Source organism: Prionailurus viverrinus, chromosome C1 (assembly GCF_022837055.1).
Source record: "Prionailurus viverrinus isolate Anna chromosome C1, UM_Priviv_1.0, whole genome shotgun sequence".
Classification (NCBI taxonomy): domain Eukaryota; kingdom Metazoa; phylum Chordata; class Mammalia; order Carnivora; family Felidae; genus Prionailurus; species Prionailurus viverrinus.
The window spans coordinates 35298957-35443135 of record NC_062568.1 but is presented as its reverse complement, the minus strand read 5'-3'; the positions used below and the strand labels follow the sequence as shown (position 1 = coordinate 35443135).

The 144179-nt window shown below is 35.6% G+C and overlaps 1 pseudogene; it reads left to right on the top strand.

Annotated features, from left to right (window-relative positions):
- Positions 1 to 34017: 34017 nt before the first annotated feature.
- Positions 34018 to 110310, top strand: LOC125171594 (60S ribosomal protein L21-like; annotated as a pseudogene).
- The last annotated feature ends 33869 nt before the right edge of the window (positions 110311 to 144179 follow it).

Sequence of the window (144179 nt, the reverse complement as noted above, 5' to 3'; positions counted from 1 at the left end):
CATGTATTATGTATTAACTTACAGGCCAGCATCTCAGCTCAGATTGCATGTAATGGCAACATTTTTACCATTATATAATGTAAATTAAAAAATGTATTTTCTCACTTAGATAATGCAACTTTTATAGCCTCTTATCAAAGTAATATGTAATACAAATCATATCCATTAAGATTGCCCAAACATATAGGATTTACAGGAGTAGCTATTCATATTTTTCAAAGTTACATCATTTCCCCCCTTATCTATGATTATCTTTATTTGTTTGCTATACAATATTCTTATTCAGAACAGTCACTCAAATTGGCACTAGCCATAGAGTGACAAGACCCACCCTCAGAGGATCAGGGCAGGTCCACACCAAGCTGGGTCTCTAAAATTTGGGAGATTTGAAACCCAGCCAGCAGGCCTGAGATAGAACACAGGAGCACTGTGCCACAGTGTAGGCATATGGTTCAGACACAGACAGGGTGAAGTCAGAGGTCTGAGGGATGCCCATGACACGCAAGCGGAGATTGTTTGCTCTTTTCTGAGGGCTTCCCAAACAACACTGGGTGCAAACTTCTCTCTCCACAGATAAGACGGGGAGCTGACATTATTATCTCTCCCCCACCCATCAGCACAGACTTCAGTGAGCAGCACAGTGCCCACAGCGGAGGAATGAGTCATTTACACCAAGTCCAACTCCACTGTACTCTGCAGATGTTTTTTTGTTTTGTTTTGTTTTGTTTTTTTATTAGAGCAAGTGTGCTAAGAGCTACAGCAGCAGTGGGCCTTCTCTTAGAAGACCAGCACAACCTCATCCTCACCTGTACATGTACCAAGTTTACTGACCATAGAGTGCTGTAAAGCTTTAGCTCTAGGGGAAATAGGATCTAGCCTCTTTTAACAAACAGACCAAAACACACATAGTTAAAACTCACCACACTATGGACAAGGTCCAAACACTCCCCACTGCAGGCAAGGAGAAACTCTGCAGAGGACTAACTGAGAGAAAGAGCAGCCAAAACACAACAGCAGAGTACACACAACATTCACCAGAAATACTTTCTGAAGTGCCAGGCCCTGGACAGTAAATGGCCTCTTCTTAATATAGTCATTACTCTCAGGAGCAGGAAACATATCAGCCTTTACTAACACAGAGAAGACAGAGACCTAGACAAAATGCCAAGATGGAGGAATCCATCCCAAAAGAAAGAACAAGAAGAGGTCATGGCTAGGGATCTAATGGAAACTATAAGTAATATGTGTGAACCAGAATTTAAAACAACCAGCATAAAGGATACTAGCTGGGCTTGAACAAAGCAGAGAAAACACCAGGGAGTCCCTTACTGCAGAGATAAAAGACTTAAGAGCTAGTCAGGATGAAATATAAAAAAAATGCTGTAACTGAGATTTGAGACAGACTTGAGGCAAAGAACACAAGGATGGAAGAAGTAGAAGAACAAGTAATTGATATAGAAGATAAAGTTAAGGAAAATAATAAAGCTGAAAATAAGAGGGAAAGAAAAATGTTGTATCATGAATATTGATTTAGGGAATTCAGTAACTCCATAAAGCATAATAATATTCATATCACAGGAATACAAAAAGAAAAAGAAAGGGTAAAGGAGAAGAAGGTTATAAATGAGCAAATTATAGCTGAAAACTTCCCTAATCTGCAGAAGGAAACAGACATCCAAATCTAGGAGGCACATAGAATTCCCAGAAAAATCAACAAAAGGAGACCAACACCTAGACACATCATAGTAAAATTGGCAAAATACAGAGATGAGGAAAAATTCCTGAAAGCAGCAAGGGAAGATAAATCCCTAATCTACAAGGGAAGACAAATAAGGTCAGAAGCAGATCTACCCACAGAAACCTGGCAGGCCAGAAGGGAGTAGCATGATATATTCAACTTGCTGAATGAGAAAAAAAATATGTAGCCTAGAATACTTTATCCAGAAATTCTGTCATTCAGAAGAGAAGAAGAGATAAAGAGTTTTTTAGACAAACAAAAACTAAAGGAATTCATGCCCATCAAGCCAGCCCTGCAAGAAAATATAGGGAGGACTCTTTAAGTGGAAAAGAAATACCAAAAGGAACAAAGACTAGAAAATAACTGAGAAAATCTCCAGAAACACTGACTTTACAGGTAACACAATGACACTAAATTCATATCTTTCAATAATCACTCTGAATGTAAATAGATTAAATGCTCCAATCAAAAGACATAGGCTTTTAGAATGGATAAAATAACAAGACCCATCTATATGCTGCCTACAAAAGACTCACTTTAGACCTGAAAATACATACAGATTGAAAATTAAGGGATGGAGAAGGATCTACCATGCTAATGGACATCAAAAGAAAGCTGGAGTAGCCATACTGATATCAGACAAACTAGATTTTAAAACAAAGACTGTAACAAGAGATGATGAAGGGCACTATATCACAATAAAGGGTCAAAACCACAAAAAGGTCGAACAATTGTTAATATTATGCTCCCAACATGGAAGAACCCAAATATATAAATCAATTAATAAGAAACATAAAGAAATCCATTGATACCAGCACAATAAAATTAGGAGACTTTAACACCACACTTAAAGCAATGGACAGATCACCCAAGCAGAAAATGAATAAAGAAACAATGGCATTAAATGACACACTGGCCCAGGTGGACATAACAGATTATTCAGAACGTTTCATTCGAAAGCAGCAGAATACACATTTTTTTCTGAGTGCACATAGAACATTCTCCAGAATATATCACATCATGGGTCATAAATCAGGCCTCAACAAATACAAAAAGATTGAGATCATAACATGCATATTTTTTAGACCTGAATGCTATGAAACTTGAGGTCAATTGCAAGAAAAAAAAATTGGAAAAACCACAAATGCATGGAGGTTAAAGAACATCATACTAAAGAATGAATGGGTTAACTAGGAAATTAAAGAGGAAATGAAAAAATACATGGAAGCAAATGAAAACGAACAATGACACTCCAAAACCTTGGAATGTAGCAAGAGCAGTCATAAGAGGGAAGCATATAGCAATACAAGGCTACCTCAAGAAACAAGAAAAGTCTTAAACACATGACCTAACATTATACCTAAAGGAGCTAGAAAAGAAACAGCATATAAAACCTAAAGCCAGCAGAAAGGGGGAAATAATAAAGGTTAGAGCAGATTATACAGAAACAAACAAACAAAAAGCAGAAATTAATGAAACTAGGAACTGATTCTTTGAAAGAGTTAATGAAATTGATAAACCCTAGCCAAATAAACCAAAAAGAAAAGAGAAATGACCCAAATAAATAAAATCACAAATGAACGAGGAGAGATCACAATCAACACCACAGAAATACAAACAATTATATAAGAATATTATGAAAAAATATATGCCAACAAATTGAGAAATCTGGAAGAAATGAATGGATAAATTTCTAGAAACATATAAACCATATAAACCATATCAAAACTAAAACAGGAGGAAATAGAAAATTTGAACAAATCCATAACCAACAAAGAAATTTAATCAGTAACAAAAAATCTCCCAGCAAACAAAAGTCGAGGGCCAGATGGCTTCACAGGTGAATTCTACCAAACATATAAAGAAGAGTTAATACCTATTCTTTTCAAACTGCTCCAAAAAATAGAAATGGAAAGAAAACTTCCAAACTCCTTCTATGAGGCCAGCATTAACATAATACAAAATCAACCAAACTTTCACTATTTGCATATGACATGATACTTTATGTAGAAAACCTGACTCTACCAAAGAATTGCTAAAACTGATACATGAATTCAGTAAAGTAACAGGATACAAAACCAATGTACAAAAATCTATTGCATTTGCTTTTTTTTAGAAAGGAGGATTTTTTAATGTTTATTTATTTTGAGAGAGGGAGACACACAGAAAGAAAGAGAGCATAATCAGAGGAGGGGCAAAGAGAGAGGGAGAGAGAGAATCCCACAGGCTCCACGCTCAGCAAAGAGCTCATCACAGGGCTTGATCTCACAATCATGAGACCATGACCTAAGCCAAAATCAAGAGTCAGACATTTAATCAACTGAGCCACCCAGGCACTACAGAAATCTGTTGCATTTCTATACACCAATAATGAAGCAGCAGAAAGAGAAATCAAGGAATCTATCCCATTTATAATTGCACTAAAAAAACATAAGATACCTAGGAATAAACCTAACCAAAGAGGTAAAATATCTATACTCTGAAAAATATAGAATACTTATGAAAGAAATTGAAGGTGACACAAAGAAATGTAAAGATATACCATGCTCATGGATTGGAAGAACAAATACCAAATTTTGACACTGCCCAAAACAATTCACACATTTAATGAAATTCCTATCAAAATACCACCAGCATTTTCACAGAGCTAGAAGAAATAATACTAAAATATGTATGGAACCACAAAAGACCCTGAATATACAAAGCAACTTTGAAAAAGAAAAACAGAACTGTATGCATCACAATTACAGACTTTAAGATTATTATAAAGCTGAGGTCACCAAGACAGTATTGTACTGGCAAAAAACACATAGATCAATGGAACAGAATAGAAAACCCAGAAATGGACCCACAACAATATGGCCAACTAATCTTAGACAAAGAAGGAAATAATATCCAGTGGAACAAAAGATGGTATCTTCGACAAATAGCGTTGAGAAAACTGAACAGCAACATGCAAAAGAGTGAAACTACACCATTTTCTTACACTATACAGAAAACTAAAATCACAATGGATGAAAGACCTGCATGTGAGACAGGAAACCATCAAAATCCTAGAGGAGAACATAGGCAGCAACCTCTTTGACATTAGCCAGAGAAACTTCTTCCTAAACATGTCTATTGAGGCAAAGGAAACAAAAGCAAAAATGAACTATTGCTTACGCACAGCAAAGGAAACAATAAAAAAAAAAAAAACTAAAAGGCAACTGACAGAATGGGAGAATACATTTGCAAATGACATATGTGATAAAGGGTAAGTACCCAAAATCTGCAAAGAAGTTATCAAACTCAATATCCAAAAGAACAAATAATCCAGTGAAGAAATGGGCAGAAGACATGAATAGAAATTTTTCTAAAGAAGAGATCCAAATGGCTGAGAGACACATGAAAAGATGCTCAACATCAATCATCATCAAGGAAATACAAATCAAAACAACAATGAAATACCACCTCACACCTGTAAGAATGGCTAAAATTAAAAATTCAGGGAACATCAGATTTTGGCAAGGATGCAGACAAAGGGGAACACTCTTGCACTCTTGGTGGGAATGCAAATTGGTGCAGCCCCTCTGGAGGACAGTATGGAGGTTCCTCAAAAAATTAAAAATCGAATTACCCTACAGCCCAGCAATTGCACTATTTACCCAAAGAATACAAAACTACTGATTCAAAGTGGCCCATGCACCCTGCTGTTTATAGCATCATTATCAACAATAACCAAATTATGGTAAGAGCACAAACATCCATCAACTTATGAATGGAGAAAAAAAGTTATGAGATACACACACACACACAAACACAATGGAATATTACTCAGTCATCCAAAAAGAATGAAATTTTGTCATTTGCAATGACCTGGATGGAGCTACAACATATTATGTTAAGTGAAACAAGTCAGAGAAAGACAAATACCACATGGCTTCATTCATATGTGCAATTTAAGAAATAAACAGATGAACATAGGGAAAGGGGGGAAAAGAGAGGAAGGCAAAACATAAGAAACTCGTAACTACAGAGAACAAACTGAGGGTTGATGGAGAGAGTTAGGTGGGAATGGGCTAAATGGGTAATGGGTATTAAGGAAGGCCCTTGCTGTGATGAGCCCTGGATATTTTATGTAAGTGCTGAATCAATAAATTCTACTCCTAAAAACAATATTACACTATATGTTAACTAACTGAATTTATTTTTTTAAGTTTATTTATTTTGAGAGAGAGAGAGAGAGTGCAAGCACTTGCGAGCAGGGGAGGGGCAGAGAGAGAGGGAGAGAGGATCTCAAGCAGGCTCCACATTGTCATCATGGAGCCCGATGGTGGGCCCCATCTCACATTCTGTGAGCTGAAATCTCACAGCTAAAATCTCCCATCTCACAGACCTGAGTTAAAATCAAGAGAGGGATGCTTAACCATCTGAGGCACCCAGGAACGCCTACTAACTAGAATTTAAGTGTTGATATAAATAAAGCCAAAACAGTCACTAATGCTATATGTAACATGACATCAAATATCTAATCAGGGTACTTACAATATTATACAGTATAATGGTGACATACTGAGGATTTAAAAGATGTGAAGCTCTTCTCATCTCCTTTTTGTACTTACCAACATAGTTATTCTGTCATAGCCAATTTATCATTATTTAACTTTGATAGTTCTCATTGTCATTTCTTCACAAGTTATAAAACCCCAACCTATATGTTTAAATGCCTAGCACATAATTGGAAAACAAAATGCACTTGTTATTAACTATTTTTACTTATTGCACATGAAACCACTTATTTATTTTATTTTATTTTATTTTATTTTATTTTATTTTATTTTATCTTATCTTATCTTATTTTATTCTATTTATTTTGAGAGAGTGCATGTGCATAAGTGGGGGAGGGGCAGAGAGAGAATACCAAGTAGGTTCTGTGCTTTCAGCACTGAGCCCAACACAGGGCTTGATCCCACAACCCATGAGTTCTGAATCGAAATCAAGAGTTTGATGCTTAACCAGCTGAGCTTCCCAGGTGCCTCAAAACCATTTACTTAAATAGTACAGCCATGCTATTTTCCTATCATTAGCCTTATCTCATACATATATTTTCAAAATGCATCTCTCTGTTGTCCCTTCTCTGATTTGGGCCATGCCACCACAATCCCCACTAATAATGTCTTCTACAATGTTTATTGTGTGATTCAAGCATGTGATTTTATCTAGCACTTTAGTCATTGTAGGGGCATAGTATATAAACAGAATAACCCAAAGAATACTATATTTACTTCTTTCCAGAAAGATAGGTGCTTTGTACTTTCTTTTCTCAAAAAATCCAGCAAGCTGGGGTTAAGGCAGCTGAAATCATCATCCTTTCCCATCTTTCTTACTAGTCAGTCTCAGAAGGGCTGGTACAAATGAGGAAAGAAAAGAGTGAGGATCTGGGGAAGAAGAATTAAAAGTTATTGAGTAGAAGAGAAAAAGACTAGATCTTTTTAACAGAGGCCTTGGGTTGTATTAGCAGGCAACACCTTGAAGAAGTGAAAAATATCAAAGAGAATAGCCACCTTATGCTGTAATGAATCAGATATTGAAGTTTTTTACATGGACCTTAAAGATAGTACAAAAACAGTAGAGTTTCTGGAAGTAAAGGGACCCTCAATACTGGGATAACAGGTTTTCAGTGAATACCATTTAGGGCGTGTGAATTTTAATTGAGGCCTCCTCCATGCAAAATGCTAGAATAATTGTACAACATTGGTAGAGTGAAAGAAGGAACCAAGTTCTAAGACTGAGCTTGAATTGTAGATGACAGCTTGGACAGGACTTTGATTTAGATTTAAAAAAATAAATAAAGACATGTACAGCTCTGCACAACTGATCGATGAGTCACATCTTCCATAAGACATTAGTGCTTTATTACTCCAGTTTAATTGTTAGGTTTAATTATTAAGTTCCTATTAGTAGTGTTCTCAGTTATTTGTAGCCCCCTTCATACCTACCAGAAATACCATACATATGATAAGTTGTCAAATATTTGCTGGTTGTTTCTTATCTATGATTTCTAGGGTAGAAATGAAAATGTATAAATTTTGAAAACAGTATGGAGGTTCCTCAAAAAATTAAAAATAGAACTACCCTACGACCCAGCAATTGCACTACTAGGTAATTATCTAAGAGATACAGGTATGCTATTTTGAAGGGATGCATGAACCCCAATGTTTATAGCACTATCAACAATAGCCAACTTATGGAAAGAGCCCAAATGTCCATGGATGGATGAATGGATAAAGAAAATGTGGTGTATATATGTGGAGTATTACTCAGCAATCAAAAAGAATGAAATCTTGCCATTTGCAACTATGTGGATGGAACCAACTGTGTGGATGGATCCCCTACTATATCCTACCTTAAATAGAGAACTGTAGTCCAGGATGCTTGCTTTCTGTTCTTCAAGCATACCAACTTTACCCATACTTGAGCCATTACCTTTGTCATCCCTCCATCTGGAAAGTTCTTCCCTTGGGTTTTCTCATGGTTTATTCCTTATCATTTAGGTGTCTCCTCACATATAATCTCCTCGAAAATGTCTTTCTCAAAGTTGATTTAAACATTTTTTTCTTTTCTTCCTAACATCTATAAGTACACATATTTTCATTTAAAAATAACTCCCTCTCTTTTTTTTATCTAACATTTATTTATGCTATAATCCAGAATAAAAACATCAGGGAAAAATGTTTTGTTTGATAATGACAGCAACGTAGTTATTTTCTTTCTGCACATTTTTGTCACTTTTGGAGATCTAAAGTGATTTCAGATATATATATATATATATATATATATATGTGTATATATATATATATATATATATATATATATATATATATATATATGGTTTTAAATATGCAAAATGTTACCTATATTTTAAAAATTTAGCCATGAATGGGGCACCTGGGTGACTCAGTCAGTTAAGCATCTGATTCTTGGTTTAGGCTCAGGTCATGATCTCATTGTGAATTTAAGCCCCACATGGGTCTCTTCACTGACAGGCAGATCCTGCTTGGGATTCTCTCTCCCTCTCTCTTTCTGCCCCTTCCCCTTTCATGCATGCTTTCTCACCCTCTCTCTCAAAATAAATAAATAAACATTTTAAAACAATAACAATAAAAATAAAAATAAGGAGCACCTGAGTGGCTCAGTCGGTTAAGCGTCTAACTCTAAATTTTGGCTCCGGTGATGATCTCACAGTTTGTAAGTTCAAGCCCTTCATAGAGCTCTGTGCTAACAGCACAAAGCCTGTTTAGGATTCCCTCTCTGACTTTCTCTCAAAAATAAATAAACATTTAAAAAAATAAAAATAAAATTTTAGCGATGAGCTAAGTAATTTTTAAAACATACATTACTGTATTTTAAGGGAAAGTAATTTACAAGAATTTCTAATTTCATTTAAGATCAAACCCTTAAAGAGATACATAGCAGTGATGAAAGTGAGCAGCACAAAGTGAGAGCAGATGTTCTATGGTGATAAATAGAAAAATAGGTAATAGAGGTTTGAAGTCAGTAGTGCATAGTCAGATTTTAGGAAAAATTTCTCTATTAATGTATAGGAATAAGATAGTATTATTTTATTTGGAATAATTTTATTATGCCCAATCATTTTTAAGATTATTTTATAAGTGACAATTGCAATGGGCAACCTAAAGATGATTTTACTTATATATCCATTTATTTCTTTATGCATTTATGTTTCTCCTAAATATTTATTTCATATCTACTGTGTAACTGGTAATACAATGCACATGGATACCATTTTCACATTTCTAGAGTCCATTATGTTGACTAATTAATGATAAATAATTAGGAAATTCAATGTTCTTAGATTTTTTTCCCCTCATATGCTATTTCCTATTAAATGCCTGAAAATATTTCACAGAACCAAAAATTCTTTCTATTCAAACCATCACTTTTCACCAAACAGGTTTACTTCAAGGTAGGTCATGGCTGGTGAAGCAGAAATTTAACCAGAAAGATTCCCTTTAGATAAAGTTGCAAATTTCATATTTCAAACACAAGATTCTAACTTAGAATTCTAAAGAATGTATAACTTAATTTAAAATTCTAAATTATTGACATAAAGCTGATGTTTGACCTTTTTTGCTGTAAGTTATCTGTAAAAGTTAAATTTTAAAGGATTTAAAAGAATAAAGATGAATACATTATATTTATTATGTTAAATTAGACTAGTAGAGATCCTATCAACACATCCTCTAATTTAATATGCACATGATTTTTAAAAATATGAAATTATCATAAATTGTTTATTATTTCTAAATTATAAATTACTTTATTATTTCATCTGATAACATTGCAAGAATTAGCGTTGTCCAAGACTACTCATAATGTGCATTTGTGATTTGAATGATGGAATCACATACTTTTGATTATTTAAAACAAAACAAAGAAAAACAAAAATCTACAACTTGACAGAATAGTTTCAGAGGCATGACTCTTGACACATCTTAAATTGGTGCAAATTATAGTGCATTAAAATGCAACTCTCTTACATGACCTAATTCTCCCAAATGTATAGTATTTCCTAGTAATATAGGATTTAATTTAAATGTTTTTTAAGTTGTATTGAGTTGTATAGTTGAAAATCATCATACTATATTAATAAAGCATATATATTTTCACAGAACAGTTAATATGGTATTTGTTGCTTTTGAAACACATAAATCCTCCCTATCCTCAAAATGTCTTCTAGTTCCCAGTGACATGCTTAGACATTTTGAAGACTGTCACAATAAAATACGCATTATGCATGTATATATAACACATAAATTCAAGCATATTAGCATAATAATCTCTACAATATAATTTAACTCAAAATTAAGACTGTGATTTTCATTAAAAATAATAAAGTCATAAGACAAAATGATAGAAATAAAGTTTTAAACTTAAAGTTACTCATAATAGAACCCTATAATGCATGACATTTTAAGGCTCACAGTCTTACTCACACTTCATCACTGTTTAGAATATAGTTGATATAAAGTCATAGAATTTAATCAGTAACAATCCCAAGTATAAATATTCTTTACTCCTTGGTTACATATACACACTCTGTTAACTACATCTAATAATGGTGCATTAGCTACTTAATAAATCAAATCATCCTATTTTGAAATCTAAATACATAGAATAGATAGAATAAATCTGTCCATATGAATTATTTAGGGAAGTTCTTGCTTCTTAATTTGAAGAATATGAGATTCAAAGTGCTTACAGTTGCCTGGTTATTGTGATGATTCAGAAACTCAATTTAAACCTCCCAAATTTAAGTCCATTTTTTATCACTTAACTGCAATGCCTCTTTAGACCTATAATCAGAACATGTTTTTGCTTCTCATTTAATGCTGAAAACTAAAGAACATATTAAAATCCAGTGTAGGTGTCCATGTGTGTTTCTAAATATTTCTTATTCTTTTAAAATATATTTGCTATATTTTAAAAAATTTGCAAAACTTTGAAATAATTCAGAATAGAAAAAATTTACCAAAATAGTACAAAAATCCCAGATTTCAAAAATGTGCTAACATTTTACTATCTCATCCTTGTCTTTCTCCTTCTCTTTCCCTCCCCGACCCCATATGGATAGATGGATAGATGGATGGATGGATAGATAATAGATGCATTTACAATTTTTCTCCACTGTATGAAAGTAATCTGTAAACATAATATCCCTTTAATTCTAAACACTAAAGTGTCTACTTCCTGAAATCAAAGGTATTCTCTTGTATAATCACTAATACAATGATATTACCTAATTTAAAGATATTCACTGGTGCCTGCCTGGCTCAGTTGGTTAAGGGTTCAACTTCGGCTCAGGCTATGGTCTCACAGTTTGTGGGTTCCAGCCCTGCATCAGGCTCTGTGCTGACAGCTCAGAGCCTGGAGCCTGCTTCAGATTCTGTGTCTCCCTCTCTCTTTGCACCTCCCCTGCTCATGCTCTGTCTTTCTCTCAAAACTAAATAAATTAAAAAAAAAAAAACTTAAAAGATATTCGTATTTCATCAACTGTCCAAAGAGTGAACTTTATAACAGAAGAAAAAGAAATGTCTGGTTCAGTATCTAATTTAGGATCATGTGTTTCATTTAGTTTGTAATTTATTTCAAGAAAATATTTTTGAGATTTATGCTTATTTTAGAATATAGGCATGATACAGAAAACAAAATCTATATTCCTTTGAAATTTAGATGCATTTTCCATATTTTATTTGTCGAAAAATATATAAGGAATTTTATAATCTACTTTTCCCACAAGTTAAGGGGACACAGTTAAGAATTTTACATACACATACACTCATAGATAAAACAGGCATAAACTTGAACTCTGCTGTGAAAATGGGGTATATTGTCACATCCTAATCATAGATACTATACAGTGTTAAATAGTGAATCTTTAAATGCATATTTCCCTTTTTCCAACTACGAGCATTTATATACCAGGGAATACTATAAATGCTGGGAATACTGATATATGACTTAGTCCTTGTATTCTTTGCTTACTTCTTGTGACACATTGTGTTACCTCTTACATAAAAGATCCCCAAGACAAAGTGAAACTCCTCTTCAGTGTTCACCTAGCCCATTTGTACATATCCACATGAACTTTGATTGACATTACTACAGTCTTTTAACATCTTATAACATGTATTTTATCCTAGCTTAAAACTTACACTCTTACTGAAGGCCTGGAGTATTGTAGGTGTCTTTTACCTAAATATCTTCAGTAGTATACAAAGTGTCTTTATGTGTTCATTTGTAATCATTAATCAGGGTGTACATATGTTCAAAACACTTGATTTTAGCCAAAAGGCAAGGACGCTTTATATACATTTATTCAAAAGTTTCTCATGTTTACAATTACTTTATTGTATTCCTTTGGAAGCTACTTGAAAGTAAAGAACATAATTCTGATAATCTAGTCCTTCTGTAATAAAGGTTTTTATAAGACTGCAAAAATTCATAAAAGCCACTGGTTCTGATCATATCAATTATTTCTGACAGTGCATTGTTAATCTGCCACTTGTGAAATAATTGTTGACAGAACTTCAGGAAAAGGCCTTGCGTTTACCATTAAAAAAAAAAAGATCAAATACGAACTTTGTGAAATCTGTTCTTCTTCTCTACTCAGTGTTACATATATTCCTAAAATTTCTAATAGAAGAATCTCAGGTTAGTAGGTGGACAGAGCAGTATATCTGACAGTCAGGAGATGAGATATTTGAGGAGAGATGAAAACTTCCTTCACAAGGCACCCAGAACACAACATGCTCCTACTTTGCTTCCTACCTCCCTAGCCATTTCTCGTCATGCCCTTTGCTGGTTGACAGCATCTCACCAACTTCAAAATGTTGAAGCATCATCAATCTCAGCCAATGGACTGTGTATCTCACACAGTCCTTCGTTCACACCACCCAGCTCCACGTTCTCACACCCTTCAGGTCTTTAGGAGGATTTTCTTAAAGTCCTTATTTACTAAAATACTTTAAAATTTAACTGCCACCCTGCCATGTCTCTCTTTTGTCTTAATTCTCTTCATCCTTTTTTTTTATGTCACCATCTGATATATTATAAATTGTACCTTTATTTCAAAACTATCTCTCTTCCTCAATTCTTTTGATATTTTGCTATTCATATCCTAGCATCACCTATCTTCTCCAATAGTAGTTATTAAATGTTGAGTGAGCCTTTCAGTTCTTCTTAAAAAGCACTGTACATTGTCTGAATCAGTGTTCGCATACAAAGGACATGCCTGAAGCCAGCCCTGAACCCATTTCAAATCAAAAACTCTTTCTGCCCATTCTTTAAGTCATGTGTATTAGAAAACTCAAGAAAAGGACATTCTTTCCTTTTACCTGACATTTGAGGAATTTGAAACAATGTCTGGGCTTACAAAAATCTAGTCCAAATTTTCCCAGAATAACATTATTGGCAGGAATTCTTAGAAACATGGTTTTTGTTGTATTTATGATATTGCATTGCCAATTCATTTTGTGGACAACAAAGGCAATGAAATGAAAATACAGGATTATAATCACAGAGGTCACAGAGTTACTATAATAAACTAATAAAATGAATACAATGGTGAAAGACACAGACCAGCCAACATAATAATGAATAAGGACAGAGTTGAAGATGACACTTCCTGACTTCAAGACTTACTATAAAGCTATAGAATTCAAGACAGTGTGGTCCTGGTAAAAGAACCGTCAAATAGATCAATGGAACAGAATAATATTTCAGAAATAGACCCACCTTACATAGTCAACTGATCTTTGACAAAGGAATAAAGCCAATACAATGAAGCAAAGATAGGCTTTTCAAGAAATGGTGTTGGAATAGGCATCCACATTAAAAAAAAAAAAAAAGAAAGAAAGAATCCTGTCACAGAACTTATACTTTTCACAAAAATTATCTCAATATGGATCATAGACCTAAATATGAAATGTAAAAGTATAAAAGTCCATAAGATGACATAGGAAAAAACCTGGATGACCTCGGATATGGTGACAACTTTTTAGATACAACACCAAGACCCAACCCTTGAAAGAAATAGTTAACAAGCTAGACTTTGTTAAAATTAAAAATGTTTCCTCTACTAAAGGCATTTTCAAGAGAATTAAGGAAGAGAAACCACGTACTGGGAGAAAATACCTGCAAAAGACACATCTTATTAAGGAATGTCATCCATAATATACAAAGATCTCTTAAAACTCATCAATAAGAAAATAACCAATAAAAATTAAAAATTTGACAGATATCTCACCAAAGAAAATATACAAATGGCAAATAAGAATATTAAAAGACGGTCAACATCATATGTGATCAGGAAAACGCAAATTAAAACAATGAGACTACAAACATATTAAATGTCCAAAATCTGGAACAATGACAAAAACAAAATGCTGGTGAACATGTAGAGCAATAAGAACACTCTTTCATTCCTGGCGGGAATGCACAATGGTACAGTCACTTTGGAAGAGTTTATTGGTTTCTTACAAAACTAAACATACTCTCACCAAATAATCTAGCAACCCTGTTCCTTGGCATTTACTTAAAGGAAATGAAAACTATGTCTACTCAAAAATCTTCACAAGGATGTTTACAGCAGTACTATTCATAACTGCCCAAACTTGGAAGCAACCAGATGTCCTTCCATAAGTGAATGGGTAAATAAACTGTGGTGTATTCAAATAATGGAACATTACTCAGCACTTAAAAAAAAAAAAAAAAAAGAGCTAACAAGCCATGTAAAGGCTTGAAGGAAACTTAAATGCATATTAGTAAGTGAAAGAAGCCAATGTAAGATTCCAACTATATGACAGTCTGGAAAAGCCAAAACCATGGAGACAGTAAAGAATTCAGTGGTCCAAGAGGTTGGGGAGAAAGGTATGAATAGCCTGAGTACAGAGGATTTTTAGGGCCAGAAAACTACTCTGTATATACTGTGCATAGTAGCATAGGCAATCATTTCTCAAACCAAAAATAAAAGATAAAATGAAAACGTCTTCAAAAAATGAAAATCAGGGGCGCCTGGGTGGCGCAGTCGGTTGGGCGTCCGGCTTCAGCCAGGTCACGATCTCGCGGTCCGTGAGTTCGAGCCCCGCGTCGGGCTCTAAGCTGATGGCTCAGAGCCTGGAGCCTGTTTCCGATTCTGTGTCTCCCTCTCTCTCTCTGCCCCTCCCCCGTTCATGCTCTGTCTCTCTCTGTCCCAAGAATAGATAAGAAACGTTGAAAAAAAAATTAAAAAAAAAAGAAAAGCAATTAAAACTCTGTGTGGCAACAAAGGTAAAAATTAATAGGATGGTGTCATACGATAAATACCACTGAACGAATTACATAATAACTAGATTAAATAAACCTATAATTCTCTATCTTCAGCAACTAAAAATATCTATCACACTAGTTTCTGGTCTTTTATTCACTGTTAAAATTCTTACATTAAAAAAAAGATTTGTTGTATACAAGTACTGTTATTAAATCATTCTTTAAAACTATTTGGGGAAGAAAGAGGATAATGTAAACTATGGACTTGGGGTGACTGTGATGTGTCAAAGTAAGCTGATCACTTGTAGCATATGCACCACTCTGGTGGGGATCTTGATAATGAGGAAGGCTGTGAATATCTGGGGATAGGGAATATATAGAGAATCTCTGTAATCTCCTCTCAAGTTTGCTGTGAACCTAAAATTGCAAAAAAAAAAAAAAAAAAAAAAAAAGAGAGAAAACAACACCAACACAAATTCTTTTAAAAAAACTAATTAAATAATTCAATAGAACCAGATTTAAAGATTCTGAATTGAATTAGCTAAATTTATGAGGCCAGGTCTATCCCAAAAAAATGTGTAAATTATAATTATATTTTGCATTGGGAGAGTGCAGAGTGGGAGGGGAGGGAAACCATTCAACTTGTTTTAACTGAAAATGCAAATGACTAGGAGAAACACCCTACCAAATTCTAATTACTAGAGATGGTGAAATTGTGATGATTTCCTAGAGGGCCAAGGAATTAAAGTGATTTCTTGACAGTAGATGTTATCTCTCAATATGTGTAGTATTGTTTTTTTACATGATATCTTACTGCCATTAGCATTTCTAATTCTTTAAGTTGAAACCAAAGTCAACCTAATCTTAAGTAAGGTACTAAATTAGTGTTTTATATGATTTATATGTTTATATGTTTAACTGTCATGTGTGTTTGTTTTAGTAACTATTAAAAAGCTTCATATCTAGTAATCTGATGAGCACAAATGATCACCCAAGCAAAGCAGTCCCACTATGTTTTCCCTGAGAGAACTTTAGGAGGTCCCTGAACAATAATATACAAAGGAAAGATACTTTTACTGCCCAGTTCCTCAAAGTTGGTTGTGTTCTTGACATATTCAATAAATCAATACTTGGCAGGCTTTAGTGCATGTCTATTTTCTTAGAATATCATTACCATTAACCTTTATACTTCTACTTTTTTTTTAATGTTTTATTTTTGAGAGAAAAAGAGCGAGAGCAGGGAGAGGCAGAGAGAGAGGGAGACACAGAATCTGAAGTAGGCTCCAGGCTCCAAGCTGTCAGCATAGAACCCGACGCAGGGCTCTAACCTATGGGCAGTGAGATCATGACCTGAACTGAAGTCAGACGCTCAACCGACTGAGCCACCCAGGCACCCCTCTATACTTCTATTTTTTAACCACATTCAAGCAGTGAACATGTCCTTCATAGGTCTCCAATCAGATTTTAGACTTCTGAGCTATGCTAGTGGAATGTTGAATGTTTATCACATTTTTTTATGCTTCTACTCAATCCCACACTATTTGCCAATTCACAAACATAAGGGTTTTCTGTTCAAAGTCCAAATTTTTGGCTCCATAAGGCTTTTAACGTTATTATTTACATCTCAGAGCTTCCCACTAAACTCCTCCTTATGTCATACTAGCAAACTCTGAATGCATACTATATGCCAGCCTCTGAATTAGGTTCTGGGCACTTACAGATGAATTAGTCATGGCTTTAACCTCAAGGAACGTAATAATAATACCTTTGTTTATAAAGATCTTTCACACATTTTATTTAATCCTCACAGTGTCTTTTGATATTTTACTAATAATTACACTGTGATCTACTGATTATAATCAAAAGTGAATTAAAGTGTTGATGAAGATTTAACCTAGAGAAGATCATCACAATTTCACCATTCTGGTCACCAGAATTTGGTACAGTGTTTCTTTTATAGTCATTTGCAAGAATAAAAGAAGTTGTTTTATAATGGCATCTCATTTCTAAAATAGTGGCTCTCCGTTTTCTCTTTTTTAATTTTTTTTTAATTTTTTTTAATAATAGACATCTATTGCATTCATGATCAGGCTTTGATATTTATTTTCTTCTCATACTCTTAGGTAGATACTTTGTTCAGAGAAACTAAATGAAGTTACGCAGATCTAAATACTAGTGACTCTGGCCAACAAAAATAATGGACAGATTCCCTGACCTCCTATAGTCTAACAGAAATATCCCCCAATAAATTGATAACCAAGTATCATCCAAAGTTTTCCCAGGTTGGTTTCCCCCCACACACAAAAATATTCTTTATGTTTTACATATTCTAGTACAAACAATGCTTTAATTACAATTTTCTCTATAAAGTAACCCAAATAAATAACATATAATTAAATCATGCTTCCATCAACATTTCTCAAATACATAATCTATTAATCTATCACTATGTCAAACATTAATAAACAATCGAGTAATCAGTATTTTTTTACTATCAACAACATTTACATAAAAATAAGTACCTAAAAGTTAAAATCATTTTACTGGCAATTTCGTTCAGATATATAAATTAAAAAATGCGTTAGTGTAAACTGTCAGATCACACTAGTTTTACAGATAATTATTTTTGGATTAACAAAAAGCAAATCTATAGATTGCACACCAGAAACAAAAACAAAAAACCCAGGATAATTACATCAAGGTAAATTGACTGAAATGAGTTAGCTTGAACTTGCTTTGCCACAAAAAATGAAGAAAATGGACTACAAATATTTCATTGTGCTATAAGTGAAAGCACACAGAATGCATGGGTATATAACTTTCCTTCCTTCTGATATATGAGGATGTGTGTGAATCTATGCATGTGTGTTCATGTTTGCATATGAATCTGGCTTATTTTTTTTCTTTATCTTTCTTAAAGGAAAGCCTCTTGTTTCCCTATAACTGAAGTTGTCACCATAAAATAAAGGATGAGGCAATTGGTGGTAAGATTTTGATAATAGTGGTGAAATTCTATGATCCTAAAGAGGGAGTTGCTTTTTAAAGCTTAGCCAAGATAAACAGTGGTTTGAGAAGCTGGGGTTTCAGTATAAGAGAGACTCCACAGGCCTGCTGTTACTAAATGCAAAGCAAATACAGAAGCAGGTTGAATGCACTCCATGGGTTTTTGAAAGTAACTCGATTCATAATAAAACAGTGCTTAAAATCGTGAAACTTCCTTTTCTTTTCCTCTGGAAAAATTGCATTGAGGTTACTGAGGTATTGTTATTGTTCAAAAAACTGTTTCATAAAGAAATGTGTTAGAATCAAGCAAATAGATCAACTAGTATTATCACTTATATAAGAAAATATGTTACCATAAAAATACCCCTAGGCCTTTTTCTGACTTTGTATTACGGGCTTCTAAAATTAAAGCATGGCTCAAAGTAATATAAACAGAGCCACCCTCAAAAGGCTTTGCCTTTATTAAGTCCCCTTCTCTCCATGACAAAATTATCTTCTCCCTCCTGCCTCTAAAAAACAATCTCATCCTAGATGTTTCAACATATGCTGCCTTTCCTATCCCTCTTGGCTCTAAAAGACTGCCTAATACTAAAACATATTTCAGACTGACTTTGATGTCAGATGTCAGATTTTACTCTTTCAAAACTCACTTTTCTGTCAATAATTCCAAGCTGATATCTAAGAAGTTTCTTTATTTGGAGTGAGAAATATTAAATGTCCAATATGAAATTGCCCCCTACTGGAATAAATAGCTCTCATGATAACCATCTTTAAGAATATGGGTCAGGGATCCCGGAGTTAAGATGGCAGAGCAGTATGGAGACCCTGAGCTTGTCTCATCCTTAAAATTTAGTTAGATCAGCAGCAAGCCATTTTAAGCACCTAGGAAATTGATCTGAGGGTTAACACAACAATCTGTATAATCTGAGCCAGAAAATTTGTCAGGTATGGGGTGTGGAGAAGTGAACTGGGGGGAGAGAAAAGTCACAGAGGGTAAGGAGCCATTTTCACAGAGAGAGGACAGAGAAAAAAAGAGAAAGATGGAGAGTGTGGTGCATCAGGATAATGCAAGAAAAATAATTCCCCCAAAAGTAGGTGGAGAGAGAAAAAGAATGAAAACTCTCGCAGGGGACTGGGCAAGAAATCTATTCCCCACAGCCATTGATGGGGAGAAAGGAAGGGTTTCAACACACCTAGCATTCTATAAACAGTGAGTGGAGAGTCTAGAGCTTTGGAGCTCAGTGCCTAGTGGTGCTCTGGTGAGGAAGTAGGGTGAATCCCCAGGAGCAGGCAGTGTGATCTGAGGGGTGCATGTGCCACATGGGGAGAAGTGGTTCCCCTGTTTGGATTGCATTTGGTAGAGGCCATACTTCCTCCTTGCAGGCAAAAGTCCCAGCAGACTCTGGTGAGCTGCCACGTTTACTGATATTGGAACAAAGACACTGAAGCAAAGCAAAAGCTGGCACTGGCTATGTGTTGTGACTTATCACAAACTCTAAGCCTCTGCCACCATGCAATCGTGTGAATGTTTTCTGGGACAAGCTGGCACCCAGCCCTTGCTCAGCAAGACCCTCCCCCAGAGAATCAGAACAGTTCCAAGCCTCTGGGGTTGAACTGTTGAAATGAGAGATTTTGAAACACAGCACCATCTGAGATAAAACTCTGGAGGGAGGCATCACCTGGCATGCATACAGCTTATACAAGGACAGGGTAAAAGCTGGGAGTAGACGGAAGCTAGAGACAAAAGAGGGGTACTTGATCCCATGTATGAGGGCATGAAATAACTGCGCCAGACTAGAGAGCTGGGTGAAGCCATTTTCAACTCTAGCCCACTGGTGGGTGCACATGTGCATACAAAGACCAACTCCAGTGAGCTAAGCAGTGCCACCAAGTGGAGAATAGGAGAATGGAATTACACCAAACCCCTCTCACCTGTGCCCTCCAGGCACTTCCCCCAGAAGACCTGCACTCAACTCTTCCACCCGCTTAGTCTACAAACTATAGTGTGCTGCCAAGTTTCACTTCTAGGAGAAACTGGTTGAAACTTAATTTGGGTTCCATTCTGTTTGCTTGTTTGTTTGTTTTGCTTCTGTTTTTGCCTATGATACACTCTTTTTTTCTCTCTTTTCTTTCTATTTATTGGATACAGAAAGAGCAATTTTTTTTAATTTTTACTATAGTCTTTTATTTTATTTTATTCTATTTTATTATTTATTTTTTTTAATTTTTAATTAAATTTTTTTTCCTTTCTCTTTTTGCTCTTTTCTCTAAAGCTTCTCTCAACAAGTAGACTGAAACAGACCTAGGATCTAGTTTCCTTTATTTGATTTGTTTTCAATTTTTATTTATTTTTTCTTTCTCCAAAATCACAAGACAGAGGAATTCACCCGAAAAGAAAGAACAGGAAGAAATGACGGTCAGAAATTTAATCAACACAGATATAAATAAGATGTCTAACCAGAATTTAAAACCATAATTATAAGAATACTAGCTGGGATTTAAAAAAGCATAGAAGACATCAGATAATCCTTTCTGCAGAGATAAAAGAACAAAAATTTACTCAGGCCAAAATTAAAAATGCTACCTTAACCAAGATGCAATATTAAATGGATGTCACAAAGGCAAGGATGGACAAAGCAGAGCAGTGAATCAGTGATATAAAAGATAAATTTATGGAAAATAATGAAGCAGAAAAAAAGAGGGAAACAAAGACAAAAGATCACAATGCAAGACTTGGAGAACTCAGTAACTTATTAAAGAGGAATAACATTCTTATCTTAGGAGTCCCAGAAGATGAAGAGAAAGAAAAAGGGACAGAAAGTGATAGCTGATAACTTTCCTAACCTGGGGAAGGACACAGACATCAAAAATCAAGAAGCACAGATAACTCCAATTAGATTAAACAAAAACCGACCATCACCAAGGCATAGCATAGTCAAATTCACAAAATACACAAACAAGGAAAGATTCATGAAAGCAGCAAGCGGAAAAAAGTCTTTAACCTATAGGAGAAGACAGATCAGGTTCACAGTAGATCTATCCACAGAAACTTGGAAGGCCAGAAAGGAGTGTCAGGATATATTCAATGTGTTGAATCAGAAAAACAGATAGCCAAGAATTCCTTATCCATCAAGGCTGTCATTCAAAATAGAAGGAGAGATAAAGAGCTTCCCAGACAAATGAAAACTAAAGGATTTTGTGATCACTAAACCAGCAATCTGTAATCTTAAGGGGGATTATTTGAGTGGAGAAAAAACAAAACAAAACAAAAAATAACGAAAGCAACAAAGACTGGAAAGGACCTGAGAACATCACCAGAAACATCAACTCTATAAGCAACAGAATTTGCACTATATCCATATCTTTCAATAATCAATCTAAATGTAAATAGACTAAATGCTTCAGTGTTAAGACAAAGTATCAGAATAGATAAAAACCAAGATCCATATATATGTTGCCTACAAGAGATTCATTTTAGTCTTAAGACACCTGCAGATTGGAAGTAATCATGAATCATGTATCATGCTAATGGATATTAAAAGAAAGCTGGAGTAGCCATACTTATATCAGGCAAACTAGATTTTAAAACAAAGACTATAACAAGTGATGAAGAAGGGCATTATACAATAATTAAGGGGTCTATCCACCAAGAGGATCTAACAATTGTAAATATTTATTACCTCAACTTGAAATCACCCACATATATAAATCAATTAAGCACAAACATAAAGAAACCCACTGATAATAATACAAAAATAGTAAGGGATATTAACACCCCACTTACAGAAATGGACAGATCATCTAAGCAGAAAATCAACAAGAAAACAAAGGCTTTGAATGACACTCTGGACTGGGTGGACTTAACAGATATATTCAGAACATTTCATCCTAAAGCAGAATAGACAATCTCCTCAAGTGCACATAGAACATTCTCAAGAATAGGGGCACCTGGGTGGCTCAGTCAGTTGGGTGCCAGACTTCAGCTCAGGTAATGATCTCACAGTTTGTGAGTTCGAGCCCCGTGTCAGGCTCTGTGCTGACAGCTCGGAACCTGGAGCCTGCTTCGGATTCTGTGTCTCCTTCTCTGTCTGCCCCTCCCCAACTTGTGTTCTGTCTATGTCTCTCAATAAATAAATAAATGTAAAAAAAAATTTTAAAAAGAACATTCTCCAGAATAGATCACATATTGGGTCACAAATTATCCCTCAACAAGTACAAAAAGATCAAGATCATACCATGCATGTTTTTAGACTACAATGGTATGAAAACTGAAATCAACCACAAGACAAAATTTGGAAAGAATGCAAATATTTGGAGATTAAAGAACATCCTCCTAAATAATGAATGGATCCACCAATATATTAAAGAGGAAATTAAAAATATACATGGAAGCCAATGAAAATAAACACATGACACTCCAAAACCTTGGGATGCAGCAAAGGCAGTCATAAGAGGGAAATATATAGTAATCCAAGCCTTCTAAAGAAGGAAGTAATGTCTCAAATACACCATCTAACCTTACCTAAAGAAGCTGAAAAAAGAACAGCAAATAAAGGTCAAAACCAGCAGAAGTAGGAAAACAATAAAGATTAGAGTAGGAATCGATGATATTTAAATTTAAAAAACAGAACAGATCAATGAAACTAACATCTAGTCCTTTGAAAGAATTAATAACAATGATAAACCCCTGGCCAGAATGATCAAGAAGAAAAAGAATCCAAATAAATAAAATCATGAATGAAAGAGGAGAGATCACAACCAACACTGCGGAAATACAAAAATAATAAAATAATACTATAAGAAATTATATGCCAACAAGCTAGGCAATCTGGAAAAAATGGACAAATTCTTAGAAACATAAAAACTACCAAAACAGAAACAGGAAGAAATAAAAAAATTTAACAGACCCATATTCAACACATAAACTGAATCAGCAGTCAAAAATCACCTCACAAACAGGAGTCCAGGGCTAGATGGCTTCCCAGGGGAATTCTACCAAACATTTAAAGAAGAGTTAATACCTATTATTTTCAAACTGCTCCAAAAAATTGAAATGAAAGGAAAACTTCCAAACTCATTCTATAAGGCCAGGATTACCTTGATTTCAAAACTGAAAAAGACACCACTAAAAAAGAAAATTACAGAACAATTTCTCTGATGGACATGGATGCAAAAATTCTCAACAAGATACTAGCAAATCAAATGCAGCAATACATTAAAAGAATCATTCACCACGATCAAATGGTAAAATTCCTAGGGTAGAGGGGAGGTTCAATATATGCAAATCAATCAAAATGATACACCACATTAATAAAGGAAAGGATAAGAATCATATGATCCTCAAAATAGATGCAGAAAAAGCATCTGATCAAATACAGCATCCTTTCTTGATAAAAACCTCAAAAAAGTAGGAGTAGAAGGAACATACCCCAACATAAAAGCCATATGTGAAAGACCCATAGCTAGTATCATTCTCGATGTGGAAAAACTGAGAGCTTTCCCCCTAAGGTCAGGATTGGATATACAATCTCACCACTGTTTGTTCAATATAATACTAGAAATCCTAGTCTTGGCAATCAGACAACAAAAAGAAGAAAAAGCCATCCAAATCATCATGAAGGAAGTCAAACTTTCACTCTTTGCAGATGACATAATACTCTATGTGGAAACCTGGAAGATTCTACCAAAAACTTCTAAAACTGATACATGAATTCAGCAAAGTTGCATGATATAAAATCAATGTACAGAAATCAGTTGCATTTATATACACCTTGAGAAATAAAGGAATTGATCCCATTTACAATTTCAAAAAAGCTATAAGATACCTAGGAATAAGCCTAACCAAAGAGGTAAAGGATCTAAACACTGAAAACTATAAAAAGCTTATGAAAGAAATTGAAGATGACTCCAAAAAATGGAAAAACATTCCATGCTCATGGATTGGAAGAAAAAATACTCTTAAAATGTCTGCCCTACCCAAAGCAATCTACATTTTCAATGTAACCCCTATCAAAATAACATCAAAATTCTTCATATAGCTAGAACAAACAATTCTAAAATTTGTGTGGAACCAGAAAAGATCCCGAATAGACAAAACAATCTTGAAAAAGAAAACCAAAGCTGGAGGCATCACAATCCCAGACTTTTGCCTGTACTACAAAGCTGTAATCATAAAGACAGTATGGTACTGGCACAAGAACAGACACATAGACCAATGGAACAGAATAGAGAATCCAGAATTGGACCAACAAATGTATGGCCAACTAATCTTTGACAAAGCAGGAAAGAGTCCAATGAAAAAACACAGTCCCTTCAGCAAATGGTGCTGGGAAAACTGGACAGCGACATGCAGGAGAATGAACCTGGACCACTTTCTTACACCATACACAAAAAACCTCAAAACAGATGAAAGACCTAAATGTAAGCCAGGAAACCATCAAAATCCCACAAAAGAAAACAAGCAACAACCTCTTTGACCTCCACTGCAGCAACTTCTTACTTGACATGTCTCTGTAGGGAAGGGAAACAAAAACAAAAATGAACTATTGGGACCTCATCCAGGTAATAAGCTTCTGCACAGAGAAAGAAACAATCAAAACAACTAAAAGGCAACTCATGGGATGGGAGAAGATATTTGCAAATGACATATCAGGTAAAGGGTTAGTAGCTAAAACTTATATAGAACTTATAAAACTCAACAACAACAACAACAACAACAACAACAAACAAAAACAAAACAAAACAAAAAAACAAAAACAAAAACAAAAAACCCAAGTAATCTAGCAAAGAAATGGGCAAAAGACATGAATAGACACTTTTCCAAAGAAGACATCCAGATGGCTAATAGACACAGGAAAAGATGCTCAACATCACTCACAAGGAAATACAAATCAAAACCATAACAAGATACCATCTCATACCTGTCAAAATGGCTAAAATTAATAACTCAGGCAACAACAGATGTTGGCAAGGATGCGGAGCAAGAGAAACCCTTTTGCATTGTTGGTGGGAATGCAAACTGGTGCAGCCACTCTGAAGAACAATATGTAGGTTCCTCAAAAAATTGCACCCAGGAACTGCACTACTAAGAATGTATCCAAAGGATGCAAAAATGCTGATTTGGAGGGGGACATGCACCCAAATGTTTATAGCAGAACTATCACAATAGCCAAATCATGGAAAGAGCCCAAATGCCCACTGACTGATGAATGGGTAAAGATGTGGTATATATACACAATGGAATATTACTCAGTGATGAAAAAGAATGAAATCTTGCCATTTGCAACAATGTGGATGGAACTAGTGGAACAATGTGGATATTATGCTAAGTGAAATAAGTAAGTCATAGAAAGACAGGTATACGATTTCACTCATATGTGGAACTTAAGAAACATAAGGGAAGGGAAGGAAAAATTAGATAAAAACAGAGAAGGAGGCAAATCATAAGAGACCTTTCACTACAGGGAACAGAGAGTTGCTGGAGGGGTGCTGTGTGTGTATATGGGGGGGTGGACTAAATGGGTATTTGGGTATTAATGAGGGCACTTGTTGGAATGAGCACTGGGTGTCATATATAAGTGATGAATCACTAAATTCTACTCCTGAAACTATTATTGCACTATATGTTATCTAACTTGTATTTAAACAAAAAAATTAAATAAATTTTAAAAAATAAATAAAAGATGATGGATCAATCAGTTTTGGTAAATTTATTTCAGTTCTCTTACTTTCCGTGAGGTGTGGGGTTATAAGAGAACATACTAATTAATGTTAGTAATTATGTCTTGCCTTTTCTAAAAGAGTAGTAATCAAATTTTACATCTCAATCAGGAGAATTTTCTAGGATAAAAACAAGCTACTTAACTTTCAGCCCTCCTATATTCCTTTATTTCTCACAACTATTTTGTTAAAATCATTTTCATTTTGACAATGGAATATACCATAAACGACTAAAAGTATCCTATAAAGGATACAATATGCCCCTATTGAAGATTCTATCCATCTTTATTTTTTTTTTATTTTATTTTTTTATTTTTTTATTTTTCAACGTTTATTTATTTTTGGGACAGAGAGAGACAGAGCATGAACGGGGGAGGGGCAGAGAGAGAGGGAGACACAGAATCGGAAACAGGCTCCAGGTTCTGAGCCATCAGCCCAGAGCCCGACGCGGGGCTCGAACTCACGGACCGCGAGATCGTGACCTGGCTGAAGTCAGACGCTTAACCGACTGCGCCACCCAGGCGCCCCTATCCATCTTTATTAACACATAATCGATAACACTTTGTTTGCAAAATTAAGTCAATATCATAAATTCTACCCTTAACCAAATGAGTGACATGGCTCTTTAAGATGACAGAAATGTATAAATAGTTTCTGTTCCTTTCATTATACATGAAAACATAACTCATGGATACCCTTATTAATAAGGAAAGACACAAAAACAATACGGTAATAATTATCTCAATTCTAGTAATTATTAGACATTGTTGTAAGGACCTTCTAATTTACAATTAATAAAATTTATGGTTCATTAGCATTCTTAACATATACCATTTTGTTGTCTTGCTCTCATTCTTTTATTTTCCTTTATGTTCTTTCTGATTTTTTTTCTTATAACAATCCTTCCACATTTTCTTTTTCCTATGAAATAGCTGGTAAAAGCCTTAGGTATTTTCTTTTTTGACAACATTCACAATTTAGACATTGAATATCTCCTATCAGACTGAAATTCCAAACAGCAATAATATTGGATTCATATGAGTCTGTTGTGATCATGAATATGCTTTCATTATTGCATCTGTATTATTTGGCCATAATACCTGTGAAGTTTGCAATAATACTGTCGTAGTCACTCTCAAACATATATATAATATACAAATAGAGGAGTAGGAGGCAAGATTTTAGATTTAGGTCACACTTTAGTACTTCTTCCACTACTGAACTGAGCCATAAAGAGACAGGAGGTAGACTCAGATACGGTAATAAAGCATAATGCATATATAGAATGTTTTCAATAGAGAAAGAATACAAATGAGAAGACTCCTAGGAGAGTCATGCGCCAAGATGTCTGTATTTTAGTCACTTCTCTGGACTAAACATGGTTCAATGCAAAAGAAGAGAATCCTAACAAATGTGAAAGAATAAAGCTAAACCTTGACTCATTAATTTGACCTGCTTATGGTCACAAGCACAAAAGTATTGGGAACATGAATTAAAATATACATTCTCTAGCAAGAGTGATTAAATGAGCTGGTGATAGGCTTAAAACATAGGAAATAGAAAAAAAGTTAAATGTGCATTTCATATTAGTGAATCTGAAACTCCCAGGAATTTATATTTCTTTATATCTTGTTCCAAATGTTTTCTTTGTTTATACATTTCTCCCAGTGTTTTTTTTTTTTTATTTTTTTAGAGTTTCTTTTTGAGAGAGAGATGCAGTGAGAGGGAGACAGAGTCTGAAGCAGGCTCCAGGCTTTGACCTGTCAGCACATGGCCTTTTCACGAGCCATAAGATCATGACCTGAGGGGAAATCAGATGCTTAGCCAACTAAGCCACCCTAGGCGCCCCTCTCCCAGTGTTTCTGAGACAAAGTCTATTTAAAAATTCATTTTATAGACCAGAAATTGGAAGATGAATTTTGTACGTAATTGTTTATTGGTTGCCCAGTGCTCTTTCCTGGAAAATCTCTGAAATTTATGCATCTTAATTACAGTGGGAGGCCTGGCCAATATTCAAGATTGTGTGTAGCAAACTGAGTCTTTACTAGTGAGACACATTTAGACATGAACCATGGGTTTTACAATGTCTAGCTTCAGTGCAGCAGTATTTATGAACTCATTGACCTGTCTTACAATCAAGGGTCAATTTAAAAGGTAAAACTATGATACTTAATCCTAGAAATTATGAAAAAAAATGGGCTTATACTTGCACACCTCAAAGAGTATGAACATATTTGCCGAAGGAAAACATACTAGTCAAAGTATGCCATATTGTAGATTATGGAACAATAAAAATAGGATTAATGTGTAAACTATGTGGAAGGCACAGTACAGTTTCAAATGATGTGAATAACTCTAGGTTATAGCTGTAGATCAACCAGCAATGGAAAAATAAGAAATTTAATAAAAATCATTCAACTGAATCAGCATTATAACTCACTGGGTTATAACAGTTTGTTTAGAAACAGATTCCTACTAATAAATAAATGGATTGTCCAGGTAGAGCAATCACATATTGTGTAAGAGTTTTCAACAAAGGCCCCAAGTTAGTTTAGAAAAGCAGTATACTGCTTACCATAATCAATGTTCTCAACAACAGATCCTTTACTAATTGTTTTTTTTTATTTCTAAAAAGGTAAGGTAAAATAGGATATTGAGTAAGTATATTTGGTAGGTTGAATTTAGATATTCACATTTCTCTATCCCTTTAATACTTTTATCTGCAGATTGATTTGGTATGTTGTCTTTTATTTGTTGATATTTGTACCAGGCTTGAAATTTTCTTAGAGTGCTAATGAAATGTTAAAGGTACCAAAAATAAGACTGTATTGTAACATAAAATAATACACTGAGAAAATTTAAATATTCTTATCAGGAAAATTAGAAATCATTAGTTAGGAAGTACAGTCTGGGAAGCCAGATTACCTGGGCTCAATTAAGCTCCATCAGTTACTAGTGATGTGATCCTGCAAAGGATATTTAATCATGCTATGCCTCAGTTTCCTCAGTTATAAAATGAGAATATAATTCTATATGTCCTTCTTTGCAGGGTTGTCATGAGAATTAGAGGAGTCACTGAGCTAGGGTACTTAAAGCAGTGCCCAGCACATAGTATAAATACTCAGCAAATGTTAGGTTTATAATATAATTATACTACTCATCATTTTCCTGTCTTTGATAATTTTTACAAAATGTTTCTAAAATCCTGATATATAGAAATTTTAAATAAAAATTACTGAGGGGCACCGGGGTGGCTCAGTCAGTTTAATGTCTGAATCTTGATCTCCGCTCAGCCCCCGTGTAGGGCTCTGTTCTGGAAGCAGTGAGCCTGCTTGGGATTCATTCTTTTTCTTTCTTTCTTTCTTTCTTTCTTTCTTTCTTTCTTTCTTTCTTTCTTTCTTTCTTTCTTTTTCTTTCTTTCTTTCTTTCCTTCCTTCTTTCCTTCCTTCCTTTCTCTCTCTCTCTCTCCTTCCTTCCTTTCTTTCTTCTTTCCTTCCTTCCTTCCTTTCTTTTCTTTCTCTCTCTTTCTCTCTTTCTCTCTCTCTCTTTCTCTTTCTCTTTCTCTCTCTTTCTCTCTTTCTTTCTTTTCTTTATTTCCTTCCTTCCTTCTTTCTTTCTTTCTTTCTCTCTCTCTCTCTCTCTCTCTCTCTGCCTCTTCCCCATTTGTGCACTTTCTCTCCTCTCTCTCAAAATAAATAAACTTAAATTTAAAACAGTTATATATATATATATATATATATATATATATATATATAGAGAGAGAGAGAGAGAGAGAGAGAGAGAGAGAGAGAGAAAGAAAGAAAGAAAAAGAGAGAGAGAGAGAGAGAGAGAGAGAGAGAGGTGCCTGGGTGGCTCAGTCTTTTGGTTTCACGACGGACTTCGGCTCAGGTCATGATCTCACGGTTTGTGAGTTCGAGCCCCGTGTCAGGCTCTGTGCTGACAGCTCAGAGCCTGTAGCCTGCTTTGGATTCTGTGTCTCCCTCTCTCTCTGCCCCTCTCATGCTCATGCTCTCTGTCTCTCAATAATAAATAAACGTTAAGGAAAAAAAATTAAAATACGTGTTGAGGGGCACCTGGGTAGCTCAGTTAAGCGGCCGATGTCAGCTCAGGTCATGATCTCCCAGTTCGTGGGTTCGAGCCCCGCCACCGGCTGTGTGCTGACAGCTCAGAGCCTGGAGCCTGCTTCAGATTCTGTGTCTCCCCCTCTCTCTGCCCCTTCCCTGCTCACGCTCTGTGTCTCTCTGTCTCAGAAATAAATAAACATTAAAAAATTTTTTAAAAACATTGAAACAATTTTAATAACATTATTCTAAAATCTAAATTAGTAGATGTAGAAATTCACATGCTGGCACAGCCAATGACTATATAGTGTATCTCAACTGCAAATTAGCATATTTAACATTTGTGTTTACTCAAACTGTTTAGAAATCTGGTAATTTTACTTCCTCTTCAGAGGGTCTCAGTTCTTATTGAATCTATCAGATTGTGCTTTCTTGTTAGCAAGAAATAAGCATAATCCTTTTTTTCTAACTTTAGATGAACCTTCCAATTGATATTAGTGAACTTCCTTAGAATAGACACTTGAGTATAAACAATTTAAAAAATTATAATGCTAAATAAGCATCAGAGATTAGAACAAATATTTCATAAAATTCAATATATTTTTGAGAATCTCTAGAGATTACAAGAAAGCACAGATGTGATGAATATACCCAAAGTAGAAATGTCTCCATATATCAAAATATCCAAAGTAAAAATGGACATTTCAGTGATTTGCAGATGCTTGCTCTATATCTCAACATAGCATCCTGTGCTATTCTTGTGGCAACAGGTATCAAATTCAACTATCACCATTGAGTAAAAACCCATACATTGAGTACAAGCCCATGAGTACAAACTCCATGAAGTGGAGACTATGTGTTGTGGCCACTTTTGTACCTGGGGTTGGCTCTGTTGGAAGAGGCACTTAACAATTATGATGTAATGAATAAATGACATCAATTATTTAAAAACCTGATGCCTGTGATCATTTAAAATGAATGCAAAATAGCTCTGATCAACTCTAAGACTCTGATACTAAATAAATATAGCTTTTAACTCCACCTTTATGTCATTCTATTCAATGTTGTGTTTTTTAGAGATCTGGTACATGAAAAGTCCAGCAGTAAGATTGCAAATATTCAGAAAGCTCAATACTAGATTACTACTGAACTTTCTGAATGTTGAATATGATCTAATGCTTATATAAATGTTAATAAAATAGTAAAAATTTTGGCTGAAATCAAATACGAAAACACATTCCTATAATCTCTCTCTCTCTCTCTCTCTCTCTCTCTCTCTCTCTCTCTCTCTGTGTGTGTGTGTGTGTGTGTGTGTGTGTGTGTGTGTGTGTGTGAACATTTCCCCAAATATTTGCATCCCATGGAGGCAGAAGGCCAAATAGTTTATTTCTACATTTTTTGTTGTTTGATGCCAGAAAACAGTAATTGCAGAAGTATTTGCACAAAATACATGCTGTTCTGTACATGTGATATTTGGGTCAAATTTAAACCTTGCATGTGAATTTTGGGAGCAGTAACTAAAATCTGAATATCCACAAAAACTTAAAATGAGAGATACTCCAAAGAAAACTAGTCTAAATATGCCTATCATTCTGTAACATGATGTGTCTCTAATTTTTCAGTCTTATTAAAAATTGTGTGAGTACATAATATAAGAGGGCTTTCTTCTCATATGCTTGGCATCTCCAGAGGAGTTAATATTTGTTCTGTGGATCAGTGAGCACTAGAGATAAAATTAAAGCTAATGCATAGATCTCTTTTTCATCTAAGAAATCCTTTCTAAGCCTCATTGACTGAAGGCCCAGTGTATATTACAGGATGTGGGGAACAATGGAGGAAAATAAAACTGAAAAGTCTGGAAAAACAGCCCTGCAATTCAGTCTCTGTTTCCGTAATTTAATTTTATATACTAACTGGCTCTTCCTGCTAAATATGTATTTTTTTTAGTTTTCTATAAAAACTAATTTAGAAATATACAGATTTGTTTGTATGTCTTTAAGCACCTGTTTCACCATAAAAAAAAGAAATTAGAAGAATTACTAATTGAAGTATTACAAAGCACTGTAAATATTAGAATAACTTTTTGAAGGAATGTTCGTTCCCATTTTCATTTGAAATGTATTTGGTAGTTACTAAGTACTGTTTATGAATGTTAATGTTTATGAAATGCTCTGCTGAGTTTTTTTAACCAAAATTTATATGAAAGTCACATAGGATACAAGTTCAGTAAAATAGACTTTTATTCTTGTTTAGTAAATTTCCGACTTACACAGTAGGAGAATTCCCAATTACATATTTTAATATTTCTGTGAAGATAAAAAGTTGCCTATTTGTATATAGAGTTTAAAAAATATGTTGAGCAAATCACTTCTGTATGTGAATACACTTCCACAGCATCATAGCCAGTGTAGATGCTATACTTCCGTAGCATCCAAATGCACCATAGCATTTTTTAAGAGATGTTGTCTCAATTTTATGGAAAATTATTTCAAAACTCATGAATTTGAGGGGAGCTTTAGGGTTCAGTCAGTTAAACGTCCAACTCTCCATTTTGGCTCAGGTCATGATTTGAGGTTCATGAGATCAAGCCCCACATCAGTCTCTGCACGGAGTATGGATCCTGCTTAAGATTCTCTCTCTCTCTCCTTCTGCCCCTCCCCAACTTGTGCATGTTCTCTCCCTCAAAAAAAAAAAAATTTGAATTTGAAATTTTCTTCTTCAAACCCTATATAATCTATATTCTAAAGGCTGTGTTCTAGTCACTTTAAATGCTTAAAATAAGTATTTTATAGTGAAATTCCAATATACCATCTGCTATAATAGTCTGCATCTTGCAAAAGACTACAATAAATGTTACATACAAGGTCTGTTCTCACCAATATTTCTTCCAGTAATCAACATTTTGAGTATACAGGATAGAGAATTGAAATTTCTGAAATGTACATTTATATATGTATCTATGTATACACGTAAGATATTTAAAACTTTATCATACATATTACAGGGTAATGAAGGGATAGCTATTTATAACTCTTTAATGTGGTGTAATTACATTAGAACTTAGGCTGTCTTCCTATTGGAAATTATTTGGAATAACTCATGCCTGCCTTTCAAATATCTCCTTATATGTTGACTAATCTCCTAGTATTTCAGGTTAATTTTTAATATTGGATATAAAAGGTAGAGAAATGTTAAATTAATGAGGCATAGATGCATTCAAGGAAGAGGAGAGAAATATGAAACCTAAAAATCCAGGGAGCAATGAAGACAAAGTCAAGCTATCTTGATTAGGTGTCTACAGGAAACATAAAAGTTAAAAAAGAAATTTAAAAAAAAAGGAAAAAGAAAGCCCAACAATGATAAAACTGGAGGGAGGCAAGGACAAACTCAAACATCTATAGCAGTGATCAGGGACATACTGAAAATTTAGACAATGACTATACCATGCTAGGCAAACCATTCTAATCCATGTCAATATTTAAATCATATGGCAAAATACAGATATGTTGAGTTATCTGAATCATTCATACAATGGCATGGTATTTTGTTAATAAAAAATTTACCTTTAGACTGGGAAGACAGTGGCATAGGAGGACACTGGGCTCACCGCGCGTCCTGCTGATCACTTAGATTCCACCTACACCTGCCTAAATAAATAACCCAGAAAACCACCAGAGGATTAGCAGAATGGAGTCTCCACAGCCAAGCGAAGACGAGAGGCCCACGGAAGAGGGTAGGAAGGGCGGCGAGGCGGTGCGCGCTCCACGGACTGGCATGAGGGAGCTGGGGCGGAGGGGCAGCCTGCCGGCCAAGCAGAGCCCCTGAGTCTGGCTGGCAAAGGCGGAGGGGACAGACGGACTGTGTTCCGACAGCAAACGAGACTTAGCGTCTCAGAGGTCATAAGTTAACAGCTCTGTTCAGAAAGCGGGAAGGCTGGAGGACAAAGGGAGGGAGAGCTGCTGAGCCCCGGACAACAGAGCTCAGTTTGGTGGGGAACAAAGGCGCTCGCCAGCGCCATCTCCCTCGCCCATCCCCCAGCCAAAATCCCAAAGGGAACTAGTTCCTGCCTGGGAACTTGCTTGCTCCGTGCAAACACCCAACTCTGTGCTTCTGCGGAGCCAAACCTCCGGCAGCAGATCTGACTCCCTCCCGCTGCCACAGGGCCCCTCCTGAAGTGGATCACCTAAGGAGAAGCGAGCTAAGCCTGCCCCTCCTGCCCTCGTGCACCTTGCCTACCTACCCCAGCTAATACGCCAGATCCCAGCACCACAAGCCTGGCAGTGTGCAAGTAGCCCAGATGGGCCACGCCACCCCACAGTGAATCCCGCCCCTAGGAGAGGAGAAAAGAAGGCACACACCAGTCTGACTATGGCCCCAGCGGTGGGCTGGGGGCAGACATCAGGTCTGACTGCAGCCCCGCCCACCAACACCACAGCACAGGGGAAGTGCCCTGCAGGTCCTCACCACTCCAGGGAATATCCAAAATGACCAAACGGAAGAATTCCCCTCAGAAGAATCTCCAGGAAATAACAACAGCTAATGAACTGATCAAAAAGGATTTAAATAACATAACAGAAAGTGAATTTAGAATAATAGTCATAAAATTAATCACTGAGCTTGAAAACAGTATAGAGGGGGTGCCTGGGTGGCTCAGTCGGTTGAGCGTCAGACTTCAGCTCAGGTCAATATCTCGCAGTCCGTGAGTTCGAGCCCTGCGTCGGGCTCTGGGCTGATGGCTGAGAGCCTGGAGCCTGCTTCCGATTCTGTGTCTCCCTCTCTCTCTGCCCCTTCCCCGTTCATGCTCTGTCTCTGTCTCAAAAATAAATAAACGTTAAAAAAATTTTTTTAAAGAAAACAGTATAGAGGACAGCAGAGAATCTCTTGCTACAGAGATCAAGGGACTAAGGAACAGTCACCAGGAGCTGAAAAACGCTTGAAACGAAATGCAAAACAAAATGGAAACCACGACGGCTCGGATTGAAGAGGCAGAGGAGAGAATAGGTGAACTAGAAGACAAAGTTATGGAAAAAGAGGAAGCTGAGAAAAAAAGAGATAAATCCAGGAGTATGAGGGGAAAATTAGAGAACTAAGTGATACACTAAAAAGAAATAATATACGCATAATTGGTATCCCAGAGGAGGAAGAGAGAGGGAAAGGTGATGAAGGGGTACTTGAAGAAATTATAGCTGAGAACTTCCCCTGAACTGGGGAAGGAAAAAGGCATTGAAATCCAAGAGGCACAGAGAACTCCCTTCAGACGTAACTTGAATCGATCTTCTGCACGACATATCATAGTGAAACTGGCAAAATAGAAGGATAAAGAGAAAATTCTGAAAGCAGCAAGGGATAAACGTGCCCTCACATATAAAGGGAGACCTATAAGACTCGTGACTGATCTCTCTTTTGAAACTTGGCAGACCAGAAAGGATTGGCACGAGATCTTCAGTGTGCTAAACAGAAAAAATATGCAGCCGAGAATCCTTTATCCAGCAAGTCTGTCATTTAGAATAGAAGGAGAGATAAAGGTCTTCCCAAACAAACAAAACCTGAAGGAATTTGTCACCACTAAACCAGCCCTACAAGAGATCCTAAGGGGGACCCTGTGAGACAAAGTCCCAGAGACATCACTACCAGCATAAAACATACAGACATCACAATGACTCTAAACCCGTATCTTTCTATAATAACACTGAATGTAAATGGATTAAATGCGCCAACCAAAAGACATAGGGTATCAGAATGGATAAAAAAACAAGACCCATCTATTTGCTGTCTACAAGAGACTCATTTTAGACCTGAGGACACCTTTGATTGAGAGTGAGGGGATGGAGAACTATTTATCATGCGACTGGAAGCCAAAAGAAAGCTGGAGTAGCCATACTTATATCAGACAAACTAGACTTTAAATTAAAGGCTGTAACAAGAGATGAAAAAGGGCTTTAAATAATAATCACAGGGTCTATCCATCAGGAAGAGCTAACAATTATAAATGTCTATGCGCCGAATACCGGAGCCCCCAAATATATAAAACAATTACTCATAAACATAAGCAACCTTATTGATAAGAATGTGGTAATTGCAGGGGACTTTAACACTCCACTTACAGAAATGGATAGATCATCTAGATACACGGTCAATAAAGAAACAAGGGCCCTGAAAGATACATCGGATCAGATGGACTTGACAGATATATTTAGAACTCTGCATCCCAAAGCAACAGAATATACTTTCTTCTCGAGTGCACATGGAACATTCTCCAAGATAGATCATATACTGGGTCACAAAACAGCCCTTCATAAGTTTACAAGAATTGAAATTATACCATGCTTACTTTCAGACCACAATGCTATGAAGCTTGAAATCAACCACAGGAAAAAGTCTGCAAATCCTCCAAAAGCATGGAGGTTAAAGAACACCCTACTAAAGAATAAGTGGGTCACCCAGGAAATTAGAGAAGAAATTAAAAAATATATGGAAACAAATGAAAATGAAAATACAACAATCCAGATGCTTTGGGATGCAGCGAAGGCAGTCCTGAGAGGAAAATACATTGCCATCCAGGCCTATCTCAAGAAACAAGAAAAATCCCAAATACAAAATCTAACAGCCCACCTAAAGGAAATAGAAGCAGAACAGCAAAGGCAGCCTAAACCCAGCAGAAGAAGAGAAATAATAAAGATCAGAGCAGAAATAAACAATATAGAATCTAAAAAAACTTAGAGCAGATCAACGAAACCAAGAGTTGGTTTTTTGAAAAAATAAACAAAATTGACAAACCTTTAGCCAGGCTTCTCAAAAAGAAAAGGGAGATGACCCAAATAGATAAAATCATGAATGAAAATGGAATTATTACAACCAATCCCTCAGAGATACCAACAATTATCAGGGAATACTATGAAAAATTATATGCCAACAAATTGGACAACCTGGAAGAAATGGACAAATTGCTAAACAGCCACACGCTTCCAAAACTCAATCAGGAGGAAAGAGAAAGCTTGAACAGACCCATAACCAGCGAAGAAATTGAATCAGTTATCAAAAATCTCCCAACAAATAAGAGTCCAGGACTAGATGGCTTCCCAGGGGAGTTCTACCAGACGTTTAAAGCAGAGATAATACCTATCCTTCTCAAGCTATTCCAAGAAATAGAAAGGGAAGGAAAACTTCCAGACTCATTCTATGAAGCCAGTATTACTTTGATTCCTAAACCAGACAGAGACCCAGTAAAAAAAGAGAACTACAGGCCAATATCCCTGATGAATATGGATGCAAAAATTCTCAATAAGATACTAGCAAATCGAATTCAACGGCATATAAAAAGAATTATTCACCATGATCAAGTGGGATTCATTCTTGGGATGCAGGGCTGGTTCAACATTCGCAAATCAATCAACGTGATACATCACATTAATAAAAAAAAAAAAGAGAAGAACCATATGATCCTGTCAATCAATGCAGAAAAGGCCTTTGACAAAATCTAGCACCCTTTCTTTATAAAAACCCTTGAGAAAGTTGGGATAGAAGGAACATACTTACACATCATAAAAGCCATTTATGAAAAGCCCACAGCTAACATCATCCTCAATGGGGAAAAACTGAGAGCTTTTCCCTGAGATCAGGAACATGACAGGGATGCCCACTCTCACCGCTGTTGTTTAATAGTGTTGGAAGTTCTAGCATCAGCAATCAGACGACAAAAGGAAATCAAAGGCATCAAAATTGGCAAAGATGAAGTCAAGCTTTCGCTTTTTGCAGATGACATGATATTATACATGGAAAATCCGATAGACTCCACCAAAATTCTGCTAGAACTGATACATGAATTCAGCAAAGTTGCAGGATACAAAATCAATGTACAGAAATCAGTTGCATTCTTATACACTAACAATGAAGCAACAGAAAGGCAAATAAAGAAACTGATCCCATTCACAATTGCACCAAGAAGCAAAAAATACCTAGGAATAAATCTAACCAAAGATGTAAAAGATCTGTATGCTGAAAACTATAGAAAACTTATGAAGGTAGTTGAAGAAGATATAAAGAAATGGAAAGACATTCTCTGCTCATGGATTGGAAGAACAAATATTGTCAAAATGTCAATACTACCCAAAGCTATCTACACATTCAATGCAATCCCAATCAAAATTGCACCAGCATTCTTCTCGAAACTAGAACAAGCAATCCTAAAATTCATACGGAACCACAAAAGGCCCTGAATAGCCCAAGTAATTTTGAAGAAGAAGACCAAAGCAGGAGGCATCACAATCCCAGACTTTAGTAATCATCAAGACAGCATGGTATTGGCACCAAAACAGACACATAGACCAATGGAATAGAATAGAAACCCCAGAACTAGACCCACAAACGTATGGCCAACTCATCTTTGACAAAGCAGGAAAGAACATCCAATGGAAAAAAGACAGTCTCTTTAACAAATGGTGCTGGGAAAACTGGACAGCAATATACAGAAGGTTGAAGCTAGACCACTTTCTCACACCATTCACAAAAATAAATTCAAAATGGACAAAGGACCTGAATGTGAGACAGGAAACCATCAAAACCCTAGAGGAGAAAGCAGGAAAAGACCTCTCTGACCTCAGCCGTAGCAATCTCTTACTCGACACATCCCCAAAGGCAAGGGAATTAAAAGCAAAAATGAATTACTGGGACCTTATGAAGATAAAAAGCTTCTGCACAGCAAAGGAAAAAACCAACAAAACTAAAAGGCAACCAACGGAATGGGAACAGATATTTGCAAATGACATATCAGACAAAGGGCTAGTATCCAAAATCTATAAAGAGCTCACCAAACTCCACACCAGAAAAACAAATAACCCAGTGAAGAAATGGGCAGAAAACATGAATAGACACTTCTCTAAAGAAGACATCCGGATGGCCAACAGGCACATGAAAAGATGTTCAATGTCGCTCCTCATCAGGGAAATACAAATCAAAACCACACTCAGATATCACCTCACTCCAGTCAGAGTGGCCAAAATGAACAAATCAGGAGACTATAGATGTTGGCGAGGATGTGGAGAAATGGGAACCGTCTTGCACTGTTGGTGGGAATGCAAATTGGTGCAGCTGCTCTGGAAAGCAGTGTGGAGGTTCCTCAGAAAATTAAAAATAGACCTACCCTATGACCCAGCAATAGCACTGCTAGGAATTTACCCAAGGGATACAGGAGTACTGATGCATAGGGGCACTTGTACCCCAATGTTTATAGCAGCACTCTCAACAATAGCCAAATTGTGTAAAGAGCCTAAATGTCCATCAACTGATGAATGGATAAAGAAATTGTGGTTTATACACAATGGAATACTACGTGGCAATGAGAAGGAATGAAATATGGCCTTTTGTAGCAACGTGGATGGAACTGGAGAGTGTGATGCTAAGTGAAATAAGCCATACAGAGAAAGACAGATACCATATGGTTTCACTCTTATGTGGATCCTGAGAAACTTAACAGAAACCCATGGGAGAGGGGAAGGAAAAAAAAAAAAGAGGTTAGAGTGGGAGAGAGCCAAAGCATAAGAGACTGTTAAAAACTGAGAACAAACTGAGGGTTGATGGGGGGTGGGTGAGAGGGGAGGGTGGGTAATGGGTATTGAGGAGGGCACCTTTTGGGATGAGCACTGGGTGTTGTATGGAAACCAATTTGACAATAAATTTCATATATTGAAAAAATAAAATAAAATACTTTATTTCTCAAAAAAAAATTTACCTTTAGGAATATTAGTGTTTTTGCTGTAAGGAATAAACATGATGTTTGGGATCTCATCAAAGTCCAGTTTTATTTTATTTCTATTGTCCATTTGTAATTCATTCAATGTGGAAAGGTTTTCCCCTGCTACTAAAGTTCTTCAAGCTCCAGGATTATTTTATGTACACTCTTAAACAATACACAGGTCCCTGGCCACTTTAAGATATACAGTACGATATACAGATACAGCATTTAAAATGGCCCAGTCCAAGGTATCAACCAACTTTTACCCAATGGAAAGCCACTCACTTTGCCCCAGCAATGGTCAATAATTGGCTGGCAACCTACTTCAGGACAGTGTTTACGTTATCTTTTAACCTCCATTGTTTATTCCCCACTCACCTGAGATTGGATCCACAGAAGGGGAAAGGGAGGGAGCTGCTAGAGATAGGAAATGAAAATTCTCAGAAGGCTGGCAAGTGTTACTCTCCTAAGCAGAGTATGGCTTTCATTCCATTGGTACCTCTCATCATCCTCATGCTTTCCTGGATATGGTGATCCACTCTATTCTAGACTCTCCTTATTAAAGACTCTTCACCTATAGGAGATCTCTTTGGCCAAGAGGCATTTCTCTACCCAGAGACACCCACATCTACAATAACTGCACTCTTGCCCAGCCTTTGGTGGGAGTGCAGTTATTCCCTACCCTCAGTTCACTCCCCTTATTGTCCTCAGCGGTGAGTCAGACACAAGTCTATGATGTCTCCCAAAGCAGAGAACATTTAAAACTTTCTAAGATCCTGTTGGAACCTATCTTATCTACACTGGAGATAAAGGAAGCAGCACTCTTCATTCTTCTCTCTTTGGTGTAATAACTCACCTGAGGAAATCTACTCAGAAATGTCCCACCTATTCTTTCTGCCAATTTATTATGCTCATCCAAATGAGGCTTGTTTCTGTTTGCTTATTTTTAGGGTCGTTAAAAATTTTGAAATTTTTCTCAGGAAATTATTTTGAAAGTTCAAAACAGGGTGAATGGGGAAGGGTTTTCTATACTGCAGTGGGTTTTCACTGCACATGCTCAGTCGTCATTCAGATAACCACTACAGTCTTGAAAATATTAAGTGGTGGAGATAGATAACGTTCTACATCAGTCTGTACTGTAACTCTGCATCGCTTACTATTCTGACATATCTACCCACTATATGCATATGAGAAAATGAAAAAGGAATATAAATAACTTGAGCCCAGCTTCTTTATCACTACAACTATGACACTAGCATGGTCTTGGGGCTAGACAGACTGAGGTCAGAGAAGATCTAATGAGAGGTAGAAAATAGGACTTAAGGCACTGACACCAGACTTTGCTTCTAATACAAACTCATGTCTGTATGAAAACTTTTATAGCCATCTTGCTATGACTGAGTTTAATTAAGATTTCTCCAATCTTGACTTGCAGATTAGGGCAGGTCATTATTTTCAACACTTTTAGGTGATTTAGTCCACATTTTACCTTGGCATTTTTATCTTTTTCTCACTAAGGGGCACAGTGAATAAAAGACAGTATTTACTTAACTTTATATTGGAGACATAAAATAATCTCAACTCTAGAGTGGATGAGAATTGTAATGTTGATTGCCCCTCTTAAATTACTCTGCTTCCCAAATGTAAAAATAAGACAACCAGGTTTACTTTACACAGTTAAATACAATAATTTTCATGAAAGCACCTAGAATAGAGCATTCATTCTTCCATTCCTCCTTCATTTGTTCAATCTTTGTTTTCTTTCCTGCCATTTTTTTCTTTCTACTTTTCTTTCCCTTTAAGTTTTCTTTCTTTTCTTGTTACTTCCTCTCTTCCTTTTCCTTTTTTCCCTTTTTTCTTCCTTCCCTTCTTCTCTCTCCCCCTCCACTTTGGATTTTTTAGGATAATTATTTGACTTTTAAAAATCTTACTATACATACCCAGAGATGCATAAAATATTTATGCATTGTTTTCATAATGTGAAGAATGAAATTCTGACCACATTTACATCTAAACACCTAACAAACTCTCAATTTACTTGGCTTAATGAGTAAATAATTTTAAAATGAAGCTCAAATAAACCCTAGGTAAATTATATTTTGTCTTTATTTACTATAGATGTTACACTGAAACAGGTGTGCTCAAGAGTGTAGTAAAAATGGCCATTGCATTATTATCTATCTCAATTGCAAATAAAAAATTTAATGAATAACATCTAATTGTTATGATTGCATTGGATTAAATCTAAAGGAACTGTAATTATAACATGGGTGCAAAGAAAGATTTTGTATTACTACAGCATTTCAATGTTTTATTAGGATGCATTCAGTCATCTTCTGGTTATGCTACAAAATGCGGTGAGTCTTCTTTAACACAGACTAATCAGAATGAAACTATAAATGGTTTTAAAAATTGTAAATGACACATTATTTCTAAGAATTATTCACAGTAATAATCAGGTAACAAATCTTGCTAAGTTAAAATTCTTGACTTGTTTTGAAGGATGTCATAGGATGGTACTTACTGATATAGGATGAAGGTATTTTAGGAGGAAGACTGAGCTTGAAAAAAGGAACAGGAAAATAACACTCTGGGCTTTATATGAAGAATATTGAATTAGGCAAAATGGCATGTATCTCATTGACTGATGAGTGGATATGAATCATGAAGTCCATTCTCCCTTCCAAATTGTTAATTCTGAGTATTAGATATATGTCAAGGAGTAATATAAAAGCATAAATAAAAGGAAAAAGTCAAAGTTATTTGAAGACTTCTGTTCCATTCTCAGTGTCCTGGACACCCACATAAACACAGACTTCATGACAGAAATAGGATTCTGGGAGCAGAATTAGAGAATGTCTGGTCCATCTCATTCATTTAATATATATCACAAATAAATTATGGAGGGGTTACATGATTTGCCCAAATTGGCAAATATGTTTCTCTAATTTCAGGTAGGGATTTGGGCACAATTGAGGTATGTTCTTTCTATGCCTCATTTGTTAAGAGTTTTTATCATAAAAGGATATTTAATTTTTTCATGGTTTTCTGCATCTCTTGGGATGATATGATTCTTTTTTTTATTCTATTGATGTGATATAGCACACTGATTGATTTTCATATGTTGAATCATCTTTGTATCTCAGGGATAAATTTACTTGATCATATTGTATGTTTCTTTTAATGTGGTGCTGACTTTGGTTTGCTGGTATTTTATTGAGAATTTTTGCATCTATATTCACAAGAGGTATCGACCTATAGTTTCATTTTCTTTAGTGGTGTCCTTTTCTACTTTCCTACATTATGAGGATAATGATGGCCTTATAGAATGAGATTGGTAGTGTTCATTCCTCTTCAAGTTTTTTTGAAGAATTTGAGAAGGACTGGTGTTAATTCTTTAAATATTTGTTACAAATCACAACTGAAGCCATCTTGTTTTGAGTTTTTCTTTGATGGGAGATTTTTGATTACTGATTCAATCTCCTTATTAGTAATCAGTCCATTCAGATTTTCTATTTTTTTTTTCTGATTAGTCTTGGTAAATTGCACATTTCTAAGAATTATTCCATTTCTGCTAGGTTGTTCAATTTGTTAGCATATACTATTCATAGTAGCCTCCTATGATCCTTCAAATTTCTGTGGTAATCAGTCTTAATGTCTCCTTTTTTATTTATAAGTGTGTTGATTTGAGTCTTTTATCTTTGTTCCTTTGTTAGGCTAGCTAAGAGTTTGTTTATTTTGTTTATCTTTTCAAAGAACCAACTCTTAGTTTGGATAATTCTATTTTTTACTGTTCACTATGTTATTTTTTAATGTTTATTGATTGTTGAGAGAGGGGGAGAGACAGAGCATGAGCAGGGGAGGGGCTGAGAGAGAGGGAGACAGAATCCAAAGCAGACTCCACGCTCTGAGCTGTCAGCACAGAGCCCAATGCAGGGCTTGAACTTACAGACCACGAAATCATGACCTGAGCTGAAGTCGGATGCTCAGCCAACTGAGCCACCCAGGCGCCCCTACTGTTCACTATGCTATTTATTTCTGCTCTAATCCTTATTATTCTTTTATTCTTTTTCTGCTGCTAACTCTGGGCTCTGTTTTTCTTCTTCTTCTTCTTTTTTTTTTTTTTTTTTTTTTTACTTCCTGAAGATATAAAGTTGGGTTGTTTATATGAAATCTTTATGGCTTCTTAATGTAGGTGTTGAATTGCCATGAACTTCCCTCTTATAACTGGTTTTGCTATGTCCCACAAATTGTGATGTTATGCTTCCATTGTATTTTGTCTCAAGAAACGTTTTTTTTTCCCACTTTAATTTCCCCTTTACTTTCTTCATTGGTTTATTGGGTGGTTGGGAGTGAGTTGTTTAATTTCCATGTGTTTGTAAATTTTCCACTTCTCCTCTTGTTACTAATTTCTAGTTTCATGCCATTGTGTTCAGAGAAGGTATTTAATATGATTTCAATCTTCTTGAATTTGCTTACACTTGTTTTAGGGCCTAAAATATGATCCATCCTAAAAAATGTTCTATGTGCACTTGAGAAGAATGTGTATTCTGCTATTGTTGGATAGAATGTTCAGTATAAGTTGGTTTGGTTCATTTGGTCTATAGCATTATTTAAATCTGATATTTACTTATTGATTCTTTATCTTAATAATCTATCCATTCTTGAGAGAGGGGGGTAAAGTCTCCAGCTATTATTATATTAATGCTTATTTCTCCTTTAGCTCTGTTTTTTGCTATATATATTTAGGTGTTCTAATGTTGGGCACATGATTATTTACAATTGTTAGATCATCTTGATGTATTGACCCTTTTATCACTATATAATGACCTTTGTCTCTTTTTACCATTTTTACTTTAAAGTCTATTTTGTCTGACCTAAGTACACCTACCCGTTTTTGTTTTTAACTGTTGTTACAATTTACTTGAAATGTCTTTTTCCATGTCTTCACTCACAGTCTGTGCCTGTCTTTAAGGCTAAAGTAAGTCTGTTGTAGGTAGTACATTGTTGGATTTTGGTTTTTTGGAGTCTTTTTTGTTTTGTTTTGTTTTGTAATCCTTTCATCCATTCTATGACTTTGGCTAGAGAATTTAATCTGTTAAAGTAATCATTTATAAATAAGGACTTACTATTGCTATTTTGTTCATTGTTTACCGGTTGTTTTATAGATCCTTTGTTCTGTTTCTTATCGTGCTAACTTTTTATGCGTTTTGATGTCTTTGGTATCAGTATGCTTTAACTCCTCATTGTGTGCTTTTGTGTTATTCCCTTGTGTTTACCATGACGCTTGCATGAAGTAGCTTAAACTTATAACACCCTATTTTAAACTGATAACAACTTAATTTCAATACAATTCATAAAATTTATATTTTTACTTTTCCTCCCCTTCACATTTAGGTTATTGCTATTACAATTTACATGTTTTTATATTGTGTTAATAATAACATATCATTGTATTTATGGCTAGTTTTACTATATTTTTTTTTTTACTTTTTAACTTTTACACTAGGGTTGTAAGTGAATTATACACCACTATCACCATACTGCAGTATCTAACTATAACAATATATTTATCATTACTAGTGACACACTAATTTTTATGATGTTGAGTAGCATTCTTTTACTTCCACTTAAAGAAATCCCTTTACTATTTCTTGTAAGGCAAATCTAATGATAATGAATTCCCTCAGCCTAGGTTTCTTTGGCAAAGTCTTTATCCCTCCTTGTTTCTGCAGGGCAGCTTAACCTGGTATAGAACACTTGCTTGATGGTTATTTTCTTTCAGTGTTTTGAATGTGTCATCCCATTCTCTCCTGGCCTGAAAAGTTTCTGTTGAGTAATTCCACCTAAAGTTGGGTTATGGGTTATGGGGGTTCTTTTCTATATAACTTCTCTCTTTTCTCATGCTGCTCTTCTCTGTTTAATTTCCACAATGAAAATACTATCTTTTTCATTGTGTCCCATAACTCCTGTAGGCTTTCATAATTCTTTTTCATTCTTTTTTTTTTCTTTTTCTCCTCTCATTTCTAATGTCCTCTTTTCCAGGTTTCTGATTACATCTTATTTATGGTTGAGTCTGTTTTTGAAACTCTACATTGAATTCTTTAGTTCAGTTATTATATTTTCAACTCTAGGATTTCTATTCGTTTGTTTTTGTTTATGATGGTTGCTATTTGGTTTTTATGGTTGTATTTGTTTTTGACGGTTGTCAAACTTCTCATTTGTTCATGTATTATTTTCCTAATTTTGTTTAGATATCTGTATTTTTTGTAGCTCATTAAAGTTTTTTAAGAGGATTATTCTGAATTTTTTGACAGTTTATAGAGCTGCATTTCTTTAGGGTTAGTTTTGGAGTTTTATTAGTTTCCTTTCCTTTCCTTTATTAGTGGTGCTATATTTACCTGACTTTTCATGATCCTTGATTCTTTATGTGTCTATCTGAGCATTTAAATCATGAATTCCTTTTTCAAATTTTGCAGGTTTTCTTTGGCAGAGACAGTTCACCAGTCAGCTCAGTTTGGGTTTCTTGTTGTCTGCTGCTAAGGCTCTTGAGCATATGGGGTCTATTGTGGTCTATTTTGGGATGAGGCAACTGTCAGAGTTCTAAGGACAAGGATAGGGGTATGTGTACTACTGCCTGAGAACAATTGGTTAAGACTGGTGGCTTGATTACCTACCTAAGTGAGGCTGGAGGATGGGTTCTGCAGTTACCTGAATTAGTACATGGTCAGGACTGGGTACTGGATTCAGTAATAAATGGGGCTAAGAATTACCTTCCCTGACGTGGCAGGACAGCAGGACAGGACTCACATCCTGTAGAGCTATTGTTTGGGGGCCCAATTCAGGCAAGAGTGTACACTAAATATACTGGTCAGATGAGACCATTGGTTTTGCTTTGCATATGGGGAAGCCATGGGCTGTGCCCTTTATTCCAGTGCCACTGTACATAAAGCTGTTGAGTGGGCCATGAAGCTTCCTATGTGCTCTGGTCAAATAGGCTGAAGGCTGCATTCAGTAATAAGCAAGGCTATGAATTAGATTTCCTGTACTGGTGCAATGAGAGAAGCTAGTCTAAGTTGGTAAAGCTCTTTGTTGTCTTAATTTAGGTCAATCCACATCCCAACTTCCTTGGCCTGACAGGGCCAGTGGTTTTATTCTGCAATCTATCAGCTCCACCTAAGTGCCTTTTGGTTACAGTGCCACTAGGCTGCACAGCTTCTAGAAGTTGTCTCCAGTGTTTCTGGTCTGACAGGGCCAGAAGAAACTCTCCACACCAGGTAGACCTGTGATTCCATTCCTTGCCTGGGCAGGAAGAGAAGGGGCTGCTCCAGGCTACTCTCAATTTACCAAAAAGGTTCTGTGGTTGAGAGAGTCCAAGAGCTACCTTAAGCCTTGGCTGTGAATTAATCCCCCTGCCTGTGTGTATAGCAATGGGAGTGGAACATTCCCATTGATGGCTTTGCTCTAGGGTCAATCAGCTCTGCCCAGCCATTTCTCAGCTCAAGTAACACTGTGCTGCACTGGTTCTAGGAGTTGTCTCCAGCTCTTCTCTCAGATGGGGCTGGAAGACATTTTCTGCAGAGGGTGGGGCTATGACTGAGCAAAATGGCTAGGCATGGGCAAATTTGGGCTCTAGGGCCACCAAAAGTTCTGTCTGAGCATCTGAACTAGGGATATCTGCATGCCACCATGTTCCCTGTTCATAGTGCACCCCCAAATTGGTTCTGCAGGTAAGTAAAGCTGCTGGTTGGGATTACCACTTGGGCACAGCAGTTATGAACTCAGTCTGTCAATCTGTGTGATGGTTGTTGTAAGCCCCTCTCTTCTTCTATATCACAGTCAGATTTCCAGTGGTTGAGCCCTGCAGATCCCTGTAATCCCTGTGCTGTGAGATCAGATGCAGCTCACAAAGATGGGCAGGGCTGGTTGTCCCTGCTGGGTTCTGTTTTCCCACTGGAGAAACCAAAAGCTCAGAAGAGACCTTTCCAGGTGGTGCTGCACTGTCCTGGGGGAAGAGCAAAGCAGTCAACATGTAGTCCTTTCTCTTACCCTTCTAATACAGTCTGTTTTGGTCTCTGAGGTCTCTCAGCCTCACTTCTGTGTTCTCGGGTTCTCTCAGGGGTGCCTTGTTATTCAAGAGTTGTTATTTGTTCTTCTCGTGATGGGGAGCAAAGTCAGCAACAACTTCTATCACTATTTGGTGATGTCACTTCCTCTTTTGCTTTTTGTTAGTCATCAACCACAAGCAAAGAAAGTAACAGATAAATAGAGAATGTGAAATAAATGGCAGGTAACTTTCACAGGAGAATGGAATAATAGTCATTTTATCCAATCATTTGATGGGAGAAGGAAAAGTATACTTCCACAAGTAGTTTCAAACCAAGGCAAAATGTGTACTATATATCAAAAAAAAAAAAAAAAAAGGAGGAAATTGCCAAGAAAAAGTAAAAAAGAGCAATATTGGAGCACCAATCTGAATGAACTCCAGCTATACAGATTTATTCAGCTCTCTAAAACAATGGCATAATCCAGGAAAACATAAAAGTGAAATGGAATTTCAGCAATAAAATTCAATACTAATAAAGCACAGCATATCCAAAAGATAAAACAATCCAATCACTAGCTTTTTTATTTATAAAATTTCTTCCAAAAAGATGGATCAAAGAATGTGTGTCTGCAATAGGAGACTCACTCTTTTATTAAGATGAGAAATGTCTATAATGTAATGGGTGGGTACTATTGAAGAAGGAAAAAGAGTTGTGTCTGATTCATCTTGACAGCACACCAATGAGATGCAGATTGAATGTATCCTCCTTTAATGACCGAGCAAGAGAAGCTGGGAATATATAAGCATGCAGTTTACACAAGCATGCATGTGTGTGTGCGCACGCACACAAAGTAGAAAAAGTAGTATACATATCTTCTAATCATTTGGGTTTTAATAGCAAACTCTGCCTTTCTCTTGGCCTAAAGCAAGGGTTTGAACTGAATTATTTGAGTTCATATTTCATTTCAATCCAAACTATAACAATAGTCTTTATTTTCACTTACTCTCAAATTCAAAAGCACTCTCTGAAATAACACAAGTAGCAGTAGCATATAAATATAAGATGACCCACAAGATACAAGAATAGAAATAGTGGCTATCTACACAGGCCTTAACTACGAAATAATAAACTCTCACAGAAACCAATGTTTCCATGTAATTTAGTTTCCAAAGCCCATGGATTCCCTGACTGCCCCCCACTGCAGGTGTTCTACTCTAAACAATGAATCTGAGCACAGAAAAATAACATTTTATGTCAAGTATACTGAAAGGATCACACACACATCACCAAATCCAGTATGTGAATCAATAGTCAAACACTCAATTACATGCCAGTCACAACCATGAAAACTTGGATGGAACAGATATCAGTGGGTCATAGAGTAGAAGAAAATAGCCTTGAAGATGTTTTGCCATAGTAGCAAATACAAGTTTTCTGTTGTAAAAAAACAAAAACAAAAACAAAAACAAAAACTAGTGAAACAGAAGTTTATTACAGTTATGTAAAAATTGTTTATTAGTTTATCTTAAAGACACAATTCTTTTGTAAAATAATTCACTATTAGATTAATTCTATCATTTCATCTAATGTTTGTCACTGGATTAGATTTGTTGAGCTCATATAACAATCTGTCTTCCCCTATTAATTTTTCATCTTACCATACAAATAGTAGCACATTAATCAACGAACTCCAGTTACTTCAATATGAGCCATTTCATGGTTCACTGAGTTAAATTACAACTTGAAATACTCCCCAGTTGAGAAAATTTACCAAAGTTACTTAGTCATTATCCTCTAGCTCTTGTCTTCTTTTATGAAATAAACAAAATTGTGATACTTTTTACTTTCTAAATGTGCAACATAAGCTTCATATTTAACTGCACATTTATATGGCTCTTTCTATTTAGATAATATTATGAATTTCTAATGGAATAACAATTTTTGGTGCCATGGAACATGCTTTTAATGTTAATTCAATAACAGAAAAATAGGATTTCTTCCATTTTATAAAAAGCTGTATTTCAAAGGTCATTCTTTCACTTATATATTTAATAGGAATATTAAAAATAGTTTTTATGCCTTTGTTCTCTGAGCTCAACTGCACACAATATTATCCTAGCCTGCAAAATCCTAATAAGCACATTATGGAAGACATGAAAATAGTAAAAACAAACAAACAAAATACATATTATGGTTGACTTATATATTTTCTACAGTATTCCCTGAAAGACAAAAGTGAGTAGTTTTCTACCAGAACATTAAAATCTGGTAAAATGCCTTTATTGAAACTGTCAGGAAAGAATTTGTCATTAGAGATAGTATATTCCAGAAATCTGAAGTTGGGGTGATAGCAATTTCCTGGGGAGACGGTTGGTGCACTTTCTACTCCATGGAGTTATTTTCAGGAATGGGACAAATACTTCCATAGTGCCCCATTTCTAAATTTTTTTTTAACATTTATTTATTTTTGAGACAGAGAGAGACAGAGCATGAACGGGGGGAGGGCCAGAGAGAGAGGGAGACACAGAATCTGAAGCAGGCTCCAGTCTCTGAGCTGTCAGCACAGAGCCAGACGCGGGGCTCGAACTCACGGACCGTGAGATCGTGACCTGAGCGAAGTGGGACGCTCAACCGACTAAGCCACCCAGGCGCCCCATAGTGCCCCATTTCTAATGCTACAATAAATTCCCCAGTGGATGCTTGGATATACTTAGGATAGTTTATTTCAAGTTTGTCTTTGGAAGATATTATAGTACATAAACCTAAAAATTAAAGCTGATTATTTCAGCCCAGGAACAAAGCAACAAGGGGGAAAAAGGAACGCTTAAATCTAAAGGTACCCACGTTCTATTTTTTTTTAATAAGAGTAGCTTATTAATTATTGAGTCAATCTAATGTGTAAGACATAAAGGAAAATATATTATAAACGTCAATTCCTATGCAAAAGAAATGAAGCAAGCACAGTGACCAATTTCATCATGGTTGTATGGGGATACATAATCCTTTTAGTCCTTGAGTTAAAACTTAGATGATAAAATCTACTGTAGGTCATAAAACTTGATTTCAGAGAGTAAAAAGTATTTTTGTATTTATTCTAACCTTGGATACAAACATGGTATTGCTTATTGCCTGGGCACATTAGCAAATGGTGCAGGGATGCCATGTGTATCTGACGACCCTTCATCTTGGCAGTGGGGCTATGGTGAACAGCTGAACATTAAGCACGGCTGACACACCCCCAATCTGTCTATTATGCAGATACAGCTGGAACACTGACACTGGGGTGGTGCTAAATGCTGTTTTGCTCAAAACCTTGAGAACTTTTCAAATGACAATTAATAATCTATGAATCAAATCAAACTGAAAATTCATATTTTTCTTCTTGATCCTCTATGATCTAGATTATTTCTCATGATAACTAGTGTCTAAACACTACTCATCTGTTAAACTATTTATATGAATTCACCTAGTTACCAATGAATTGTTCTTAGCCTATTTCAGTGCATTCATATTTTTCAGGTTAAAAAATTTAACCATAATTCAGCTTACTAACATTCAGATTCATTTCAAGATAAAATGAACAGTCTTGGATATAGAATCACTGAAAATGTTCAAATATTGGCTGACTATGTGGCAAAAAAAATTGGTTTGGTGTTTGTGACTTTAAAGTTAATATTTAAACCTGATTTCATGATTTTTCTCATAACCAGAGTATTTAAGAGTAACCATTCTTCCTATCCATTCCTTCACTATGTGTATTTTAGTAGGATCTACTTTTTTTTAAATAATGGAATTGAAATCTTAATATCGCATTTTAGTTTTTGAAATGACTATTGCTTCCTGAAGCTCTTTTCACAATGGTGTCAAAAGCATAACATTTCTCTTTTGAGAAATTTGTTGAAATTGCAGGTATTGGTTAGCCTTATAATTAGCTTGATTATTAGCATCATATATAATCTTGGTGATATTAACAAGATAGTTTCTATTTTAAAATTCTATTTTTTAACCTTTTATCATCTTTTTTGATACATATATCATACCCTACTAATTTGAGGATTATTTTAAAACCCTAGCTTTTGACTCCTGTATTTTTTTTTACTCCTGTATTCTCTTCACAGAAAGAAGAGTACAATAAATTAATATTTTGCATTGTTCAGGAGAAATTTCATTATGGTGTTAAACAAAGATTTGTCATTTTTATGGAAATAATAGTACTTAAGGTCTAAATCATGTTTTTGACATATTCAGAATTTCTGAGCTTCTGAGCTAAGTTCTGCTGGCAAAATTCATTTTATGACTCCTACTTTATTCAGTATTAAATTGCCTAAGTGATTGTATGTGCTTTTTACTGAGATAATTTTAAGGTGATCCTATCTGCCCCTATTCCACCTCTGTCCAGCTTCTAAAAATAAGTTAGAAAAATAATAGAAATCAAATATCTGCCTCTTCATTTATTTTTTGACCCAGCTTGTATTTTTCTTTATGTAGTGACTGCTACATTGACCTTCAATTTTTCAAATTCTTAGCTCTTGCAGGGCTAATAAACCTCTTAACCAGTAAGTAGAATCACAATTTCTCGGTGGCTCAAAATAAGCATAGATTCAGTTATAAATACAGGGTGAAATCCAGATACCTAAAAAATATAGAAACAACATGTTTTAAACTGCCAGCATTGAGCATTATTTTGTTATTTTAACAAATGTTTAACTTAATTTGTTTTGTTTTTTTCACTGAAAATTTTTGATTCTCTGTTACTACCAGGAGGGGGAAAAAAAACAAAACAAAACAAAACAAAACAAAACAAAACAAAACAAAACAAAACAGCCAAGTTCTTTTGCTATCAAGCAACCTCAAAACTGACTAGGATGGTTTATGGTAAAGGTTTTCTCTGTAAAAATCAGTTAAATCATTAGCAAAGGAAAACATCCATCAAATTCAAAAACTGAGAAATTTTAAAAATGCTTATAGGCAATCCTACCAAATAGGTGGGAAGAACTTCTATAGCCATTGCCTAGATATCACAGACTCAGAGAAGTAGAACACATCCTCAAAGTTGGAGAGCCTTTAGTGGCCAATCAGAGCTAAAATGCCATGGCTTGCTTTCTGAACTTGGAATCCAAACAATTGTGTAGCTTACAGGAGGCACTGCCTGGCATTTCAATGTATTTTGCCTTGCACATAGAAAAGCTTTTTATCTGGTCACCTAGGAAATTCACTAAGTTATGCCAAAGTCACTGGATAATGTAATCTTTTCTGTAGGAGTAAATGGGCCAAATAGGTTGTTTACTGTAGTAGAAAATATGCCATCAGTTAGACAAAGGCCATGTGTCAGGAGTTTATCCTTCCAGAGACTCATTATGAAGAACTAAATCTCAAGGTGTACATGGATGAATAGAGGATAAAGGGTCAGAATAATTTAAGTTACTTCATGGTCTGTATTCTCTTTTATCAACTGATGGCCAAAGTTTGCTGTATGAAGTTCAAACAAGTCTTTTCAAAGATGCACCAAAAATGATATTTAGGAAAAATAAAATTCAGTACATTTCCAACAGTTAAAATTATTTTGATGAAACAAGATATAAGGTAATTAAGAATAAAAATTTAGCAAAAAAAATTTAGAATAGTTTCATTTATTTTAGGATTGGCTTATGATTAATTTATTAACTAATAATTATGATATATTACTTGAAGTTTTCCTTCCTTCATTAAGATTTTCCCATGTCAGGGATAATATTTTGCAGCTTATAATCTTTTAATGACATATCTTAAAAATTGAAAGTACATCAATATGTAAGGAGGACAGTTATAGTCACAAAGGCATGAGAATTAAAGATTAAATTTCTAATTAACATCAAAGGTGAATTTGAAAGAAGAAGATACAGTAAAACTTTGATTAACATAGCCAAGGTTTCAATTAATCAATTTTTTCCTTAAATTTAAGGTGAGTCATACTATAAGAAAATGATCTTACATTAAAAATTTGGTGAAAAAAATAATTTAAACCAAATTTTGGAGTAACTATGATGTTTAATCTTCTATATCTTATATTGTCTAAGGGTAATTGATATAGAGATCATAATCCTATAGTTCTATAAGCTTATCACACTGAGGATCTAAGCTATACTCAACTTGTTAGAATGTCTAAAATCTAGTCAATGAGCACTGGGTGTTGGATGGAAACCAATTTGCAAACAAATTTCATATTAAAAATAAATAAATAAATAAAATAAAATAAAATAAAATAAAATAAAATAAAATAAAATAAAATAAAATAAAATAAAATCTAGTCAATAATTAATGTCAATTCACTCTCAGCCAGCAAGGACTACCTCACCTTTGTTAATGCTGATTAACTAAACTAAGAAAAGAGCACTATCTGTGCGTAAGTGTTCTTGGAGTAACAGGCAAAATAATGCCTATGATTACTGGAATACTAAATTAATGCAAAATTATCTAGACATATTTCGATCAATTACACATTAAAATGCTAAAATAATATTTTAAATCTTAATGATTTTCTCATGTAGAGACAGGTCATACTTTTATCTTTGTTAAAGCTACTTATACAAAAGGCATGATTTCTACTTAAGTAATACAGAGGCCATGAGATAGTTGATTTATTGCTTTGTTCAAAAAGTCAGGAAAGTGGTACTGAATGGGGACCATGTACATGCCCTAACTTTACAGTAACAAAATATTTATGAGTGTTTCAAGGATCAGACACATGTTAAGAGACAGCAGGAGCCTTCCATCTAAATGCCATGGAGGAACCAGGGATTTCAACACTGTAAGTCTTTGTGGAGTGGATGACCAGTGATTCAAGTTGAGGGATCTCTTATTCACCATTTTCCTGAAATTTCCACTCTGTTCAAGTTCTCATGGACACCTCCACACCACATTTCTGCCCCAAGAGATAGATTCCTCTCACCCTACAAACACATGGCATGGGTATTCACAGAACATATTTATTAAGACATAAGCTTCACATGAAATATCATTTTCCTCTCGTTCCCCATCCTCACTTATTTCTATAACTTGAAACAGGTGAGAGAGTTGAAGAGACCTGTTACGTTTTTAGTGCTTTCCTCTGCGAATTCTGCATTTGGAGATTTGTCTTATTCATGCCTTAGTATACCTATACTACCAGCTGGTGAGTGAAAAACGGGAGGTTTTATCCTAAAATCCTGTTACACAAATGTTTTGCATCATCAGAGATTTTTATTTATTTGACATAACTATTAAGCATTACTTACATGCTGGTTTCTGAGACGGGAATTGTAAACAAAATGAAGGTAATCCCTAACTTCATGTAACTTACAGTTTAGTGGAGATAGTACTCACATGACACCCATGATGCCACAATACATTCACGACAGATTAGACAGCAGAGCTAACAGACTGATAGCTCAGCATACTTTCCTAAGTAGTCACAACCAATGCATCAAAACTGTCACCAGATGCGAATCTTCTTTCATTCTCATTTGTTAACAGCCAACTATAAACTGTGGAAGCAGGGAGCAAGTATTGTACAACAGTATATGCCACAGAACATAAAGCGCCATTTGATCAATAAATACTTCTTTATTTGTATCGTAGGTATTTCTTGAATTAAATATTGAAGATCATGGCTTTTTGCTTTAAAGTAATATCAAACATGTGCTAAGTGAAATATTACAGAAAAGGATGAGCTTAGTTTCCTAAGTAAATGTGGAAAAGTTGATGACAGGATTGCTGCTATAAATGCATAGGAATTATAAATGCATTCATCAGTTTATTTTATTAAGCACTTAGGCTGAGCCTGCACTACTTTAGGCTTGAAAGAATCATTCAATGAACAAAAAAGACAGGACCCTGCCCTTGTGAGGCTTGCATCGTGGTGGGAGAGATATATAGTACATAACAGACATGGTAAATAAGGAAAACACATAGTATATGAGAAAGTGATATGAGCAGGAAAAGGAATATCTGGGGACTAGGGGGAACTAAGAGGGCAGGCTGCGGGAGTAAGTACGTGGTCATTGCAAACATTATCAAAGGTGAAATTTAAGCAGAGTTAAAGGAATTGAGGAAGTTTCCAAACAGTGGAAGGAAAAGTAGTGAAGGAAGAAATGTTCCCCCCAAATTATCAATTAATATTTATGGAATACTAGCTAGGAACATGGGAGTCTGGGAATAAAGAGGAACAAGGCTATGTTCTAAAGCATACCTGTCCCTTTGCAAGTTGTTGATATAATTATAGAATAAGGAATTGAGGACACAGAAGAAAAAGTAGGTAAAGTACATGGCAGGATAGAAAATATATCTCAACAAAAATAAGTAATCACAAACAAAATATATCATGGCCACATGGCCACATGTCTAAGTGTTTAGATAAGGGAGCTGAGGAGTGAACATTTTAATGAGCTTGGAAATGACCTTTCATGATGTAATCAGAGAAGGAGTTGGAGGCTATAAAAGAAAGGAGATTGAAAAGCTCATCTCCCCTTTGTCTATGCCACAGGAATTATGTTTAATAAGGTTTATATGTTTTCAACATTTTTGCTATAGACTAGCATCTATTCACTTATATGCTGCCTTGCTTCCTTTATTTTAGATTAATGATCTATTTTTGAAATTCAATCTAACCCCTCCACTTCTGCACTAGATTGCATTTGCTATTCTCTCCTGCATCATTTTCACTTTCTTCATTACTTCTTCCTAATCAACATGCAAAATTACTCTTTGTCCCTCTTACCAAAAAAAAAAAAAAAAAGAAAGAAAGAAAGAAAAAGAAAAGAAAAACCTCTGAACTCCTCACATTCTGCTCGAATTCTGCTTAAAACTGCTTCAATCTTTGTATCTCTTCACCCACTGTAACTGCTCTGAAAGTCATCACTGATGGATGCCAAATCCAGTGATAATTCCTGGTTCTTCATCACATTCTATCAGCAACTTTGGATACAGGTGATTTATCCCAGTATTTGAATGACCGTCCTCTTTTAGGTTATAAAGAACTACACTTCTCTGATTTACTCTCACTTCCCTGGCCATCTTCTTTTCTGGTTTGCCCTTAAATCTCTAACCACTAAGTACCAGAGGGTTTTTAATGCTCAGTTTTTAGACCTTGTAGCAAGTTCAGTCCTCTGAAAAAAGACACTGAGATAGTTTGGCATGCAGCACACTGCTTAGGGAGGGACCCGTGTGAAAGAGAAAGAGTGGCAGCAGGCGTGGGCAGTGGGGCAAGTGGAGCTGCAGTGCAGACCCGGGACAGCTTCAGCAGACCCTGCTGGGATCAGAGTCAGAGCCGCCCTGAACTGGGCTGAAACGGTATGGGTTTTATACCTCCGTCTCCATCGGTCATTGGATGTGGTTGGCCCAGCAAGGTCCTCTGAAGCAAACCCCGAAGTAGTTCTCAGATGGAGGCTGTGTGCTAACAATGCTCCCAGCTGCCAGAGGGGCATTGGGACAGCTCATTTGCAGACCTCCCCTCTACCTACAAGGACTCCCTTTTTATTTCATGCATTCTTATGGCTTCATTCCAAAAATACATAATGTGTTTCATATGCGTGGCCAATCCCAAAAGTACACAACACCTCAAACAAAATATATCCCAAACTAAACTCCTGATCCACTCACCCCAATATGTTCATCTCACGGTCTTCCCCATGTCAGTTAATAGCAACTGTATTATTCCAGTAGCTCAGGTTTAAAAACACAGCTTTTCCTTTCTTTTCTTTTGCTCTTTTCTTTTTCTTTCTTTCTCCCTCTTTCCTTCTTTTCGTTTTCCCTTTCTTTCTTCTCCTTTCCCCCTTTCCTTCCTTCCACCTTCCCTTCCTTCCTTCCTTCCTTCCTTCCTTCCATGGAGTTATTCTTAAATCCTCTTTCTTTTGGTCTCCATACTCAATCTACACACAAACCGTATTGGATTTACTTTCAAATATAATTAAAATTCACCACCCTGTTCTGTAGAGTAAACCAGCAGGAGCTATGGGAGGCAGGCTCTTTAGTAACAAGACAAGGGGCTGAGCCCTGGTTCCTAAAGGTAACTGGCTTATTTAAACAATTCTGTGGACTGGCAGGAAAGTGAAACTCATTAAGTTAAGGAACAGGTGAGGTACAGCTGGTCTGTGAGGCTCATATATGTCCAGACAGCACATAAAATTTTAGACCTTACATTACAAAACTTCACATCAACTTGTCTGATGCAAGTCACCATGACAGCAGTAGCCTACTAACTAGTATTAATGAAGTGGTTACAAAGACCACTATTTCAACGTGGTTGAAATAGATCAGATCAAGTCTCTCCTGTGCTTAAAACCTTAAAATGCCTTCTCATCTCCATCCAAAAAAACAAACAAAAAGCCAAAGTCCTTGCATAGCTTTAAAAGGCCTAACATTTTTGGGGTCCCGTTATCCCTCTGACTTTATTTTCTAATATTCTCTTCCACTAACACACTCTGCTTTAGCCACATTGACCTCCTTTCTGCTTCATGAACACATTAAGAATATTTCTATAGCAGGAACTCTGCTCTTGATTTTCATTCTGCCTTGAACCCTTAACCCTCCTTTAAAAATTTTTTTTTCAACGTTTATTTATTTTTGGGACAGAGAGAGACAGAGCATGAACGGGGGAGGGGCAGAGAGAGAGGGAGACACAGAATCGGAAGCAGGCTCCAGGCTCTGAGCCATCAGCCCAGAGCCTGACGCGGGGCTCAAACTCCCGGACCGCGAGATCGTGACCTGGCTGAAGTCGGATGCTTAACCGACTGCGCCACCCAGGTGCCCCATTAACCCTCCTTTAAATTTTGTTCACTCATTCACCTCTTTTAAATCTCTGCTCATATGCCATCTTTTAAAAGAGGGCTCCCCAAACCTGCTCATTGTAAATTCCATACACTCTCATTCAGCATGTTATCTACTTCATTGCTTTCATTCTCATATAGTTATCACCATCAAAAATGGCACATAATTTACTTAGCTATTTTATCATGTGTTCATTTCTCTCCATTAAGAGTTAGTTTGTCTACTAGTTCACGCTCATTAACAGCATCACCTAACACAAATGTTTATAAGTATATATATATAAGTTTATAAGTAAGTATGTAATAACTTACTAGTTAAATAAATCAATAAACTTATCCTTGTTTCATTATTTAACATAAGGTAATATGAAATTTTAAAATATATTTTTCAAATATGGAGCATGATTTTTCCTAAAAAAATAAAAATAATAAACACTAGATTTTTTTGCCCAGACCAGGCATGGCATAGGGTAAAGCTTTGCAAAAGTGACCCAGAGGGCTGGGCAACACAGACTACAAGTTCAAGGAGTAGGTGTTCCTCGGGGTAAACCTTAGCAAACGGAATGAGAGACAGAATATAGGAAGGATCCATCATATCAAGTTCGTGCCCTTCAAAGCAGTGATTCATACAGCTTCTTCAAAGCCCTCCCATGTGTCTGGTTCTGTTTTCTGGTGAAGCTAGAAACTATTCTGTAAAGTCCCATCTTATTTTTACTTTTCCCTCTTCTCTGCCTCATATCACTTTTTTGCTCACCATTATTTTGAATTACACCTTTCAAGAAAGAGTAGGCATATAAGTCATTACTCAGGCTTAATTTCTCTAGACAAAAAAAGGCTAAAATACTTTTTCTACCCCAGAACAAAATCACTTCAAGAGGTAACAGAGATAGCTATAACTAAAAATGAGTCTACAGTCTAGTTAGTAATGCAGAGGAGACAAAAAATGTGAAATTACACAATATAGAATTAGAAACTAAATCCATACACAAAAGTGTGGGTGATTTGGATAGCAAGAACAATAAGAACAATATATAAGAATATATATATTATAGGTTAAATTTATCAGCGAATATTGACCTTAAAGGACTTAAGGGTATGACTTAGAAGAGCATAAATTTCCAGGAATTCTAGCCTAACGAAATACTTGGACCAGGGAAGTGTTATGAAAGTGTACATGTATAAAAGAGAGGGAGAGAAGATAAAGGGGAAGATTTGTTTCAAGTAATTCTAAAAAGCAATGAAAATAGGTAAGGTACAGATGGAATGCAAAGGAATTTACTGAGAACAAATGCTAAAAAATATGATAAACCAAATATCTAGCTTTGTACATATAAAAGGAGATAGATGATTTCCCATTTCAATGAGAGGAGTAGATACTATGTTACAATATAAGATTTTCCCAAGAATTTCCCATAACATACGTCCTGAGTTCACACAAATATGTGAATGTGTATGTACATATTTCTACTGAAATAGCTCAATTTATTGCTTTGAATTATTCTATAAAATACAATTTACTCAGAAAATGGATATTTTAATAGATGAGTGAAATTAGGAGGTATAGGCTGCAATACGGGTCAATTCCAGTAAAGCAATCCTAGAAAAAAAAAATAAAATAAACAGTGCTGTGCAGATGTAAAAGCCAATAACAGTCTAGGGACTTGAAAAGCAATTGTGCCATGAGTGGTTGAAGGACACAGAAAAGAATGCCAAAGGATGCCAGAGACTCAATCTGTCTTACAGGCTCCATGGATTTAATGGAGCCAGCAGCCATGAGTGTTTTATGTACTATACACCAGAACATGAAACAGCACTTGTCATAGAAGATTCCAATAGTATTTATTCAGGGGTGCCTGGGTGGCTCAGTTGATTGGGTGTCCAACTCTTGGTTTCAGCTTAGGTCAGGATCTTACATATTGTGAGTTCGAGCCCTATGTCCGACTCTGCACTGACAGCGGGGAACCTGCTTGGGATTTTCTCTCTCCCTCTCTCCCTGCCCTTCCCCTGATGTGCACTCTTTCAAAATAAATAAATAAACATTAAAAAATGGTATTTATTGAATCAATGAATTGGTCAAAGTTCTCCGTAATTTAGAGTACCAGTAATTTTCCATAGCCCCCTTAAACCAAAAGAAATAGCTAACAATTTTATTTATTAAATAGTTAGGTCCAAACATATTAATACATGTTTATGTCCTAACAATATGGCACATGTTTGTTGCTACATAACATCTCAAACCTTCATTCCCTATTCCATATTGATTGCCATCCCCATACTTTCTTTTCATCACAATAGCTGCTTAAAAGCCAACTTCACAAAGATAGAACATCATCAAAAAGAAGTGAGCCATCAAATGTTGAGACTACTTGAAGCTCACAGTTTTCTTGATGTTTGAAAAGCATTGATGTTTCCCAGAAAATTTTAAATATCTCTCAGTGCCCCTGGAAAATGTATGGTATACTGTTGGGGAACCTCAAACTTAATTTAAAATAAATTGAAGGTGTTTATTAAACTTTAATTTCACAATTTTTCAAGGATTGGTTGTTAGCATTATATGTGCATGCATATAAAGTTTATTATATAGAAAAAATAAGCCACTGTTTTACATCTTCACTATTTGCTTTTGGTGTCAAATATTATAATTATTATAATCTCTATTATCAAGTAGAAAAATATTACAAATCTTTAACAATTCAACAAGGCACAGATCCTATATCCAAGGCATTGGTCACCTGTATATTAGGGTACTTGAACATGTATGTTACTCCTAACTGATAAACTATTAGAAAATGTTACATGTAGAATATATAGCAATTGAATAATTCAACCCCTTCATCCTTAAAGTATCATTTTCATCAGTATTGTCTAATAGGTTCTATGGAAAGAAAAATGGGCCAAACAACAAAATAAACCTCTGTTGATGTTATATTCCTCGTCAGCTACTGTCCTGCCTATTCCCCTTATGGCCAAATTTTTAGGAGGGTATTAGGGGGTAGAAACTTAATCCACAATGGACGTATACAGAATATGTATTGATCAGTGTTCTCCAGAGAAACAGATCAAAGAAGATGTGTGTGTGTGTTTGTATGTAAAGGGTATGTATTATAAAGAACTGGCTTATGTGATTATGGAGGTGGGTAAATTGCCAAATCATCAGGTAAGTTGAAAGGCTGGAGACCCAAGAAAGCCAATGATGTAGTTCCCATGTGAAGGCCAGCAAGTTCAAAACCCAGGTAAAGTTGACATTTTAATCCAAAGGCAAGAAAAATTCTAGTCTGAGGAGGGTGAACTTTTTCTTCTATTCAGGCATACAACTGATTGGAGACCCACCAACATTAGGGAAGACAATCTTCTTTATTCAGTCTACTGATTTGTATGTTAATCTCATCCAAAAACACCCTTGCAGAAACACCCAGAATAATGTTTGACCAAATATCTTGGTACCTCAGCCCAGTCAAGCTGACACATAAAATTAACCATTTCAAAGTATAATCATCTTTTATATAATTTGAGTAATGTGTATTTCAAGTACCACTCCTCAGAAGAAATGTGACTATAGTCAAATGGGATCTGCCCAGTTTCCTAGGGCTGTCTTAAAGTTCTTGGAAGCTTGTGTAACATCCAGATCTTATAGAAAAAGAAGCACCTGCCTCATCTTGGGTCATCTGTCCACAAGGGCATCCCCTGAGATCTCTCGTGTTCTCCCTGGTCCTCAGTGGTTGAACACGTGATTTCTTATTGCAACTCCCTGTTTTCCCAACCACGTGGACACTTCAGGTTCAAGATCATTCTCTGTTACTTTTCACTTGATCTTAACCAAAAGGCAGAGAAGAGATTCTGTTACTTTTCATACCATGAGTAGGTACCTAGAAATTATTTCACTGCTTCAATAGTACTCTTTATTTTTTTAATATAATTTATTGTCAAATTGGCTTACATACAACACCCAGTGCTCATCCCAACAAGTGCCCTCCTCAATGCCCATTGCCCATTTTCCCCTCTCCCCGACGAACCCCCATCCACCCTCAGTTTGTTATCTGTATTTAAGAGTCTCTTGTGGTTTGTCTGCCTCCCTCTCTTTGTTTGCAACTATTTTTTCCCCTTCCCTTCCCACATGGTCTTCTGTTAAGTGAAATAAGTCAGAGAAGAACAGATATCATATGCTTTCACTTATATGTGGATCTTGAGAAACTTAACAGTACTCTTTAAAATAAAACTCTGAATGAGATTGTCAAGAAGCTAAGACCCTTCAGATGTTCCCTTTCTGGAAACTTGCTGTCCTTTCAGAGTTTTGCTCTTAAAGCAAGATGCAATGCAATTACAAAGAAACCCAGATATGTATATACCAGTGTCTCCTTGGATATTCTTTGGCCCTGGAGATTCTTTGGTGGAGGCATAGTAACATGGGAATGAAAGTGGGACCTGCTCCATCTCATGTTTCTCCCAAATACTCGTCTGTGTCAGAGCTTAGATTTTTGGAACCAAAACAGGAAGACCTGTTTTGCACTGCTATCCATTCTCTTGCTTTCCTCCTCTGTTATGAGCCAGATGTCTCAAGGAAGGAGAAAGGAGGTACTCATAAAAAACAATGAAATGCTGGGGGAAAAATAAAAGACTCATTTAGAGTCTCAGAGCATTATCCCATAACATAACTGCCCATACTTCATGCCTCTATATTATCATGTTATTAAAAAGCTTGGGAATATTTAAATAATTATAACTATATGTATAATAAATAATGCCTACGGAAATGTGTCTGTATATGAAAATATGTACTATAATTTTCTAAAGCTTACTTGAAAAAACAAACCAATATCACACACACACACACACACACACACACACACACACACACAGTAGACTTTATTGTACAAAGCCCAAAGCAAAACCCAGAGCTCATACTCATGTAAGTACATTGGAATATATACTCCAACACACAGAACTCTGTGATCCTATCATTTATTTCACATCTTGTAGGCTAATTTTCCTCATCAGTAAAATAGAAATAATACTGAATCTCTGAATAGAGCCGGAGCCAATAAATGTTTGCTAGACTCCTTTTATATCATTCTGAGTTTCAAATGTGTTTCTACATTTCTTCCAAATCCCCAAAGTACAAGCCCAGTGTCACTATAAAAACATCTCATCTTGGAATTGCCATGCGTCTATTGCTTTATTTGTAATCATTTTTTTCTTTTCACCTACTATTCATTCTTCTTACTGTTTTTTTCCACTTTCTTACCACTTTCATCTGCATTTATCGACACCATGTATTATAATTTTTTTAGGTATCTAGATTTGATTTGGCCAAAATCTGTGCACACTTCAGAATTAATAAATTAATGAGTGTTTTTATTTTTATATGTAGAGATTGATTGTTATTGTTTCACAAAATACAGGAGCACTAGAGTGCCAATGTTTCTACTATTAAGAAACATAGATCATCTTTCAAAAACTAAGCTATGTTGAACTTTAATTTCCAATGATTTTTATTAATTTCATTCTCATTTAAATATTACATGCAAGACAGGTAATTGATTTTATGTTATTTGTTTTTACTATCATCATGTAGGACCATCTCCAAGTCAACTACTTAGAATCCTGACTGTTCTCCAAGAAGCTATGGCCAACCAAACAGTGACAATAATAGGGAAATTCTTTTAAGAATAGCACAAATATGTTTACACTTCAGCATGGAGCTTTTACTGCATATACTTCTTATGTACTCATGGTAACAATTCTCTGAAGACTGTACTTCTGAATAATGGCTAGCTGATTTTCCACCATTATTCAGACAAAACTCAGAAATAGTAAGATAGCAGAGAAGAAAAAAAAGTTTGAGAGGGAGAAGTAGTAAAAACACAAAAGAAAGTGTGTATGTACAGTGATCGTCTAGTTTCTTGTAAACAAATTCTTAGTTATTTTTAATGGATTATACAAGATCAAAAACAATGGGCATGGCCATTTAATTCTACTCAATAACGAGTAAGTGTAATATCTTCCTCTTACCTGGTATCCTCCAATGTTGACTAAAACATAAAATCAAGTTTACATTTATGCTAATATGTGAATGAACCCAAGTCTAAAAAGGAATCTAGCCCCCATCAAGTATTCTTCAGTATTTCTAGAATCTTTAGAGACATTACATCAACACACAAACTTGTCTACCAGCTAGAGACATCAGAAGCAGCCTAGATGTTCCTCCCTCTCTCTCTCCCTCCCATCACCCTGTTCACAACCAATGCATGAAGACACTTGAAAATTTACATTATTGCCACTATTGATTTCACTGCACCTGTAGTAATTACTTTGTAGAATACGTTTCTTTTAGTAGAATAACATAAATCATTTATCCATTTACTATCATTCTAAACACTCTTTTGTGAAGAAAGCCATAAGACAACTGACATCCCATGGTATAATGTACACTTGAGTACATTAAAATACTTCCTGCCTGCTTGAGGTTTTAGTATTGATCTAGAAGTTTATTTTCTTTTGCCACATTTTTATCATTTTACATCATTTTCTAAGACCATATTATTTCCCCAGGCATTAGCTATCCATTACTTCCAATGCATCACTTCATGGCTAGAGATATTTCCCAAATACATATTTCATTACAATGATTCGATCCTTCATTTTTGTTCATGCCTGGGCATGCATAATGTCTCACAAAGGTGAATTTCAATATCATGGTCATCAATATCAGCATCACCTCCATGCAAAAGAAGTACTGTTTTCATCTGGACTTCATATTATGCATTCAGAATTAGAGGTAGATTTTTGTTTCATTTTGTTTTGCTTTGTTTTAAAACAATCTTTTACTGATTCTCATTAAATGGTATCAATGGTTGATGCTTTGGAATTGGGTATACTTGTGATACTAACATATATGCTAAATATATGATGCTAAAGTTAAGATCTGATCATGAATTTTTCAGAAGCTCTTTTAAAATAAAGCAAAGTTTGGGGCGCCTGGGTGGCTCAGCCGGTTAAGCGGCCGACTTCGGCTCAGGTCATGACCTCGTGGTCCGTGAGTTCGAGCCCCGCATCGGGTTCTGTGCTGACAGCTCAGAGCCTGGAGCCTGTTTCGGATTCTGTGTCTCCCTCTCTCTGACCCTCCCCTGTTCATGCTCTGTCTCTCCCTGTCTCAAAAATAAATAAAACGTTAAAAAAAATTTAAAAAAATAATAAAATAAAATAAAATAAATAAAGCAAAATTTAAAAATCACAAATCACCTTTTTTAATTTAAATATTAAGAAATGGTATTAATTTTAAGGCATCTACTTTAACTTTTAACAGTAAACTGTGTGTTCAGCTTGTCTCATCCTCCTTGAACCAGTGAACTAGCTGGGCGTATCTTTCTCACAGCAATAGTAGAGTCATACCCAACTATATCAGCATATTTCAAGCACTGACCAAACAAGTCTTTCACTCTTTAGTTCACTCTTCCAAGGCTTAAGTAATGGAGAATTATATTTACCCAAGAAAAGTAAGGGAAGAGTAACCTGAATGTTTGTTTTTTTTTTAAATAATAATCTAATCAAGAGGAGGAGCTGTTACGTATTCCAGTTGAGCGAGGATTGTAGCTTGAAGTAGGTGAAAAGGGGGAAGACATGAAAAGAATCATAAGATTAAGAATATTTAGAGAGTAATATAAATAGGACACAAGGATAGGCTGCGATGAGGCCAGGGAAGGGTTTGTGAAGGAAGTGCCAAGCATTATTCCCAGGAGCCCAAATTGAATTGCTTGATGCCTAGTGTGGACAGCCACAGAGATAGTGAACAGTGGAAGAGATAGAGGTGGTTTTATGGGGGGAGGAGAGGGTTATAAACAACTGTCATCATTTCTAGTTGTTATTATAATCATTATTATTGATGTTATTACTGGTTTGGGAAATTGATGACAGTATTCTGCCTTCAGTGCTATATTTCCCAAGCTTGGGCATAAGTCTATCTAAGGACACTGAAATCACTCAGCTGTGTCCAGCCCTATCAGCATTTTTTTCTCCTCCACAAAACAGTTCCTATAATATCATCCATCCTGCCTCCCCCCCCCCCATCTTGATATTGCCATAGACACACAACAGTAAAAATTCCTGCATCTATTCACTGGTCTTTGCAGAAATTGCCTTAGGTTCCATCCCTACTTTCTATTTTAAAGTGATGTGTGTGTGCATGTATGTATATACACACACGTGTGTAGTGAGTGCATTTTTCCAGTTTCAGCCCTATGTATGTTTCTCACTCTCATTCTATAATTAACCACTCTGAGACTAGTGAATTGGATTGACCTGAATTACAGATTTTAATGATTACAAATATATTAGTTTTCGTATTTCTATGCTAGTTCATCAGTTGCAGCCATAAGGCAGGCTCTCACGCTACACCCAGACTTTAAGACACTCTACCCCATGCTGACCTGAGCATCCTGGGCCCCTACTTGTCCAGAAGACACGATTGAAAAAAAAATTATTTTAGTAATTTTGGTAAAAAAAATGTTAATATAAAATAGTAAAAACTATAATAGGTGTGACAATATGCTCTGCCTAGAAATCAAAATGAGGCTAAAAAACGTGATCCAAAAAAACAAGGCTTACTTCCATTTAAAACATTTTTACTACTGAAGTAGCTAAATTACATTTAGATCTATTAATGACCTAGCTCAGTACAAGCATAAGTGCATTTAAATGAAACACACACACACACACACATACACACACGATTTCTGGTAAATTATTTAGTGTTTTCAGCACAGCTGCACGATGTATTTATTAATTGCCTGTAAAATCAGCAAAATATGTTCAGTAAGTGCCAGTTTGCCATATATTGTACATAATCACACATTTGAGCCACACAGTTGTTTATGCCATTTTATAATCATGTTAATAATTACCAGACAACTAAATTATTCAGGAAACCATAAATGTTACATTTAATTACTTTATCATTTTTGTATGTTGCCATGGAGATTAAATTGCTAACTCCATCCATAAATTCAGTTCTTTTATAATCTCCATCTTTATCAATATGAATGTGGAATGAATTAGTGAAACTGCAAAGCATGCGCTAACAAGTTAGTATTTTCTTGGTATGTTTTCTATTCATACAGCTTCTAAACAATTCTGTGAAAATTTATAAGGTTCTCTCTAACATCTTCAAAGCATTCCTGAGCTCTGAAAATTAAAGGGAGAGGAATAAAATAAATCTTTCATAAGATACAATTTCTACCTTCTGTCAGGAACTAACTGATTAGAAAAGTCTTTATAGGTTAAACCAACCATCACATTTTTATGGTTCTATGTATTTCCAAATGTAAAGAATAAGCTTTCTCACTATAAACTATCCCTATACAATAAACACTACCATGGTCCACAACCCCAGTCTGTGTAACAATTTATCATATATCCAGTTTTGTTTTTCTATGGTGTCTTTTTTTATAGGCCTGCAAATTTCCCTAAGAATATCCCCGCATCTAAAATCATTTATAACTTAAAACTATCTTGTGATAAACAGTAAATGTGTGCCAAGCCTTCCCATAAAGCACCCAGAGTCCATCTTACATTCTGAGTGTAGGAAACTTAGGTCATTAAAATGAGTTACTCTTCTCACAGGGAACAGGTACTGAAAGTATCCAAAGATGCACTCAGGGCCTTAACATCACTTGAAGACTCTAGCTATACTAAAAAATTTAAAACTGTATTACAATTTAATCAAATCCTGAGCCTTTATATATACAATTCTAATATGTCAGTGTTCTTTATGGGTGATAAAAACCACCAAACTTTTTGGATTTATCTGCTGAGTACAGATTTGGAGAGACTTCATACTAAAATACCCTGGGTCGTTGTTGGGTTATTTACGAACAGAGCAAGACTAGGAGACTAGAGATTCCCAACCTTTAGGCTGGATTAGACATATATAATGTTATTCATTAGTTCATTTGCAAATATTGATTTATCCAATTGTTGGTACAACATGAATTTCGAAGATACTTGGTAAAAAATGCATTTGTTAAAAATTTATAAGAATTTTTATAGATATTTCTCCAATACAAAACTGAATAATCAGAAAATAATCATACAGTGTTCCAAAATTTTAAACAATATTGGGGAAAGGTACAAGTGAACACACAAAACCGTAGTAGGAGATGGAATGTTATAAATGCCATAATACCAACAAAATACTATAAAAATTCAAAGGAAGATAAACTCAAATTCAAGCTTCTAGAGAGACAGAGTTTTTTTCCACAAAATTGAGAACTTGATATGATAAAATATAATTAAATATCAAAACATGTGGCCAGACTATATGCCAGCTGACCCTAAATCTTGCCTGGATTATTAATAAAGCCTCCCACCTGATTTTATTGCTTCTGGTCAGCCCTTTCCAAGCCAAACTCTTTACAGATGTTGTAGAACTTTTTCAGTACTTAAAATTCTTCTATTGTTTCATGTTTTCTCTAGAATTCACTCTAACAACATTAAATGACATACAAGTCAATTCAAAATGGCACCCTTGATAAACTCTCTCCTTTTTCAGCTCAGCACTCACCCCTTACACTCCACACACAGCAGCCATGCTAAATTTGTGGTTAGTCCTCAAAGATATCCGGGTTTTATTCAGCTTCTGGATCTTGTCTATTTAATCCCTTCTTTATAAGAAAAACTTATTGACTCCTTTTTTCCCCTAGATAATTTCTAGTCAAGCCTCCTATCTCTAATTAGGTCCCTGTCCTTAAGAACATGTTCCCTAGTACTTGAAAATTATATTAGGTGACTTTCCTATATCTTCATTTAATACCTGTGCTTCACCCAGGATGGCATATACCATACTGAATTTTCTAAATATTGTTATTTATTATTCAAAAAATATCAAAATAAAATAAAAATTAACAACACTTCTTCTTCTAAATCAAAGATGCTCAAGTCTAACATATGAAATTTAAAGGAAAAGATGAGTTAAAAATTGTGTAATACCATTAAAAGCTATCTTTATATGCATTCTGATAATGCTGACTATATTTATAATTCATATTTTATATCTAATAAATTACTTCTGAATCCTAACTTTGCCTCTCCCAACTTTTTCCTCTCTTCAGATACCATCTTCTTCATTGTCTGCTTAAAAAAATCCAACAAACTGCCAAAGAGTCCCTGAAGGCTTCTCTGTGGTGTGGTGAGACAGTCACTCTCTGAGCCAGCCCTGGAACTTTGATATTGATGTGTCTCTCTAGGGGCTGCAGTAAAGATAAATTACTAGTTGTCATTTTCTAAAAATGCCTTTTAGCTCTTCAGACTATAGTCAATGAATAAAATGACCTAAAATAGTAATAAATTGGAGTTTATCATTAATGCCATCCCTGCAGTGGCATGTCAATATCAAAGGGCATGCTAGCAAAGAAAGCCACTAATATTAAACTTCAAGCTGAGATACAGATAATATTCGTGCATCTTCCCTAACAACTGAGGAAAAGAGACCAGCAAGCATCATTGAGGGAATAACAAATAATCAGAAAAATTAAGAAGTGAAAGGGTAACACTTTTTTTGAGAAAAGCCAAATTCTATGTTTAAATTCAGAATTTGTCCAGAGAGCCCTTTTCAAATCGAGTTGACTATTCAGATGCTTAGATCATCAGAGTGAAAGGAATCAGTATAAACACAGGCTCTCAAATGTCTACCTGTTGCAAAGCTGTTTGTTAGTAAACACTGCTGTAATCATTAATTCAGATAAGTCCAGAGATCCAGCACAGATCTATTTAGCTAAAAGACTTAGCAACCTCTTTGGAAAGAAGCTATCCTAGATGAATGAAAGTAGGGCAGTTTGAGGGTAAAGCAGTGACCTTTATTGAATCACTGAAGACTAAGATCCATGGGCATATATCTGATCCTTAAGCAAGAAGAGCTATAAATAGAAATAGAAATAGAAAAAGGTGTTTCACTTGTTTGTGATGTCCGAGGAATAAGAAAACACTTCTCTGGGTCTACTGTTAAGCAAGTGAAGTCAAAGAGAAGAATTATTCTCTGTGTAGTGAGCGTAGTGCAGAGCTCCTAATACATCAAGAGCACCAGAGTGCAGAATGCAAAGTTGGTATGTCCTGGAGAGGGGCAGCAACTTTGGCAGAGAAACTCAGAGCAACCGAATTTCTCTTTTGTGGAAGAAACAACATTCTTGACACTGTTAACTAGCATTGTCTATATTGAGCAATTGAGAGGGCTCAATGAATGTGAAAGTGGCTGGCAGGTAGTAAATTCTCAATAAATACCAACTTTATATTTTTTCTCTATCTACACACACTCCCTTAGTAATCTCATTCGTGTTTTTTTGTTTTTTGTTTTTTTTTTCCATAGCCTTAAACAGCATCCATAGCCCTAGGATTTAGGACAAATTTTGAAGGTGAAATTAATAGGATTTACCTGGATTGGCTATGGAGGTAGATAAAGAAAGGGAGAAGTCAAGATGTCTCAGGTTGTTTTGCCAGAACAACAGAAAGGAGGGGGCAGTCATTTACTGAAAGAGCAGGAAGGGGTGTGGAGGTGAGAACAAGATTTCCAATGGCACTTAGTGTTTGAGATGTCAACTACACAATCAAGTATTGTAAAGTCAAGCTGAATCCAGAGTTCAAAATAACCACCAAGGCTAAATATAAATTTGGCAGCCATCGAGTATGAGAATTAATGAGATCCCCAAAGAAGGGTATGTTGATAGAAAGCGAAAAACGTTCTCAAAGTCTGAGGTATAGCACACATAGAGCTTTAGAGATCTGAGAGGAGAGATGAGCAAAAACTAACAATAGCATAATAAAAACACAACAGGCACAGGCACAAATAGGAGAAAGTGAGCAACCTAGGGCAAATGCTGCTTATAGACTGAGATAATCTCTAGAATCAGTCACTGACATTAGCAAAATCAATAATCACTGGTGACATCAGTAAGCAAGTCACAGTGAGCCTAAAATGTGCCTTTCTACAAATTAGAAAAAAAGTACTGCTGCTCCTCGGTGGATACAGACCCACAACAGAGTGCGCGGTTTGGTGAATAGAACACAAGCTAGGTTTCATCCTCTACATGCTAGGTACTCTCAAGGAGTGAAAACACACTGAACTATAAGCTGCAGCAATGTAGACAAGAATCGTTTCAGGGACATGGAGGGCATGAGAAAATGACTGGCGTAGGTGAAAGAGAGAACATAAAAAAGCCAACTAGAAAGACAAATATGAAAGACTTATTAAAGGGAGTTGTGGGGCTCCTGGGTGGCTCATTTGGTTGGGCATCCAACTTCAGCTTAGGTCATGATCTCCCTGCTTGTGAGTTGGAGCCCCAAGTTGGGCTCTGTGCTGACAGTTCGGAGCCTAGATCCTGCTTCAGATTCTGTCCCCATCTCTCTGCCCCTCCCCTGCTTACACTCTCTCTCTCTCTCAAATATAAAAAATAAAACAATAAAACAATAAAATCAATCAATCAATGGAATTGTGCTTTAAAGTGGGAGAGGGGCACCGGGGTGGCTCAGTTGGTTGAGGGTGGGACTCGTGATTTTTGGCTCAGTTCATTATCCCAGGGTTATGGTATCGAGCTCTGCCCCGGGCTCCCCAAGGAGCACCGACACTGCTTAAGATTCTCTCCTTCTGCCCTGCTCACACACATGTGCACACACTCTCTCTCTCTTAATAATAATAATAATAATAATAATGATATTAAGTAATAAGGGGAGAAACAAGGCAGTGCTAGAGAGGGTAGAGGTATCAAGTGAAGATTTTATTTTTCAGATTTTTAGCACATGCCATGAGCATCATACCCATATACCTGCACTCTTTTTTGCCTGCACCCATGGATGGCTCTTTATTACAACCATCTCTTCTGCCTGAGGGCTTTTACTCAGGGCAGGAGCACTCTGAGTCAGGTAGGAAAGGCTGAAGAATACAGCCCCAGGGTACATTAGTCAACTACCGTGGATGGGAGTTGATAAGTAAGTACTCCAGCGCCCTAAATTCTTATTTTATGGCCAATGTTCAAGCTCAGGGATCTTCTTAGAGTGTGTTAAAAATAATCTCTTATGTTTTGTAGTAGAGTAAATCAATACAACCTGTAGTACCTGGACTATAGCTGTTATCCCAGAAACTATTTTTTTCTCCATTTCAATATACATAGAACACCATCAGCAGTTTGCTTTCACTTCACAAGAACAGGATTATATCATTCTGCCTCAGGCATGCATTAAATTTTTGCTCCATGCCCCGTTTGGTTTATAAGGATTTGGCTTTTCACCATCCCACTGAATATTTTTATGCAATCACCAATAGAACCTGGAGAGTGGGAGGTAGTAAGCACCTTGGGTGCCTTTGAAACACTAATGGATGGAAGATAAACCCCATCATAAAACAGGTACCTTCCTTCTCAGTGATGTATCTGTGAACATAGTTGTCTGAAACAACTGAAATTTTTTTCCTTCAAAAAGGAACATCTCTGGGGTGCCTGGGTGGCTCAGTGGGTTAATCGTCTGACTTCGACTCAGGTCATGATCTCTCAGCTTGTGGGTTGGAGCCCCGCGTTGGGCTTTGGGCTGACAGCTCAGAGCCTGGAGCCTGCTTCGGATTCTGTGTCCCTCTCTCTGCCTCTCCCTCACTCATGCTCTGTCTCTCTCACTCTCTCTCTCAACGATAAATAAAACATTTAAAAAAATTTAAGTAAAAAAGGAACATCTCTAAATGATACAAAATAACTATATAATTCAATCTATTTAGCTATACCTTTTTATTATTACAAATATGTGTTTTGGAGGTTTTTAAAGGGTATTGTTAATAATTTACAATATTTAATGACAAATTATACATAAATACCTTGACAACTTACAAGTCCATGCTTTTATTTTGTTCTATAGTAAAATAGATTCTGAAAAATGGAATTTCCTTAAAGCATATACTCATACCCAGGTAAAAACATACACTGAAATATTAATTATATGTTGGACTAATAATAAGTGATAATTATTTTTTTCCAAAATATATGTTAAGAGTTTAAAATATTAAAGGTATTATTTTTATGTTATCAAACAAAACTTAGATTCTTACTGCTAATGAAAACATCAAAGTTTATGTAGAAAAGTTAAGCACTTCCAGTTTTTAAATCACCATGTTAGACTGATTTTAAAAGTAGTTTATAAAGAAACATACTATGACATAGAAGCATTAAGGAATGGTAAACCATTTCATATATGAATATTAAGTCAAACTTTCTTGAAAACTATAAATTCAATTTTTAATTTTTAAATGTTTATTTTTGAGAGCGAGCGAGAGAGAGAGAGAGAGAGAGAGAGCACAAGCAGGGGAGGGGCAGAAAAAGAGTGAGACACAGAATCTGAAGCAGGTTCCAGGATCTGAGCCGTCAGCACAGAGCCCGACATGGGGCTCGAACTCATGAACCGTGAGATTATGCCCTGAGCTGAAGTCAGATGCACCAACTGAGTCACCCAGGCACCCCTGGAAACCATAAATCCTTAATTTTGTTTTCAATATAAATTTTTCTCTTCATTTGTTATATTCAGTGAATTTTCATCTGATTCTTTAGTGTTGCCCTGAGAGATTGAACTGTTTTTACTTCTTCAGAGAATAAAAATTATAATTATCTATTGAGTTAGAAATATAAAAATATATTAACCAAATATCTGAAGGAGTAGATTTGTCCTTGATGTTTAATATTCACATATCTTAATTTATTGTTAGCAATTTGCTTCTAATAAGCTGTACTCCACTTGTCAGAAATAGTATTTGATAAAGTTTTGAGTGATAACATGTGTCAATTATGTAAATATATACCAGAACTTAGGATAGGTTAAGAGAAAAGGAAATCTGATAGTATTCATATTATATAGATATAATGACTTAATATAATACGCATTTTGTTGATATATATATGTAAACTAGCTTTACAATGTATAGTACAAAAATCTGTGTATTTTACTGCAAATACAGTAAAAATCTTCTCTTCCCCTACCTCATTAGCTTCCAAGGAGATATGATTTTGTCAGTTTGAATATTATTGTATTTGTCACCTTTATATTTGGATAAGTAATTAATGATAAGATTACTTTTGTTATTGAGAATCTGAAAATGTTCATAATACCACTATTGTTTCAAGTTTGGGGAATTCAATTATTTGTACCTTCAAAATAAGTTAAAATTCTATCAAAAATTTGTGTTGAGCACAAAAGGTGCTGAAAAAAATTTTTCCATCCTTATCCAAAAATATGCTTTACTTATCTTTATCACATACGCACACACACATACACACACACACACACACACACACACACACACACACAATGTTAAGATGTAACCGAAGGCATCCTTCTGTTTGGTCAAAATACATAAGCCTCAACTTGAAATAAATTGAGGTAAGATTCCAGGAGGCTGTACTCTTCCATTTGTATCTGCTTGACTATGGACAGAGAGAAAAACCTTTCTCAATAACTGCCCCTTATTCTTCAATTAAGTTTATATTGTCCCCTTTGAAGCTGAAATCCTAGCCCATTTGTTTATTAGCAGTCACGTTTTAGCTATGAAAACAAGAGTACAAATATTTCAGGCTTCCTCAAGTCCAGCATAACATGGTTCTTTTGGCCTGTATGAACAAAGTTGCTATAAACATTCACATGCAGGTATTCACAGGCACATGAAATTTCAAGATCAGCTGGGTAAATACCTAGGAGATAGATTGCCAGACGCTGTGGTAAGTTGTACAACTCTCTTGCAAGGTATCTGCAGTAGGTTGCTCTCCCACCAACAATGAATGGCAGTTCCTATTGCCCCACATCCTCCCCAGCAATTTTCACAGGCAGTGTTGGGGCTTTGAGAGGTTTTAATTGATGTGTAGTGGTCTCTTATTGTTGTTTTCATTTGCAATTTCCTAGGTGAAAAATAATGAGGATTGTATTTTTATATACTTATCCCCATCTATGTATCTTCTTTGGTGAGGTATCTATTCAGATCTTCCACCCATTGGTTAATCAGATGAGTTGTTGTTTTATTGTTTGGTTTTAAGAGTTCTTTGAACATTTTCAAATACAAAGTCTTTATTATGTACGTTTTCAAACATTTCTCTCTACCTGAGTTTCACCTTTCATTCTCTTAATAGTGTTTACACAGAAGAAGTTTTACATTTGATACAAGTTTTACAAACAAGTTTTACATGTTAATCAAGTCTAAGCTTGGCGATGACAAACTAGCAACCAGAAATCTAAGACTATTTTTACATTAATTTTATATTCTGCTAAATTACTGAGTACTTCTAATAGGTGTGTTAGGTTGATCATTGATCCCCTTTTGTTTTCTAGTTATACAATCATATCATCTGAAAACAGTTTTATTACTTTCCTAATTTGATTTTTTTGATTCTCTTGTCTGATGGTATGGACAAATGAGTCTATATGATGTTGAGTCATAGAGGAGATACTGGACACCTTGTTGTGTCCATGCACAGTTTAATTGCTCATTGGCAACTCCCCAACCTGTTACATTATCTAGTTGGTATCAATGTTTACTCACAAAATATAGGAACTGATATTTATTATCTCTTATTATCCTATTATTATTTTATCCTTTTGTCAAATACAGAGAGAAAAATGATCCTATCTGGCAAATTATAATCACTGTTTTGTGTAAGTACCTCTCTTGTTCTATTTATTTATTATTTTAAAATAAACACTCTTTGTTCTCATTTTTATTCTTCCAAATGCAAATATTCTACCTAACTGAATATGTAGCCTTATATTTTATATGTCCCTTTAAACAAGAGGCTGGGATGTTTTGGGAGAGTGTTTTATTTTTTTTTTACTTTTTTTAACAATTTTTTTTTAACATTTATTTATTTTTGAGACAGGGAGAGACAGCATGAACGGGGGAGGGTCAGAGAGAGAGGGAGACACAGAATTTGAAACAGGCTCCAGGCTCTGAGCTGTCAGCACAGAGCCCGATGCGGGGCTTTAACTCACGGACTGCGAGATCATGACCTGAGCGGAAGTCGGCCACTTAACTGACTGAGCCACCCAGGCGCCCCTTGGGAGAGTGTTTTAAATGCACATAAATTATCTTGTGTTAAGACCACATTCTGTTTCTTACTTTTTTCCTTAAGCATTGTGTTCTTAAAAGTTATTGGTACTGCTGAGCTCATACCTGTCTTACCGTTTCTATTTTTTAGGGATCCATAACATACATCCACCACATTTTATTTATACAGTCTCCATTTAGGGACATAAAGATATCTTTCAACTCCCCACTTCATTATATTTAGCTTTTTTATAGTTCTGTTTGTGACATGTACAGCCAGGTATGAAATGAATGTATACAGAGCATAAATATAAATAATTTGACAATGTACAGATGTGTTGCACATTAGGATGGCCAAGCAATGTAAACTCCCACAAACAGTGTGTGAGCAGTTCAGTTTGCCAAAATTCTTACTACCACTTGGCACTATCCAACTTATCAATTTTTGTTAACCCAATGGCTATAGATATCACCTTTTTAAACATTTTAATTTCTCTAATTATTTATGAGTTTAAATATTTACTCATATCCTTGCTAACCACTTGGGCTTTCCTTTCTGTGAATTGCCTGTTTGTATCTTGCTCATTTTTTTTTTCTATTGGATTTTTTGTCCTTCACTTGTTGATTTCTAAGTGTTCCTATTGGATTCTAAATATCTGCTCATACTGGTTTGCTATAATGAGAGTGTTCTCTTTCAATTGTTTGTTAGCCATGATCTCTGTCCATAGTGCTTTTGTTAAGCCCAAATCCTTAATTTTAATGAGAACCAACCTATCTATTTTTCACCTTACTATTGTTGCCTCATGATTCTTCATTAATTCTTGTTCAAAAAGTTTTATTTGCCTTATATTTGCCACATAATGTTAAACTTCACACTGAGTTGTTTCAGCCCTCTGGAGCCGGGTGATGTTTTTATAGTAAGTAGGTACATGAATCAAGATATGCTATTTAAAATTTCTACTCTCCTCATTGTATCTGACATTTTTTTTCTGACTGAAGCGGTTCTTTTAAAAAATTTTTTAATATTTATTTATTTTTGAGAGACAGAGACAAAGACAGAGACAGAGACAGAGTATGAGAGGGGAAGGGGCAGAGAGAGCTAAATACAGAATCCAAAGCAGACTCCAGGCTCTAAGCTGTCAGCACAGAGCCCAACGCAGTGCTTGAACTCACGGGCTGTGAGATCATAACCTGAGCCAAAGTCGGACACTTAACTGACTGAGCCACCCAGGCGCCCCAGAAGTAGATCTTTTAAAAGTTTCCTCAGTGAAGCTCATTAAGGTTAGTTTCCTTTACCAAGGGTATATCTCATAATATATATAGGCCTGTGAACTGTCCATTCAAAATTCCTATCAGTGTGCACTGACAGGGTATCTCAGAAAGATCAATCAATTCATCATTTCTCATTTCAACCATGACTAATCTAATGTAGCTTTTACCCCAGATATATACAAATCTGGTTTCCAAGTTTTCTGATTGATTCTTTCTCATACTTATTCCTTTCCCCCCCACCCCTGTTCTGCCTGACCATGATGGCTAATTTTATGTGTCAACCTGCCCAGGCCACAATACTCAGATATTTGGTCAAGTAGTATTCTAGATGTTTAAGTGAAGGGATTTTTGTTTTGTTTTGTTTTGTTTTTTTAATGGGATTAACATCTGAATCAGCAGACTTTGAGTAATGGGAATTGCCCCACAAGATATGGGTGGGCCTCATCCAATCAGTTGAAAGTCATAAGAAAAAAGACTGACTTCCCCCTGAAAGGGGAAATTCTACCAGCCAACTATCTTTGGATTTAAAACTGCAACTCTTTCTTGGGTCTCCAGTTTATCAGCCCACCCTAAAGATTTGTATTTACCAGCCTTCACAATGTGAGACAATCCCTTGAAACAATTTCTCTCTATATATCTATTATCTATATATAGACATCTAGATACAGTTATACTTAGAGAGATGTATATATGTACACAGAGATATAAAGATATATATCTTATTATGTTTCTCTGTAAAACTCTGAATAATACACTGACTGTCATAATATTTTTAGGGAATATTACATTCGTATTTATTTGGTAACCTTAAACATACTTAAATTTTTTCATGGGTTCTATTACTGCAGTTTTATGTAGAACAGATTCATGTTTATATTTGTTGATTTTCTCAGTTGCATTTCTTCGAAATACATTTCTTCATGCATTTTGAAAATGTCTTACGGGGTGCCCGGGTGGCTGAGTCAGTTACACATTCAACTTTGGCTCAGGTCATGATCTCACAGTTTGTGAGTTGGTGCCCCACGTCAGGCTCTGTGCTGACACCTCAGAGCCTGGAGCCTACTTCCGATGATTCTGTGTCTCCCTCTCTTTCTGCCCCTCCCCAGCTTGCACTCTGTATCTCTCTCTCTCTTTCAAAAATAAATAAAACATTTTTAAAAATTAAAAAAAAAGAAAAAGTCTTACTTTTTATTTGAAGTTCTTTGTTATTCCCTCTTCCTCTTTTCTTTTCTTACCTGCTTCTATCACATCCATTTTGGAATTGCTCCCACTTCGTTTCTTGCGTCCTCAGTCCAAAACAAGATTTTATGAGAAAATCCAGACCCACGGTGATACTGACGATATAACAAACATAACCACCATGCCAGTAGGTATGTAGATGCCAGAACATTGCCCTCTAGCCTCCTCTTAGGCATGTACTTTTATATGCAGACACAGCCCACAGGAAGTGCTATGACTTTTGTTTGTCTCTCCTCCTCATTCATGCCTTTAGCTGCGATCTCTAGTGCCCAACTGTTGCAGAAGTGATGTTAGTACTAATTATTGTATAAAATTCAGTCATGTATTTGCCTTTTCCTGCTTCAAGACTTGCCCTGGAAGCCCCTGTTTGAGCCATCCCTTAAGCTCTATCCGTTTCTCCTCTACATTTCACACAAATAATATCTTGTATGTACCATCATAAGACAGGTTTCACAACTTTTTACATAGAAACAATCACCATCTTCAAAAAAGTTAAAATATGAAATAAAAACCACTGACATACTCAAAATGAATAAAAAGTAATTGTGAATGAGTAATCAAACAAATATGATTATATTTACACTTTATAGTTGTTAAGAGAGGATGGTAGAACATAGGTCAGAAAATCATAATTTGACATCCAAATAGGATATGTTTGATCATCTTATGAGTTTAGGGAAGATTTAGTGCAGAATGTGGGATTTTAAGACTTCATGAAAGAGGAAATAAGAGAGCTGAGTATGCTGACAAAACAAAGGATTCGTTTTACCACATTATTTCATGTATTAGCATTTACCTCTCAGTTATATAGCAGTTTCCTTTTGATGTGCTCTTTTCTGCTTAGGTAAGCATTTCAGAAGTTACCTAATTTACAAAGTCTTTAAGATGTTTTGACAAAAAAAGAAAAGCCTTCTTCTATCTAGAAATTAAGGGTTGTTGTGTTTTTGTTTGTTTTTGTTTTTGTTTTGCCACTCTTTTTTCCTTGTCCCCAGAAGAAAGATCAAAGAACATATTTACTGTGATACTTTTTATCAGAGAAAACTTATACACCGTAGAAGAAAACACAATTGATGTAATTCACTCCCTTAAAATTCATGGTATGAATAAATGCTAAGAAGGATACATTGAGTACATGATTAAATTGGTCTGAACTAATTAGTTTTTTTAATATAGTTTTATAAGTTTACTTATTTATTTTTGTGAGACAGAGAAAGAGAGAGAGAGAGACGGGGAGGGGGGAGGACAGAGGATCTGAAGCGGACTTGGCACTGACAACAGAGATCCAATGCAGGACTCAAACTCACGAACCACGAGATCATGACCTGAACGAAAGGCAGACGCTTAACCAAATGAGCCACCCATGCACCCCAGACCTAATTAGTTTAAGAGAAAAAAATCCTTAAATATATATACATATATATTATATATATATATATACACACACACACACATACATATATATATATACAATTTTGTTTTTCTTTATGAGTATTATTTTCCCAGAGATAGTCACTCCCTGACTTTGGTGTTACTTTGGCAATAGTTGGATTAAAAAACTACCCAGCCAGATCCCCAGCACCACAAGCCTGGCAGTGTGCAAGATGGGCCCCAGATGGGCCACTCCACCCCACAGTGAATCCCGCCCCTAGGAGGGGGGAAGAGAAGGTATACACCAGTCTGACTGTGGCCCCAGTGGTAGGCTGGGGGCAGACATCAGGACTAACTGCGGCCCCACCCACCAAACCAAGTTATTCAAGATAGCACAGGGGAAGTGCCCCACAGCTCCACACCACTCCAGGGACTATCCAAAATGACAAAACAGAAGAATTCCCCTCAAAAAAACGTCCAGGAAATAACAACAGCTAACGAACTGATCAAAAACGATTTAAACAATATAACAGAAAGTGAATTTAGAATAATAGTCATAAAATTAATCTCTGGGCTTGAAAACAGTATAAAAACAAAGGAGAATCTATTGCTACAGAGATCAAGGGACTAAGGAACAGCCAGGAGGAGCTAAAAAATGCTATTAATGAGCTGCAAAATAAAATGAAGATGACCACGGCTCAGATTGAAGAGGCAGAGGAGAGAATAGGTGAACTGGAAGATAAAATTATGGAAAAAGAAGAAGCTGAGAAAAAGAGAGATAAAAAAATCCAGGAGTATGAGGGGAAAATTAGAGAACTCAGTGATTCACTAAAGAGAAATAATCTGGGGCACCTGGGTGGCTCAGTTGGTTAAGCGTCCGACTTCAGCTCAGGTCATGATCTCGCAGTCCGCAAGTTTGAGCCCCGCGTCAGGCTCTGGGCTGATGGCTCAGAGCCTGGAGCCTGCTTCCGATTCTGTGTCTCCCTCTCTCTCTGCCCCTCCCCCGTTCATGCTGTGTCTCTGTCTCAAAAATAAATAAACGTTAAAAAAAATTAAAAAAAAAGAGAAATAATCTAAGCATAATTGGTATTCCAGAGGAGGAAGAGAGAGGGAAAGGTGCTGAAGGTATACTTGAAGAAATAATAGCTGAGAACTTCCCTGATCTGAGGAAGGAAAAAGGCATTGAAATCCAAGAGGCACAGAGAACTCCCTTCAGACATAACTTGCATTGATCTTCTCCATGACATATCAGGTGAAACTGGCAAAATACAAGGATAAAGAGAATTCTGAGGGATTTGTGTTAGAGGGATAAACATGCTCTAACATATAAAGGGAGACCTATAAGACTCGTGACAGATCTCTCTACTGAAACTTGGCAGGCCAGAAAGGAATGGCAGGAGATCTTCAATGTGATGAACAGAAAAAAATATGCAGCCGAGAATCCTTTATCCAGCAAGTCTGTCATTTAGAATAGAAGGAGAGATAAAGGTTTTCCTAAACAAAAAAAACTGAAGGAATTCATCACCACTAAACCAGCCCTACAAGACATCCTAAGGGGGATATTATGAGACAAAGACCAGAGACATCGCTACAAGCATGAAACCTACGGACACCACGATGATTCTAAACCCGTATCTTTCTATAATAACACTGAATGTAAATGGACTAAATGCACCAACCAAAAGACATAGGGTATCATAATGGATAAAAAAACAAGACCCATCTATTTGCTATCTACAAGAGACTCATTTTAGACCTGTGAACACCTTCGGATTGAGAGTAAGGGGATGGAGAACTATTTATCATGCCACTGGAAGTCAAAAGAAAGCTGGAGTAGCCATACTTATATCAGACAAACTAGACTTTAAATTAAAGGCTGTAACAAGAGATGAAGAAGGGCATTATATAATAATCACAGGGTCTATCCATCAGGAAGAGCTAACAATTATAAATGTCTATGCGCCGAATACAGGAGCCCCCAGATATATAAAACAATTACAAACATAAGCAACCTTATTGATAAGAATGTGGTAATTGCAGGGGACTTTAACACTCCACTTACAGAAATGGATAGATCATCTAGACACACGGTCAATAAAGAAACAAGGGCCCTGAATGAGACATTGGATCAGATGGACTTGACAGATATATTTAGAACTCTGCATCCCAAAGCAACAGAATATACTTTCTTCTCGAGTGCACATGAAACATTCTCCAAGATAGATCACATACTGGGTCACAAAACAGCCCTTCGTAAGTATACAAGAACTGAAATCATACCATGCACACTTTCAGACCACAATGCTATGAAGCTTGAAATCAACCACAGGAAAAAGTCTGGAAAACCTCCAAAAGCATGGAGGTTAAAGAACACCCTACTAAAGAATGAATGGGTCAACCAGGCAATTAGAGAAGAAATTCAAAAATATATGGAAACAAATGAAAATGAAAATACAACAATCCAGATGCTTTGGGATGCAGCGAAGGCAGTCCTGAGAGGAAAATACATTGCAATCCAGGCCTATCTCAAGAAACAAGAAAAATCCCAAATACAAAATCTAACAGCACACCTAAAGGAAATAGAAGCAGAACAGCAAAGACAGCCTAAACCCAGCAGAATAAGAGAAATAATAAAGATCAGAGCAGAAATAAACAATATAGAATCTAAAAAAACTTAGAGCAGATCAACGAAACCAACAGTTGTTTTTTTGAAAAAAAAAAAAAAATTGATAAACCTCTAGCCAGGCTTCTCAAAAAGAAAAGGGAGAGGACCCAAATAGATAAAATCATGAATGAAAATGGAACTATTACAACCAATCCCTCAGAGATACAAACAATTATCAGGGAATACTATGAAAAATTATATGCCAACAAACTGGACAACCTGGAAGAAATGGACAAATTCCTAAACACCCAGACTCTTCCAAAACTCAATCAGGAAGAAATAGAAAACTTTAACAGACCCATAACCAGCGAAGAAATTGAATCGGTTATCAAAAATCTCCCAACAAATAAGAGTCCAGGACCAGATGGCTTCCCAGGGGAGTTCTACCAGATATTTAAAGCAGAGATAATACCTATCCTTCTCAAGCTATTCCAAAAAAATAGAAAGGGAAGGAAAACTTCCAGACTTATTCTATGAAGCCAGTATTACTGTGATCCCTAAACCAGACAGAGACTCAGCCAAAAAAGAGTACAGGCAAATATCCCTGATGAATATGGATGCAAAAATTCTCAATAAGATACTAGCAAATAGAATTCAACAGCATATAAAAAGAATTATTCACCATGATCAAGTGGGATTCATTCCTGGGATGCAGGGCTGGTTCAACATTCGCAAATCAATCAACATGATACATCACATTAATGAAAGATAAGAACCATATGATCCTGTCAATCGATGCAGAAAAGGCATTTGACAAAATTCAGCATCCTTTCTTAATAAAAACCCTCGAGAAAGTTGGGATAGAAGGAACATATTTAAAGATCATAAAAGCCATTTATGAAAAGCCCACAGCTAACATCATCCTCAATGGGGAAAAACTGAGAGCTTTCCCCCTGAGGTCAGGAACATGACAGGGATGCCCACTCTCACCGCTGTTGTTTAACATAGTGCTGGAAGTTCTAGCATCAGCAATCAGACAACAAAAGGAAATCAAAGGCATCAAAATTGGCAAAGATGAAGTCAAGCTTTCGCTTTTTGCAGATGACATGATATTATACATGGAATATCTGATAGACTCCACCAGAAGTCTGCTAAGAACTGATACATGAATTTAGCAAAGTTGCAGGATACAAAATCAATGTACAGAAATCAGTTGCATTCTTATACACTAATAATGAAGCAACAGAAAGGCAAATAAAGAAACTGATCCCATTCACAATTGCACCAGGAAGCATAAAATACCTACGGATAAGTCTAACCAAAGATGTAAAAGATCTGTATGCTGAAAACTATAGAAATCTTATGAAGGAAATTGAAGAAGATATAAAGAAATGGAAAAACATTCCATGCTCATGGATTGGAAGAATAAATATTGCCAAAATGTCAATACTACCCAAAGCTATCTACACATTCAATGCAATACCAATTAAAATTGCACCAGCATTCTTCTCGAAACTAGAACAAGCAATCCTAAAATTCATATGGAACCACAAAAGGCCCCGAATAGCCCAAGTAATTTTGAAGAAGAAGACCAAAGCAGGAGGTATCACAATCCTAGACTTCAGCCTCTACTACAAAGCTGTCATCATCAAGACAGCATGGTATTGGCACAAAAACAGATACATAGACCAATGGAATAGAATAGAAACCCCAGAACTAGACCCACAAACGTATGGCCAACTAATCTTTGACAAAGCAGGAAAGAATATCCAATGGAAAAAAGACAGTCTCTTTAACAAATGGTACTGGGAGAACTGGACAGCAACATGAAGAAGATTGAAACTAGACCACTTTCTCACACCATTCACAAAAATAAATTCAAAATGGATAAAGGACCTGAATGTGAGACAGGAAACCATCAAAACCCTAGAGGAGAAAGCAGGACAAGACCTCTCTGACCTTAGCCATAGCAATTTCTTACTTGACACATCCCCAAAGGCAAGGGAATTAAAAGCAAAAATGAACTACTGGGACCTTATGAAGATAAAAAGCTTCTGCACAGCAAAGGAAACCAACAAAATAAAAGGCAAACAACGGAATGGGAAAAGATATTTGCAAATGGCATATCAGACAAAGGGCTAGTATCCAAAATCTATAAGGAGCTCACCAAACTCCACACCTGAAAAACAAATCACCCAGTGAAGTAATGGGCAGAAAACATGAATAGACACTTCTCTAAAGAAGACATCCGGATGGCCAACAGGCACATGAAAAGATGTTCAGCGTCGCTCCTTATCAGGGAAATACAAATCAAAACCACACTCAGATATCACCTCACGCCAGTCAGAGTGGCCAAAATGAACAAATCAGGAGACTATAGATGCTGGAGAGATGTGGAGAAATGGGAACCCTCTTGCACTGTTGGTGGAAATGCAAACTGGTGCAGCCTCTCTGGAAAACAGTGTGGAGGTTCCTCAGAAAATTAAAAATAGACCTACCCTATGACCCAGCAATAGCACTGCTAGGAATTTACCCAAGGGATACAGGAGTACTGATGCATAGGGGCACTTGTACCCCAATGTTTATAGCAGCACTCTCAACAATAGCCAAATGATGGAAAGAGCCTAAATGTCCATCAACTGATGAATGGATAAAGAAATTGTGGTTTATATACACAATGGAGTACTACGTGGCAATGAGTAAGAATGAAATATGGCCCTTTGTAGCAACATGGATGGAACTGGAGAGTGTGATGCTAAGTGAAATAAGTCATACAGAGAAAGACAGATAGCATATGTTTTCACTCTTATGTGGATCCTGAGAAACTTAACAGAAACCCATGGGGGAGGGGAAGGAAAAAAATAAGGTTAGAGTGTGAGAGAGCCAAAGCATAAGAGACTGTTAAAAACTGAGAACAAACTGAGGGTTGATGGGGGGTGGGAGGGAAGGAGGGTGGGTGATGGGTATTGAGGAGGGCACCTTTTGGGATGAGCACTGGGTGTTGTATGGTAACCAGTATGACACTAAATTTCATATATTGAAAATAAATAAATAAATAAATAAATAAATACCCAGCTGACAGATCTCAAACTAGGCATAAGATGGGTGGCTGGATGGGATACTTTTAAAAAGCTCTTAAAACATGAAATTCTATGATACATCAGATATCTGGCACTGTAATGTGGACAGAACAAGACACTTTAAGTCATATTGTATGGATAACCTGGTCTATAAATGATCGGTCATCTATTCATCATATAAGCCTAATGGCCATGACTCTCAGTCCCTGTTTGCAAAATATGAAAAATAATGCTGCTTCTCTGTTGTGATAGTATGTTGACAGAATACAAAGCACACACTAGAATTATATTTCTACCCTTTATTAAATAAATGCTAACTAAAGAAGATTTTAGATACCTGGCATTTTTAAGATATTGAAATGTAATTTTTAAGATAGTGAAACACAATCACCTACCCGATTAATCAGTTAATGGAAAACACATACACAAGTCCACAAACTCTCAACAACAGCATTACTTTCAAGGATTATTTAAATAGTGCATTTCCATGTCCTTCCTTCTTTGGTAATGGCCCAATTTTGAAAATAACAATGGTTTCCTTATCATTAACATTACTACTTCAGGTTCTTACTGCCATTTTTATTATTGAATAGACCAATTCCATGTTATATGAGGATTCATACAGAAATTTTAAAATATGGCTCTATATTTTATGGACTGGTTTCCCTTGGAAATATCTATTGTCCTTATTGTTTTTAAGATCTTGCAGCTAGAGTCTAAGATTATGTGGTTGATCTATTCATCTCCTTTGGTTTGATGTTCAGTGGCATATCTGCTTATCAGCATAGCATTTATTCTCACTGACAACACTGAATAGTCATTGGCCTGTCACTTTATGGGTCCAAAAAAAATGTGTGATCTGATTAAAGTCACAGAAGCTGTACTGAATAACAGATACACAATAACCAACCATATCATTACATGATATCAAAATAACTTTCTCTAGTAATATAGGAAATCTTCCTGGATATCCTTTTACAAAAATTGGTAAAGTTCTTATATATTAGAATAAAATTTCACTCAAGAATATTGTTAATCTTCAAAGGGTGGAGAGTGCTTGTTATTTAATAATGTATTTTTAAAATTATTTCTTCTTTGAGAGAGAGAGAGAGAGATTGGGGCAGGGTGTGGAGAGGGGCAGAGAAAGAGACAAAATCCCAAACAAGCTCCATGCTGTGAGAGTGGAGCCTGATATGGGGCTAAAACTCACAAACAGTGAGATCATGACTTTAGCCAAAATCAAGAGTTAGATGCTTAATCGCCTGAGCCACCCAGGTGCCCCTGATTTAGTTGTTATTTCAATTATCAGAATCACTAAAAGGAATATATTGAGCTGCTTCCAGGGACAAAACTCTCAAAAACCTTAGTAAAGAAGCGTTTTGAATTAGTAAAAAATGAATTACTGGTTGGCAGAAGGAAAGAAAAATTTAAGAGATGTTGTATTATTGTAATAATGCTATCATGTAATTTAATTCTCAGAACAGGCACTATTAACCCTACTTTCACAGATAAAGAAACTGAGACACAGAAAGGCTGAAGTAACTCACCAAGGACCAACCCAGCACTAAGTGCTGGACCTGGGATTCAAACTCACTGAATGTGTTTCTGGAATCCATCCTTTTATATAGCCTCATATTTGGGTCACAAAACTTAGACCACAAAATAAACACAAACATCTCCCCAGCTTCCTGGCACAGGATAATATTTAGTGAATCTAAATCTAAGCTTACCTTTAGGATGCATAAGAATCAAAGCTTCTTTCAATGAGTATAATCTTCTACTATGGAGATTTTTGTGGCCAAGGCTCCTTTATAGTTTCTGAAAATAGGAGAAATTAATTGTTGGAAAGATAAGTGGTTAAAGAATTGTAGTTTCTGGTCTGACATGCAAATAGCTAATATCCTCACAAGAAAACAGATAAGCAAAATTCAACAACTCTCCTGAGACTCTTAGAGAATTGAGAATTGAGGCAAACTACTGCCCAAAATCCGGAAGAGAGACCAGCAGATCCAGAGAATCACAGCTTACCAGAAGCAAAACCCGGAAGCAGCAGCCTGCAGCTGAAGCCAACGTCAGTAGGCCAAATTTATTGATAATTGATCAATTGGTGTGGACTCAGGCTAGCTCAGAGTGAAAAGCTCCGAAGACATCCAATAGTAGGGGTCCCCACATTCTTGTGAGTTTTACCTCCAGCTGGCCTGTTGCTCTCACTGTAAAAATTAGAGAAAAATCCCTCTGTACTTCAGGCAGAAGGAGAGGAAAAGTAACCATATATTCAGAGCTCTCCAATCTTCTTAATTAGGCCCACCCTCAAGAAAACTTGTTTACCAGAGCTTAACCTGCCGAGGTTTACTAAAGATTAATCAACCCGAGGGAAGATAAATACCCAACTCAGGTTCATTTAAAGACTGACACCTGGGGTGCCTGGGTCGCTTAGTCGGTTAGGCGTCCAACTCTTGATTTTGGCTCAGGTCATGATCTCACAGTTCCTGAGATTGAGCCCTGTGTGGGGTCTGCACTGACAGCATGGAGCCTGCTTGAGAATCTCCCTTTCTCTCTGCCTCTCCTTTCTCCCTCTCCCCAAATAAATAAACATTAATTTTAAAAAAAAGACATATCTAATCATAGGACTATAGCATACTTCCCTTCCCTCACACGTTACCACTGCATCAATAGGGCCCCAGTGTAATAACAAGGGATTGTGGCTAGAAGAACTGCAAGCCTCAGACTCTATTTAAGGAATCTTTCGAAAAATTCAAAGAGAAGAGTCAGAAACAAGGATGCTAGAGGGAATTGTAGACTCTGACAGTACAGCCCCCACAAACAATAAATGTGGCCTAACTCTTATCCAAATAAAAACAAACAACCAAAATTCACACTAAAGACCTATATACCTCAATTCCTTTTACCTGATATACAGTTACAAATATGGTAGACATTACTCTCATTATATCATTAATCACTTTAATGTGAGTGGTCTAAATATACCAATTCAAAGAGACTGTCAAGGCAGATTAATAAAAACAAGACCCAACTATAAGTTGTCTACAACAAAGGTAAGTGGTTGAGCTCCGGATTCTTGTTCTTCAAGGAAAAGTTACTAATTAATCCTTCTTAATTCTGACCTTTACTCTCAAATTATTTCAGTGTTTTTACACCTAGTGTATCTCTTAAAATAGGTTGCTTTGCTAATAACAGAAACCCAGCTCAAAGTGATTTAAGCAAATAAAGGGAAAATTCCAGATCATGTAATTCATTTGTTCAAAACCTCAGGTCTGGGCTCAACCCAGAGTTCAAACCATATCACAAGCTGGTTTCTCTATTTCTCCAATACACTTCCTCTACATGATTTCATTCTCAGATGGGCTTCATGACAGCTGCTAGAAGTGCCCAGGTTTAAAGCCAATCAAAATAGTCAGATGCTTTCCCCACATGTGGAACCAAACTCATTTTGTTTTATTGTTCTCACTGGCTTTGTTGCCATCTTAAGCCCAGCATGGTAGCCTGAAAAATGCAATGTACTGTGAGGATCTGGATGTATGTGAAGTAAATGCCACAAAAAACATGTGAGCTAGGAGGGACTGATGTGTGATCTCCTGGAGGGAAAAGCAGGTACAGTTACCAGGACAGGAGTGTTTGAGATACATGCCCTCTATGTGTAGTTGAAATAAAAACTCGAGTCTTTTGTCTACATTGTACTAAAATTTGCTCATTGTTCCTTTCTACATGGTTTCTAACATATTACTGGAAAAATGAACTAATTTACATTAAACTATACTGAACTGAAAGAAATGAGCTAAAATAAAGCGAAGAGGGTTATTAAAAATTCCTCCCAAATGCATGAGTTTGTAGGTAGTAACACTGGGAAAGATTACAATGCTAAACTGGTCTTTCACCCTATCCCTCAGTGGAAAATGAGCAACAATTTAAACACCATCAAGTAATTATCATCTGAAGTCGGAGAGTCTTTTCCTACTACATCTGATTTTAAAGTTGACAAATGAATAGATTTGGTTCATTTGTTTTTGAGTGTTTTGTCATGATGCTACCACTTTATGCTGTAAAAGTTCTATGTAATAATAATAAATCTTTCACAAAGAAAATATATGGAGAAAAATTATAAGTCCTCTAGAAACATCTCTTGACATTTTTAGGATGAGATTCAAATCAGGTTCACCCACTTGCCTATTTAGGCATGACCTTTTCATATTGAGAGATTATATCATATAAGTTACTGTACTTCAGAGATGCCTAATTAAAATGTTTCACAAAAAGCACAAAAATAGGAATAAAAAGAGAAAAAAAGGAATGCAGGGTAAACACATATTTTGATTTCTTCATTTTTTTAATCGAATTAATCACTTTCATGTAAGGTCTGTTTTTGTTTCTGAAGTGAAGCATAAGCATACTTTCCATACTGGACATCAAGTCATGTGATGTAGAAAGACTTTTGTTACACTAAACACACCAAAGAGGTACTCTGAATCAGAAAAAGAGCCAAATGTATTTGAAAAAAAATAACTGTCTTGCTTAAAGACTGAACTTCCTGAACGTTTATAAGCCTCAAAAAAATGTCATGACTTTACTCTCAAACACCCATGCTGCCAAAGGTTAAAAACAAACCAAATCCATAAGATGGAAACATTTTGGGAAGAAAGTTATTAGCAAAGTCAGAAATTAATGTCAGTTGCACTTCCATTGTCATTTATAACCATTTGGTTAACATGAAGTATCCTTACTTTATTAATAACATTAATATTTTAAAAAACACTAATTGTACAGTTTTGTACTTCTTATAAAGTTTCTAGCTATGGTGAACTTCATTTGATAATGTCAGTTTTGGAGAACATAACTAGGCTTAGTAACAACTTTATTTCATAATAAAACCATAAATAGTGCCAACAATATTTTATTAATTTTTATCTGGTTTCCAAACAAGCCCTGTCTTGAACTAAAATTTACATTTTAGAAATGTATATTTTGATAATCTAAAATTACAAAATCAGTGAGTAGGCACCTAAACTTTATGCATGCTCTCTAAAACCCCCAAACTAGGTTGCAAATACAGATTAAAATTTACAACCTTCAGGGTCTCCTGGGTGGCTTAGTCAGTTAAGTGTCCAATTCTTGATTTTGGCTCAGATCATGATCTCAGTTTGTGAGATCAAGCCCCATGTCAGGCTCTGCACTAACAGCTTGGAGCCTTCTAGGGATTCTCTCTTTCCCTCTCTCTGCCCCTCCCCAGCTCTCTCTCTCTCTCTCAAAATAAATAAATAAACATTTAAAAATATTTACAGGGGCGCCTGGGTGGCTCAGTCGGTTGAGTGTCCAACTTCGGCTCAGGTTATGATCTCACAGCTTGTGAGTTTGAGCCCTGCGTTGGGCTCTGTGCTGACAGCTTGGAGCCTGGAGCCTGCTTCAGATTCTCTATCTCACCCTCTCTCTGTCCCTAACCCACTTGCATTCTGTCTCTGTCTCTCTCAAAAATAAACACTAAAAAAAATAAAAAAAAAATATTTACAGTCATCAGTGTTTATTATGTGGCTGGTCATGGGATATCACAACTATTTGTTCTACAGAGGCTACTACGTGGCCCCTGCATTTGTTCCTCTAGTACTTTCTCACCCCTCCAGCCAGCCTGACCTCTGACCTTCCATCTTCCCCAGAAATCAAAACCTATTAGGATAGCTGTCTTAGTTCAGACTGAAACAACAACAACAACAACAACAACAACAACAACAAATCAGCAAAGACTGGGTAGCTTAAAGAACATTCATTTATTTCTCACAGTTCTGGAGACTATGATGTCTAACACCCACTTGCCAACAACAGATTCTGCATCTGGTGAGGGCCCATGTCCTGATTCATAGACAGGTGAGTTTCTTCTGTTTTGTCTTTGCTATGGCAAAAGGGATAAGAGCACTCTTGGGTCTGTTTTATAAGTCCACTAATCCCACTCATGAGGGCTCCACTCCCATGACTTAATCACCTCTCCAAGGCCCTACTGCTTCCTATCATGACAGTGAGATGGTATTTTAACATACGAATTTTGGGGGTTCAGTCCATAACAACCAACTCTCTAGTTTATGTGTCAGACTCTATCCATTCTACATAGGGGAGATAGAGTCATGTTCCAGAAATATAGTTTCAGGGAATCTAATCCTATTGGAGGATGATCAGAGAGTACTCAAAGAAGAGTGTTCATACAGACAACCTAATATCTCAATATATCTCACTAAAATCTTACTAGAACAAGGTATAAAGTCCATGAGTTAAGCTATACCAGAGCAAAACTGCAGTTCATAACAGGTTTGATAAATTCAACAAGTAATGAAGATACCCTCCTTTCACATTTTTTTGGATGTAGAAGAATGGAAAAATAAGTGAACAAATAATAGACAGAGATAAGTATAGGTATATTCAAAATGCACCTTTTGAAGAGTCTTTTTAACAATGTTAATAACTGAAATTATAACCATTCTACAAAAGAAAGATATGAAGGTTTATTCACATTGAACAACGCACTGAAATTACATTCTGGATTTTAACATCTATGCTTTGAGTGTCTATCGTAGAAACTATTTGGCACAATAAACCAGTAGATGATTCAGCAATGAGAAAAAGATACCCTTATCCTCCTGGAACCACTATATGCTATTCAAAATATAAGTTTGTAGTTGTTTAAATAATGGGCCATAAAAACATAAAGAGCAAATTAATTTCAACTGAACAGATTAATATAACCTCTCATTCCACTTTAATCCACTTTAGTGGATTTGATAGAATTTGGAGGAAATAATCATAATCAGCATTCCATAAATAATTTAGCATAATATCAATACCTCATAAGTTGTAAATACATATTCTTGGACAAAAGTATTCCATAGTCAAGTATTTTAAAATTAAATAATAAGTTTCCACATGCCTATTTATAAAAAGAAACTTCCTAAACAGAAAGTAATAGCAACAAATAAAATTTTCAAAACTCAGCATTTGAAAAATATATTTGATCACAGAAATTGACTTTTCAGATAACCTATTAAAATCTCAGTGGATGTTAAAATTTTATGGAACGTAGAGATATTCTGCGGCCTTTAAAATACAGGCCTGTTTTCACTAATAACTGCCCACTAGCATTGCAAAATGCTTCTGCGAAAGGGCTGCCAAATGTCTTCAAGAAGAGCTATGACCTCAGCAAGAAATATGGCTCCTCCCACAGACCTCTTGTATAATTTGAGACAGGTCATCTAACTTGTGTAGACCTAATTCACCTCCCTGATAGATGTAAGTTTGGGGACTGCAAATGTAAAAATGGTACCAAGCTAATCACACACAATTTCCCCCCCACCATTTTCCTGTTTAGACACTAAGCAAAACATAACCGAAATGAATGAAAAAAATTGCAATCAGTCATCTTATTATATAAAACAAACTTTCTGCGTTAGAAAGTGAGGGTGTTCAACCACATGATTTCTACAGGTTTTTTTTTTCCATATCCAAGATACCAAAAAGAAACAAAACACAACAAAAACCTGTTGATTATAAAAAATATTTTCTTCTTAAAGAATAGAGAACTGCTCACTGGTCTAGTGTGTAATCAAACTGTAAATCACTATTTCTTCAAGAGTTTTTTAAAGCATCCCATTTACCACTGAAAACATGATAAATTTCTTCAAATGTAAGACATCATTGAATGTAAGAAAAGCCATTATTTATGTAGTATGAATAAAAAAAAATCTTTACTTAAGCCATATCATAACAATGACTGAAAGATGCATACCTACTTCAGAGATGCCAAAGTATAGGGGGAAAATGTTCTCCTTAGAAATCAGTGATATATAAGGGAGCCTGGGTGGCTCAGTCGGTTGAGCGTCCGACTTCAGCTCAGGTCACGATCTCGCAGTTGACAAGTTCGAGCCCCGCGTTGGGCTCTGTGCTGACAGCTCAGAGCCTGGAGCCTGCTTCGGATTCTGTGTCTACCTCTCTCTCTGCCCCTCCCCCACTCATGCTCTGTCTCTCTCTGTCTCAAAAAATAAATATGACCATTAAAGAAATTTAAAACAAAAGAATCAGTGATGTATATAAATATATATATTTGGAGGAAGAAAAATTGAAACAACTTTCTTTGAACTTCTTAATGCATCTTATAACACATTTTTATTTGCAAAGCCACTTTCTCAAAGAGTCATTACAATATCCATAAAAACAGTACTTTAAATAAGGTCAAATACTCTTTGATACCAACCTTGAAACATTTATTTCTGCTGAGACTCCCAGATCCCATCACTTAGAAAGTGAAAAGTAAACCAATTCCTTTTAAAAAGTACATGTAATTCTTGAAAAACTTGGAGATCAGTGGCTCCTGTTGTACTAGGTAAGCCTATAAATACGTCTTCATAGTAACAACAGTTGTAAGAACAAAGTCAAATCATTGACTTTGTACCTCTACTCAGCACTGCAAAAATTGGAAATGGAAACTTTTACTTGTGTTGATCAAGAAGCCAGATACAGTTACCTACAGTAATCTCTTTAGACTTCTCTTTCCAAAGTGAATACCAAATTAGCTTAAATAACTGTGTATTAGCAAGACTTTATAGAATGGCAGCAACTTAAGTTTTTAAGTCTGATCTCATCACAAAATCTAAAGTCTACTATTCAAGGATTAAAACCACCCAACACTTCCTATAACAATTAAAATAACATGAAAAATCCTCACGTTGGACTGCAAGGCCCAAGATCCAGATACTCAGGTTACTGGAGTCTTCTGACCTGGGCCCTCACCTCTCCTACTCTTGCTTCCTCTTCTTCAACCACTCTGACTCTTTTTAGCACCCATTCAGAGTCCTTGATCAACTTGGGTATAAGTTTCAGTTTTCAATTTTCAGAATGCTAAGTATAGGTGTAATCAATTAGTCTTTGTTCCTGCTGTTTCCCACACAGGGAACGCTTTTCTCCCAGACCTTGACATCACTGTTTCAACAATTTTCATTCCTTTGTAATTTGCTCTAATGACTCGTCTTCCTAAAAGCTTTCACTAAGCATCATAGTTAGCTTCTTTCCATTTCCAGTAACTCCCAATTCTGTTGCCCTATTTTATTTCCTTCATGTAGTTTTACCAAAACCGAAAATTGCACAATGAGTCATTGTGTCCAATAAAATAGCAGGGTTTTTTTTTTATTTCTTTTCATCACTCATTATGCTTTTTATAGTGACTATAATTGTATGGCACTTCACTAATGTGACAGTTGAACAGGCTCAGATCACTGAAGAAGACTCACAAGGAACAAAAAGACAATGCTTACAAATCTGCAGTTTATTACCAGAAAAGGAAACAATACAGCAAAGCATCAAAGTCAGGATATGCATGCCAGCCTGTCTCAGGAGAGGTCTGGAAAGGCCTGGTGATAGCACCATTGTCCCCCTGTATAGAGGTGACATGGACACAGTTCTTCCTCTCCAATTGGGAATAATGCAGAAACAGGATGCCCCAAATGGGAGTCTCTGTCAGGCTTTCTCTAGGTGTCTCATCTCACTGTTATCAATAAACAATGTTGATAAACTGGTACAAATGACCTTGAAACTTCTGGGTTGCAAACCAACATTATTATCGGTACATTTTATTTCATGCCTAGGTATGAGTATAATGCAGGAGCATTTCTTATTTCAAAGGAACAGTTCTGGCTATTTCCAGGCCTGTTGCAATTAACCCTCCCTGAAGAGGCACTTACTAGGGTGTGTGTGTGTGTGTGTGTGTGTGTGTGTGTGTAATGAATTAAGAAACCTTTACTTCAAAATTTTTCTTAAGATTTGCAATTTTTATCCTAATTATCTCTACACGGAATATAAACTTGGCTCTATTGCATTCTGGTGGAGAAATGACTAACTGCCCAGTAAAACTGGTGCTTCCCCTTGCATACTAGAGTCCTTGCTAGGAAGCAGCTACCCAAGCTCGGGTTACAATTCTAAACCCTCACCAGTGGAATATGGCAGAAAGTGATTTGTATTGTTTTAGGGCTGAGGCAATTAAGAACTGCGGGCACGCGTGGCTTCCCACCTTATCCTCCCTATGTACTCTCTGCATTCAGAGGACCCCGACACACTAGACGACAGTCAAATCATAAGAAGAAAGCTGATGCTGACGAATACCCAGACGAATACCAGAAAGCTGATGAATACCCTCATTTGTCCTTACCTGTGTGAGAAAGGGATCTCCACTGGGCTAAGTGATAGAAATGGTGAGATTTACTATTTACTGTAGCTAGTGTTTCCTCAGCCAATACTGTTCCTGCTAGAGAAGGACCGCAATAAAAAGGCAACTACTCAGTAACTCTCTGGTGATTAAGGTTTACTTTATATATTTGCAGAATTATAGCACATTAATTTTTAATTTAATAGCTGATATTTAAATTTCCATTCAGCCATCTATTTTTACATAATTTACTGGTTACATGTCAAATATACTTCTCTTGATATATTTTACTTAATTGGTAACATAATGTTTTATGATTGCTATTTGCTTGTGCATATGTACTACATTTGATGTGTTCAAGATATTTTACAACATTAACTGGAAGAAGATTCTCATATTTCTGTATTCATCCTTTGCATCTTGCATACCAACTAACATTTAAAAATTAATTTTTCAACTTTTCCAAAACATGTTTTCACCCTGGATTTCCCTCGTTCTTAAACATAAATATTTACCTGTGACACACAGTTTGGAATGTGTTGTAATCTGTATTGTACTTTTCTATACCTTCCCCAGCATGAATTGAATACTAGGTCTTGTGCAAGTTGGATGAAATTTTCTGTTGATTTATAGAGATTTGCCTGTTACGTGTTTACTCTTATTGGTCTATTAGCCATTTTTAAATTGGTTATCTACTTTGCGAAACAACTATTATTCAATTAATTATGTGTAAGCTGGTAACACCAGACAACCCTGTAATTATGTAATGTGTAATTTATTATAAATAAACACCACTATAGCTTCTCAGAAAGGTTAACTTTTATATTACTTTGTTACATTATTTTACATTGTAGAATAGCACTCAGCATAGCATATAAATCTAATGTTTTTAAATTCAATAAAGTATTGTGGATTATTCATCATCACAACAATTCTTTTGCTTTTAGGTGACTGTGTGAAGTTCTTTAAATAAATACTTATAATCTTAGTAATATAAAGTCTTTTGTGTCTCTAGCTCTGCTTGATCTCTAAAAGTAGTATGACGATTTGATGTATGTAATTTAGTCACTGGGATAAAACCGCTTGTTCAATATCTTATCAAAAAGGAATTAAATGTGCATGTCATAAATGTTTTTGATATCCCCAAATAGTGTTATAATATAATGATAAACTTTTAGATTTATTCCTTGTATTACTTTAAGAAAGTGTTTCTGTTTTCTTCATTTTATTCCTATCTGACCCACCCTTTCCCCAAAGGCATTCTGTAATGAGATTCTGTTAAAGGTGGTAACAAAATTATTTCTGCTAAAGAATAACAATCAAATTTTTTGTGCATGCATTGTAGTTTCAAAAATTATCTGTCAAATAAAATTGCAGTGCTTATAAATCTAGCCATTAGAATGACAAATTTGAATGACAATGCATCAAGTTTGTGAAAGACTATGTTTTGTTTGTTTTGTTTGGGGCTATTTTGTTTTTTCTTCACAGTACCTGCTAAACTGACCTTCATCTCAAGCTTCTTCCTACAGAAGAAGCAGAGCAAATCTAGGTATGGACGACTTTGGTTTTGATGTACATATATTTTGACCAAATTTAGTGAAATTCCCTTTGTGAACAAAATTCACACATATGAAAAAACTAGGACTAAAATTAGGAATGTTTGAAAGCAGATTGGAGAGACTGACAATTATAAAGTTTTCTACAGGAATTAAGCCTTGCAGTAAAGAACCGCTGAGAGGAAATTTCTAAAGTGATTGTTCTTACTTCTTCAATTGTGGAAATCATTTACCTTTACCTTCAACGTTGGGAGGGTGAATTCAATGTGATTGTCTCTCTCAGGGGGAAAAAATAAGAAATTTTAAATGTGTGATTACCTGCATTAGCATCTGTGAACTGCTCCACAATTAGATCAAAGAATAGTCTCTTCTGCCAACTTGAGGATCCTATTAATTAGCTATGTGGTTTAGATTTTCTTAATTGATAATTTATGTGCTTATATTGTTATTTTTAGGTGTGGTACACAGTAAGGTTTGGAAGAAAAATTCTCTACTGAGCACAACAGAATAGTATCAATGATTAAACACTAACTGAACTCATAATCTGCATCAACCTTGGTTCGAAATGTCAAGGATCAGATTTGGGTAAGTCCATTTTTGAGTTCTGAGGAGCAGTCGAGGAATATGAAGTGATTAAAAAGGGGTAGGTATAAGGTGGGTGGGCTTGGATTCCAAACTGAATGCTCCAAAAAAGCTTTAGTAAAACCACTAGAATAGAAGCATATTGAAATTGAAATGTGCTAAGAGAAGGTACTCATTTTTCATAGTTTTGAGCAAACTCAGACATCTTCTGCTTTGTCTGTCACAATATGATCTGATTTCCTAGAAGCTTTTACAAATCATTCTAAAAAAAAGTAATCCTAAAGAGTAAGGGAAATAAATTTTGGTTTTTTTTTTTAATTAATGCAACAAAAATAAAAAGGCTTTCTTTTTACAGTGGCTGGGCCCCAATTAAAAAGAGGTATCTTAATAGATAATGGTTGAAAATGTATATTTACACCGTAAGAGTAAAATACATGATAAAAACACTAAAGTACACATACATAAAATATGCTAATACAAAGGGGAACAAACAAATGTTAGTACTATTTGTAGGATTTTATCCTCCTACAAGAGGAGGATAGCAGCATTTTATTACCTGATCCTGTTACAACTATTAAGCCAATACTTTAAAACCTTCCATGAGAAAAATATGTATTTTCATTAGTTTCCCATTTAAATGTAAAAAATGTGTGGGGAAGACTCTAGAACCTCTAAGACCAAAACAAATGTAAAATATTGTTAATACACCTAAATATAAGGTTTTTAGCAGTGTTTTTCCTTCTTAATGTAACTAAAATTTTGAAATGAGTATATGTTTGTTGAAGAAAATTATAAGAATGCAAACAGAAAAAAATTGTGATTATCTACAATTTTCTGTTGACTATTCTGCCGAAGCAAATTAAAACAAGTATGTTTATTGGCTTATTAGTTGCAATAATAAAATATTGCAAACGACTTAGTTTCATCAGGAGCACTCAAATGCACTCATTATGACACATCCAGACAACAAATTGCTATGTAGTGTTTACAGAGAATGAGGAATATATGCAAAGACTGTGGTGAAATTATCCCCAGGAGAAAATATTAAATTAATATATACAAATATATATAATAGACATGTATTTAGATATATACATATAAAATATGCATACATACACACACTAAAGAATAAGTAAACTAAGGTACTACTATTTGTATAAAACAAAGGAGAAAGGAGGAATGGATATTTATGCCATATACTTATATTCAGAAATATTTTATATATCTACAAATGATATCAATTATACACATAGTCATAGCTATAGAGGCACCTGAGTGCATGCACATGCACACACACACACACACACACACACACGCAGATTACCTATATAAAATAAGAAGCAACAGTTCTCTTTAGGGATAGGACCTGGAGTGTTGAAGGACAGGGGTCAAAAAATATTTATATTTTTACCATGCATCTTTTAATAGAATTTGAATTTTTAATTATTTGTGTATATCGTTACATTTTTGAAAATCAATAACTAATATGGTTTACAAATTAAGAGTAATGATTATGCATTATAGACAACACTAAATGCAGATGAAAGACTGCAACATTTTTCACAGTCTCACATTTTGATAATAAACACTGCCAATATGATCATGTATGTCTCCTATATTTTCTAGTCATAAATATTTAAAAATAATTTTAATAATTATTTTAGGTTGTATTATATTATTAATTATATTAATATATAATAATAGCGATACTTATTTATATTATATATTGTGATTATTATTATATAATATAATATATAATATATAATATAATATATAATATATAATATATATTGTGATTATTATATAATATTATATATAATTTATATACATGTAATTTATATATATTTATATATAATATATAATATAATAATAATATATTATTATACTATCATGTTGTATATTCATATATTGTTGTAATTATTAATTATACTAATACTACCATTATATTCATTATAAAAGCCCTAAAAATAACTTTAAATAAATATTTTTAAATGAACAGATTCATAATCATACAAAATCTTCCTAAATCCCACTATTTACAAAAGTCTTTGTTGATATCTTTGCCCATGTCCTTTGGGTACACAAGCATATTTGTATGTTTAATAAAAGTTGGGAGAGATATTATCCATTTGCTAAGAAGGGAAATGTAGGTTACAGACCACGTGAATTACTCCATTCCAAAACAAAGTGTTATAAAACTATATTTTCAGTTAATAATTCAATACATATGCACATCAACAACTATTTACTAGGAGATTTAGTATGAAATCAAGAAAGAATGATGTAATGGGAAAAACACTATATAAGTGTCAGAACACATAGATTCTAATTTGCTTAGAAACTAGCCATAAAATTCTACTATATCTACTTAGACTGTCTCTGTTACCTCATTCATTTGTTGATTCAAGACACGCTTCTCAAATAATTATCTTTGAGAGACACCCACCTGGAAAGCGAGGCTTGGACTATATGATTTCCAAGTTTCCCTGCCTATACCTTTAACATTCCAATAGAGTTTTTGATAGGATGAGTCAAGAGTCAAATCAGGGAATGGGAATATTAGATTCTCACATTACTCTTCCCCAACTTTCCAATTCCCTTATTAACACTACTCACAGGAAGGCATGGGCCATCCACTACAGTCATTACTTTATACTCTTGATAAAACTTACTTGCCTTTTATCAAAAAGCTAACCATCTTAATATGTGTTAATGGATGGCCACAGCGCCTCTCCATAGTCATATTTCTCTGCTTATCGGGTGTTCAAATTGCTTTAGATATTCTTTTTTTTTTAAGATTATTTATTTTTAAGAGAGAAAGAGAGCTCAGGTATGCAAGCAGGGGAGGGGCAAAGAGAGAGACAGACAGACAAAGGATCCAAAGTGGGCTCTGCCTTGACAGCCATGAGCCCGATGTGGGGTTCAAACTCACGAATTGCAAGATCATGACCTGAGCTGAAGTCAGATGCTCAACTGACTGAGCCACCCAGGTGCCCCTAGATATTCTTCTGATATAGGTCAACTAATTTAAATTCATAAAGTATGGCTTTCCTTAAAAACAAATGAAAGCAGAGAGCAGTTTTGTAAAGTCTTGATGGTGATATTTTTTCATACATTTAGAGAGAAGTATGTTCTCAGACCTAGGAGATGATACTGGTAGGAGGCATCTGTGTAAAGATTTATGCAGAGTTCAGGGTGGTGTCCTGTTGATTACAGGCTGTGTTTGGCTTACATGAACCAATGCAAGAACAATGGCATTACAAAGGATGCTAATAAATTAGCAAATGCAAATTAAGACTTTTACAGCTATTTGCCTTATACCTTTTTATCTATTAACTATCACGTTCTAGTGATACTTTAAGAAATGAGAAATGCAATGTAAAAGTAACTTCAATTGTAATTACAGAGCAAACCATAAATAACAAATGATGATTGCTTCCCTTTGCATCATACAAATGAATCATACTAAAACTCAAAATGGTGTGCAATGTGTCAAAGAAATGTCATGAATCATGTCATCCAAGCACATCTTTTGTGGAGAACAGTGCATCTTCCCAAAGAACTCTTAAACCTCTCTGTTTGTAGGCCAGAAAATATTTGACGGCTATAAAGAAAACTCACAGTGGTCAAAGTTCTAGAATCAGAAGGCAGGAAAGATCTTTGAGAAGACATTTACTTTTCTTTTGAAGCTGTCAAAGTGGATCACACTGAAGGCATCATTTAATGAACTTTGAAAGGAACAGTACACATTTTATTAAAAATATTTAGAAACATTCATTACTATTTTTCTTCTGTAAAACAAATAAGAATTTTTAAAAATGATAATACATTATTCAATTTTTCATTATTCTTTCATCAATCATTGTATTTCTTTTGTTCTTCCTTTAAAAGCTAGATCATTTTTCTGTCCCTATTCTTGTGCACTGTGCACTAGGACACATTTCTTGGTCTTACTCTTTCAACTTTAACACTGTCCTTTCCCCCACCCACCCGGATTTTATAACCATAGCTACAAAAGAAAGCCATTGTTTCTTCCTCAAATTTTGGTGAACTGGATCTAGCGCTTTAAGATATATTGCTTCCCAAATGTCACAGTGCTGTCCCTTGCCTTAATGGCTTTCTTCTTAGGAAGCTGCTACTCTGCCTTGGTTGTTTTAATGAGCCTTCAACAGCAGTATGTTATATAGGCTTCTGTTTATTTGCAACTTACTTTCTTCCTCCTTTCTGGTCTCATACACTTTTTGCATGCATCTCTCTGAAACTAAACCTCATATTCTACCTTCTATTGAAATTATTTTCACAAATATCACATCTATTCTAAGTTAACACAAATAAGCTCTCTCAGTTTAGGCATACTGTTTTTCCTTTACGTACTTTAGCAATTATAATGTTTCATAATCTGTGTACCTCAGCAGTTAATACCTGAGTATTATATATCCTGACGTTTGATAAAGAGAATTGACCAATATCTTATTTTGTTCTAAATCTTCTATTCCTTAGGTCTTGTAAATGTCCTTTTTATTGCATTTCTATGTCCTCTAATATACATAAATATAGTTTTTGTAGATTTCAAAATCACTTACCTCAAATAGTAATTTCAGTAATATATACCTATTGTCAGAAAAAATTCTTCAAATAAATATAAATTCCCTGAATTATATTTAAACTATTTCAATTTTGTCTTCCTAGAGATAAAAACTTATAGATTAATATCCCAGTTAATATATTTTTAGGTCTACTCTCAATTCATCCTCTTCCCTAAATGAAAATACAATTTTTTCCTATTTATTCACATTTTTTATACATATCAATTGGCTGCTTCCTGTCTGTATTTGTCAAATTCAGTATTGGAAAATGTATTTGATAAATATCAAGATTATAATCATCTATTTTCTTTTTTTTTTTAAATTTTTTTTTCAACGTTTATTTATTTTTGGGACAGAGAGAGACAGAGCATGAACGGCGGAGGGGCAGAGAGAGAGGGAGACACAGAATCGGAAACAGGCTCCAGGCTCTGAGCCATCATCAGCCCAGAGCCTGACGCGGGGCTCGAACTCACGGACCGCGAGATCGTGACCTGGCTGAAGTTGGACGCTTAACCGACTGCGCCACCCAGGCGCCCCATATAATCATCTATTTTCTAAACCAATTCCTATGTAACAAAGAATTTGGCTGGTCTTTGTCCCTGGTTTCAGGGAGAGGGTCTCTAAATCCTTGGTATTTCTCAGATAGGACTGTCTTTGTTATTCATGGTGGAACCTGATAATATATGCTAATGAAGTGAATCACTGAGGACCCCTAGATAGTTTATGTTTATGTATAAGAAGTGATTCAGTTTGCAGGTCGGCCATGCCAGCAAGATCAATGTGTGATCAGAGTAATAGTGGTTTTAAGCCATGTGATATGAGCCTGATGTCCAGGAAGCAGAGGGAGGGAAAGGTTGAGTTCAGTCACATAGCCAATGGTTCAATCAGTCATACCTGCATAATGAAACCCCAATGAAAGCTCTGGACATCAAGGTCAGGTAAGCATTCTTGGTTGGCAGTCCTCTATGTAGTTTCACATGTTGACATATCATAACAAAGGGAGAGAACATGGAAGCTTCGTGTCTGGGAGCCCTCAGATCTCACCCTTTGTGAGTCTTCTTTTGATTGGTTCTGATTTGTACTATTTGGCTATAATAAAACTGTAAAGCAGAAGCATAATGTTTTCATGAGTTTTGTGAGTTGTTCTAGTGAATTATCAAACCCTGAGGGGGTAAGGAAGGACCCCCAAATTTGTAGCCTGCTGGTTAGAGGTACAACCGGCCTGGGGACTCTGGAACTCGTGACTAGTGTCTAAAGTAAGAACAATGTCCTTAACCTTTAAAGTTAAGCCTAACTCTGCATAATTGGTGTCAGAAGCCATTGCACCAATTAAATGTGTATCTACATATGCTCAGCGTTTTCGACAGTATGAACAGTACTGCATACCCATTTTTTAGACCAGAGTTTTTCAACCTCAGCATTATAGACATTTTGAACTGGGTAGTTCCTTTCTGTGGAGGGCTGTGCTGTGCATTGTAGGGATACTGCTAGATGTTGAATATTTTGAGAACCAATTATTTACATATATGTGCCTAAAAACAGGAGCATGGAAATTCACATGTGTGAAAATGACTAGCAGGAGTCAATAAATGAATACATATATGGAATGACTATACTCTTGTCTCATGTAAGCATATATTTCCCGACAAATTTTCAATTCTTTTGCTACTGTTGTAGCTTTCCTTTTTAATGGGACGACACCTCTGTTATACCTAGAACACAGATTCTGTGGGATCTTGCACAAAGACTATTTATATAATAAATATTCTGTATTGTTCCTGTTTTCCCTAAAGCTATGCAATGAAATATTTCTTCAGGTGTTCCAAAAACCATCTTATGTTCCCATTTCCACAGGCAAAAAAAGGCATTACAAACAACATCATATTTCATACCTTCATACAGTCTCTGATCCAGTTAATAGAGGTTATAATTCTTCTCAATGCCAAATACACCCCCTAATTTTTTTCTATTGTTGGCAAACAGAAGCAGTTTGTACTCAAAGTATATAATCAAAGAAATAAAAACAATTTAAGTATATTTCTGTATGCATATTAATTATAATATTGCTTTAATATCAAAATTTATCTTAAGAGCACCCGATGGTTCAAAATTAGTAAATGATTAATATTTTATTTTCTTAATGATTTATTCTGGAGCAATACTAACTAAATGAATAGTTCCTTGTAATCGAGACCTGTTAAAAAAAAGACAGCTGAACAGCTTGACATAATCTTACAAAACTAAAACTTATTAATTGGAGAGGTGCCTAGTGGCTTAGTCTGTTAAGTGACCGACTCTTGATCCTGGTTCAAGTAACGATCCTATGGTTTGTGAGATTGAGCCCTGGGTCAGGCTCTATACTGACAGCACAGAGCCTGCTTGGGATTCTCTGTCTTCCTCTCTCTCTCTCTCCTCTCTCTTTCCCTCCCTCTCACTAAAGGTAAATAAATAAACATTAACAACTAAAACTTATTAATTGGAGAAATTATATGTAAATGGGGAGGAAGGGTATTTAGAGGATTTTTAAGGTGAAGCCAAAGATAGTAGTAGAGCAAAGAGAGAAGAGAGCTAAACAAGTGACTGGATAAGAATGTAAAAGATTAAACGTAGGAAGAAATCTGAACATCTTTATCCAGTGGCAGAAAAATTAACAGAAATGGGTTAACAATTTTCATACTGCTACACATGTACACCCGAACTGAACAACTGAGTAAACTCATAGTGAAATGGTGAAAGCCAGGCTTCTCATTATTGGAGTTGGAGCTAACAGATAAGGAAGAGGAGGGGACTAGAATAATCTATGTGATAATGGATTAAAGTTGAAAATACCATGTTTAACTTAATATAGATACACTGGGTTATATAGAGAAATATTTATAAATTGGCAGAGATGCACACATACATGCTTTGTGGCCAGCCAAGAGGGCCTAGATGCAGCTTCACCTCTATTTAACAAGGACACCTAGCATCCAGATCTTGGTTTCTAACACCATCCTCTGATAGAGGGAACTACAGCTTTTTGGGGAAATAGTAGATTCTAGGTCCGGCACAGGAAATATACAAGAAGAATCTGAAACATCTTGTAGTGCCAAAAAGTAAAAAATGCAAAAGAAATATGGAAGGAAGGAAGGAAGGAAGGAGGGAAGGAAGGAAGGAAGGAAGGAAAGAAGGAAGGAAGGAAGGAAAGAGAAGGAGGGAGGGAAGGAAGAGAAAAGAAACCACACAATAATAGGTAAAGGCTAACTGAAAGAGTTCCCCAATGCCGGAACTGGAACAAATGGAGCAAGAAAATAAATTACATTGGATTATAACATAAAATGAAATAAATATCCAAGCGTTCATACTATTATGAATTGTGAAATGAATAAGCAAGTCAAGGGGGGAAAAAAGTCTCCCATGAATGAGAATTATGAATAATTTAGTAGAGACTCTGCCCTCCAGAAGAGGACGTACATAAATCCTCACTCCTTAAAGTATTGCCCCCTTTACCCTACTCTAGGTACTACCATGTCACATATCCTCACTCACCATTCCTAAAACTTGCCATAGAAACAATGGTATAGAGATAATAAGTGGCATTATGACACTTTTGGTCTTATAAAGCACCTTCATTAGAATAATCACATTTAAACTTTCCAATAGTTCTGTATACTAGGTAATAGATTTACCTATTAGATTACCAATAGATTGCAGAAGAGTGATTTAAGTTCTTAAAGGTCTCAGAGTATTTGACCTAGCCATGACTCAGAACTAGTTTTCTGACCCTATATCCAGTACTATTTCTACCATACCTCTCAATACCACACCTTAATAAAATCTATCACCAATATGCTTAGGCCACAACATCTGTAAGTACCAACATACAGGGAAAGTTCCAGAAAAACATATTCTTTTTTTTTTTTAAGTTTTTTTTTTCAACGTTTTTTATTTATTTTTGGGACAGAGAGAGACAGAGCATGAACGGGGGAGGGGCAGAGAGAGAGGGAGACACAGAATCGGAAACAGGCCCCGGGCTCTGAGCCATCAGCCCAGAGCCTGACGCGGGGCTCGAACTCACGGACCACGAGATCGTGACCTGGCTGGAGTCGGATGCTTAACCGACTGCGCCACCCAGGCGCCCCAGAAAAACATATTCTTAAGAGTAAGTGAATATATAAATACACACTCACCTACATAAGTAAACTCAAATTAAGTTAGAATCACATAGACATATTTGACACATATGATTTTTCTTAAGTGTACATGGCGATCTACAATCATAAATTATATGCAGATATATACATTGTTTTATATACATGTGCATATATACATTTATACACATAGACACACACACACACACACACACACACACACACACAAAACCTTGATGTTCACATAGGATGTCCTTTTGAATGAAATACAAATACATATTTCTCCAGTCTTTTAACTGCCTTAAAAATGTTACATTATTATACTTTAGGTTAAAATATTTTCATGCATTAATCTGTATCTTCAGAATATTACCCTCTCCATTTTAAAGACAGAACAGCTTCTTCAGAGAGCTCTTAGCCCATAAATCTATTTGGACTGTGGTCATACATTCACTGAAGTTTTTAGCCCAGTGTTCTCTACACATATACGGAAAACAAAGAATAAATAATTGTAAAATAGTATGTATAGAATATGTGACTAGTCGGAAAGGCAAACATAAAAATGAGTAGTTCTAAAAATTCTGGGTGCCTATAAATATTTACCTTATTACAACCAATTTTCCACTAGAATAACCATAGATCTTAAAAGTGCAGTATCATTGGTAAAATTAGCTTGAACTAAAGTTTACCAACCTTATCATACCCTAAGTTCGTAAAGAAACAAAAACTGATTTGTTTTTCTTATTTAGTGCCTGAACCAAAGTAAATAAGTAAATAAAAGGGCAACTCAATGTCAGATGTATCAATTTATAAATAGATACTTTACAAAGTGCTGCAATATAGCTTGTAAGCAAAATAACTGACAGCAAAAAGGTCACATTTCTATTCAACATTAACTATGAATGCATTATTACCGTGTAAAACTTATTTTGCTAAAAATAGTCCAACTAGGTCTTCAAATTGTGTTGTGTGTTTATTCAGGAAGGTCAAATCACAGTACTTCTATTTTTCCTTCTTCCTGTGACATTGAACACACTCACCCAGAGCCTTGGTATCAGCGCCTTGATGGCAGTACTGACTCCAGTATCTGACTTGTCTTTGAGAATTTTCTCTTATTTGTACTGTACCATTTTTTCAGAAAAGAAAATCAACAAGGTAAAAAAAAATCAGAAGTCTGACAGCCTCTGTTTGTTCAAAAGAGACTGCTGAGAACATAAAAGGCCAGTATCTTTCTCATTGACTGTTTGAACAAAAGCTGGACAGATTCTCAGGGTCCAATTTTCTCCTTCCCCCAAGTCCTTCAATCCTGTGTCAATGCTGTGAAAGCTTCAGGCTCAGAGCCCTCGGTCTCCAAGTCACCCTGTTCCAAGTTGAAGTGGATGGGGTGCGGGAGGCCCTCACAAAAAGAAAATATTGGCTCTCATTCATTTTGCTCTTGCCCCATCTTTAAAACAAAACAATAACTAGATTATAGTAAGCTTATTGGTAAGAAATTTTTAAAAAGCAGACAATAAGAAACCAAAATCAAGAAAAAATGAGAGGTTCAAAAACACCCCCCCCTTTTTTTTCCTCTACCCCTCCTACAGTCTGTCCCACCCCCAATGATTATGTCAGGATATCAGTGCAATGTCAGTTGGGTCCGGGGCATGCTCAAAAGAAATGCTTATAGACAAAAACTCAAAATAGCTTGAAGCACAATACAGCAAACTGAAAAACCAAATTCCATTCACCCTGGGTTAAAACAAAATTAGCTACAACATGTGCCCACCATGAACGAACAGTAAAATGTCAAATTCAAACTCATATATTTAAATGTTTTCATATGTTTTAATTCTTGACTTTAAAATCAGCCTCCACTCTTACTTGGAAACCTGACAACACAAATTGCAGAAACCCACTCTTCCCTTTGTCAATTGTGCCTTATCATTTTACTGGTGGGAAATTAAGAGCTATCTGAGAATCACATTCCCAATTAGCATGTTCAATTTATCTTAAATCTTCATGTTATGGCATGATAGCTATAGAAGGATAATGAAAATGAGATATTTGATCTACTTTGAAGGAAGAAAATAAATGTCTCTCCCAGGATTAAGAGCAATAGTGAAGGAAGAGCCCCACAAGTCAGTCAATGATTTAGATTTGTGGATGAGAAAGCAACAGTCTCCCAGGCTCTGGTCCTGGAGAAAGGAGCTTCTCTGGTGTTGACTGTTACCACGGGGGAAAGATTAAAACTCATGGAGGGCTTTTTGGCCAGCACCCCCATCTTCCAGTAATTTTCCAAAATTACAAACACAAAGGAAAGAGAAGAGGTACCTGCTATATGTTCTTTAGGCCTTTTTAGAAAATATGGATTTGTTGCATTGGCCACATACATGCAAATCTATAAGAAAGGTAATATTGGAGATATCAAGAGAACGGGCACTGTTCAAAAAGGAATGCCCCACAAATGTTATCATGGCAAAACTAGAAGAGTCTACAATGTTACCCAGCATGCTGTTGGCATTTTTGTAAATAAACAAGTTAAGGGCAAGATTCTTGCCAAAAGAATTAATGCATGTATTGAGCCTATTAAGCACTCAAAGAGCCAAGATAGCTTCCTGAAGCATGTGAAGGAAAATGATCAGGAGGATAAGAGGAAAGCCAATAAGAAAGGTACTTGGGTTCAAATGAAGAGTCAGCCTACTCCACCCAGAGAAGCACACTTCGTGAGAACCAATGGAAAGGAGCCTGAGCTGCTGGAACCCATTCCCTATGAATTCATGGCATGGTAAATGTGAAAAAAAAAAAGTAATAAAAGACCTCAAGCCTATTAAAATTAAAATAAAATAATAAAATAAAATAAATTTAAAAACTCATGGAGGGAGGTCCCAAAGGTACCTTCTTCTACACATCTGCATACCACCAAATGGAAAGAGATGAGGAACAGTAGAGGTAAGGCTCAGACCTGGTGCCAGGGTGCATGAACTAAGAGAACCTCAGAATTAATAACTCTTTCCTCAAAAGACACACATAGCCTCATAGTGGAATGCTTAGTTGCTGGCTGAATACAACAGAAAGGTCCCTAGTTCCCTCACTCTCCACCAAACTAGCTCTTAGAAACTCAAAGCAGTTGGGGCGCCTGGGTGGCTCAGTTGGTTAAGCACCCTACATGGGCTCAGGTCATGATCTCGCAGTTTGTGAGTTCAAGCCCTGCATCGGGCTCTGTGCAGACAGCTCAGAGCCTGCAGCCTGCTTCAGATTCTGTGTCTCCCCTCTCTCTGCCCCTCCCATGCTCATGCTCTGTCTCTCTCTCTGTCTCTCAATAATAAATAAACGTTAAAAAAATTTTAAAAGAAAGAAAGAAAGAAAGAAAGAAACTCAGAGCAAGTACCAAGGAGCTTCCTGAATCATTTTCTGGGTGAAGTTTGGACTAATGTTTCAAATCAAGCGAATGACTTTATTATCTACCCTATACATACAGTATGATGCTTGGAAATAGCAGGTGAATGCCATATGTCGCCTGTCAGTAGCACTGAAAATGCCCAAGAGAATGAAAAAGAGCCGGCTCAAAAGGGTTAAAATAACATCGCTCTCGGGGATGACTCAATGCGCTGAACTCTCTCTGTCCTTGAGCTCTTTTCCACACAATATTTCTGAGCCTTCTGTCTCTGGGCATAACCTAAACACAAATTGCAATTTTCTTCTGTTAAGTAATTCCTAAATCAGCTCCTGCTAGGATGCATGTGTCTGACAGGCCCCTGGTCAATTCCAGGTCGTGGTAGGTGGTAGGAGTGGCACAAGCAACACTCATGCTGGTGGTGAATATTTATTGATTCTTTGTTCTGTTTTTTTTTTTCAAATGTACTCAGTACTTTATATTCACTGTAGTTCTAACAACCATATATATACCTAACACATATACACATACAAACACATGCATACCTACAGGTCTGCAATTTGATTCTATTATTACTTGATGACGGACATTTTCTAAGATCATACACAGAGCCAACTTATTTTAAAAAGGGAGGGGAAGCACTACCTACTATTTATATTACATTTTTTAAGTATTACTCCACAGATCTCCTCTTGAGATTTCAAGCAATGCTACACTGAACATATGAATATGAATCATTGTATTTTTCCAGGAATATATTTCTAACTGTTGATAAACTCTGCAAAAATGTTGCAGCAACCCAGATTCTCATCAACAGTACAAAAAAGATCTCATTTTTAAAATCCACACTCTTGGCACTGTTGCCCCTTAACTTTTAAAAATTTCGCCAAACCAAGTTTCACCATTTGAATTTAATTTACATTTATTTCATTATTAGTGATGCTGAATATTTTTCATGTGTCTTGAGCATTTGTTATTCTGTAATCTTCTAAACTCCCTAGAAATATCCTGTATCTACCTTTTTATTTTTGTTTAGCTTAATATATGTTATTTCACTTTATATTTTTTATTATACATCTTTGTTATTTTCTATTTGCTTGTCCTGCTCCTTACTATATCAAGATTTCTTTGTTGCCTATTTTTGTTTGCTTCAAGTATTTATTTCCAATCACCAATGTCCTCTGAAATAGAACAAAAGAGAAGAAATGACAGGGAAAGACCTTTAAACTACAGGCAACCCCATTACATTAGCTAACGTTGCAGTTGTTTAGGAAAGAAACAGATGAACAACCTCTTTGTATGGCTGGTTCATTTTTTAAAGCATACTTAAAACAATACAGATGAAGCATGAAGCTTTCTTTTTTTTAGCAGCCAGCAAAATTGCTAATTTGCTTTCAAATTGCATTTTGAACTTTCTTTGGATTTATATTTTAAAAAAAAAGTGCATGTCAACAGACCAGAATTAAAAAGGTGACAAACTGTGAAGAATTAAAAGTTTTAATTTAACAGATGAGCAATTGCAAATAACAAAATCTCAGAGAAACACAATTTTAATGAAAGGTGACATGCTGGAGATTCTTTTTTTGTTTTGTTCCTTTCCATCAGGTAACAACAAATTAGTTTAGGAAGCCATACTGGATTGCTGTGATTGTGCTAACAGCCCTTGCTGTTAGCTTTGTTTTTTGTTGGTTTTCTGAAACCACATATGACACTTCTTCTGTACTAAGTAGATATTTTCTTCACTCAGATGTAACACGAGTTGTTCAAGTTCAGACTAGTGCTTATGTGTTATTGTTATCAGATGCTATTCTCCTTTTGGTTCCCCCTTCTGAAAATGTTATTTTCCTCAGGGTTCAGAACTAGAGAGGGCTGTATAGGCATACAGTGAGGGAAGAGAAAGCTATTTTACGGTACCAGAGTAACATGTTTTTTGACTCATCAAAAAGAACCTGTCTTGCCCTGCAAAGAAAACATTAATTTAAATTGGGAGGGGGTGATTAAATGTGTTTAAAGAATGGAGAAAAAATTGAATGTGATTAAGGAAATTTGTGGAATATCAGAGCGTGCAGGCATGTTCTCTTTTTAGTTTATTAGGGCTTCTAACAAAAGTTTGCTGATTAGAGAAATATGCATCCACATGTTTCTTGCACATTTATAAAGCAAAAATAGCAAAATGTGCATAATTTTAACAAAATTTGGATGCACAGCTCCCATTTAATGTTGGTGAATGTGTACCTGTGAGTGTTCACTTTCCTATCCCAGCTAACTGATTCTGAATATTTGAGTATGCTCTCCCAGTTTCTTTTTTAAAATTTTTTTAATGTTTATTTATTTTTGAGAGAGAGACAGAGCATGAGTGGGGGAGAGACAGACAGAGAGACAGAGAGAGAGAGAGAGACAGAGAGAGAGAGAGAGAGAGAGAGAGAGAGAATCCAAAACAGGCTCCGTGCTCTGAACTGTCAGCACAGAGCCCAACATGGGGCTTGAACTCGGGAACAGCAAGATCACGACCTGAGCTGGCTGGATGCTCAACGGACTGGACCACCCAGGCACCCCTCCTTTTTTTTTCTATTGAAAGTTTTGGTATTGTTTAAGAGGTAACAGAAATTAATACAATCAGAAAATAAATCTCTGAAGGGTATCTTTCTTTTTCTTTATTCATTTAAATGAAATTACAACTTAAGAATTTCTTTATTTTGTTTCATCATACATTTGATACTTCTAGATTTAAATATGTATTTCTGGTTGACCCTGCAGAATATTCTAATTATCATTTCACAAACATAACGATATTCTAAGCATATATAAACATTGTACCTAATTTTATATATATATATATATATATATATATATATATATATATATATATGTTAGCTAGCACAGTAATTCTCAACGGAGGGCAATTTTGTCTCCCAGGAGATTTCTGTCAATTTCCGGAGGCAATTTGGAGTGTCACACTGGGGACTTCTCCTGGCCAATAGAATTCTAATGGGTAGAGATCAGCAATGCCACAAGGATCCTACTCTCCACCAGGCAGCACCCCACCACAAAGAATTAGGCAGCCTAGAATGTCAGTGCTGAGGCTGAGAGGTGCTGCTCTAAACCATCCACTTTCATCTTACCGAACATGAACATTTAGCCCAGATTGTCACTTCCCTAAATGAAGCACATAACTACACTTATCTAAACTTGAATCTGTTTTCCTTTTCTAGAAGTGGTGTCATTGTACAGCCGTGCCATAGACAGACAGGAGACTGGGGGCGGGGGGGGAGGCTGTGGAACAACAGAGATGAGTTTAGTTTCCTTTAGATTAATATCACGACCATTATAGAGACAATGAGTTTGAAAAACTTTCCTAGGCTTTGAAGTAACATAGAAAATAAATTTCCAAAAAACAAAAACACAAGTTAACAACTATCAATAAATACTTCAAGTATATAAGTCATTTCAGAAATAATAAACATCATCAGTATCGATGGAAAGATAGGGCTTACCAAAAAAAGTTTGCCAATCAGTTAAATTAAATTATTGAGGCAGTTTTATCTGTCCAATACCAAGTGTTTGAGGAGATTTGAAATTTGTAAGATAGAAAACACAACTAAAATAGATTGTCTTGATATATTTCTGATCAGTGAAAGCTAAAATCTTTGCAACATCCTATATTAAAATAGCAGTGGAGAAACCAGAAGAACTTCCTTTCCTCCTACCCCAAATACTTTATAAAGACTTTCTTTTTTAGAGCAGGTTCAGTTTCAAACTTAGCATTAATGAGGAGGTTAGAGATTTCCCATTTACCCATACCCCCAGACACATGAATATCCTGCTTCATTATCATCATCCCCCACAGAATAGTATATTTGTTACAACTGATCAACTTATACTGACACATCATAACCACCCACCACTCCCTCAATTTGTGGGCTATATCCATTGCATAAATGTTTACAAACTAAGCAAGTGTTTTCTGAACTCTTTTTTTTTAACATGACTTGACAAAGAGCAACTTACACATACCACTACCACCATCTTTTTTACTCTTTTCCCTACAGCAATAAAATCCTTAGGTACATAATTTTACCTTTCATTTTACCAGAGATTATAATTTTACAAATATTTTACCATGAGATATATCTTCTCAGTCTCTGGTGACAGTTTCTTTTCCATCTTCCACTTGACCCTTAAACCAATGATATATGTTTCAAGGTTTGCTGTTGTTGGTTTAGGGGTGTGTGTGTGTGTGTGTGTGTGTGTGTGTGTGTGTGTTTTAATAGCAATACCTTCCTTCTAGTACCAACTTTTGTATCAGGCAGAACAGACTAGATGAGACAATTATAACAACCCCCAAATCTCAGTGGCATTAAACAGAAATGTTTATTTCTTCTTCATGCTACACATAATCTTGGGTCAACAAAGTGATTTGTTCCATATCATTCTCCCTCAAGGACCCAGACTTATTTGAAAACTCCATTATCTGGATCACCATTGTTTACCATAGCAGAGGACATCAACATGAACAATTGAGCACTTTCTCATAAATGCTTCATCCCAGAAGTGACATGTGTCACTTCTATTCATATTTACTAGGTCAAGTAAATTCACAAGACCACATCTAACAAACAGAGACAGAGAAATGGAATCCTATTATATTCCCAGAAGAAGAAGGTGTGGAAATATCAACAAATACATCTAATGACTATCATAGTCTCACTGATCCACACTAAATGTGAGCAAGTGGATGAAGAAAGATCCTTAAGGACAGATGACATCTGGAATAGCTCAAGAATTATACCACCTTAGTTCCAACTTTCCCATGCTTTATATAGAATATTTATACAATCAGAAAACCCTACTTGTAGAAACTTCCTTCACCAACCCAACAATACACCAAATGTTTACTGGGTCCTATTTTTATGGAGAAAATAAATACAAGAAATAAGAAAATAAGAAATAAGAAGTAAGAAAATAAGAAATAAATTATGATAAAATGAAAGTAGTAACATTTATGACATAGACTCTCATTGCCTCACCCATGGCCACAAATAATTATGTACCATAAATACAATATTTGTATTATATGACAAAATAAACTTTTATTTTATGAGCTGCATTTTCCAATATAATTCTAAACAATTCATTCATATCTGCATGGAGAAAGTCCAATTTTACTGGGAGTTTCATTAATGGGAGATGTGTTACAATTTATTCCTCTACACCAAGTTAATATTTTTAATCAAGCAAAATCACTTTGCCCATAGAGTCAAAGTGATGTCCATGTAGTCATACCATTATATGAACTATTGTATTGCCTACCACTGTAAATATTTCTGCTTTAGTTAAAATTCAAGTTGTTTATAGATAATACCAAACTAGAAATTTATTGTCAGATGATATTGCTTTATCAATCATAACCTAACTGGTTCCAAAAAGCATGCAAGAACTTGCACTTACTGGTCTTCCCTTCATTTTTAGAAAAGGTATGAAGTACTAACTAAAAATAATTTTGAACATTTAAAAGGTAAGGAAAATAGTCTTTGCATGGTTCTAAGGCTAAGGATGATAACCGATATCATCATTTCATTCAACCACCATTACCCCAAGGAAGATGAAAGCACCTACATGCCTCCCTCACCCAAATGTCCTGACCCCCTCCCCCCCCCCCCATTCAACAACTCTCTCCTGAGCACTCTGTGTGCAAAAATCCTATTATGTCCTGGAGATACAGGAGTTAATTTTCAATTATGATAGACATTTTTAAAGAATCATATCATGTGTTTATAATCACAAATTAACCAAAGTACTCTGAGAAGAAAAATAACTTGATGAGAAGTAAGATCATCATTGATGTGAGAAATGAAGCAAAAGCTTCTCTAAGAAAATCACATTTAAAATGAAATCTTTACTTGGGCGAAATGTAGGGGAAAGAGTATTCCAAGCAAAGGAAGGACCATTTGCAAAGATCCTATTGATTATTTTGCCACTGAAGAGAGGGAAGGTTATTAGTAGGAGAAGGTTAATAATTAGGAACTAAGTCATCTAGGTCTTTATAGACTGAGGTCAGAGTATTTTTACATTTCACTCTAGGTCAGAATTGCTTGAAAGATATTACACAGAGAATAAAATAATCAGATATTTTTTGTAAATGATTAGAATATAATGGGAATAATGGGCTGTGAGAAAGGAGAGAAATATAAGTGGAAATGGTACTTAGGAGGTGCTCAGAGATATCTTTGAAAGAAAAGAAGGTGTCAAGAACTAAGAAGATAGCAATAGAAACAACTATACAGATTTGAAGGGGGCTTAATAGGTACACTTGAAAGTTCTTGCAACTTGGATGTGAAGGGCAAGAGAGGATGTTGCCATTTGGAAAGCTCAGCTCTGAAACCCAGCTACAAAGCTAGAACTTTACACTTTGCTTCTTCCTGACCATTCTCATTACCCCATGAAGACTTCCATTACTATTTCTCTTTTTCCTATGTGTAATTTCTGGATGTCTGATGTCTCTCCCCACGTGGCATAAAGGAAAGTTATTAGGGGATTTCAAAATGTATATTTCTTCTTATAAAAAACATTTTTTTTAATTGAGAGAGAAAGAGAGAGAGAGACAGACAGAGAAAGAGAGAGAGAGAGAGAGAGAGAGAGAGAGAGAGAGAGATCACACAAGCAGGGGAGAGGGCCAGAGGGAGAGATAGTGAATCCCAAGCAAGTTCCATGCTTAGTGCAGAGCCCGAGTAGAGCTCGATCCCACAACCCAGGATCATGACCTGACCTGAAATCAAGAGACAGATGTTCAATCAAGTGAGCCATCCAGGTACCACTTGAAATGTTCATTTCTAAGAATGTACCAATACATGGGTCTGAACAGCTGTAACTATAAGTCATGTGAGTATCTGTGTATGTCTGTTTCCCATTATTTCATATCTTGTAAGAAATATTATGCAAAATTATAGATAACTGAATATAAAAATACGTGGTGGAGAAATAGTGTACAAGTGAACTTAACTTTCTTACCATGATGGGTCTTCAGAATCAATGAGACTCACTTTTCATCAGTTTCTAACTCCTGAGACTGATAAACAGTCGGATAAACAGACAGACCTCATGGAACCACATTATAGGACAGCTGTTAAAGGCAAAGGTGGCTCCCATCATGAGGTAAGCAACAAGTAGTCTTAATAACATTCTTGGCATTATAAGTGAGCTTTTGCAATAAGTATGTGGACTTGTAATGACATTCAAACACAATGAACAAAGACATGTACTTACACTTTGGCTATTACTTTCAAGAAACTCAAGTATCTATTCCCACTCTACTATACCAGGTCTCTCCTTCTGATCTGGAAATGGACTGGCTCTGTGATATTTCCTTTTAGTTGATCATACTTATATTAATATCAGTCTTTCCCAGGGAGTCACAATTTGGTTTCCTAAAACCCAGGTCCTATTTAATACTGCTTGTTTCTCCTGTCTGTATATTTTGCTGCCAATCAATGTGGGGCAGAATCTGACATGGTGGGTATCTGTTTTAATACAGTAACACGCTATGTGTTTTTGATAACCGGTGAAGGAGAAATAGTTCAGCTTCATTGCTTTTCAAAGGCAAGTCATTAAACAAACTAATGAATAGGTATCTGATGGAACCAAGAAAGGATCTATGAAATAGAACATCTATCCGATTTTCTCTTAGTTATTGATGATGTAAAGCCATCTATAATGTTCCTTCCTGTCAGGTAAGAAGAAGAAAAAGATATAATAAGAACATTCATTTCCATATTTATTACAATGTAATAATTTAGAGGTAGTTACACTCTCTTATGAGGCCACTAGAGAGCTATTGAACTTTAAAAATTAGCAGCCTGCTATAATAAATATTCAATTTCAATGTAAATGATTCCTCCATAGCCTGCTGTTTTAGAAATTTAAGAAGTCCAAAAGCCATGACACAAGAAATAGTGTTAAAAGGTGATATAAAGGAACCATCAGCCACTGAAGTGATAGGACATCCATGGGGACTGAGTTCTAGTAACATTAATAGAATTGATCAATCTGATGTACTGTTTGGTGCAAAAATGAGTCAATACAAAAAACGGCATCATTAATATTAATTAAATATTGTGAATTTTAATTTTTGAATTTAAGACTTAATATTTTAGAATACTAAAATAATGTAAGTCATGGATTAATAATTCCTATTAGGATTTACATGAAGAAACTAATATGTAGGAAATCATGATCTTAAATTTCTTCAGGTAGGGGCAAATGTTTTGTGTGTGTGTTTTCAACTATATATTTGTACATTTTAGTAATCTAGATCCATCATACACTATGGATTCTTACAAAACTAAAGTGCATTGTAATACATAATATTAAATAAGCAAAATCTTTGGTCATATTACTTCAAATGAGTAGAGGTTTTGTATGAATAATTGGAATTATTTTTAAAGAAAAGGATGTTTGTATTACATTATATGTTTACACATTTGAAAGATATCTGATCTCAGGGAAAGTGTTATATGCGTGCACACACACACACACACACACACACACACAATGTGTTGAGAAAACTTCTAGGAAATATGGCTGACTGAGTTGATACAGAAAAACACTCAATATAAAACACAAATAAATATTATTATGTTTTTAATAGCTAACCTCAAAAGGAGGAATATGATACCCCTGGTTAATGAAGAAACAATTCAAAGCCAGAGTGGTGAACAGCAACTCATGGCTAGTGGCTTATGAGGGTCTTAGAATAAGACATTAGGGAAAGGAATAAGCAAAGGAGAAGTTAGTGCCCATGATGGGACAGAAAAAATTACTCCATAAGCTTGTGTGAGAAAACAAAAGAAGGATAGCATTTGTGTGGCTCTGTGGGTAGAAAAGTCACTCTTAGAAATCAAAACTACAGTATTCCTCCATGCATAAATGGGGTCCTCATTTATAGTACCCATGCTTTACACATAACACAAGCTGATAAATGAGGAATCTCTCTCTCTCTCTCTCTCTCTCTCTCTCTCTCTCTGTATGTGTGTGTGAGAGACAGAGAAAGAGAGAGAACGTGTGGGTGTAAATTTATATAAATTATATTACAATTTATATGTATTTGTATGTATACACACACAAACAACTTTTAACAAATTAATGGATAGATATTACACATCAACAATTATCATCATGAAAAGAAAGCCATGTAGATATTTTGTGTCTCTAAAGGGAAGAACATATTACCGCCCATGAAGTGGACTTGACAAAAAAAAAAAAAAATTCCTGAATCTTTCAGTCCACTAGATCCAACTACCAACAGAGTAAGTACAGAGACTAGAACATATTAATCATGTTCATATTAATCATTTCTTTAATCAATTAAGGATAATCAGCAAAGTCTAACCATAGAAAACACTGAAGGTCATATAACCTAAATAACTAAAAAATATAACACATCTATAAGATAATTGGAATTTTATCATTGACTAGATATTTGAATTAATAAATTATTATTAAAGTCTTATAATTGTATTGTGATTATTTTTAAAAACATTCTTCATTTTTAAGAAGTAAATATTAAAATATTTATTAATAAATTAAGATGAAGTATGGAAATTTTTTTAAATCCTACAGAAGAGGGGGAAATGAGAAGAAGTATATATGAGAAAATATTGGCCATGAGATTACAATTATTGAAGCTGTGTGACAGATACATGGAAGTACATTATATTCTTCAGTCTATTTTTGTATATGTTTGAAATAGTTCATAATATAAAGGTCAAGAAGGAAATAAAATTATATGCTGGGAGTGGTTAAACTGATTTGCATTTGGACTATATTGCAATAAAAATAAACAGTGACTCTAAAGACATTATGATATAATCCATTCAAAAAATAAAGGAATAAAATATGTTGAGTATTTTTTAAATGAAATTGATAATTTAATCTCTTCACAGGCAGAAATTACATCCTACACACCTTACATATAATAGTCACCCAAAAATTCATCCTAATAATTTGATTTTGTTTTGCCATATCAGAATAGGAAAGAGACTTAAATGATATACGAGTGAGACATAATCCAAGACAAATCCAAGATGTATGTTCCACTTAATGATTTAGAAACATAGGCATACTGATAAAGATGGGTATTCATAGAGTCAGAAAAATGTAATGTCTATGTAATAATAAATTTTAAATATTTTCCACTCAGTCTTTAAGAAAAATCTCTTAATGTAATTTTCAGAATTGTTACACGATCTGTAACTTTGAAAAAAAATTAATTAAGGAAACTACAGTGCGCGAGAGGAAGCTCACTGCTAGCCTTCACCGAGAATTCTTAGGCTGCCTATAAGCCAAGTTTCAATCTCTTGTGGCATCATTCATAAACCACTAACCAAAATAACTACAAATGAGTGAAATATAATGAAAACATGAGCAATGAGCCCAGTGCATTTGTAAAAAAGTAAATCATGTCAAGCAAACTTAATTACTTTCTCAATTGAAATACATAATTCATGGATGAAGCGAACATAGTAAATGTGATAGATTTATATTTCATGGAGTTGATGTAGTGACTCAGAATTATGATTTGAAAAATAGATTTAATTGTCTTACATGAGCTGGCATTTCTTATTGAAAATGGAAACACCAATTAAATCTGTTGATAGAATGGATAAGGTCTACAAATTAGTAATCAAACCTACTCATAAATCCTTCTGTTAACTTTTAGTAAAAGGTGCATACTGAGTTCTGCCACACTTCCCAATTTCTCCAAAGACAGAAAATGAGACCAAGTAATCAAGGAATGGGTACCTTCCAGATGAAAGAGTAAAGTCAAGCTAGGTAGGTCACCTGTAGCCTTGCTTCTTTTTTCACTGACTCTTTTCCATCATGTAATTTGGAAATACTCTCTTACCTTTACCTTTCTTGTAACATACAAAGGAAGAACAAAATCAATGCCATTAAATATTGGTTGCTAAATGTGTTAACATTTCAGAATTTTTGGTGATATTCATATTTAAAAAAATAGTAAAGAAATAAAAAGCATCTAAATTAGAAACAAAAAGGTAAAGCTATCTCTGTACATTGTCATGTATGTAGAAAATCCTAAGGAATACACACATATATACATACACACAAATAAGAAATATGAAATGATTTAGCAAGATTATAGGATACAAGATCAACATATAAAAATCAGATGTATACCTATACACTAGTAATAAACAATCTAAAAATGAAATTAATTCAGAAGCAGCTGGGTGGCTCAGTCACTTAAGCATCTGACTCTTGGTTTTGGCTCAGGTCATGATCTCACAGTTTGTGAGATCAAGCCCCACATCGGGCTCTGTGCTGTCAGCACAGAGCCTGCTTAGGATTCTCTCTCCCTCTCTCTCTCTGCCCCCTCACTCACTCTCTCTCTTTTAAAATAAAGAAATAAACTTTAAAAAAGTGATTTATGAAATTAAATCAAAAATTCCATTTACAATACTATGAAAACAAATAAATTAGCTAGGAACAAACTTAACAAAAAGAGTACAAGATTTATACACTGGAATCTGTAAGGCATTGTTGAAATTTAAAAAAAACATAGAAACAATGAAGAGACACCCCATGTTCATGAATTAGAAGGATTAATATTGTTAAGATGGCAGTCCTAAGGATTCAACTGTGATAATCGGAACTGGCACTTTTGAAGAAATTAACATGCTGCTCCTAACATTCATATGGAAATGCAAGGGACCCAGAAGAGCCAAACTAATCTTAAATTGTGATGACTTCCTTAATTTCAAAACTTACAATAAAACTATAATAATCAAGACTGTGGTGTTGGCAAAAAGATAAACACAGACCAAAGGAATGGAGCTGAGAGTCTAGAACTAAATCTTTACATTTATTTTTGAAAAGAGTCTCAAGACAATTCAATGAGAGAAGAACAGTTTTTTCAACAAATGATGTCTGGACGACTGAGTATCTGTATGTAAATCCAAGCAAGGGCTTACTAAGAGTACATTTGCAGACATTCATGAGGGAAGATAATCTTTGGACCAAAAGTTTACTAGAAGTCCTTTATATCCTACTCACTAGTAAGTTAAGAGTGGATGTGCAGACATTGATGTATTCCTCTATACACTTTGATGGGCTCACAATGTGGCACTTTCCAATCTGGCTTTCTATGACATCTATGGCTGCCAGATCAGTAGCCCACTTCTAGGGCTATTTTCATTATTGTCCCTGTTGTGAGTTAACATACATTTTATGTTTGTTCATTCTGCCTTGGAAATAGGAAGAGCAAGTAGGTCACAGATTTACATATTCATTTATTCATTCACTCATTTATCGACTCCTTCATTCATCCCTTGGTCAGTAAACACTACTGCATACCTTTTCAATACTCTGCAATACAGTTTAAGAATAATAAATGCCCTAAGACTATAAGCATATAAGTTCTATGAAATCAGGGATTTTTATCTTTGTCTTTTTGTAGCGTCCCCATCCCTAGAAGAGCACCTAAGGAGGGAATCGTGGAATATTTGTTAAATGAATAAATACAGCCAATATACTCTGAGGACTAATAGGTAAGGCTCCATTCTAAGGGCTTTTATCTTTTTAAATCTCACAGCAACTCTTTGATAAAGGTTCCATTATAATCCCCACTTCACACACGAGGAAACTGCAGTACAGAGAATTTAAGTGCTTTGGACAGTATCACGCAGCTGGCAAGTCTAGGTTGTAACCAAGATAATCTGGCTCGCAGGCATTCAGAGATGATGTAGACTACTTAAAGTGTTCACAACATAGTTGGTTATGTAAAGTATAGCATTATACGGCCAGAGGACATAAAATCAGATGAAAATGAAGTCAGTTACTATTTCAAAAGTGCTGCATGCACATATAAAATCTGTTGTAAAATGAAGGAGAAAAAGGGTGATTGGCCACAAAAAGTATGATAATCAGTAAATTAATTAAACCTAGGATGCCTATGAATTCTGTTCATTTGCTTTATTGAAGCCTGGATATTTACTTAGGTAAAATTTTCTTTTTCTCTACTTAGAAAAAAAGTCCTTCTCTTGGTGAGCCAAGGAATTAAGATGCCTCTTATACTTATCTTTTAAAAAGTACCCTGTTTTTTTCACAGGAATCCACTCATACAAGGTAACAGATCTAGCAAAAAAAAAAAAAAAAAAAAAAAAAAAAAAAAAAAAAAAAAAAGGTACTTCAAATATGTCAATGCTTCATCAGCTTAAAAAATACAAATTGTTGGGGCGCCTGGGTGGCTCAGTCGGTTAAGTGTCCGACTTTGGCTCAGGTCATGATCTCGTAGTTCACGGGTTCGAGCCCAGCAGCGGGCTCTGTGCTGACAGCTCGGAGCCTGGAGCCTGCTTCCGATTCTGTGTCTCCCTCTCTCTCTGACCCTCCCCCCATTCATGCTCTGTCTCTCTCTGTCTCAAAAATAAACAAACGTTAAAAAAAATTAAAAAAAATACAAATTGTTGTCATTAGAGTTTAAAACGTGTTAATATTTACATTTAAAGGATTTAAATGTTTATTTTAAATACCTTGTTTTAAAAATGGAATTGAAACCTGCTGAGAAATGTTAGAGACTCCCTTGATTTCTATCTATCTATATCTATACCTATATCTATCATCTCTATCTATCTATCTATCTATCTATAGATAGATAACCTTATAAGCACATACAATGCTTTCAATAAGTACTGATTTGGGTGACTCCATTTTGATTACTATAGATTCATAAAATCACAAGTAGAAAGGACCTTGAGAGGTCATTTACATCTCCACTCTCAGGCAGCACCGTACTTAACTGTCCCTGACAAATGTGCATCCATCCCATTTTTAAAGCCACGATGCAAAGGAAGTTCATATAAATTAATCACACACATAGCCCTAGAGAATAGAGAGCTCAGAATGGCACTCCTGATTTAACCAATCAGGTTATTATTGATTGCATCAGCACTTCCATGGTTCCAACTGCTTTTTGCTTGTAAATCAGTAGCATCTTAAGGACTCAAAATTCTCATGTACTTCTGAGGATGTAAGAAATCACTCGTCACTAGCATTTTTACTAACCAGACCAAATGAGAAGCCAAAGCAACTGCACCATTAGGGAAGGCAAACTGGCAGTAAGTAAACTAGAATCCCGAATTCCAAATGATACCTTCAAGTAGAAATCAGTAAAAGTCAAGATAAATATGGATATATATAAAATGCATTCCACTAAATGGATGCAAATACTGATAAAGATTTTCCCTACTTTAACTTTATATGATCTTTCCCTGTGGCCTTGCTTCTATTGCACACATCATTCATTAGATTATGAAAACCATTAATGTCAAGAAGCAGAACAAAATGAATTCACTGAGGGGCCGCTATTAGCATATCAAGCAGCTATTTCTCACTAAATATTCCTGACAGCTCTCATTACATATGATGGATGAGCTTTATAAGTAGTAGTAGTTTCTGAGGAAAATAAAATCTTTAAGCGTACTACCACATGCAGCTGAATAACTAGCAATCATCTTTCAACAGTTTATATTTTTCCCTTTTTAATGGGAAAGTGTTATAAAATTCACAGGTAGGTTAAATGCCCGAGTCAAAATTCATTTAGAAACTGCAAGTCTAATTTATGACCTGAATATTATAAGTGCTTTTAGTTAAGATACATTGGAGCCAGTCATCCAAACACTCTACAAACAGAGGAAATGATAATAAACTGAGAAAAGCAGTTGGAAGTCAGAATTTTGGAAGCCACTAGTACTGGAGGGACTTAAAACAAGCAAAGAAACTTAGGATATTGGCTAAGGATACTACTCCTTACATTTTCAGTGGAGCTTTAAGAAAACACTGCAACCTTTATCATAATAGGAGTGTGAAATAATAATAATAATCACAACAATATTGCTTGCCTTCCTGCTCAAGTAAGAAGGAGGCATTGTAAGTCCCAAGGGCATAACAACGTAGGCCTGAAGCATCGCACTCTCTAAATCACATTTCACAAATTGCAGCACAGATTGAATCCAGCCTGTAGAAGTGTTCTGTTTGGTCTACACAGTGTATTTTTAAAAATCAAATTTTCAGCATTTAAAAAATCAAGGGATTACAGATAAATGTCGACATTTCTGTTTACTTTTTAAAATCTGGCAGCAATTGGTAGGAGCAGCAGCATTAATTCCCCCTTTTGCCACGAACTCCTCCTCTTTCTAGTCGTGCTGGGTAGACAGAAAGAGGGCCTGTTGTCTTTCACCATTAGAATTATTATTAGTATTATTGATTTACTGATGACAGAGAGATGGTTCTCTATGAAGTGTGGTAAAACAAACAACAGAGTGAGAGGGATACCTGCCATTGACGTAGGTTACTTTGCCTGGTTCCTATGTTAAATTTATGAAAGGATTTGATTTCATCTTTTAATATTTTAATTTCTTATTAACAATAAGAAACAAATGAATGTTCTAAAGCAATATGAAGCTGATTTTCACCTTAATATTGTATATATACCACACTATGTATATTCACTTCAGTTGTGTTATAGGGATTGCAAAAAATTACTAGCATGGAAAACTTGTAGGCTACGTAGAAAGAAAACAAAATATTTCAGTTAATCATATATACATTCTCAAACATTTGGTGGTTAGTCATCACATAAAACAAAGAAGCCAACACACCTGTATCTCTGAAAGCCTTCTTAAAACCAAGGAATTGCCCCTAAATCTCTTGCTTGTCTAACTTGAAAATCACCTAATTATTCATAAAAAGGCTTATTTTTTCAACCAAAGAAGGTTCAGTATTGGTTAAATATCATTTTTATAATTGCAAGATGATATTGCTTGGAAAGGAATGTCTGAAGATGCGTCTTTCCCAAAAATTTTGTCATTAGAATAATCTTTAATTACTTTCAGATAAACTGTATTTTTTAAAAGCTAGTAGATATTAATTTATCAACACAGAACTATCTTCATTCTTAACTAAAGTAAACTTACGCCCAAAAATAAAACTGGCCAATAAAATACAATCTTGTTTTTTATTTTCTTGTCCTATTTTATTTTCCTTTTGGGGGAAATGTATTTCTGGTGCCTTAACCGAAATAGGAGCTCCAAAAAACATCTACTTAAGCCTTTCATAGTCAGCATCAGTGTCTTGTATAATGTAATGCCATCACTTGCACATAAAAATCTCAAATCTTCTTTCGTCTTGTTGCTAAAAACAGTTTAATGACAAAAATTCAGGTTTGCTCTTAGAGAGAAAAAGTACACCTTGGTAATAAAAATACCAAACTGCACATAAAGAACTCACCATGAACAAGATTTTTCTTAGTTCCAGATTTACCGAGAGAGTGCAGAACAATGGAGTTTAACAAGAAAAATGGATTTTTTTTCAACCAACAATGTTTTCTCACCCCGGCCCAAATACTACCACTGCTGGCAGGAGACAGCGACAACACTTCCAACTATTTTTTTAGTGCTTCACTGCAACAGGAGATATACAGTCACTTCATTTTAATAAATGTTCAGTGAGTATGAATTTTCATTGTATGAATTTGTTATGCAAGAAATGCTCATTATATATATAAATCTGAGTTCTTGCCTAGCCCAGCTAGTGAAAAATTTAATAAGGGAGATGTAGGCTGAGTACAAAAAATAGGAAAGGGCTCCTTATCTTCAGTTACCAGGTTTACATCCTCATCTTCCATCTCATATCTGAAATCCAACAGCCCTTGATTCAATGCCACTTTACAAGTCTAGATTTCATTACAGATCCTGAAATACCTGATGCCGAGTCCAGCCTCCCTGACTGCTAGTGAGTGTTACTTCTAAGATACATGAAGGTTACTCAGTCTTCCTCTGTTCAGAAGGGCAGTGATTCCACAGGAAATGGAATGGTGATCCTAGAATGCCTTAATTATGGACAACAGACATATCTTTTCAGATAAAAATATTTAAAAAGGGGAGTCCCAGGTCCCATTGGAGATATATCTCCTGAAAATCTCCAGAAAACAATATTATTTTTCTTTAAAAAAATGAGTTATAGAATTCAGTTCCTCAATGATCCCTCTCTGTACCCATTACACTGAATTCTTTGGCTTACACAAAACGGAGGGAAGAAGTCGTCTGTAAGCAAATCATAATCAACTCTCTGCATCCACCATCTTATGGTTTACAGGCAGAAAGAAATAAGGCACGGATATAACAGTAAGAAACGCATGCTTTATTTCACAGATTCAGCTGCAATAATTAACTTGAATAAAGGAAAAAAGTTATACTAAAAAAGTTGCAAACATGCTCTTAGAAAACAGAAGGAACAAATAACACCATCTTGGGGACACATGAGACAATACAGAATTATAAATAACAACCAGGAAACTGTGCTCCCCTTTTTCTCTCCCGTCATTTCCCCAGGGATGTTCCCCATAGAATGGGGTAGCTTTGCATCAGGCCCTTTAAAAGTGGGAAGGAATTAAATGTAGACTTAAGAGAAATATTTGATAAAGATGGTCATTTCATAGAGAGTCTTATTATTGTATACCAATAAACAACTCATTATTTGAACACTACTTTCTTTATTACACAACATTTCTCACCATAAATCTTAAATTTACTTATTCTCATATAGATGACGATGCTAGATAGACAGAAACATATTTAAAATGAGATTCTGGAACTCTTTCTATTCAAATGCACATAGTTCTGAGAAAGAGGTGTTGAAAATCTCTTTTGAAATATTAACAATTCTTACATCTGGGTCATAGAATTTTAAACATATTTTATTTTTTTACTTTTTATTTTGAAATTATGATTCACAAGAAATTGCAAAAATAGTAGAGTCCCTGTGCCCCTTCTCCCCACTTTCTCCAATGAAACAGGTTACATAACCATAGTATATTTTTAAAGTCAGGAGATTAACAATGACATAAACTATTAATTAAACTCCAGATGTTACAATGTACAGAAATAGGTTGCATTTTTATACACCAATAATGAAGCAACAGAAAGAGAAATCAAGAAACTGATCCCATTTACAATTGCACCAAGAACCATAAAACACCTAGGAATCAACCTAACCAAAGATGTAAAAGATGTAAAACTTATGAAGGGAATTGAAGAAGACACAAAGAAATGGAAAAACATTTCATGCTCATGGGTTTGAAGAATAAATATTATTAAAATGTCAATACTACCCAAAGCAATCTACACATTCAATACAATCCCAATCAAAATTGAACTGGCATTCTTCTCAAAGCTAGAACAAACAATCCTAACATTTGTATGGAACCACAAAAGACCCCGAATGGCCAAAGTAATATTGAAGATGAAAACCAAAGTGGGAGCCATCACAATCCCAGACTTTAGCTTCTACTACAAAGATGTAATCATCAAGAGAGTATGGTATTGGCACAAAAACAGACACATAGACCAAAGGAATAGAATCAAGACTCCAGAATTGGACCCAAAAATGTACGGCCAACTAAATTTTGACAAAGCAGCAAAGAGTATCCAATGGAAAAAAGACAGTCTCTTTAGCAAATGGTGCTGGGAGAACTGGACAGCAACACGCAGAAGAATGAAACTAGATCACTTTCCTATACCATACACAAAAATAAACTCAAAATGGATGAAAGACCTGAGTATGAGACAGGAAACCATCAAAACCCTAGAAGTGAAAGCAGGCAAAAACCTCTTTGACCTAGCCGCAGCAATTTCTTGCTCGTCACATCTCCAAGGGCAAGGGAATTCAAAGCAAAAATGTACTATTGGGACCTCATCAAGATAAAAAGCTTCTGCACGCCAAAGGAAACAATAAAAAAAAAAAAACAACTAAAAGGCAACTGATAGAATGGGAAAAGATTTGCAAATGACATACCGATAAAGGGTTAGTGTCCAATATCTATAAAGGACTTACCAAACTCAACACCTAAAAAACAAATAATCCAGTGAAGAAATGGGCAGAAGACATGAATAGACACTTTTCCAAAGAAGACATCCAGATGGCCAACAGACATATGAAAAGATGCTCAACATCACCCATCATCAGGGAAATACAAATCAAAACTACACTGAGATACCACCTCACACAGGTCAGAGTGGCTAAGACGAAAGAGAGAGAGAGAGAGAGAGAGAGAGAGAGAGGAAACAAGAGATGTTGGCGAGGATGTGGATAAACAGGAACCTTCTCACACTGTTGGTGGGAATGCAAACTGGTGCAGCTGCTCTGGAGAAGTGTGGAGGTTCCTCAAAAGTTAAAAATAGAACTACTCTACAACCCAGCAATAGCACTACTAGGAATTTATCCAAGGGATATAGGAGTGCTGATGCATTGGGGCACATGCACCCCAATGTTTATAGCAGCACTTTCAACAATAGCCAAATTACGGAAAGAGCCTAAATGTCCATCAACTGATGAATGGATAAAGAACATGTGGTTCATATATACAATGGAATACTACTTGGCAATGAGAAAGAATGAAATCATGCCATTTGCAGCAATGCGGCTAGAACTGGAAGGTATTATGTTGAGTGAAGTAAGTCAGTCAGAGAAGGACAAATATCATATGTTTTCACACCTATGTGGATCTTGAGAAACTTAACAGAAGACCATGGGATAAGGGAAGGGGAAAAAATACAAACAGAGAGGGATGGAGGCAAACCATAAAAGATTCTTAAATGCAGAGTACAAACTGAAGGGTGGATGGGGGTTGGGAGAGAGGGGAAAGTGGATGATAGGCATTGAGGAGGGCACCTTTAGGGAGGAGCACTGGGTGTTGTATGTAAGTGATGAACCACGGGAATATACTCCAAAAACCAAAAGCACACTTTACACACTGTATGTTAGACAATTTGAGAATAAATTATATTAAATAAAAAATAAAAATAAACTGCAGATGTTATTTGGATTTTACCAGTTTTACATGCTTACAATTTGTAGGCAATTTTGACTTTCTTAAATTTTCTGGCTTTTACGGCTTTTTCTAAAGTGCTCATATAGATCACTCATATGTGGAATTTAAGAAACAAAACAAATGAACAAAGGAGAGACGTTGGTGATACCAGATGGGCGGTGGGTGGGGGGATGAGTGAAATAGGTACAGGGAATTAAGAGTACATTTTATTGTGATGAACAGTGAGTAATGTATAGAATTACTGAATCACTATATTATACACCTGAAATTAACATAACATGGTATGTTAATAATACCAGAATTTAAAATAATAATAATAATAATAATAATAATAATAATAATAATGTGGTCAGATGGATATGAAAGAAGATAAATAGATAAAATATAAATAAATAAATAATCATCATTTGCCTATTTCCTTTACAGATGTGTCTTAACTGGGTTTTCCAAAGTTATGGCATATATCAAGAATTATCAGGTTTTAGAAACAATCATCTCCATTTCAATCACTTTTATATTTCCTTCCATATCACTAAGAAAATTAACAATAATTTCAGGGTTTCTAGAATGTTAACCATTCCATGGAAACACCGCACTGCACTATAAAGCATTTTCCCTGAGCTAATATCTAAGCAGTTAGGATTGATGTTATCATTTGTGCATCCAAAACTGAAATATCCACATGGTTTCGATGTTTTGGTCAAATCTAATTATATTCTTTCAAGGAAACGGTGTCTTATATAAATAAACTGAGCCAGCATTATTTTACTATTTGACATTTTGAAGAATTGCCTTTGACTTTTGCTGTGATTTTCTTTTTCCACTTTCTTTTTTTTTTTTAGGAGACTTTCTCATGAAATGAAATGCTTCATTATTCATTCAACAAGTGTTGAATGAATGACATGTGGATGACAGAAGAAGAGTTAAAAACATGATTGAGGTGTTATTCCTGCTGTCAGGACATAAAATGTGCACATAGATTACGGTAATGGAGGATACAAAGTGTTAAGAGGCAGAAGAGAAATTTAGATAGAGTTCAGAGGAGGGAGAGTTGCTTCCAGCTAGGGAAGAGTAAACCCAGTGGGAGGCTGTGTCACATTAATGGGTAAAGCACAAGCTCTTACTCTGTATATACCTATTCTGTTTCTTATTTGTTTTACTGAAACTTAGCTTTCTCTCTGGGCCTCATTTTTTTCTAATCTGTTAAATGGGAGTATTATTAGTATTTACCACTAAAGGTTGCTGTGTGCATGAAAGAAAATATTGCAGGTAAAACACTCAGAAAGTATCTGGCACATGCATTTTATCTAACTCAACAGTGTTCACTAAGCATAGCATTGACTAAGGAAAAAGGGACATTGAGTCTGCCTGTTAGGATAGAATTGGGGGAAAATCTGGGCAAGCCCTACACGTCTATTATATTGACCAAATCTTATGTAAAACTTTTCACTCCCCTTTTCCAATAAGTACAACACATAAACAAGAAATTAAATGAAGATTTACTTTGTATAATTAAATCTGCCATCTTCTCTTTTTTCTTGCTTTTTAAAAATTTTTCTTTAAAAATTTCAGGGGTGTCTGGGTGGCTCAGTTGGTTGAGCATCTGACTCTTGACTTTGGCCCAGGTTGTGATCCCAGGGTCGTAGGTTGAGCCCTGAGTCATGTCCCTCTGTTAGAGTGGAGCCTGCTTAAGATTCTCTTTCTCTCTCTTTCTCTCTCCCTCTGCCCCACTCTCCTGCTCATGCACATGCAGTCTGTCTAAAAAAATTAAAAATATATATATATATACACACACACACACAATTATATAATTTTATATATCAATTATATAGATATCATATTTATATAACCATAAAATAGTTATACACATACATATATATATATACACATATATATAACTATTTTTATGGTTACATAAAGTATAATTATTTTATGGTCACAATATTCATCTCTCCTGAGTGTTTTTCATTGCAATTATATTTATAGGCAACTATTGTTGGTTGTACCAAGGAGATAAGGGTATGAGGAGATAAAGATTCCAGGGGCCTTTTTAATCTGATTCTGATGATTCTAAAAAACTGCTATTTGTCATTTTTCCACTCTCCCTCACATTGTTATAGACACGCATATGTCCACACCCTTGGTGGGATCACAGGTCACCATGTTGCAAACGTAGCCACACTATCTTCTGCTCCACTATGTGAGTCTGCCTGAGCAGCCTCCACTGGACATTAGGAACTGGACTGTCCTGGACTGAGTGAACAAGTATGATTCTCACTAATACAACCACATATTCTGCTTTTTCTTTGAGAATTCAAATGGTAGTATTGAGTGGAAGGAAAAAGAATTGGTCATGAGAATACAGCCCAGAGATAAATAAATGTTGCTGGGCCCATGGGAACAACTTCAATTCAAGTGTGTTTCATCCTCATTCAGCTCCTTAAATCTCTGACCCCAGAACCCTGTCCTGCAAAGTCACTTCAAAAAAGTTATTTTCATAAAGTTTTCAGAAAGCAATTAAAAATGATATCATTGAGGGTGTGGGTTTAGGGTGAGACAAGAGTTTCTATAAATGTTGCCTGAAACAAAAGTTAAAATAAAAACAAAAACAAACAAAAAGGCCCTAATCATTTGCTAGAAGATTCAGGTTTTTCCTTGACTTAATGAAGTTAAAAGACAACTTAATGGCCTCTCTCCACCTGAGCAATTTCAAATTTCCTCAAAACTCTTTAACAATTTTAGAAGCACATGTTTCAGAATCTATTGCAAGTTTATTGAGCAATTTGATAATAAAAAAGAAACGAGGAAAATAAATCAATGGGAAGATTTTAGCCCAAAAACATTATCTCACCAGCATTATATCTGCAATATAACCACTCAGATGTGGTAGCTTGTTAGCAGTTGCAGTCATAAATCTTCGCATCCAGAATATTCAAAGGAGATGATATATTGCTGGTAGCTATCTATACACAAAAATATATGATCTTTTAATCTATGAACTGGAATCACTCCTTGGAACTGATGACTGAAAAGCATCCTCTGTAGACTAGTCACTTATACATAACTTTCACATGCCTTAAGTAATAAGTCTCTCTTTATCTGAGAGACTCTTACAGCACTGACTGTATTCACCCAGTTTCCTGATACCAAACCCTACAGTCACCCCCTTCCCTGTTCTCGAAGCCAACCCTGAGCCCTGATAAGAGAAATAAACAATATAAAGCCCCAGATCCCAATAGCCACCTCCATGATGCTTCCTATACCTTGAAGTTGAAGTCTCAACTTCAAGAAGCTGCCCCAGAACTGCTAATTGAGCTCCTGTCTCACCTTGGGTGTCCAGGTCCTTTCTTTTCCTTCTGGACTTTTCCAATTTGTATAAGTCAACTTTAGTTTTAATTTCTTATCCCTCGTGCAATTTCTCTAATTTGTGTGGTTGCCGTCTATAGAAATAGTGTGGAGAAAGGCACGCATAACTTTTGGCATCGGACATACCTAGGTCAGAATCCAGCTGATAGTGGCCATTTGAATTGCAGCAAATTTCTAAATCTCCCCGAGCCTTATTTTCTCATAAAGCTGATGTTGTGATTAAACTCACCAATATAATATATTTTTATGCACTCAACCCAGTACTAAAAAGTGCCATGGGATACCAAAAAGACACTAGTTCCCTCTCTCCACCTCCTTCTGATGACAGCATCGTCTCTCAGAGAGCTGGATGGCTAGGCCACCATTACATATGGATAAGGATCCCCAGTACTGAGTGAACAATTTCCTCTTTCCCCTGTCAAAGATAAACGTAGGAAGACACTACGTCAAATAGTGAGGGCAGATTTTAATTAGTAATATACTACCGCAATAGGGAAAAGTTTCTAGTGTGAACTGAACACAACTTGATTTGTACAGAGGTGATTAAAGCCATTTAAAGAGAGAAGGAGGAAACAGGGCGGGGGAGTGGGGGCTCAGTAGAGTCGGAGAGGGGAAAAATTACAAACAGTAGAATGGAGGGGATGATGGGCCATATGAAAGCCACCTGGGTTTGTTAACTAGTACTCATAGAAGTTAGGTTCTTAGAATCCAGGGAGACTGAGAGAGGGGCCCTATCTTTAAGTATAAGCTGGAACAAATAGTAAATTCTTTTGGCAGCCCTGAGTTTTCTCAAGCAGGCTCCTTAGAGCTTGGGTTATCCTCTGAATGAATGCAGCCGATTAGAAACTATAAGTGTTTCATTCAAGTCTTTAAAGGTCAAGGTTGCGGGCTAATGGAGAAAGGGCTCAGAGGAGCCTGGTTAGAGTTCACTAAAAGAAAGAATTCTTGTCATTCGCAACCCTCTTCTGCCTCCCATCTGTTGAAATACACTTCTTCAGCCTGGTTCTCACCCCTATCTTGCCATTTCTAACTTGGAAAAACCCAGAGAATGTTGAAATCTCTGAACAGTATTTCCTCATTAGCTTATGCCTTTTCGCTCTGGCAGTTGACTTAGTTTTCTTAAAACCTCTCCCACCACATCAGGTATCTCTGTCCTGAAGCCTAAGTTCCTGCTTCCCTGTGTCACTACAAATGTCGAGCCAGACCCTTAAATCACGAGACAGGGAAAATGCTCAAGTCTGCTTGTGACAGCCAAGTGTGTCGACCAGTGACTCTCTAGCAATTAGTACAAGTATAAATTATGTTCCAATATATTATATACTTTTAAATTCTCAGTGAATTATATGTTTCTATCTTAAATTCTGGCCTAAATAAATGTTTTCTTGCCACAAAATGTCATAATGTTTAAAATCTAATATTCCAAAAAGCGAATAGACTTAAAAATATATACAGATAGGGGCACCTGGGTGGCTCAGTTGGTTGAGTGACTGACTTCAGCTTAGGTCATGATCTCGCGGTCTGTGGGTTTGAGCCCCGCGTCGGGCTCTGTGCTGGCAGCTCAGAGCCTGGAGCCTGCTTCGGATTCTGTGTCTCCCTCTCTCTCTGTGCCTCCCCTGCTTGCTCTCTGTCTCTCTCTCAAATTAATAAACATTAAAAAAATTTTAAATATATATATATATACAGATATAGATGTAGATATCTCAGGTATAGATATAATAGCAACTCCTGGAATTAGCATTTGTGTCCTTTATTTTTAGAAAGTATGCACAAACCACATAGTGTATTCAGTAATAATTTTCCCCATTGTGAAATACCAGCCTAAATTGGAGTTACAACATATATATATATATGTATATATACACATACATATATATATACACATACATATATATATACATATATACACATACATATATATACATATACAATATATATACATATATATATACATATATATATATATATATACACACACACAGATGGTATATACATGAGTCAATGAATATACAATATATTTTCTAATGCTTTTGAGGTCAAAGAATGTGCTACACAACCAAAGATTGCTCAAAATTTCTCTTCGGTTTTAGTTAAATCTGATCATATCTGATTTCACTTGGATCTTATTTAAAGACTTCTCTGCAGCTCATCCCTGTAGGGCAGACTCATAACCAGCTCCTCGGGTAACTGTGTAAGCCCCAACCTCATCTAGGGTGCCATTATAATCCTTTTTAGCTCCATAGCAACTCTCTCCTGTGAACCTAAGATACCAGATAACTATCATTTACTAAGCTATTAAAATAAAGGCTTTTCAGCTTCCTCAGGTGCAGAATTGGAAAGAAGCCTAGAAGCCTGGAAGGCTTACCTGTCTGGCTAAGTCCTGCGATCTATCAATTAAATGCAGAGTGGTTTATGTCACCAGGGCTCAATGGAGTCTCATTTTTCATTCTAGCTTCTTAGTGCTGTATTCTCTATCTTCTGGTTTCTTGCTATTAAGCTTATTTGTTGCTGGTTTCCTGTTTCTTCCTCTTGAGTAGTCCTATAATTAATGGATGCTATTGTTTCTCAGATTCTCTTGGTTGCCACTTATTCATTTTTACTGTGTACACTAAAGATAAGAAAGTTTTTAAAATGTCATTAAGTTGCTACAACTCTATGCTACTGCAGACAGCTATAAGCAGGTTACAAAGTATAATCATACCAGGTAGAATTATTACGGTAACTAAAGGTAAAAAGCAAATGTCTTATTAATTAATTAACTTTGTAGGCTTCATATATACAGGAAAATGTTCATGAATTTTAAAGATTCAAATAAAACCCACATTTGCACAAATACTATTTAGACAAAGTGTTGCCAAGGATGTGAGAGAAAAGAATGCCTGGGTCCTATGAATAATAAAATAGCTCCCCAAGTGAGTCTGTCATGGACTTTATTCTTCTCTGCCCCCAGCTTCTTTAAAGAATAAACACACCAAGAAAAGAACAGGTTTTAACTAAGAATGTTTTAAGGCCCAAACTTCTCCATAAAGTCTCATAAATCTATATCACTCTCATGAGTTGCGTTAAATCTGACCATAACCGCTGTCTATTGTCTGGACAGCAAAGCATACGCAGCTAGGGTAATAATGGGATGGTCTACATAGCAAGAAAAAAAATGAGTCTACATTTACCATCAAATTAATACAGTAAACATATTTTCATGAAGATTTTTCATAGATACCACTTGTTTTAAATAAATAAACATTGAAAATGATTAGAAACTTCAAAATCAGAAAAAGAGAAGGCATTTTGTCTGTCACTGGCAGGGTTAAATGATATTCATCAATCAAACACAGGAAGCTAGTAAAAGTATTTCTTTTAATTCATTCTTTTTTTTAAAATCTTATTACCATGATGATTAAAGTAATATTAAAAGCATTTGAGAAAAATTTCAGGCTCTTTTGCAAAGGAATGCTTTTTTTCTGGATAGAACTTCAGAGTAAGTCCTGTCAGACTATCTCTAAACAAAGGGATGATAAAAGGTGTTAGCTGCAGAAGAACCTAAGTCTAAAAGTGCTACTGGCAGAGAATTTATTTCTCCTATTTGGCTTCCTTTTTTCCTAATAACTTAGACTAATCGCACATTATAATTCTGACAAATATAGTTGGTTAAATATAATAAAAAAAAAAAACCTGAGACCTCAATTAAAGATCTTTGTACCAATCATGTAAACAGATTACACACTAGGAAACAGAACACTTTTGCAATATTTCACTGTTTTTTTTTAAAGGAAAAGACATCAACATATGTGCAAACAGTGCAAACAATGCAGAGGTAGGAGTGATCTGAGGGAACAGTATGGTTCTATACTCAAGAAACTTACATTTGAAGTTTATTTTAACATCTGACTTACCCCACAATTATTGTCACTGTACATCTATCACCTGTTTAAGTTACAAAACACAAAAGGTAAAAACATCTTCCCTCATAGAGATGCTGAAAAGGATCTACGTAAAAGAAAATATGCAAATAATTCAAATTATCTCCCATGCAAATACAAAAGTAAACAAGCAAACTACTGTTATTAGTGGTAACAGGGTACCTAGAGTTAGTAAAACTGCAAAGTTTGAGGACACAGCCACCCCAAGACTTACTTAACTTCTTACGCCAATAGCAAAATTTGGTTCCCCATAACCCACAGTTTGATAATTCACTCAGGAGACTCATATAACTCATCGAAAGCTATTACACTAATGGCTGCAGTTTATTACAGGGAAAGGATATAGATTGAAATTAGCCAAGGGAAGAAGTACATAGAGTGAAGTCCAGGACATTTCTAAATACAGTTCCCAGTGTCCTCTCTTCATGGAATCAATACACATTACTCTCTCAACATCAATGTATGAAAAAAACACATAGAGTGTTGTCAACAGGAAAGTGCACCTGAGTTAGTGTCTAGGGTTTTACTGGGGCTTCATTATGGAGGCATGATTGATTGATAGATTGATTGCCCACATGGTTGAACTAAGTCTCCAGATGGACTGATACCGCATGACCCAAAATTCCTTCCTGAAGTCACATTGTTGGTCTACTTGGTATGGTCAACCCCCACTTTAAGACTGTTGGGTGTGTAGGGGCATCTGGGTGGCTCAGTCGGTTAAGGGTCTGACTCTAAATGTTGGCTCAGGTCATGATGTCGCAGTTTGTGAGTTCCAGCCCCACACTGGGCTCCACACTGGCAGTGTGGAGTCTACTTGAGATCTCTCTCTCTCTCTCTCTCTCTCTGCCCTGACCCAGCTCACTCTCTCTCTCTCAAGTAAATAAATAAGCTTTAAAAAAATTGTTGGGTTGGCCACCGCTTCCTTCCCCCAAGATCTGGAATGGTTAGCTCCATTTTGTTTATGGTGGTAAACAAAACCACTTCTATCAGATTTAACATAGTTTACTTCCTAGAAGCCAAGGGCAAAGACCAGACTTCTCTTTAGGGAAGGTCAAATTCTTTACTACACAGAGAAACTATCTCTTGGCCTTTGTCCAAGACTCTCTTTCACAATCTCCAACCCCACCCCAGGCATCTATAGTATAGCACTGATAAGCCAGACAAAGTAATAATATCTTTTAAAATATACATAATATTTAGTGTAGCCAGTGTAGGGGAGGGATAGTTTAAGAAATAACTGATTCACCCTATAAAGCCACTCCTTGATTTATCATTATTTGTATCTATGATAAACATAACTATCTAACATAGAAACTAGCTGACAATTAGATAAATCCTGTTCTTTCTCATTCCAGTCATTTTTCATCAATATTACATCCTGGGGAGGCTTTAACCCAAACTACCAACACATTTGAACATCAACATCAGTATGATAACCTTATTAGCAATTTCAGTGTTATAAATCTACCATAGTATGGCAGTAGATATAACATAAAAAATCAAAATCCAAACATTGACACATTGCTAGAGTCTTGCTCAGTCATTAACAATTAGTCCAGCCAATTATTATATTATATGACGAAAATATACCTCCCAGAGTCACTCAGATTTCACTTTATCTTGTCAGGCTCCAAAAGCAGCAGCAGACATAGCAATATACATATATATATGTATATTTCACCCTTTAAGGCATCTGGAATAATTGAGCTAAAAGATGATATCATCTCGTGCTCTGAGCCTTTCTCATTAATGTAATATTGGACTTCTGTCATTGCATAATCCATCTATTTATTCTTTTATCTTCAACTACTATTCCTCCTTTCCATTTATTATTTAAGTCTACCCAAACTTTCCCACCTTTATGATATGAGGAAAGAATAGTGAAAGAAAGACAAAGTCTTTCCTTGTAGTGAAGGAAAGTGAAAAGACTTTGTCTTTCTTTCACTACAAGGAGGGGTGATTAAAGGAGAGACCATCTAAAGAGGAAATATAGAGAAAAGAGGCAATAAGCAAATGTGTTCACTCCCTACTTCCCACTATCAACTTCCAAAGTAGCTATTTGAGATAGAGGGCAGAATTTGGTAGAAGCTCCAATGGATATTTGGAATACCTAAAATCATGGCTTCGCCAAACACCTGAAAGATCATAGGCTTCTTGGAGTAGACCAAGGTCACATACAAGATGTCGTTCATGGGAAGGAAGAAGGGTCACAAAAGTTGAAGGAAGTGCCAAAAGGCAGCTTCAGAAACCCCCCAAGAGTGTATAAAGTATGAAATAGATTCCCATATTATTTTGCTTTTCCCCTATTACTAATGAAATTGGCCATTTTTTCAATGTTTATTGGCTAGTGGTGTTGTCTTTGTGAATTTCCTATTTATAACCTTTGTCCACTTTTAATTATGCTGTTCATCTTCTTTTAATTGATTTTTAATACTGCTTTATATAATTTCCATGTCAATTTTGTATATATTACAACCATTTTGCCCAATTTGTTTTATATCCATGAAGTATATTTCTGGTATATTTTGTTATTAAAAGTTTTAATTTTAATGTGACTAATTTTATAATGTATTTCATATATGATTTCTTCTGTGTATTTTTCTTCAGAAATTCATCTCTACCTAAAATTAATTAAAGTATTTGTTCATGTTTTCTTTTTTAAAATTTTTTTGTAATGTTTATTTATTTTTGAGGGAGAGAGAGAGAGAGAGACAGTGACTGAGTAGGGAAGGGGCAGAGGAGAGGGAGACACAGAATTCAAGCAGGCTCCAGGCTCTGAGCTGTCAGCACAGTTTAAACACATACACACGGATCTTGAACACACAAACCATGAGATTGTGACCTGAGCCGAAGTCTGGCACTTAACCAACCGAGCCACCCAGGCACCCCTGTTCATGTTTTCTAAAATTTGTTATTATTTTTCATATTAATATCCTTAATATGAAAGGTTTTTTGTAGCTTTTTGCTGTATTTCTTAGAGAAAGATTTAAATTTATTTCACCATGTGGAAAGCTAATTGCCCTAATACTGTATAACAAATAATTCACCCTTTACCCACTGATTTATAATGCCTCATCCATCATATGAATACTCTCCTTTTTTGCTGTTAAAATCATCATATGATTCATCTTGTTTTTATTTGTTAATATTGAATAACATTAATATAACTTCATGGATATTGCACAATGTTTGCTTTCTTGATATAAATGTTATTTAGATATGATCTACAAATGTAAGTTTTTTATGCGTGTAAGTAATTGTTGTAAGTATGTATGTAAGTAAGTAATGTGTGTAATTGCTGCATTCAATTGGATACTATTTATTCAGAATTTTGTATCTATATTCCTGAATAAGATTGGTTTATAAGATTCTTTGTTTTGAACTATCCTTATTCTTTCTTGTTTTCATATAAAAAAAGTTATTCTGGCATCTGAGAATACTAACCCAAAGTTTTTTTTTTAAAAAAGAAAGACAAAAACCTTGGATGTTTTCATGTATTTCAGAATTAAATGCTTGAAAAGAATTCCTCTTTAGCCTATATCTATTTCATTAAGTATATGTTACTCCCTCACCCCTATAATCTAAGCTATGATTAATAATAAGCAAAATAAGAGATTAATATTGTTATTAATGTAATAGAATATAAAATGCAATATTTACTTCACATTATTTGGCATAATTAAATGACACCATCTTAAAAAATATATAGTGTAAGTTTTTGTAGTCATACCAACAAATTTATAGTATTATATTTTCTCTATTCATATATCAACACAAATGTTTTAAACAAATCTATGCCTAAAATGATTATCAATGCCTCCAAATGATTTACCTACATTACAAAACTATTTTGAAAAAAAACATTAGCATGCATATTTCTCATTTGATCAAAATAAGTTACAAAGAGCAGGAAATTGACCTAATTATTTCTAAGGTGTTTAAAATAGTCTAAACCAGTGTACAAGTTTTTCTCATCTATAGAGACACAAAGGGAAATATCCACATAGTAACTAGAGAAAATGTTTGATGTAAACAAATGTTGATAATAGGATGTCTTAAGAGAAGAAATATCTTACACTTCTAAAATATATATCACCAAATATTTTTTCAGTAGCAGGGATGCTTCTTAACAAAACCTATAACCAGAGGCGTGAGACATGCAAAGGGGTACAGCTTATATAGTATGAGGTATAGTGTAGAGGTATGGAGTTGGGGTGAATTGATTTATCATTAGGTCTCAGCTCTGACTCATTGTGTCTACATGGCTTTAGCATATGACTTAACTTAAATCCTATCCTACAAGGTCTTTTAGGGGACAGATAGCAAGACTTGTTCTGGATCGTTCCCTCTGCTTATTTGTTACCACACTATTAAAAGTTTATTATGTCACAGTATTAGAGAAAGTAGAATGAAGAGAAGACCTTTATACTTCATACAGTCCAAATGTGATACACAAGAAGGATGCATCTAAATGATAACTGAAAGCTATTCATATAGATTATGTTCAAAGACTCCTTTAGAGGACTTCACAGTCTCCTAAAGAGCTCCATTTGCGTGAAAGATAAAAGACCAGTAGAGAAAAGGACACCACTGGGCCAATGTTATCTAAAGTGTGGCATTTCATTCCGGGAAGGAGTCATTCAATTAGTTGACCACCCTATATATTTTCTACAACATTTGGCAATTTTAGAAAATGTCAAAGGTCTGATAAAACTGTGAATCACTATGATCTTCAAACATTGCATTGGAAAGGCAGCTGTGATTATTATGGCATCTAACACAGGACTCTGAAAACCAGCACTTTGCTCAGTTCTTCCACATTGATTATTGGGTATCCCTGTCAACACTAATACAACCTAATGAGTTTAATTAGTTAAAGTGGGAAAGAAGACATAGCTGGGTAAACCACAAGAAAATTAGTGCATGAAGGCTTTTATTCATTGTTGTTCACCGATCATGTTGAGGCTTTTGTACTAAACCAGAAAGAATATGAAGACTGAGCCCTTTGAAGTGTATGTAACAACAGAATGAGCAACAATATATGATGTAATAAAATCTAGGGGCGCCTGGGTGGCTCAGTCAGTTAAGCGGCCGACTTCAGCTCAGGTCATGATCTCGTGGTCTGTGAGTTCGAGCCCCGCATTGGGCTCTGTTCTGACAGCTCAGAGCCTGGAGCCTGTTTCAGATTCTGTGTCTCCCTCTCTCTGACCCTCCCCCGTTCATGCTCTGTCTCTCTCTGTCTCAAAAATAAATAAATGTTAAAAAATAAATAAATAAATAAAATAAAATCTAAGCAATACATTTCATATCACCAAAGTAGAAAATAAGTCAATTTCACAGCATGACCAAATTCATCCAACTAACTGAACTGGCTTTTAAGATATAAGGAATGCAAAGGTGGCCATTTGACCCAAGATATTATGCCCAGTCACTGCGTATCATTTTAATATCATAGCATAGTCTTTGAAATTTTTTTAATGTTTATTTATTTTTGAGACAGAGAGAGACAGAGTGTGAGTGGGGGAGGGACAGAGAGAGGGAGACAGAATCCGAAGCAGGCTTCAGGCTCTGAGCTGTCAGCACAGAGCCCGATGTGGAGTTCAAACTCACGAACCACAAGATCATGACCTGAGCCTAGGTCATACACTGAGCCACCGAGAATAGTCTTTGAATATCCATTTGTCACTAGAGAATACAAAGAAGTATAACCCTTTTACTTTTACAAACCCTTTTACAAACCCTACAGCATTGAAGTTTACAATAAAATGCAATTTAGAATTGCTAGGTAAGCATTATAAATAAGAAGTGTTGGGGCGCCTGGGTGGCGCAGTCGGTTAAGCGTCCGACTTCAGCCAGGTCACGATCTCGCGGTCCGTGAGTTCGAGCCCCGCGTCAGGCTCTGGGCTGATGGCTCAGAGCCTGGAGCCTGTTTCCAATTCTGTGTCTCCCTCTCTCTCTGCCCCTCCCCCGTTCATGCTCTGTCTCTCTCTGTCCCAAAAATAAATAAACATTGAAAAAAAAAATTAAAAAAAAAAAGAAGTGTTGTAGAAGTTCAAGGACATATAAAGAAAGATTTTTCTA